The sequence below is a fragment of the Hippoglossus hippoglossus genome, chromosome 23 (genome assembly GCF_009819705.1).
Source record: "Hippoglossus hippoglossus isolate fHipHip1 chromosome 23, fHipHip1.pri, whole genome shotgun sequence".
NCBI lineage: Eukaryota > Metazoa > Chordata > Actinopteri > Pleuronectiformes > Pleuronectidae > Hippoglossus > Hippoglossus hippoglossus.
Window position 1 is genome coordinate 5,959,094 of NC_047173.1, and position 101,536 is coordinate 6,060,629.

A 101,536-nucleotide genomic window follows, 5' to 3' on the forward strand; every position below is an offset into this window, starting at 1 on the left:
ACTTACCACCCATTGTAATATAGACAAGATAAAACCATTGTAAAAGGAAGTGTTGTCCCAGCTTAGGCTAGTTTAGCATAGGCTAGCTCTGCTTCTATCTTAGCTTAAAATTCGAATAACTCCTAATTAAAATGACAATTATTCACTGTTAAATTGGGACTAATATATATAGTATAGTATAAATACTTCATCAGTTTCTTTGCAGACATCTTGTGTCAGAGCAGGACATGAACATGTGCTAACTAGTAACATTCAGGGCTGCATTCCATTCAGATGTGTCTTTGGTAAACCAGCCTAACTGGAACACGTCCCTCATTCAGCACTCCTGTGCTTTTCCTGCCGTAACGTGGAAACCGCGAAGAAGCTCAATCAGCGTTTACCCATAGACTGTACATAAAATACATAAAATACATAAAAACTTCCCACCACTACACAGAAATGAAGCCAAAATATCCAGAACACCGGAACACAGGTTGAATGACAAAAAATCATCACTGACATTAGTATCTACCAAACCCAAAAAACTCAAATCATCACATGTTATATATGTACAAGAACACTCTGTTTATCACTAATAAAAGCACACCTAGTTTTTATTTCTGTCCAGAAAAATGCCAAATATGTCCCAGGTCAATGTGACATCACGAATACCATTTATCAGTTGAAAAGTGAATACCACACAAGGACTAAAACACAACCCAGGTCTGGTAATAGGCTCTTGGACTGCAGCCGTTCCAAATCTATTCATTCTAAATCCTGAACTATCCAGTTTCACTGATTCCCAGACCTTATTATATTTGTATCTTTACTCATATTACCTAGAATTTCTCCATTTGAATAAATGTTGGGTTAGTGTGAAAGTGAATATAAAGTGTGGTTACAACTTGGGAACTTAACTGTACACATGAAAGATGGGGACTTATACATGCATAGAAAAGGTTAATAGAAATGCATAAAGAGTAGTTTACTGAGTGAGAGCTGATATCACTGTATATGTACGAAGGCATTTACATAGGAGCTCATTGGCCATGGGTGAAAACCTTCTGTTTTATTTTCTAGATTTACGGTGTAATGATAATTACAGTACAACATATTTGATCAAATAATGCATCTAGACATGTTGTGTATTAACAAAGACTTATTCCTTGTAAAAATAGGAAAGTCTTCTTTTTATGAAATATGATCTGCAATTAATAATTAAGAAATTGAATGCAAGAAAAATGACCCTGCAGTTCTAAATGCTATTACTAAGCATTTGCTCATTTTAAGTTGACAAAGTTGTGTGTGTGTGTGTGTGTGTGTGTGTGTGTGTGTGTGTGTGTGTGTGTGTGTGTGTGTGTGTGTGTGTGTGTGTGTGTGTGTGATGACCTGATGATAGCTTTTGTCCTGTGGTTTGGTGAAAAATTCCATCTCTTGGCTTGTTGACATTACATGTACCTGGATTGCTCTCGCTCCGGCTCTCTCTCTGTCTCTCTCTCTCTCTCTCTCTCTCTCTCACACACACACTCAAAACGCTTCAGTTCAGCATTGAGTTGGAAGGTGATGTGTCAGGAATCCACAGAGGACATTCTGTTTCTGAGGGGAGACCATATGGCACAGTTTGAATAACTTTCTGAGCAATTTTATTTCAAGTTGTGTCTGACTTCTTCCAAAATGTCCAGGGACTCTCTGGTAACCAGCTCGTTTGTGGTAGCAGACTATGTGGTCTTTGCCCTCATGCTGCTGCTGTCCGCTGCTGTCGGGGTCTACTATGCCTGGGCGGACAGGGACCAGGGAACCTCTGGGGACTTCCTAATGGGGGGCCGCAGACTGACGGCCGTGCCTGTGTCCCTGTCCCTGACTGCCAGCTTCATGTCAGCCATCACGGTGCTGTCAAATCCAGCCGAGGTAAGGTTACAGCAGATTCCCAAGGGACAAATGCAAACTCTGTCTCTCCCGAAAAGTCATCTTGTGTCTGCTTGAGGAGGACACATTTATTTGATGTGAGAAAAACTTTTTAGTGCGGTGAGATACATCACTGTCCCACTGTAGTGTCCAAGTGAATCAGAGACATGATGGTAGCGACAATGAGACATAAACTAATGAGCTATATGCAAGGTTATTCACTGTACCTGTGGGTTTGTAGAAGGGCTACATGTCTAAATAACTGAAAGAAATTACGGAAAACATATTGTAAATCGTGTAAATATAACAAAATCCCCAAATATATTATAATATTCTTTCTTCTGTAGCTTTTAACTGACTGACAACAATGAGCTGTATCAGCCTGATGTCAGAATAGATCTTCGTATAAAATCTCGCAGGACATGCTCACTGAACAAAAACAATGGGCAATTTCATTGCCCCAGTAGTTACAGAAGGTGGGTGGATACATCTGAACTTAATGTGGCTTTATGGTGTTTGCGTGCGACTCCACAATTAAAATGCTCTTACAATTGTTTTACACCAATAAATGATTTCCTGCAGTCTTCTTTGGATATCTGCCAACAACCATAGAAAACATTGTTAATTTATGGCACCCCATGTCCTTAGGTGTACCGCTATGGAGCCAGCATTGTATTTTATGGTCTCTCCTATATTATGACCATGGCAGTCACATCTGAGGTCTTTCTTCCCGTCTTCTACCGGCTTGCTGTCACCAGTACGTATGAGGTGAGTGAGCTTTGGTTCATCATATTCTGGTCAGTGTGCTAAGTAATTTTACAGCCTTTATATTGTTTTATTTTATTTTATTATTGAGGTCTGCTCTGATCTTTTTTTTTACTACTCTACACTCAGGCATGAAGAATGTTTTATACACCTGTAAAATACCTGAGAAACAGATATTTAACTGCTATAGTGTCACTCTAACTGCTATAAGAGACATCAAAATACCTAAAAGCATGTCGGAATGTAGTCTGAAGTAGATATGGCCATGCTTGAAGTAGCGTGTGTGCGCATGTGTGCTTGTGTGTGTGTTCTTAATGAAGTAAGTTTTACAGTTTGCAACCATCGACTGGATTTAATAACTCTTTGAATTCTCAATCCAAAACAACTTAAACAACTGAACATACTGTCCTGACTCACACGGACCACAGCTCCGATACTAATCTTTTCATACTGTCTGTTCTTCTCTGTCTCTGCCAAGTACCTGGAGCTGCGTTTCAACAGAGCAACCCGTCTGCTGGGAACTGGGCTCTTCATTGTGCAGACGGTGAGTGAGAAACCAGTCAACACATAATCACAGGCCTCTGACCTTTAGTGAGTCAAACCACAAATCTGCTACCTGAGGGTCATTTGTGTTGGAATTGTGTTTCTTACTTTGTCACAGATTCTCTACACTGGAATCGTCATTTATGCTCCAGCACTTGCCTTGAATCACGGTATGTGTGTTTCAGTCGACACTGGTCAGGCCAACGTCACATACCCACATGAGGGCACTTAGAGCTGCTTGGTTTTGTTCGGTCCAGTGGTCACTGTCTGAAATGCTCCTTCTGCTCTATAAACTCTCTCAGCTTTAACTTCATGTAAAAGTACAATACTTATTTCTATCTGTGCAATTCAATGGCTAGACTGACGGCATTTCTGTTACACTGTATATATTCTGTTTACATTCTATACCTTCTTTATATTTTCCACTTTTTATATTGCTTGTTTACTTATTTATTACTTTTTCTTATTTTTCTTATTTACCGTCCTCATAAAACGACAAAATGTCCCTGTAGATGGACTATCAAAGGATTATCTTATCTTATCTTATCTTATCTATTCTTATCTTATCCCATCTCTCTGCAGTAACTGGGATGCATCTGTGGGGCGCTGTCATCTCCACAGGGGTGGTGTGTACCTTTTACTGCACGATGGTATGTAACACAACCTGCCCACCTGAGTTTTCAGCTGTGCCAATAAACAAAAAGGAATAAACTTTTTTTTATTTTTTATTGTTTGAGTTTCTGAATTGTTTGTCGACGCAGCACCTGTTTGTGCTTCATGTTGTCACAGGGTGGTCTGAAGGCAGTGGTGTGGACTGATGTCTTTCAGGTAGGCTCCTGGAAGAAAATAATAAGATTCCTAGTGGTTGGTGTGGTAAGACTGGTCCTACACATTCAGATAAGTTTCATATAAAGACAATACTGAACACAAGGGACACCCCAGCACATATTAGCCATTTTCCATGCATCACACCTAATATACTATCCATGTATAATGACATTAGAATCACTACTGGGACAAAAAGCAACTCTGACAATATGTAAATGTTCCCCTTCAGCTTGGCGTCATGGTCGCAGGCTTCCTGGCTGTTATCATCAGGTCTGTGGTTTTGCAAGGGGGAGTCTTCAACATCATTTCAGATTCAGAACACGGAGGGAGACTCAATCTTTGGGAGTGAGTACGATCAATCCAATTATTAGCTTTCTAAGCTTCTGTTACACAGTGGAATGAGAGTAAACTCAACAGAGCAGGTGCAGGAGCATTTCTGTCATCAGAACATACTTTAATGGGTGTATTATACTATATATATGAATGTTATGTTACACTAGGGTCCTCATGAGACTAAATGCAAACTCTAATTCAGTGTTATTTATTTGGACCCCACAACAAACAAATAAAACATTTAAAACCTTTGTGTTGTCTGTCTCCCTCGACTGAACATTTTAATTCTAAACTGTCAGAGGCGTGATCTTATGCGATTCTACACCATATACTTATATTATACTCAGGTCACAGGACTGTCCCATTTAAATGTCATTAAATGTCTCTCCAGATGCATCCAAGCAATATACAATATACTGTCATATCAGTTGTTCATTGCAGTAATCATGTGATCATCTTCAGGTTGGTACAGTCTGCAAATATAATGTAACCTGTTAATTGTTTATGTCCAGGTGGTCATTGATCCCTGGTTACTCAAACTACACTGATTAAAAAGTCATGCTAAATGGAAATCAAATCAAGTTTGATTTGTTTACTGCTTTTCAAGAAACTCAAAGATACTTTACTATAAGACCAAAAAATAAAAGCATGGTCCCCAGAGCATGTCAACAAAATAACAAATCATTCATCAACATTCATGAGAAAAGACAGTGTCTAAAAATGGAGAGGTGCATCAATGTTTTAACCAATAAGGATATAAACTCGGGAAAAAAACAAGTTTTAGAATATGCTACTAAGTTGTCCTGGTACAGTATTTGTCAGTTGAGCTTTGAAATGAAATGACACAGCACAACTCTTCGGTCCTTGAACCTACCACTTCATCCGAGGACAATATATCCTGGTCATGTAAGGCCAGGCTGTTTCATTAGGTTCTTTGAAGGCATATATTTCTTTGGGTGGTGTCCATCACAGGATCCAAGAACTGATGAACAGTTTCTGGCAAACAACTAAAAAATGTATAACTTCAAGTTTTCACTTAAATATAAAGCGTCCTCTTTCTCTATCCCGCCAGCTTTGACACGAACCCTCTGAAAAGACACACTTTTTGGACCATAACGATTGGCGGGACGTTTGTGTGGGTCAGTATCTATGGGATCAACCAGGCCCAGGTTCAGAGATACATCTCCTGTAAGAGCATCACTCATGCCAGAGTGTGAGTATTGTTGTTCTGGTTATATGATGATAGGGAACATATATTATCTGTGCTTTTAAATGAAAATAGCCCTGTAACGTGAAGTGCTGCTGCAACCCACTTAAATTAGCTGGGGTATAAGCCCCTTTATCATAAAACAGAAAACTATTTTCCTTTGTTTTTGTTCAAGTGTTTCACTATATGCATTTCCTCTCATATCTAGATCTCTGTACATCAACCTGTTAGGCCTGTTGTCCATCTTGCTCTGCTCAGTGTTTGCAGGGATGTGCCTCTACTCCGTCTATAAGAGCTGTGACCCATGGTCAGCTGGTCTGGTTTCTGCTACTGATCAGGTACAGTATGATGGAGAGAGGTAAAGCAGAGACACTTCCTACGATCAGCGGCTTACAAAAACATATTGTGCGTTTATGTATATCGGACAAATTAGCTCCCAAATTAATGTGAATGCCACCTCAAATCATGATGACAACTCAGAAAGTAGGCGGAAATGTTGGTACAAGCGTTGCCAAATTGCTGACATCATTACTTATAAAACAAATAACATAATTTTACAATCCGCTCTAAATAGTATAATTTATTGTGTTCACCTCTCACAAGCGCCTAACCCAAAACTGCTCAACCATTACAGATGTTTTTATGATTAACGTGCACACATCATTTATATGGCAATCCAGCCTGATCCTCTTTGTTTTTATACAGACAATAAAGAGGTTTCAAGGTGTCTTTATACGCTGTAAACCCATAAATACAACGTACATTGTTAACAGCGTCACATCTTGGTAAATTGGACCCTCCGAGGAGCAGATAGTCCAGCTAACAACCGAGATTGTTTTTTTCACAGATAACTACATCAAAGTTTATTTCCTTTTATGTATTTTGATAGGCATTTAATGCCTTTATACGACTGGGATAATAAAGAAAGAGTCGGTAAGGTCATGCTGTACAAGGTCCAGCTGGGAGTTGAACCAAGGACTCACTGCTCTAAGGGAAATGCCCATGTGGTATATACAGTACGCCTTAACCATTCAACATCAGGTTTATGATTAATAGATAGTAATAGATTAATAGATGATATCTATTGTATAGATAGATGTATTGTGAGATTCCTCCTGATGGTGTGTGATCCGCTGTCTCCTCTGCAGCTGATGCCATATTTGGTGATGGACATCTTGGGAGACTATCCTGGCCTTCCTGGACTATTTGTTGCAGCAGCATATAGTGGATCTTTAAGGTTAATACAGCACTTCACATTCAAGTGAATTTAGTTCAGTGCTATGAAATGGGACTACCAAGACGGAACATTTTATTTTTGTACGTGTGTATATATCAACTAAATGGCATGTGATTTTTGACATCACTCCCAGCACAGTGTCTTCCAGCATCAATGCACTGGCTGCAGTGACAGTGGAGGACCTGATCAAACCGTACACTAACATGTCTGAGAAACACTTGGCCCGCACCTCGAAGGGACTGAGTGAGTGGATCGTCCAAAATATTTCAGCTGAATGAGTTGAGTGGTCCTTAAGTATTGAAACCTCTCATGTTTGCAGGTCTCGTATACGGGGCTTTATGCATTGGAATGGCTGGACTGGCTTCACTGATGGGAGGGGTGTTACAGGTAGAGTGGAACTATTCTCATACACACACATATGGACGGATGCATGTACAGTAAATATTCAATACAAACAGTTCTCCCTTTGGTTTAGGAATCAGCCCTGCAACTTAAATGATATGTGCCTCTTCATACAGGCAGCCGTCAGTATATTTGGGATCATTGGAGGTCCTTTACTTGGCCTGTTCACACTGGGTATCCTCTGTCCATTTGCCAATTCCAAAGTAAGCGATCGATTCATACTGGGATAGATGAAGTTATTAATAATTTACCCTTGTAGCATTGAATTACTTCCCAAAGCATTTGCCTGCTTACCAACCGTCTGAAACCTCTCTGTATCATAAATCAAATTTTCAGTGATTCAAATCTCTTCCAGGGAGCTTTGTCAGGTCTTGTGGCTGGGTTGGTCATGTCCCTGTGGGTGGGCATCGGAGCTCAGATATACCCTCCCCCTCCTGACTTGACCCGACCGCTGCCACTGACCACCGAGGGCTGTAACTTCACCACCACAGGCAGCCTGAACTGGACCTCCACAGCTCTGCCAACGCAACCAAACTCCACCACTGCCCCAGCACACAACCTCGACAGCAGGTGAAGTGTCTAACAAGCTGTAGTTGTAGTTTAAGGAAGATATAAACAAATGTGTCCAAGTAGAAAGACATTGGAAATCAGCTTTTGCCTTTTTCTTGGACCTGATATTTATTATATTTTACCTTATTACAAATATCCCTAATATGCATTCCTGAATCAGCTTGTCTTGTTTATGTAAATCTATCTTGGACAAGAAATTTAAAAAAAAGTTTCATCACATTTTTGTCTTCATCCCCAAGATTATGCTCCTTGCACACTATTATCTCAACATGTACTTTTTTCTCCCACCACCCCCAGGCCTGTGCTGGCAGATAACTGGTACTCTCTGTCCTACATGTACTTCAGCCCTATTGGAACCATAGTAGCAATTAGCGTGGGGCTGATAGTCAGTCTGTTCACAGGTAAAAAACATTTTCGTAAAATCATATCTCAAAAAATGTAGGAAAACTGAGTTAGTCTTAAGTTATGTTTACTTTATTTATAATTGTTAATTTCACCTAAAACTTGTATTTACTTCATTTTTTAAGTTTTACGTCAGATATATGCAAAACAAGTACATTTGTCAAATTACATGACTTGATTAAACTGAATAATGAGAAATAAGTAAAGGGCACTAATGTAATGTGAGTAACACTGTATTTACCTTTGACATTGTGTTGATGTGTTGTTAATGTGCATTTCAGGAGGCTGGGGTCAGAAGGTGGAAGCAAGACTTCTATTAATGAAAGAGGACACAACTCTTTATCACCTGATCAGGTGTTTCAAAGACAGAGTAAGTACTGCAGCAGTGAACCAACATCAAAAGCTCTCGACTCTCAGAGCTGCAGGTTGACTTCTGCTTTGTGCTCTTCCCTCTTCAGCTCATGAGACGAACAGGACGACTCGACCTCACAACGGATTGCGACAAAAAAATTGGCAACACAAACCCTGCTTTCTGTGATGTTGAGCTGGACCACACCAAAAGCTGCACTCCCACATGAGATGAACATTTTATTTGCGATATTATTCTTGATTACATCAATTCTTGTTTTTCTAATTAAAGAAATTTCAATGAAGGATTTCAAAAAGGTGTGTGACTCTGTGATTTGTTACAATACAATTATAATACATCATACAATACAACATTTATCTCTGGGCACTTTGCTGTGTAAAGGGCCCAAACATAAATAAATAAATGAAGTCCTGAAGTCATGTTTGTGATAGCTTTTGCAGACAGTCCAAAGGTCTGATGGTCAGGTTGGAAGTACTGTATATTCGAATGTCTGTTTATTTACACAGTATATCGTTAGCCCTGTGATTAGCTGATGACATAACCAGCCCTCACTGCCCAAAATAACTTAACATAACAGATAGATTTTAGGTCTTTTTTATAATACACACATACCGTGATTCAAGGCAAGTGCTGGAGCATAAATGACGATTCCAGTGTAGAGAATCTGTGACAAAGTAAGAAACATAATTCCAACACAAATGACCCTCAGGTGGCAGATTTGTGGTTTGACTCACTAAAGGTCAGAGGCCTGTGATTATGTGTTGACTGGTTTCTCACTCACCGTCTGCACAATGAAGAGCCCAGTTCCCAGCAGACGGGTTGCTCTGTTGAAACGCAGCTCCAGATACTTGGCAGAGACAGAGAAGAACAGACAGTATGAAAAGATTAGTATTGGAGCTGTGGTCCGTGTGAGTCAGGACAGTATGTTCAGTACAAGTTGTTTTGGATTGAGAATTTAAAGAGTTATTAAATCCTAACAAGTCAATGTTATATCTGCAGTTAATTATTACCTTAAGTGTGTGTGTGTGTGTGTGTGTGTGTGTGTGTGTGTGTGTGTGTGTGTGTGTGTGTGTGTGTGTGTGTGTGTGTGTGTGTGTGTGTGTGTGTGTGTGTGTGTATGTGTGTGGTATAACCTGGGCTAACCTGTGACATGGGAGGATTTCCATTTAATCCTCTTGGACTGTCTGATTTCAAAGGTGCTGAACTGAACAGTCTGAATAATATTCTGTACAGTAACATTTCTAGTTTCTGCTCTGACCTCCAGCAAAATGTCTGGGGACTCTGTGGCAGCCGGCTCCCTGGCGGCAGCAGACTATGTGGTGTTTGCTCTTCTGCTGGTGGTGTCTGCTGCTATCGGGATCTACTACGCCTGGGTCGGCAGGGGCCAAAACTCCAGGGACTTCTTAACCGGGGGCCGCAGAATGACAGCCCTGCCCGTCTCCATGTCTCTGACGGCCAGCTTCATGTCATCCAGCACACTGCTGGCCAACCCAGTTGAGGTAAGTTGGCAGTAGATACATTTTTGTTCTTGCAAAATGAAAAGACACTGAAGTAGGAAACATCTTCTGAAGCAAAGACTTTTTAAATTTTAAACTTTGAGTCCTTTTAAGGTTAAGTTAATTTCTCTCAGGTATGAGGTAACCCACCAGAAATCTACAGGAAACTCAAGGATAAGTTTCTGTTTCTGGAAAGATTTGTATTTGTATTCGTATACCAAAATCATGGATATTTCTTGAGACGTTTCTTCTGTAGTTTTTCCAATGCAAATATTTATCTCCATTTAATATCCCACAAGCCACTGCTCACTGAACAGGAACAACAGGTTTCAGTTTTTAAAGGTGAAATGTGTCAAATGTTGTATTTAAGCTTTTCATCTTTGAATCATAAGATTATTATCAATCATCACTCTGAAGTTTATCCAGTTTATCATCTTATAAAAGTGGCTGTGACTGCCGCTATAATTTAATTGCATTTGCATGTGATTGTTCTTTATTCCTCTTTGTTTTGCTGACTTTGTGTTTTACTACTTTGATGGTAAACTTGACTAACGCATAATATCTCTGGTTTGTAGGTTTACACCTTTGGAGCCATTTTTGCATTATTATCTCTCTCATATACACTGTCCATTGTGGTCACATCTGAGGTCTTTCTCCCAGTCTTCTACAGACTGTCTATCACCAGTACTTATGAGGTGAGTGCGCTTTGTCGTGCATTTGATGGAAAACAATATTTTGTGTACTTACTGAGTAATAGTGACCTTTGTCAAATATTAATATATTTGACAAAAATATATTGATGTTGTCTAACTGTTTCAATACAAAGCAGCTGTTGGTTAATGTAAGCAGATGTGCGTTAGTAAGAGTGACAGTAAAAAGTCAGGAGTTGTTCCTGTGCGTTGGCGATTTTCCAGTCAAACACAAGCAGAAATAAAGTATTTACCAATTAGAAATGAGTTCAACCGTTTCAAGACAATGAAATGTCATAATTCTCAACGAGATTGATTCAAGACTCCAGATTTGACACAATATGCCTGTCTGAAATGAACTGGTACATAAATAAACTTTTAATAACAGCAGTGCATGTCTCCCTGTGTCACGTCCCTGCCCCAGTATCTCGAGCTGCGTTTCAACAGAGCAACCCGGCTGCTGGGAACCGCGGTATTCATGGTTCTGACCGTGAGTAAGACGACAAGTCGACACCTCATCACCGGGGTTGAACCTCTAACGGTGACACCTCATTTTTTCATCCGAAGCTTCTTAATAATGTCGGTATTATCTCCCTCTTTCTCTCTCTGTCACAGATCCTCTACACAGGAATAATCATTTATGGCCCAGCATTAGCTTTAAGCCAAGGTATGTGGGATCACAATCCCCCCCCCCCGCCCCCCCCCAAAAAAAACATGTACACGTAACTTGAAGTCGCTCGGTTTTGTGTGACTGACTGTTTTGTCATGCAACTGCCTTCTCTGTCTCTCTCCAGTCACTCAGTTGGATCTGTGGGGTGGAATTATTTCAACTGGCGTTGTCTGTACTTTTTACTGCACATTGGTTGGTAAATAAATAAATAAACCGCTTAAATTAGTTCTTCTTAAATCAAATCACCCCATTGCTCATTTAAAGTGTTTTAATGATTAAGAAAAAGTCTCATCTTTCTTTCAGGGTTTGACCAATACTGGCCTATTTATGTATTAGACATTAAAAGCAAAAGCAAATTGGAAAAATAACATACCGAAAAAACAAATCTAAATGTAACAATTGCCAATCACAAACACATAAATATGAATACCTGCCTTAAATAATATATTAATAGTTACACACAAAAGCTGGCGATAGCAAATATTTTTGAGCCAAATATTATATTCCAATGGGATTCATAGACCAGTATGGAACACTGACACTGGTTTTGCAACAAAAGAGCTGTCATTTTCCAATATATTGGTCAAAGTCTATTCCCCATCTCCATATTCTCAGCTGTAAGCCCAAATATCTCAGACAGAGAGCTCTCCTGATTGGTTGATGTGCTTAACAATTATTATGGATATCAGACAACATCTTTTTGTGGTCTACGTTGTAACAGGGTGGACTGAAGGCGGTGGTGTGGACTGATGTATTTCAGGTAAGCTTCCAGAAAGGGTCGATTCCTGGACGCTCTGTACACAAATGTTTTTTACAGAGAAAGAGAAAAAAGAAATGCAGTACTGAAAACATCATTACAAGTCAGCCAAATTTAAGCCAAATTACAAATAAATCTCAAATCAAATTGGTATAATTAGATCACAAATTAGGTCCAAAACCAGATTAGATTTGTTCAACGAACAAAAATATATTTTTTTCTCTTCTAGGTTGTAATAATGATAGCAGGTTATCTGTCTGTTATTATCAAGTGTATGATCTTAAAAGGAGGAGTCGCCACAATCATTTCAGATTCACAACAAGGAGGGAGGATCAACATTTGGGAGTGAGTATGAACAACTATTTGATTGTTAATAGAAGGAGAGCAATTTGACTCAAAGCTTTCATTAGAACTTTGAGAAATCAATGCTTTTTGGGGACTAGCAAGTCCCACATTTTGTGACACTTCACTTATCTTCAGGTTTTTAGTGAATTGGAAATCACCCTCTCACTGTGTCTCACCAGCTTTGACTTAAACCCACTGAGGAGACACACTTTTTGGACCATCACTTTTGGAGGGGGGGCTGCCTGGATCGCAGTCAATGGGATAAACCAATCCCAGGTTCAGAGATACATCTCCTGCAAGAGCATCACTCATGCCAGAGTGTGAGTCACACTTTACAGAGGACACTGGATTCATATAGAATAACACTGTTACTCCCCATTAAAGGTGATTCAAAACTCAATCTTCAAGGTCCCTGTTTATCTTATGTAATATAAAAAAGATAACTTTTTTGATGAATACAACCATCATCAGCATACAGTGCACCACATAGTTGATCTTTATGTTGCTTGCTGTGCTTTCTATGTTTTCTTCATGAATTCCACCCCATGGCTGTGCTGTTCTTTCTTTTCCCAGAGCTCTGTACATCAACCTGATAGGTTTGTGTTTCTTCCTGACGTGCTCAGTGTTGGCAGGAATGTGCCTCTACTCATTCTATAAGAACTGTGACCCATGGAGCGCTGGACTGGTCTCTAATCCTGATCAGGTACACACACACACACACACACACACACACACACACACACACGCACACGCACACGCACGCTCACACACACACAAACACAGATTTGCACACACAGAACTGGAGAGTTCACATGGAGGCTGCCAGGAAAAGTTCGGCCTACGCACCCCCCTAGCATGTCTGATTGCAGCTCTGGAAGCAGTAGAGTGGCAACTAGAGGCTTCCACGAATTCCTTATCACGTCTATTTACTTTTGTCGTCCCTTCTCTACAGCTGATGGCATATTTGGTGGTGGACATCTTCACAGCTTTTCCTGGTCTGCCAGGACTATTTTTCGCAGCAGTATATAGTGGCTCTTTAAGGTTTATACGCATCATTATATATAGTCTACCTCTTAAATCCCACTCAAACATGTTCTGTGACACTAGTCATTAAAAATCTGTATAAGTGTAATGGTTCCTGCCTTATTCTGATTCTGTTCTCATGCCAACCCCAGCACAGTGTCTTCCAGCATCAACGCGCTGGCTACAGTGACAATAGAGGACCTGATCAAGCCGTGCACGAACATGTCTGAGAAACATCTGACCTGGCTGTCCAAAGGAATGAGTAAGTGGACTGTCCTTGTTTACAATATGCTGAATGTCAGCTGAACCATTTGTCCGTTGAGCCCTGGTTTGCGTCTTATGCTTTAACTCTTGTAATTTAATTGTGGAGGATCGATTGACACAATGTGGTCCCCAGGTGTATTCTATGGAGTTTTGTGCATCGCCATGGCTGGACTGGCCTCACTCATGGGAAGGATTATGCAGGTAGAGTGTATCTGTTAACGCACAAACCTCACACTCGCTGGACATCAGGAATTATGTAATGAATTATTGCAATAAACAACAGCTGCTAAACAATTACTTATCACTGTGGGTCGGGTGCTGGGGTCACCATCACCATATTGTGTTTTTGAGGGAGAGCTGTCGATGTGTGTTTCTTGAAACAGGCAACTGCCACCATCACTGGTGTCCTCGGAGGTCCCTTACTTGGCCTGTTCATATTGGGTATCTTCTGCCCATTTGCCAATTCCAAAGTAAGTACTTTTTTAATTGTTGTGATGGAAATCTGGAAATACAAGAGGCTGGAACACCAAATTTGTCTTTGTGTATTTTAATAGGGGCTTTCTGCAGAAAGGATCAACACAGAGAGTCACAGGGATCTCAGAGTGAAGATGCAGGACAGTCAAATGCAGGGACCTTATATAGGAGAACTAAGGCTGTCTCTCAGAGCCAGTTCAGACTGGTTCTGTAGGCGCAGGTTGAGAGAGGAATCTAAACACAGGGAACTGATTTACATATATTTCCTTTGGAGATAGAGCAGACATTCAGTTCTTTGGAGAGTAAATAAGTGATAAAAAGGTCATAAAGGTTTCAGGCCATAAAAGTATTTAGACAGGTTATATAGGTTTCAGGTCACAAACAGTTCAGGTCATAAAAGTCTTTAGACAGATCTGCAGAAACTTACTTTTCAACTACTAAATAGTTTTCAACCACACTTAGTTAATTTCTCCACTACATTGTAACATTGGCATTTTCCAGCATGATTATGTTAACTTATGTTAGTATTAAATAAATACATTAATCACATGAATAATGTTCTTTTTCTCTTACTTTACTTCTACTGTCGTCTGCTGCTCATTTTGGGATTGAAGTGAACAATGACATATAAGAATCACATCTTAGCACCTAGGAAGCTATAACAATTAAAGATTTGGTACTTTAAAGTACATTTTAGCTGTTGCTCACTCGCCATCATCTTTATAAATCCCGCATGGATGTATGACAATTAATGTCTTATATGCATTTGATCACCCAGGGGGGTCTCCTAATTTGATATCCTGTTTTTCCTATAGGGAGGTCTGTCAGGTCTGATGACTGGGTTGTTCGTGGCCGTGGGTGTGTGCATCGGGGCCCTGATATTCCCCTCTCCTCCTTACATGACCCGACCTCTGCCACTGACCACGGAGGGTTGTAACTTCACCACTGACGACAGCTCCAACTGGACCTCCACTATTCTGCCAGCAGGGCCAAGCACCGTCACTACGGCCCCAGGGAACAACACTGATGATATGTAAGAATGTAACCAGCTGTGACTGAATGGTGGAATTATATAGCAAGAGAGCAGCAATGTGTGAAACCAGATGTAATGAACTGGTCTACTGGTTTCCCCACAACAAATAAGGATAATGTTCATAGAGGAATACTAATTTGAGGTCAACCAGTTTGTAGTTAATGGATAATGATGTCACAAGTCAAAAAATCTATAAGCTTGACTCTCTGGCACAGATATTCATGCTCCCCAGAAGAAGAATACTAAACTCACTTTGCCTGTAGCGCCACGGAAACGTAACATTTTTCACTTAACCTTTGAGATATCTGAACATCTACTAAAACTTTCGGAAAAACACTTTGAACAGACATTCAAGGTCCCTAGAGGATAAATCTTAATGGCTTCGTGGATCGCTTAACTTTTCCCCCAGTGCCACCATGAGGCTGATACTTGAAGTGAAATATCTCAACAACTATTGGATTGATTGCCATGACATGTGGTAAAGCTCAAATTCCCCACAAGGATACACAATAATCACTTTGACGGACTCTTAACTTTTCATCCACTTACCACTATAACCCAAATGACTGCAAAACTAATCCCATACGCGTAAGCTTTCAGTATAGTGCAGCTTACCACTTAAATGTTAACAAGAGGACACATCATGTTCAACATAGCAACAATAAACAATTTTTTAAAATTAGAATAGCACAATTATTATGTAATCTATTCAGAGATCCATTAGTGGAATGTAAAAACAGTCAGAAGACAACTTGATAAGAACCAAAATGCACCATAAGAGCTTGAGAAACTCTTATTTAACAAAAATCTTAATCTCAAAGCTATATTTGTTACCTGTTGCCTGAAGCTGTTGAAAGTATTCCATTACTAACCTAATCCCGAATAAATCCCTGTTATTATCTAGTGAATCTCTCCTTGGGGCTGAAACTGTTCAAAATACTTATGAATGTATGAGCAATAATTCACTGCTGTTTTCTCCCATCACTAGACTGTCGGCAGAAAACTGGCTCCCTCCTTCCTACCTTTACTTCTCTCTCATTGGATCTGTAACAGCGTTCACTGTGGGAATGTTCATCAGCCTCTTAACTGGTAAGCAAATGTATCCTGTTGGCACCGATTAAGTTAAATGGGTTTTGTTGTGATCACCCTCTTGTGTTCACAATGCACATTTCAGGAGGCCGGAAGCAGAGGGTGGAATCAAGGCTGATGATAATGAAAGAAGACACAACGCTCTATTACATATTCAGGTTTTTCAGAGACAGAGTAAGTGCTGCATCAGGAAAACAATATCGAAAAAACCTTTAGAGTCACAACAGCTGCTGACTGCTTGTTTGTGCTCTTCCCTTTTTAGGTGACGAGAAAAACAGGAAATCTGGACCTGACGAAGAACGGAGAGGAGAAAACTGGCAACACAAATCCTGCTTTCAATGACACTGAGATGGACTTAAAGAAAAGTACTATTATCTCATGAAAGACATCAAATTATCTTTGCATCTGCACATGTTCTTAATGCTTCAGATGAATTATAGTCATGTTCTAGCCTAATACAACAAATGTCATCAACATACTCTATGTAAACTACAGCAATATTGTCTCTGTTATTTATAACAACCCAAAATGTACATGTGTAGTGTTTCTGTTTTCAATATCGTCATATTCATGGCATTTAAGCGTGTATGTACAAATATACAATAACATATTGAACAGAAATTACAGCTCTGATATTGCACTATAGAAATGTGTTTTCTTTTCCCCTGAAGTGTCTTAACATCGTGTCACATTCTAGATCATTGATGTGCGTGTTTAAAGACACGTGACCATCACAATAGTGTCTGCTCTTGTCTTGTTCACTTCAGGAACCCGTCTGAGCTAAAACAAGGATGCAAACATGTACAAACACACATATTCTGTTCTGTGGGAGAGTTCAGTTTCCAAGTTCATTGTCAGTGCTGATGGATATACAGTCAATTTTGTAAAAAAAAGGTTTATGTTAAGTTTTGGTTTGACTTCCACCCAAATGTTCAGGGGCCCCCCCGGAGGCTGGCTCCAGTGGAGTATGTGGTGTTTGCTCTCTTACTGATGGAGACCACAATGCCTGGGTGAACATTGGGCCAGAGGAGCTCCAGGGAGTCTCTTACTAAAGGGCCACACTCTGACAGCTCTGCCCGTCTCCCTGTCCCTCTGCTATATATTCATACAAGGAACGAAACTGAGTTAAATTATTGAAGAAAACTGCTGCAATTTATTAACATTCAGCAAGACACAGGCCGTCACTATTTTTCAAACATCTGTACATTTCTGAAAAATAGTACCTAGATACATAGTCATGTACATTCTTCAAGAAATTTGACCATGTATTTACATATATATACACTCAAGTACAATATACATTTAACACCTTGGCTTCAACAGTTTCTTACAGACCAGGTGGATGTCTGTGTGTAACGTATTAACAATAACCATTATACAAACGGGATGTTAAGATAGATAATGAAATGTTTGACCTGTTGAAATGTTTGACCTGTTGAAATGTTTGACCTGTTGAAATGTTGAGTTAACGTAGACTTAAAAAAAAATCTGACAGTGGGCAAAAACAAACCGTGACATCATTATAAACACAATATTTGAGTTTTAAAATATCGGCATTAAGGTGCAATTTGTATATAGAGACACAAAGCCTGTTCTGTAACAGCTTCATTATCATAACCGGCTGGCACTTTTCCCTTATTTCCTACTTTTCCCTTATGAGGCAAGTATAGTTTATTTGCACATGAGGGTAACTGTTGCGAGTTTGTTATCTGTTCCCGGAGCCTGCATTTCATTTCAGAAATACAATACGAAGCTGTAGTTGTGTGTAATTATTTTTCTGGTTCATAATACCTCTTCTTTATGGTTCGGTATTTCCTGAGGAAATAAAGTGCCTCAAGTTCCTTGATGACAAAATCGCCCCGGGCCACCAGTTTCTTGATCTGCTCGGGATCTGTCACGTCTTTGTTCTTCATGAAGGCGGACTTCAGGCGCTCCCTGAAATACGCAGCTCCCTTGGGGTACTCTCGGCCAAGGTACAGCAGCTTTAAAGGGGGGACGACAAACTCATGGTTACACATCATCAACAATATACACAGAATATACAGTATTCATCCAAAATGCAGCACAGTAAGGGATTGTAAAGTCTGATGGCCTGTGGCCATCAGAATTTACAATTCCTCCCTCGGGTGTTAGGGCTGTTAAGTCTTATTTCACCTCGTCAGCACATTACATCTTAATTTATAATAATTTATCTTCTGTTGTATATATACACTTACATATATTTTTTGTACATATAGTATTTTAACATTCTTATTTTCGCTTCTTTACACATACTGTACATATTTTTACGTTCTATTTTACATACTCCTGCCCTTCTATATTTTTGTGAACTTGAAGCAAGACAATCACTAGTTATTGTATTTCTATTCTTAGCTGGTTGAGCCTGTAACAACCCACGAGTGTTTGGGTCACTGGCTGACTCACTTACACTTTTGTACAGCTTAAAAACCTCACCCCTCAGAGGGTTGGCCATGTCAGAGATGGGGGGGGGGGGGTCTCACTCTCCTGAAACAAGAGGGAGATACAGATATTAGATTAGAACAGCAGCGGACGTGAGTGGACAAAGACAGTCAACACAATAAGCTTAGCTTAGCTAGCCAGTTAGCTTGTCGGTGGGCGTTTACCACATTCCTCACCAACTCTACACACGACCATAGACAAGAATGTGATCATATTTACACGTGTTGTGTTTGCAGGCTGGTTCCACTGCGACTTCAATGGAGACACGTCTCCTCTTCCTCTGTGTCCTTCCTTTCTGTGCAGGCGGTGGACAGCTCCGTCGTAAGTCGTTTCGTTGTGTCGCAAATAAAAACACCACACCGCGCATGCGCATGAGTCCATGTTTCTATGGTTACCCGGACAGTTTCGGCTTCGGGATGGTGAGTTTTTCAGCGTTTATTAACAACAAATTAAACCTGATCATATCACTTCAAAGGATTCATTAAGCAAAGAATTCCTTGTAGTTAGTTTACTTGAATGTCACCGTATCAGTGGTCATAGATTCCTTTGATGTCTTCGAATGTTGCAACGGTGAATGGTTTATACGATCTGAAGAGAAACCAGATTGTTTTTGACCTGAACAGATCTATCAGTCTGTATGTAGTGATGGTGATAGCACCACCTAGTGCCAAAAGGAGGTAAACCTCGTTTTACAACTTGGGTTTGTTTAAACTCCAGGGTTGAATGCTGATTAGAGATAATAGCTACAAGAATAGAATATAAGGCTAAAGATAAATTATTCTTATTATAAACAGTTAGCTACCAGGTCAGTTAGCAGGAAGTGCCTTTAATTTGAAGGGTTAGGTAGTTATTTACCTATTTCCAACAAATAACAGTGAGCTGTCCCTGTTTAACACTCATTCAAAATGGCACGTAAAAAGGCCCCAAAACAGTCCAAGGGGGGAAAGAAGACGAAAAAGCAGAAGGAGGAGGAGAAGAGGCTGCAAGAAGAAGGTAAACATCTGTCAGAGACCTGTCTCTATGAATTCTAACTGGGGCAAAGTTATTTTAACCATCTCTGTTGTTTTCTGTTGGGAAGCACTTTTTACTCTGCATTAAAAATTGCTCTATATTATTATTATTATCATCATTAATAATAATAATAAAACAATTGTGTCTATTTTATTGTTCTATCTTCTCTGCTCATGTTCCATAGTTTTATAATTGCTTCTTCCTTACGAAGCACTTTCTTACAGTAATTTTATTATTATGATTAATAAAGTTTAGGATATGTGTTGAGTCACCACCCGATGTGCTTCTGCTTTACAGAGGAAGCCCAGCTAGAGGCAGAGAGAGAGGAACAGGAAAGGTTGGAACGAGAGAAAAAGGACCAGGAGCTGGAAAGGCTAGAATTAAGAGTCAGTCATGTTCAGCTACTGTGATTTACATCAAACTGCCGAGTGTGGATTATCTGATTCTTTTCCCTTCTGAGGGCAAATTATGTTTGAAAGACAAATACAACCCCTGTACATAATCTACACAATACACAAATCCTCAAGGAAACACACAGGAGATGTTCGCTGTTGTCAGGAGTGGACAAACTTTCTGTTCTGGTGTTCAAGGATGTCTTTCGTTTACAGGACAGAGAGTACAGAGAGTTGGAGCTGAATGAATTGCACCATCTACTGGAGCAGAATCATTCTGCAGTAACTAAATGGAGAGCTGATGCTGCAGAGAAAGCCAAGGTGTGTGTTTCTGTCTGTGTGTGAGTTATTTAGTGGGAGGGAGACTCATCTGACGCATGTATTTTTTATGTATTGCAAACAAAGCAGCAATGATTACAATACAATTCTTATTTTGATCCATACTCTCACAAAGACAAGCATGTGGATACAAAAAGAACAAAAATATCAACAGATTTCCTCAGGCTGATAACATGCAGTGTATTTCTTTGTGACCAGTGGGAGCGGTACATGTGTTGTGATGGCGCCCCTGACCCAGAAGTGCAGCAGGATGTCAACACCTATTTAAGCTTATGGAGAGAGGACCCAGAGGTCAACATCACGCCCGTGCTCAAGCAATGTAACGTCGCTCTACAGGTTTGTATTTTATATTTAATCGGTATTTGTCGTGCAATAACTTTATTGGACAATTCTCAGAAATAGAAAGGTTGACATTTATGGACACATTGTACCTTGTAGTGAAAATAAGCAGATATCGTGCAGCAATGCCAATAACACAAGACAAACATTATTGATCACATGCCACGGAATATACTTTTTACAGCAGTAAATAGTCAGAATGACAAAAGAATACTTGAAAATATAAAATAGTATAAAATAGTCAATAAGATAAATTTGAGTAAAACTACAGAGAATATGTACATAATATAGACCTTCACTACAGAGGTTAATATTATGGAAATTGACTTCTGTAAATGCAGTGAAAGGATGATTGCACAAAGATGTGAACTGTATTCGTGCATTATATATAAGGAGATATTGTATCTCCTTATGTATATGGGCAGGTATATGGGCAGGTATGGTTTACAATATGAATATGGAGTGAAGCCAAGTGCTAGAAATTAAATATTTCTAATTCTATGGTTACAAAATCTGAGAGCAAATACATTTTGTCCCTCACAGCTGCTCGAGGAGCTGGAAGTTCTGCTCAGAGACGCTACAGATCCAAAAGAGGCCCAGAAGTACCAGGAGGCCGTAATCAGTCTGCAGGAGCTAATCCACTCCAAACTTCACCTCAGCACTGAGGAGATCTTCAAGGTAGGAGAACTATAAAACGCACAGGTTCTCCCACACTGTGGAGCACTTTGTAACTACAGTGTAAGGAAGTGGTTCATAAACATCAGGGGTTTACTGTTATGTGTATGGTTTGCCTGATACGAAGCAATATTGCGAACCCTGTTTGTCTCCTTGGTTACAGAGGGCCAATGAGAACACGGACACTGAAACAGGCAACATGCAGACTGTGGTGAAAGGCGACAACACTACGCTGTGTGTGTGGGCCAACCTCAAGAGAAATCAAAGGTATATAGGCAGAAAATGCGACAAATATATTGATAACGTATGATTAAGGTTTCCAGCTGAAATATCCAGTATTTTTCACTCCATGTCAAACTGGCTCACGCAGGTTTAAAGGATTAAACTTTGAAGAGGTCGGCCTCGGCTTTGAGCTTCCCAAACAGTTGACTATGAGCGACATCGCTGTACGGATTCTCCACACACACTACGACCACCTGTCCTCTCTTGCCTGGATGGCTCACCGCAAAATTCACACACCAAGCCACAGGTCTGACATCACTGCCAATTCTATTATTACAAAGGGTTTCTTTTACTGTAATAAAAATAATTAAACTCTGTTTCTTTTCTTTCTCTGTTTAGCCCCGGATCTCTAGTAGTGGTTGACGAGGCCCCAGCAGACACTGATCTACCTGAGCAGGAGGAGACAAAAGACGAGGAGGAGGTGAAGGATGACAATGAGACACAACAGCAAACAGCAGACGAGGAGGTGCAGTCCATCCAAGAGTTAGAAGGGAGTAAGGTAAAACAAAAGAAGAATGAAAGGGATGTTTTTCTACATTCAATGTGATGTTTTCATTCGCATTGTGCATGTATCTCTCAGAGTGAAGACAGTCCTGAGTCGAGCAAAAGCAGTCGCGAGTCAGCAGAAGGCAGTGGGAGTCAGATACAGACACAGATGGAGGCGCTCTGTGGTAAGAAGCCCAGTCTAACACTGCGCCTCACATGTAAACACAAGATTTCAAACTGATGGACAGGTTTGACGATGCAAAGACTAACACGGTTTAACAACATCTAAGATACCAACGTCTTTTAATGCTGATGATGGTTGTTTACACTGAAATTCGAATTTTTGGCATGATCCTGTTTTCGTTCTCTTAGTTGAGGGAGAATTTAGCTCTCCCTCAGAGCTGCTCACGATGATGGACAGCAGCGAACCTGTCCAGGCGGTGGACTTGATGGAGTACACACCTCTGGGTGGGGTCTTCTACTATGATGTGTTCCGCCTCCCACCACAAGCCCATCGTGTCAATGGCTGGGAAATTAGACAGGTGAATAGAATAGAAAAGAGTTTCAGTGTTTGTTTTCATCAGACCCTGCTGTGGAGCCCCAGGTTTCCATTTCTCTCATTCCACATCCTCCACAGAAGCTGCACACGGGGCTGCAGGTGTTTCCGTACCCCACAGAGACGTTCAACTTGGATGACAACGAGGCCCTGACCTGCCCCCCTGTCGGAATGTCTGTGAAGTTGCCCGACCGCATTGTATTCTTGGAAACTCCGCAAGTGGCCCGCTGGGATGCTGCGGGTAAGACAGACAGGAGCACACACTGTGCAATCCTCATAACCCATCAGGTGTTTGAAATACATTTGAAAGTCGTTCTCCCACCCAGATAAGCAGTGGAGGATGGACGGTATCTCTGATGTGTCTTACGAGGAGGAAGAGGCGAAGATCTCCTTCAAGATGGACTCCTTCCAAGCTTTTGTGCTGATGCAGGAAACCTACGCCAACCTCCCCTTCCTGAGCTGGGAACTCAGTCCACTGGGACAAGATGCAGCTACTTTCACTGTCAACGGACCACTCATCGAAATAAGCATCACGATCCAGGTAGGAGGCAGGAGAGCTCTGTACGCACAGAAACATTTCTTCTAATGGATTTCAACATGTTCTGTTCCTTTACATGACAGGGGGACCAGTGTATTTTGAAGTCCGAGGTCAAAGGCCTCTCTCACCTCCAAGGAAAGTGGATGAGCAGCCCCGACCTGCAGAGAGCCATGCTCAACGCGGGGATCAACATCTTCGTGAATGAACACACTGACAAATACGTCAGCAGCTTTGGAAAGGTTTGCATCTTCTTCCTGTTGGCAGAATAAAAGAACCTGAGCGAGAGCCTATAGATTGCCAAAGCACATATAATTCATTGTGAGTGGGATGTGAGAATCTGTACAAAATGGCATGGCAGTCCATCCGACTGTTGAGCTGTGTCACTAAAAGTGTTAACCTGGTGGAGGCGCTAGATGCACAGTGAGGGGATCACTAAAGAAAGTAGAATCCATCCTCTGGGGACCATGAATGTCACTATCAAAGTAGCTGTATCAACCAAAGTGGTGGGCTGACCAACTGATAAAACTCTCTCTCCTCTTCAGGACCCACTCACAGAACATGCTGCCTACGAACAGATGGCCTTCTTCGCTTCTGCCTGCGCCTTCTCACGGAGCAAGTGGAACGCCAAATGTGGAGCCGCGCATCTGGTCATGCAGGTATTCCTGCTCACACACGGATACAGCTCATTTAGTTTCACATTTTAGCCCAGTTTTCCTCTCCCTGTGGAATGCCTGATTCCCCCTTTACGCATGGAGTCACATGCTCAGGTCCGTTCCAAACACAGACGAATAATTAGGTGCTGTTAATTCAGAGACACGGACTGCAACGCCACCAGGGTGCCCTCAACACAAACAGATTTGACATTTACACACATACAAGTTAAGTAGGGAAAAGATATATAATCTCTTCAGAATGAGGAAGTGCCACACAGAGGAAAAAGGTCACATTTCTCACTAGAATACACTGAGGTTCTTGTCCATGGTTAAGTGGATAGACCTGAAATGATGACACCAAACAGCCATTCTTTCAATTCCTGCTCTTTTCTCCGTTTCTTCCCTTTCCTTCTTCTCTGCCAGGCACGCGAGCACCGCGGCCCCGCCACTCAGCCCATGGACTCATGGTGTCTCTACCTAGTGGGCGCTCAGAGGAGTCAGAAGCTGGAAATCAAAGAGCGGAGCAAAACTTTCTCTTCAAACCACGACCCCAGCCGGGACTTTCACTCCACCTTCATCCACATGCTCCAGGACGACATGAGCACCGACGGCATTGCCAGGACCAGAGAGTCCAGTTACCTGTTCGTGGATACGGTGCAGAGCCTGCTGCGTGCCACCAGACCCCTGATGTATTCTTAAACATGTGAGATTAACTTGTTTAAATGATTACATAAATTGTTACACACCTGAATTCATGCCTTCTATTGTATAACTCCATCCATCCATTATCTATACTGCTTATCCTCTGAGGGTCACAGGGCCAACATACAGAGATAAACATTCACTTTCACATTCCCACCTAAAGTCAGTTTCCAATTAACCTAATCCCAATCTGCATGTGTTTGGACAGCGGGAGGAAGCTGGGGTATCCGGAGAAACCCCCCCCCCCCCCCCCACACACACACACACACACACACACACACACACACACACACACACACACACACACACACACACACACACACACACACACACACACAGGGACAAACATGCAAACTCCTCAAAGAAAAGCAGTTGTAGAATTGGCTACTTTATTTGTGCAAAGTTTCACGCATCTTCTTTGGAACATACAAAAGTGTACGAAGTTGAAAACGGTGACCACCACAGCAAGAACGTAGAGAAAAAAAACCTTTGGTGTTAAAGACAATGCAGAATCATAACTTAACAAAAATAAAACATATTCACATTTCCCCACTCAGAACTAACAAACTCATAAATATAGATTTCAAAAACACTTAAAAAACACTTAAAAGTTTTATTACCAGTGTCTGTAGACTTGAAAGAAAACAAATGAAAGGAATGAAATATTTCTTAATTTAAAAAGGCTGGCAGTCTTATGTGTTGTCAAGTGCATCAAATGTGCTTAAAAAAACCCTAACTGGCACAATCTGAGCCATCGTCCATGATGTTTGTCAATGGAAAACTGCACTGTGGCCCTTTCTGTGACTTAATGCATCAGTGCTAAGGTTCTGATTAAGCTGTGACGTGATTGGTCAGTGTTGCATCAGCTCTAATGACGGATCAAGCCTGATTGGATTTAAGTGTTGGGTCCACAGTTGCCAGCAGCACTCATAGTAAAACTGCATCATGATGTGTTTAAGATATTAAGCAGCTCGCGGTTCAAGACACCGCGTGTATCTGCTCCCTCTCTTAAAACACCGACACACGCATTCACACACACAGACTAACTAGTTTAGCAAACGTGATGTGACGTATAAAATCCTCCACAGGGTTAACTTTCCCCTGAGGGCTAGCCAGTGCAGTCAAAATAAAAAGAGTCTCGTTTTAGAAATCGCCAGGCACCGATAAACATCCAGGAGGCCTCCGCTCAGGAGTGGCGCACTGTCCTTTCTTCATCACCACCCACCAGTGCCCAGACAAATCTCTGCTGGAGGCTAATGGGCGATATAGCACCATCCACCCCGGGTCTCGGGGGCTAGACGGGGGGCTGCCCGTTGTGCCGGAGCCCTGTGTAGGGCCACAGCAGCTGCTGGATGGTCATCCAGGAGTCTCCGGTCCCCACGGGGGCAGCGTCTACCGCTGGCTGCATCACCAGACTGGCCAGCAGTGCCAGGAGACCTGCAGGGGGGGGCGAAGCAGAGGCGATGTTGACTTAAGAAAACATCTATGCAATGATCTCTGTTTGTTTTCAACAATACACATGCAAGCTGTATGTATTACTGTATAGCTGTGTTGGAAAGGTTGGAGTTACCCACATCAAAGATAAGATTAAAAACAACTACGACTAACAAATTGAGTATATACCTGCCAGAACCAGCAATAAGGCCAACCAAAGCCAGAGCCCCCTGCCACCTCTGGCTACAGCTGCTGCCGCGGCTTCCCGGGAGGAGGTCAGGCTGTGGGACAGGGACTGGGTCACTCCTGGGTCTGTTGACGTTGGGCTGGAGGGAGGGCTCGGACTGGAAGAGCGCAGGGAAAGAGAATTAGATGTCGCCGCAGGATGGACAGACAACGAGCCACGAGAGATTGATGGAAAGAAATGGTATCAGATGAAGCAAGAGAGTGAATGAGTTACCAAAAATGACTCACAGGGAGTCAGTCATGGTAACTTAAGCAAGGAATGTCAGCGAGTGAATTAGCTGCTGCTCGGTGCAATCTAGGGTTGCCTTTGGATACACAGTGAATCTTTTCACCCGTCTCAAACAGCGTTAAATATCCCAAACCATTCATATCATCTTCATCAGCGTAAAGAAAAAGCTGTCAGGAGAGCAGGTAAAGGCAGGCAGGTGCAGATGAGCGATGACTGGTTAGGCAAAAGGCAGCAGATTATTTTGGCCAGGAATATGTCAACAGTAGGAGTGCTGCTTCAAAACACTTCACAGTCCTGATGAGTCAGTGCGAGGCTGCGGGTGGCCTTTGACTGGCACGCCTACCTGAGAACAGGCCTTTTGCATGCATTTATTGTTTTCTCCTTCTAAAAGACAGAATTCACAAGCACTTCCCACTTTGGGTTCTCTGTCCCACACACTTACAGCATGACAAACAGCTCATCCTGACTCCTGAGCCACGTTGAGGGAGAAAGAGAAGGAAAGGAGAGCTCAGATTGAGACAGGATCCGCTTACACAAAATGCTCAGTTGCCCCAAACACATAAAAACAATGATCAGAGTGCAGCGTTTCAAATTAAAGTGCACGGACATGTTAGTAAATGACAGAAGACAAAGCCCAGTAAAATTCGATGCTTTGCACCGTGCAAGTCAGAAAATGAGACCCATGCATGAAATCACAAAGCTTCTGATATAATTTCCGCTGATCCAGAGTCAGTTAGCAGCTGAAGGAGAGGATTCATTTCTGAACCTCACAGTGAAAACGCTCTGTAAACATGATTGAAAGCCGCCGAGGCCCTGGAGCAAAGAAGAAGCTAGTCCAGCGCAGACCTGTGTAATGAAATACTTTCATCACTTAGGAGGTTCCACATGCTCAGCACACTTCTAACTACAGGATATGATACAAACACATCAGTGTAAGGTTTGATTGAGTAGTTGGCATGAGCAGGGACAGCTACAATGGCTCATTTAATGCCAAAAATGACAATGTGAGTGTGCAGCTAATGGAACCTCAGCTAAATGATGAACTCTTCCACTATGCACCAGGCCTCTTGTCTTTGCTGGCAGGAAGTGGTGCTGCAGTAGGCTAGTTGTGGCTATTTTGGTTGGACTAACGTCTTGAGGGGCAGAATGAAGGAGGTGATTATGCTGCCCAGCTCACTGAGGCTGGACCTCCTCCTCTCTGCCACAGGCTCCTCCTTCTGCTGCTGCTGCTCGTCCTCCGACTGCCAGTCGGTGTTGTCGCAGGCCGTCCTGTGGGCACGCGTGGGTCAGGCGTTCACACAAACACACTGTTACAGTTGCACATTCAAGTACAAGCATGGATACATAACCAAACCCCACTCTGTATGTGCACAATCCATAAATATGCAGCCAACACAAACAAGACAAGATGCAGACACTGACATTTCAGCCGATTTAAAGCAACACTATGTGACTATTACTGAGAAACAGCGCCCCCCTCTGTAGCCTCATGAGGTGACTGACAACAAATCCTATAAATGTGTTGAGCGGGGCTCTGACTGTGTCGTCCCATTCACTGGTCTGAGACACAGCTGAATGATGGATATTACCCATGATACCCGGCCTCCTGAATCAGAAAAGCTGCAGCTGTAACAAATACACCAAACTTTGTTTAGAATTCTTCATATTTTAATTTTCCTCGTTGAGTATTGGAGATAAACGTTTTTTTTTGTAACTTAAGTCTTTTTTACCGATTTGCAATTCAGCATTACTCTTGAACTTGCTGTTCATGCTTTTGACTATTTAAGCTTCGAATATCAGCCAGTCTGCACAGTAGTGATCGGGAATGGAGCTTCTGTATCGGGGGTTGATGTGTATGTTTTAGTTTAGTCCACATCCCATCCACCAAAATAGAAGAGACAGGGTTTATGACCTTTACTGCAGCCAGCCACCAGGAGGCGATCAAGATGCTCTGGCTTAACTTTTGGGGAGCTGTCATTTCGTCCATCGTGGACAAATCCAAGTCAGTGTACCACCAAACTAATGTAAGTTGCATAGTGCTTGAATCTTGAATCTAGTGTTGCTTTAAATGCACCTACTGTACACAACGTTTTTTAAAGCTCCTGATAAAATTATCTTTCAAATTATTTCATGCAACATACACAACACATGCTAAATACATGCTCCAATATTATATCATGAACCCACAAAGCAAGTTCACGACCTTTCAGATATTTGGAGAACTTTAAAAGTGTTTAATTCATATAATCTAAGCTTCACATGTAGCTTAGCTCATCAAACAGGACAAAATCTACTTTCACAGTCCAAACATTTGAAAGCATATGGTGCCATGACATATGGGAAAGTAAAAAACGGACGTAAGCTCTTGACAAGCACTTCACCATGCAAAGATGGACCGGATGCAATAAAGATGGCTGCCCTGTGGTTTGATGTCACCACGGATTTTTCTTTGATTCAAAGGACAACACTGCAGTTTTTTGAGTTTGCTCCCACATTATTACTCCACACAGTCACTTTGAATTTTGTGCGTGGGGCCATCTTTCTTTAGGAAAGACTGAAGTTGGTTTCAAGGTCGATTTGAAAAGTTTGTATTTTAACTTTGATGAAAAAAAGGATTCCCTGTAACATCTACTGCAATGGCCCCAGTATACTCCACCATCATAAGTACAGTCATGACGTGACTCCGTAACGCTGCTGTCTTTATGCATCTGTGTCCGCCGTGAACGTGACTGTGCGACACAGCCAGCGTGGCGTCCTCCTCCTAAGCATTTCTTACCCCTTCATCATGAGAGCGGGCTCTTCAGTGTCAACCCAGGCCGCAGAGCTAACAAAGCGCTTTAGTGGGGGACGCGCCGTGCTCTTCCCTGCCACGTTCCTGGAAACCACCGTTATCACATAGGTGCACAACAACAACCACCCTCATGTCACAGTGCAGCAAACCTCTGTGGCTTGACTCAAACCACCACAGCCAACAGCTGGCCACACTTTAAACAGTCCTCTTCCTGTAACCTCAATCCCCTTCACATATATGGAGTGTCACATGTCACAGAAATGGTAATAAAGCATTTAATTATCTAACATTTATACAGCAAAAATGCAAACAATAAAATAGTTTGCGAATGTATACGTTAATAAATAAACAATAGATAAATACAAACTATTAATCATAAATGAGACATCGATAAACCCTAACCCAGAAAGTTTACAGTAAAAGGTCAGTCTGAAATGAGAAGTTAAATGACTAAACTAATCAAAAAGCTAATAGGAAAAGCAGCGCGGAAACAAAAATGCAAATTGGAAAGCACATTTCCATTTTAGATCGCTGTTAAAAAAATATCTCTTCTTAATTCAATGTGTGAATCCATTAAATTACATTAGTTTATGAATTCATTGATGTATTTTTAAATTATGTACTTATTAACTGTTTTGTTTTTTATTTAAAGTATTTAGAAATTTTGATGATTCCTCATTAAAAACAATTAAATACGTTGTAATGTTGACATTACTAACAGATCAATGTATTATCTTTAAATAAACAATGTATAAATTGATTAAATGCCTCATTACTATTTGTGAGCCCCTTGTGGTTCTCCATAAACACGCAGACATGAAATATAACAATGTTACAGCAAATGTAACATGAAGACAAGAACTAACACCTACCACGGGGATCTCCTGGTCAGTCTCTCTGTTTCAGCCTCTGAACCGTCTTGTGTTTTGGACTGTGTTCAGAAATCAGACAGTTTGAGTCGTGAAAACAAAAACGGTAAAACACGATGAGGAACATTTCTGACCTACATGGATATTTCATCATACTCAACTCTGGATTCATAATTCTCTACTACAGCAACTAGCCCAATACTAAAGTTCACACATTCAGGATTTCCGCTTTGAGACTTCAAATTTGTGGTTTCACTACAATCTGACAATCTTTCATGTGTCCATGCATGACATTATGTAAATGTAGGTAAAACATCAGAATTATGAAACCTACAGTCAAGTGGAGACGAGAAAAGCCTGTCAGTCAATAAATGTGCGATATTAAAGTAGAGTTTCATCCTCACCATGTCAAAGTGCATGTTGCCTCCACCAGTGCGAGGGATCGCTGCTATGCTGACCCGGCGGGTTGATGGCTGTGAGGGGATCCATGGGAAGAAAAACACACACACACACACACCACACAATTTACACATGGAGTCAACATAAATAATAAGTAATGAAAGTAAAATGAGATCATGCAGCGCTCACCTTGTAGTACTGTGATGTCGTCTTACCCCTGCCACGGAAATCGTCTGGAGAGAGCAACACACTGGCTGCTTAGTATGTACATGTGTGTGTGTTTGTGTGTTCATCACATATCTACACACACACTGTATATGAAAGACATCTATACAGCAGAGTTAAGTGATACAGGTTTAGTCTGGTGGATTTATTCTAATGCTAATCAGTCCAATGCAAATGTGGAGGCTCCACCTTTAGTAATTCAGGTAACAATCCATTTTAAGACCTGAAGACTACTTGGTATTTAGTACAAGAATCATCAAATTTAAGATATTGAATATCAACTCAAACTACTAGAAATTGATTGTAACACAAGTTTAAAAACATGTGGTATAATGTATTTACATATATGTGTGTGTTTGTGTGTGTACAACACTTCCAACCTCTTTCAGTTTGTGATCCGAACGACCTCTCGTTCTGCATGAGCGTCTCTCTCAGTTCCAGCAGCTCGGCGTGCTCCTTCGTGTACATCCTCCTCAGGTTCTCCACGTGCTGGATCATCACCTCCACGGCCTTCCCAATACGACTCTCCTGACACCCACACACACACACGAGACACCAGTGAATTAGCAGAATCAAAATGATCCTAGTGTGAAGACATGGCAGTTTCATTGATTTGTGGTAGTTGTCCACCACGCCCCACCTGGTGAATAGCTCCGAGCATCTCCGAGCGACTGGACACCCTGGTCATGGACTGGATGAGGATGTCCAGGTTCTTCTGGAGTCTCAGGATGATCTCCATGGACTGGTTGTCATCCTCACACAGAGGAGTCAAAGCCTGGGAGGAACAGTGAGGTATGGAAAGAGAAAGGCCAAGAGAGAAAATGAAAGACTGCACCTGATGCAGACATGATTTTGTGGAAGTTTTATTCTTTTTTTAGTTTCCACTGATAGTCAACAACTCAAACGTATTCATTATTTATTATTACTATTATTTATGTGGGACAACTCTTCTATGATAGTCACCGACTTTTGTTTCGTAAGAACAGCAGTCTAATGATCTAAAACTCGAATGTGAGTTTCACCACATGAATCCACAATTACCACAATGAATAAAGACAAAACATGTTGTGTTCCTGTTCTGCATGTTTCTAGCATTTAAACAAATAAATAGAAATGTGTGCAGGTCAAATTATAAAGTTGCACATAAGCACCACACACATTAAGTGCGTAGGCCACACTGCTAGGTGAGCACAATAAAATGTTTTTAAAAAAGATATAAAGTTAAGTAGGTAACTCCATCGTCAGAGGGCAGGACCGTCACACACACACACACTGACCTGCAGTAACCCCTGGCAGCTGGACACCTCTCTGCGGACGTTCTCCTCAGCCAGGTCACGTGACCGCTCCTCCAGCCGCAGTCTCTTCTCCATCGTGAACATGTCGCACTTGAAGCCCAACGCCAGACGCTGGAACTCCGCCTGAAAACACAACAGTTTTGGGTGAGCGTGCTCGACTTTTAAACATTTTGGCTTGGAGCTAATTGCTAAACAAATAGATTAGGATACCCCACTCGAAACCAATATTACTATTCTGGCAGAAAAGTTGCAACAGATAAATTATACATTTTACCCAACACTTCATAGAAAACCCTCTGGTGTTAACTTTGAATAGTTACACTTTCAAAATTATCAATCAGTTTTGTCAACTTCTTTGTTATCTATTATTATATATTTATATAGAAAACAAGATCCAATGGAAGACATACCTCAATCTCTTTGTCATTGGGTGACAGGCTGCAGATAAAGACAAAACAGTTAGGACTCTGTGACACAACCTATAAGCACATTGATAATTATGGATTTAAATATGAAGATGTGTTAATATGATCATTTGGTGTCTCACCTGATCCTGCCGTCTTTCAAGGCGCCAGAGGTCATGGATGTTTCAGCTTAAGAGGGAAATGACCAGGAGATGAATAATGGCACGACAAATATCCAACCAAATTCAAGTTTGCATCAAAGGAAAGAAAGTAAATAATATTGAAATGTGTATTAGTAATGTAGTATAAAACATGAATGTATCACACATACTTTTCTTCCCATCGGTCTTGCCGGTCTCACTGTGGTCCTCCAGAACCTTCTGCTCCTCGATGGCCTCCATGCTGCGTGACACCTCCTGCAGGGTCCGGACAAATGTTACTGCCTCTCCCTGCTCCTTCTCCGCCTCCCGCTCTCCTCTCAACTCTAATCCCTCCATTTTAACATTCATCTAAATAATAATCTATTATTATTAATAATCTAATAATCTATTAAAAAGCCATATAGCTCCCTAAACTGGCTCCCTGTCTTCTCATTCAACATTCTTTAGTGGAGGTAAAATGAAGATGTCCCTTCCTCCAGCTCGCTCTCATATACACAAGTGCACACACACACATGCACACGGACACGGACACACTCACATAGCTGGAAAGACAGCATTTCTGTTCAGGTCACAATGTCATGATGAATGAGGAGGCCAAGGCGCCAAAATCAATATTGACAGAGAACTTTAGTCTCGATGACATCATGAACATGGCATTATATTTTATTTAAGTTTGAACCTAACCTTTGCTTAAACTAAGAATAACAATGAATAAACAATACATTTTGGGTTTTAAGAAAGTTTGACATTTTCAAGTTACAGCCTAAAGCAAAAAAACAAGTAAAATAGGTTATTTTTGTTCATGTCCATGTGTTTTCCTAAGTGGAATTTTCTCTAAATACAATTGAATTGAAAATAAATAATTTCTAAAACACTCTATAATGTATTGCTTGTATTACATATATCCTGGCATTTCCATAAATATTGAAAACAAAAATAAAAGAGGAAAAAAACATAAAATGATAAACTAACTATCAGATGAAGAGACCTATGACTACATTTATTAAAAACCCTGTTTACAACTATATAGTAAAATTGATTGCATATCAAAATCTATTCTACATAAAAGCAATACCTTATTAAGAACTCTGTAGAGATTGAAGTGGGAGTAGAGCAGGTCTTACCAGTTCCCTCTTATTTTTGCCACAGTCCTTTATGGCTGCATTATCCTCCGATTGGCCGAGGTCAGAGGTCACGCTGCCCGTGCCGCTCCCCGATTGGGTGGCGTGTGTTAGGGCCGCTCCCGACTGAGGAGAGCTGCTGTTGGATGAGTTGGTGCAGTCGAGTCGGTCCGTCCCTGGAGGGAGGAGTGGGTGTGTGGGTGGTCAGAGTTACACGTAGATAGAAGACTGCACAAACAAACAAGCAGCTTGGAAATATCAAGATTCTCTCTTCATCTCCTTCACACGCACAGATTTGGTTTTTTCGTCCTACCTTCCATGCTGACCGCTACTGTTGAAGCCTCGGCTGTACTCTCCTGCACACTCTCCTCCTCCTCCTCCACCAACACAGGTAGTAGGCTCGTGCTGGAAAACACCACATTTATTAAAAAACAAATCCAAATCTTAACGTCTACAAAGAAACGGTTGCTATTCATGGTAGAAATCCCCCCAAATCTTCAGGAATTACTGACTCGGTTGGAATTGAACCCTGAGAGTTCAAAAGGTCACTCGCGCAAACAATTGATATTCAATCACTCACCTGTCCTCCGCTGTCGATCTGTCTGCCAGCTGGTCCTGGCTCAGGCTCTGACATGGACAAAAGTAAAAGGGATGAGAAGGAGGGAGGGGGTGAGAAAAAGACAGGTGGCCTTGCAGCACATGTTTTCTGTGGCAAATTACAAGAAATGGTCAATGATTAAAATAAAAAGAAAGTACATGTACACATACGGTCATATGCATGTAGCGTACCTGTCCCATGGTAGTGAAAAGCTATCTAAGCTGCACAGAGTGCGGAGGAAAAGACTGGACTGATTCCTTATATAATATGAAGCTTCATGGAGAGCCCTGCAGCTCTGTGAGTAAATGTGCGTGTGCATGTTTGTGTGTGTGTGTGTGTGTGTGTGTGTGTGTGTTGATGAGAAGGGTGCTCAGAGAACACGTTAACACTGGCACAGTGCTAAGTAGTGGAGGTGGACTGCCTGCATACACAGTCGTGTGAAAACACATACATAAGCACACAATGGAAGAAGATGAGTGCTCTGAGTAATGCAACGGGATATTGTGTAAGAACTGTACATAATATCCGTTTTGTCACCGCACAACAACAGGAGAGAGCGACCTTATCATTTCCCTGAATACAAAATGCCAAAGCAACAATGAGGCTAAATAAAACTGGCTGCTGCTCAGTTACCTTTACTTTGAAAAGCAGCAACACTTACACCCGACACTTAATTTATTCACGACTTAACATTCCTCCAGGGGAATCATCTAGTCCTTCAAAGTCTAGTGAATTTCAATGCCAATCCTCGTACTCTTCAAAACTATACTATAATTTTAGGCCTCCACAATCATAATCTGTGACACGTTAGATGTTACTGGTTGAGAACATGGGTTGATATCTCTGGGACTGGCCTCCAGTGATTTGCTCATGCTATTCTGACATAAGATTTATTGTGTCTGTTGATGTCTGTGCCTCCTTAAGCAATGTCTGCGTACGAGGCGCCTCAAGGTTCCGTTCTAGGACACATTTTATTTCCCTTTTTATTTCCACCCTTTGGGCAAATTACACAGCACAAAATTCCCTTTCATTGCTATGCTGATGATACTCTGCTGTATTTGTCCTGCAGCCCATTTCAATGAGCCAAGTTATCTTCACCACATAACAGCCCAGCAGCAGGTTCATTTCATTCAATTTCATTAATCTAAAGGGAAATCCTTACTATAGGCTCCAAAATGTACACATGAACCAAAATCAATACTTCATAGGCCATACCTCCAGCCTCCAGGTCCTCTGCAAGGTGATCCCTACACAGTCTATAGATGTTGGAGGTGAATAATTAAAAAATAAACATAAAATAAACTCAACTCCTATTTCCTAACAGATTAAACACAGGAGCTTCTTCTGAATCATCAAAAACACTCTGATTTGGCTGAAACCCAGTTTTAAAAAAGGTTTCTGAGAGTGTCAAAGCGCATTTCGTTGACACCCACAGGATCGGATTCTGTCTGTTTTGGCTCCATTCAGACCATCTCTCAGTGGGGGTTGGTTGGGGGGCCTGCATGACACCAGCAGGAAGGAGACTAAATAAAAACAAGCCGATCGATGTCTCAGTGGGACACAAAGCTTGACTGTGGTGCAACGGCACCACTGCACAAGTGAGCCAACAAAAACCTCTCTCAGTTCTGACATGAAAACACAGTGAGCCGATCTGAGGCTGGGCATCATCACCAAAAGCTTATTGTACAGAGCAGGCATCAAAGCAACTCATTGTAAACACTAATTGGTCCACACGGACAGAAAAGACGGACCCAGTGAGTCCAGGCCTTCGCTAATGGGCTGTGGAACATGCTCGTCATCTTTTTGTTAAATTCTCCAGCCTTTTCTGTTATTAATCACAAATGCTCAGTTAATAAGACTAATTGAAAATCATTTTTAAGTCACTTATCAAGGAAAAATATCGAACCTTTGCTGGTGTAACCTGCTTAAATGTGAAGATGTCTGTTTGATACTGTTTTGAATTTGATCTCATGTTGTATAGGTATTTTTGATTTATAATTTTTAACTAATTACAGTAGTCAATTCTCTCATCTTTACCCTACTTTTTGTACACCCCTCTCTCTCTCTTAAGCGGCCATCAAGAGTAGAAATGTTCTATATTAATACAGACAAGTCACTATTTATAACGTACATGAAGTTGCATAGAGAAACAGAAAGAGAGGGATGAGAAAAGAGGAAGCTGTGAGGAGCTGGTGTTGCAGAGAATTGAGGAAGCTGTACTTCTCCTCTGGTACTAACCTGAACACAGCTCATGTTGTCTCCGGTGCTCGAGTCCGCCTCGCCTTTCTTCTCCTGGTCCTCACGGGTCGGCTGGGTGCTGAACCCAAGTGAAAGGTCAAAGGTCAACTGTCAAGCACTATCCTTTTTCTCATCCTTCATTTATACGCTTACTTGCTAGGTGATAACTCAAAGCTATATCACAATAGGACAGAGAGAGTGCGATAAGGAACAGCTCTAGTCCATTTGTCGGTACACTGTGCCTATGCAAAGAGGCAGAGGCGCTAATGATCTGGCACACTCCTCCCACAGCGAGAAAAAAAACCCCATTTGACTATCAAATGTGGACTGAGCCACAGGGAAATGACAAAACTCAGTGAAATGCTTCAACTTGATGTGGATGAGGGATTGCAACTAAAAGTCTAGCAGAGATTGTGTATATTGCTCTGAGGGTAAACCCAGGATGCTGGGTGAGGTTGTGTGTTAAAGTCAATGGAAACTTCGGTTTCGTGTCTCTCAGTTGGGACCAAGTTGCTAATCCAAAAACCAACAGGTGTGTCTGTTGACAAAGTTTCTCCTGGAAAGAAGAGACTTAACACAAATGTACAAACAGGTCATAGCGGTTGTGTGCTGCTCATTTAAATCAACCTCTCAGTACTATTTAGGAGTCTGGGAGTCATATTACGTCAGTCATATATAATTATGCTAAATGTGTCATGTGAAAAAATAGCATCTCTAGCTCTCCCGAAAAAGTTTACATTCCAAACTTAAGCATCTCCTAGTGGCAGTGCTAAAATGCCAACAGGGTTTTTTCACAGCAGAAATTTTGACATCTCATAATCAGTGTTTTGACCAAATATAGCTGAAACCTTTAGTCCCACAAACTTTTTTTTTAAATGAAATATAAAGATTCCTGCAGACCACTTCTCCCCTGCATTTCCAAAGCCATTTAAAGACCTGGGCAGAGCAGGCGAATTAGCCCCATGCTGACATATGGACAACAAATGGCTAAAACAAGCTTTCTAGTCCAGTCCACCAGGTGGCGGAAATTCAGACAACTACACAACAGTGATGGAGGCTATATAAATCGAGCAGCACTACAAACGGTAAACATAGAGATTTGAATCGTGCTACTGTTATTTAGAAAAGAGACACCCAAAACACCCTAAATTCTAGGTGGGGATTGACCTAACGCTAAAATGAAATGCTGGAGATCTCGACCAACCAGGCAAGTTCAAGTTCCTATACTAAAGTAAAAAGACTAATTTAGACCCTGGTCCCTGAGTTGGAATTACACAGATTTCCTGCAAAGGTTCCTCAGCTATAGTGGAACGAGCACAGGTATAAATAATACAATTAATGATGGCTAAATTCCTGGTGTTGTGCACGGTGGGTCACCGTCACTATCATGTCCTACTGGGACACCTGAACTTTCACCTGTGCTTTTTCTACTGTGACGTGTCAAAATGTCTGGTGTGAAAGAAAGGACTGCGCGAGAGGTTTTCTCAAAATGCAAGTTTGCAAAGTACTGATAATATGCCCAGGCCATCAAATACAATATCTATTTCTGTTGTTTACCTCTCATTAGCGGTAACGGTCTCTGGTCCAGGAGATGTGTTGTCAGGGGAAACCATCTCCGCTGCTGTGGGAGGGGTCTGACCAGGTGTGACAGTTTGATCCTGTTCAGGTGAGCTGCTTACATTTTCGGAGGGAGACTCGGCAGCTTCAGAGACGTCTGCATCTGGTGAGACAGTAGAAAATGTTCCTAAGGGAAGTTTTCTCTTGTCCTATTCAGCACACGACTCACTCTGCATTTCAGATGCAAAATGTGAAGCCATAGATTAGCTGACAGTAGTGGGAGAAGAAATGGAAAGATAGAAAGTGAGTGATCCAGCTACGCAGAGAGATAGAGGGAGGCGGAGGACTTACTGTTCTCCGAGTGGGACGGAGCAGGGAGAGCATCCGCCTCTGGGTGTCTGATGCTGACAGCTTGTGAGTGGGCGCCTAATAGCACTGCTGCCTCTTCCTGAAAACACAGAAATAAAACGATAAATGTTCAAACAAGGAAAGGGGTGAACAGGTCAAATAAGCAACACACATTATCAGCCATGCACCAAACAGTAGGCCCCCGACCAGTCAGTATAAACAAACCTTTGAGAAGGATCGCAAAAGAAGCCACATTTTAACAGCTGACAGGCAGCACTAAGCATGCGCCCGTTGGTGAGGGATTGTTGCAAAGACCCCCTGCAATTACTGCCATCTTCATAGGAATTCAAAACCAAACTTTCAGTGACTGTAGAAATGTTTAAATTTATCTTAAAAACATTGGAGGCATGAGATAAAACCCAGAGGACTGCAGGTGAGCAGATTGTAAAACATCCAGGATCAGAAATTGACAGGACAAGTCTATTGCTCTAATGTGCAGTTCAGTGCTTATACTGGATGAGTATTTGCTGCAGAATTCATTTGAAACCTATTTTTTGGAAATGCAGTAGCACAATATTTTACCAGCAAGTCCTTTTCCCTTTTACCTCCGTGGGATCTTTGAGGTTTATAACTATTAGAATAGTAAATAAGGACGCAGATGCACTAGAATGCACTCGGCTGCCTGTGAGCAGCCTGTGAATAATTATCTCTGAAGAGCTATTTGTTAGGCAAATGACAAAAGGAGAAAAAGACAGAGCACAAGCTGAGGGAGGAGGGTGACAGAGAGGCAATGAGAGCATCATGTCTGTAATGTCGAACATTATGTTGTGCATTTAAGTTATTTTAAGAAAAGAAAAAATATCAGACACATAATTGGAGATGGTATTAGAGTTCTCCTACCTTCCAGGCAGTCATTGCTCCCCATTAATTTGAGCGTTGTATGAGAATACATTTGCAGATGACAGATGAGATGGTAGAGTGGCTGAACCTTTTTTTTTAAAGCCCTCCCTGTTGATCATGTGATTCCCACACTCTGACATTAAATATGCAAGAGCGTCCTTGACTGCACTAACAGGAAGAGTTGGCAAAAGGGTCACAGCATCAACACAAGAGTGAAAAAAGTGTCATGTCACACTGTGGCGATGTGGTTAACAATATCAGGAACGTTTCAAGCTAATTTTCAACTTTGGTGTGTGTCTGTGTGTGTGGATGCATTGATAGATCGGATAAAATTATTCCACATATATTTCACACACTTCAACTGAAAGTCTAAAACATTTATACTAACGTGAAACGTGTCATTTGAATTCCCCCTCGACTTCCTGCTTCCTTACCGCAACTACACAGTATGTGTTAGGTCATATTCTCGAAATGACAAAAGATCTGCTTACCAAACATTTCCTAACTTTACGAAAACAAGGAAGGTAAGCTGAGCATCAGACCAGCACTCTCCACATACACTGTCAGTCTGTGAGCAGCTCGTGACTCAGCGTCTAGCGCAACAGAACATCAGCAGTGGTTGTTCAGGTTCAGAGGGGGCGGACTTATTTCCTTCTATAAGCCACATTAGCCAGTTTTCAGAGAGAATTCTAAAGAGCAAATTGTCACTTGCTTCATCTGTAACCTCCACAGAGCTGCGGTTCAGTGGGAGTCTCATCTCCTCTGTGCAGCTCAGACAAAAGTGATCCTTTGTGGTGTCAACACGTCATTTTGTCACTTTTCTGTTGAAATCCTGGCTACTCTATAGATTACAGTCAACTTCTGCAGTATGATATATACAACACACATGTCATTACAGTTATATTTATCTATGATCATTGTGTGCAATTTATGTTCAACTTCGCTTTTACTTATCTGAAATCTGATTGGTCACTTACTAACAACAAATACGACAATTTGTTAGGAAATTTTCATTATCTAAGCTTTTTTGATAAAACACAAGGAACAACTTTGCTCAAAGCTAAAGAGCTTACAGTAAACAAGAAATTACTTAAATGTGCACCTTCTTTAAATCAGGAATTGTGCATGTTTGTTGGAAATATAATTGGCCTTCCTTTATGGAACCCTGAAAATTCCTAGATCCGCCCCTGGCTTACACTTTACATAAGGGATCACTTTACACTTGAATTTACCTGCAAAGATTGAGAGTTCACCTCCGCCTCTGACTCGGTGCAGGCTGCAGTGTCTGCAAAGATGAAGAACAAGAGAATTATCAGGAATGAAATTAATGGAGGAGAGATGAGGCCCAGGGGGGGAAATAAATCTGATCATAAAACCAAATTCTTGTCTAATCTACAAGTGATAATATACAGCCAAAAGGCAACCCCACCTTTATACCATAAAAGGTCAGGCTGTACATCATGCAAGGCATCGTTGTGAGGGAGGGGATGAAATATCATGCATGGCTGAGGTGGCATTAGTGACCACATCCTCTCGTCGGTCTGTCTCTCTGCCTGCCAGCCACTCATGCAGGCAGAGGAATGGGGGATTACTGAGCTCACTTCATGGACTCAGACCGCTCTTACACCTGGCCATAGAAGGACCTCGAGGAAGAGGGGATTTCACGTATTGTGTGGAGACCTGCGCACACTCACACTTGCTCTCACACACAACCTCTAGACGCCCAGGGCCACAACAACCATAGAAGGCAGGGGTCTCCTTCCGAGGGCCTCAGAGTGTGTGTGTCCTTACAGAGAGCGAGTGTGTGTGTGTGTGTACTGATCTGGTGCTTCAAGGGTGGCTGAGTGCCCTGTGACTGCTGTGGATTACAGGGGGGTGGGAATCCACTCTCACACACACACACACACACACACACACACACACACACACACACACACAAAGACAATAATGGCGTCTATAAGATGTTGCCCACCAGTAAAGTTCATCTTGTGAAGGACTTTGTAAGACATTATAACACCTGCAGCTTGATGCTGGACAAGTGAAATAATGACATGTTTGACAAGTTGGTTTTACATTAAAAGTTTACATTTTGATTTCAAAGCAAAGAACTTAAGTAAGAAGAGTAAGGAAGACTTGTAGAACCCAAAAGTCCTCTTAGGAATTCACTCTGGATCTTTACATGGATCTGCAGCAAATTGCACACAGTCCCCTACACATGCCTGATTTGTTTCATCAATATCCATGAAGCTTTCTCTGAGAAATCAAAGAAAATGTTGAAAACATCATATTTGCAATGTTTAAGTAAAAAAAAATATATATAAAACAATAAATCTTGTTTGAGATGCTCAGTTTTAATGTATAAAACTGTAGTTTCTGTGATCATTAAATGTATTTTTCTTCAGTTTTTCTATTAAAATGAACTAATTATGCGATATCCTCCTGGTTAGAAGACGCTGGACGTGGTATTAGCGCACATCCTTGTTGCATGAGGTTGGTTCAAGGCTTATTTTTACTGTTAATCCTGCTGAGTTTGATCCAGAGCTCTGAGCCTGGTGAGCAACCGCTGTCACGACAGGGCCAGAAAATGATTAAACTATATTTAGCCCTGGCTTCCTGCTTAGGATGTTCCAATCAGCTACATGCTAATTCTGGTGTATGATGGATATTTAAGTGTCCTTATTAAAAAGGAAGAGTTTCCAACTTCCCCTGTCATTATTCAGAACATTTAATCTGTTAAAGCAAAATGGTAATTAGCTCAGCTACACTGAAGAATTCCAGTAAACTGAGTGAAGCAGCATTAATTATGAAGACTGTTTCATAACGAACCAAACACTGACACCTTTCATAATAACTCACTTCATAGATTCCCTGTATCACCTCATGCTCGCTCTGCCTCTACCTCGCTTGCTCTATCAGCCGTAAAGTTTTTACCATCCACGCAGACGGCCAGACCTCATAGTGTCAGCTGCGTCTATCTCGCACACGGGAGAACTTCTACTTCACTCTCTACACTGTGGCTCTCTTGGCCTCTGTTGCAATTTAGAACGAACTTCATGTGTGTGCAGGTGCCCCCACGCTACTGCAATATACTGAATCAATTCAGTGGGAAGCGCAGAATTATTATTTTTTTTGTGTCATTTGTGCCACCAAGTTATTGAACACCAGAGTTGTTGGTTGTCTGGTGGCTGTAACATCCATTTTGGTGTTAGCACTCACCTTGGCTCTCTTCCAAGCTCTGCCCGGGCCGGGTCTCCCCAGAGAGGACGGACAGAGGAGTCGACGTGTCCCTGATCTCTCCCTCCACCACTGTGTCCACCACCATCCACCTCTCGTCCCCTTCCTCCTCTTCCCCTCTGTCCGTCACTTTATCCCCTGTTTCCTCAGGCCTGCCATCTGCTTGCCCATCCTGCATCCGGCAGTTCTTCTCCGCCAGCTCGTTCTTTAAAAAGTCTTGAAGGGCGAACTCCTCGTCCCAGTCCAGGTCTCCATCTCCATCTCCAGGCTTAAAAGAAACCGATGAAAAACGAATGCACAAGTGAGATGGAAAAAAACCTGGCAAAGTAATAAATCTTGTAAAAATCCATGGTTGAAGTTAGAAATTTGACTTGAGCTGGCCTTACAAAAACATCACATTATTAAACACTAATTAACAAAGCTGTCATGAAAATATACAAAAACAAAAGGGAACTTGCAGTTTAAAAAATGTTTTCCGAGGCAGTGAAAGGCTTTTGTGTGCACGAATAAAACCTTCGAAATTTTACTGCAGTAGCTTTTTTCCTGTACCGGAAATATAATGAATAAATCCCTTTACAAGCAGAACTGTGATATTTGTAAAGGACAGAAGGACAGCCTGGTTACAGTATGCAGATTTATCCACCTCCGCACAAAGCTCATTATGCTTTGCAGTAAAAACAATACCATTGTAATGGAAATGTTCAAGTGCATTTGTGCAACTGGTAGGCGTGAGGTCGCATCTGATTCCGTGTGTGAGTGTGTGTGTGTGAATACAGTATGAACTCTGGCACTGCTTTCCAAGCAAACGTCAAATTATTCTATTTTGGTAACTGAATTATATACATACAAATCATTCATATGAATTTTTTAAAAAAGTATCAAAAACCTAATATGATGGATTTAAAGTAAAATCCAAGGAAGGATTGCTGTAAGCAAACAAGTTGACCTCCCAGTAGGTGCACATTTCATTTAGTATCCTACTAACAATGTAAACGGACTACAGATTGAGACTAAAAGATAAGATTTGAGTTGTGCGTGTTAGAAAATGGTTCCTTCCTTTCTCTCTGACCTCTTCCTCTGGTGCAGGCGTCTGGCATGAGGCCTCTCTGCTGTCCTGGGGCGTCTTCAGCTGATCCAGCTCCTCACACAGCTGCCGCTTCTGGTTCTCCTGCTCCTGCACCCTGCGGACAATGACACAAAATCACGGTAAATAAAAAACTGCTGGAGGATGATTAGTTAGTTAAGGTGACGAACAACAGTCTTAACTGTCCACAAACTTAGAAAATGGCATGCACAGAGATCCTGCAAGATAGCACAGTGGACATACTGTACCCAATCCGCAGGCCCATGCAGTGTCCCATTCTGTTGCCCAGGGTGACCAGCGCCAGTTCTCCGACTGGCCCGGTATCGATTCCTTCCTACTTCAGTTTCTCAGATCCACTCACTACCTGCACGTCCAATCTCAGACTACACCAATGTGACCTGACAACATCCTAATCCTTTCCCTGTCCTACAGTCCAGTCTTACTCTGAACAGTCTGTATTATCCCAGACACTCATGAGCCCGAGGTAGAAACACACTTACAATGAGCCCTCTTCACTTTTTTTCCCCCCAAAACAATATGAGTTCACCCTGGCAACTGAGCACCAGTAAATCCCAGCTGAAAAGCCTGACCAGGTCTCCCTCTCTCGTCTGATACCGCACCACGTCAGCTCTATTATATATCTGAAGGGGATGTCCGTCTCCATGCACACACGTACAAACAGACACACACACACACACACAGGACAGGGAGAACTATCCACACACAGACTGGAGTCCAGAAATGGCCTCATGAAATGGTCCCTTTAAGGTCATTGAGGTCAGGATGATTGACGGATCTTTCCCCCACTCAGTACAACTGAGCAGCCAACTGAGACAGAGCAGCAGAGAGCAGGGACACACACACACACACACACACACACACACACACACACAGGTCTGACATTAAGTTGTGTGTGTATGTTTTTTTTTACTGATTTACTTCGAGAGGTGGTCTTTCAGTTTGAGAGCAGGACTTTTTGATTTTACGATCAGATGCTCTCACTCAAAACCCTACGCTTGCACTCAAATAGCCCCTACTTGTACTTACACTTGCCATGCTTGTGCTCAAACTGTGCGCTCGCACTAATATATTTTGTTGCTAGGGCAGATTTCCTCCGCTCCAGTTTCAGCTCTTCTCCTGTGTGCATGTGAAACGTCTGCGCTCGGATTTCTAATCTGCGCTCGGACTTTTTTGTGTAACAAATCTGTCAACTTCCCAACCAAGGAGCACTGAGGAATAAAATTGTCCTGCCCTTGTTATGATTACTTTTTGTACTGCACCATGAACAACAGAGAGAAAGGAGAAACATGGAGGCGTCTCTTTTCTTTTTAAAGTTGCTGGCAACAGGGTTCCCATAATGTCAAAAAACTTGAACTCCTTGATTTTGCTGCTCCATGTTGACCAGGGATCTGCTGGACTCTTCCTTCAAGCACTACAGGAAGCTGGTGTAATAATAAAGCCGTGGAGGGCGGGAGTGTATGAATCTGGTTAAAGTAACCACACGTACGTGAACCCAACACACCCAGTAAAAGGCGGCACAATTTCATTTGTCAAGACTACACCGGTCATTCTATTGGTCCGGGAATTTTGACAGACTTGTTGCACAAAGAAATCTTAGAGCAGAAGAAAAAATCTGAAGCATGAAATCAAAAGAGCATATTCTTGAATAAAGATAGTAAAACAAACCCATATGTGGGGTTACTAATATAGATTGATAGTTTCATCAATATACTACAACTTGGAGGCAGAAATAATTGCATAAATTAATTATAATTATTATATTTTTTATAATATAACACTTGCATAAAATCCCCATTAACCCTGCCCAGTGAGATTTCTTAATTAATTCAGCACCATGTAGCATTCAAAACCCTAAAAAAGCTCTGCAGACAGTAACAAGCTTATGACGGCAGCTATAGGCTTGTATGGACTTGGAAGGTCAGCCTGGCTAGTTAGCTTACCCACACAGCTCATTAAACCAAGACTGCATTTTTTCACTGGGTAATTACATTGCAGGATTTAAATCTACCTCTGGCTCACTTGTTTCAGCATTACCTTACTTAGCCAGAAAAGCCTTAGCACTGCCCACTGGGGTTTAATTCAGCCAATGAGATCGCTGTTTCCAAGAGCAACTCTGCCTCGAAAAATATTTTCTTACCTCAAAGTCAGTGGCCTTTAATTCCCCGGCACTAGAGTCAGAGCATTTTCTGTTCTCCTCCATCTTCCTCTGCTGTCGTAACAACATCCCTCACCTCTGACTGCCCACATACACAGCCACAGATACACAGGCAGATAAAAATCTCCTCACCTGACTGAGAGGTGGAGGATCTCAGTGCGGGACCTCCTCATGTTACTGGCCATTTTGATCAGCTCCTTCTCCAGGGAGTCTGTGTACTGGGCCAGCTGGTCCAGGCTGAGGGCCCAGTCCGCCCTCCTCGCATCCAGCTTGGCCTGCACCGTCTGTGGGAAGACGAGGCCAAGGGGTCAGCCGCTCGCTTGGATGGACGGACGCAGCGCGATGACTCACTGCTCAAACAGTTGGTCTCCGAAAAGTTCTGACACCGATTTGACAAAATCTTTCCTCGCTTAAAAAACCAAGCGAAAGCCTGACGTGCGCCAGTACAGCTCCCCTCCGCTAATGATTTCTGTCTCATTTGGTATGTTTACTGCTGTATGGAAGAACGTGGCTAATGAATGCAGAGTGGCAACAAAGCAGGAGGAAAGGGGGGTGGGGGGGGGGGGGCAAAGAGTGAGCGAGAGACGGAGAGATACACAGCGAGGGAGGAGGGGAGTGGGTTGTGTTCATGGTGCAACACAATGACTAAACAGCGCTGATCGGATGGGGCCTGTTGGAGAGTTATATAAGTTAGAGATCTCTAGAGAGGTGGTGGGCGGGAAGGAGAGAAAGAGCGGAGATGGATGGAGAAAGAGTGCAACAGGTGGAGGAAGAGGAAGATGGAGATCACATTATATCATTTTGTGACTCATATAAGAGATAAATAGTACTGAGACTGTCTTTTTCAGCCTTAAATCAGCCTGTATGAATACAACATGATTTAAAGTACATTGTAAATCTGCATCTGACATTCAACTTAAATGTGTGCGTGTGTGTTTGTATCAGACCTGCAGACCAGTGTCCGTGTTGCCCTTTTGCTGCGTGTGGTCGTCCAACAAGCCTCTAACCGTAGATAAGACCGAGTCCAATTCTTCCCTGAAATCCCTTTTCTGAAGGTCAAAGAAGAAGCAGATTGTGAAAGAGAAATAAATGGAGAAGTGCAGGTCAGAACCGAATCAGACAGGCAAGACAACACTATCGTAACTATCTTTTATCAGGAAGGGAAAGATCATCCATATGTAGCCAGAAAAGCAAACAAACGACTTTACATGTCAAGTTTCTAATGTGAGACAAAGATCAATCATTAAACTAAGTAAACTTTTTAAATGTTAGTCTTTGTGTCAACGTGATTTTAACAAATGCAGCAACTGATTCCATGCTGGTATTCACACCTCAAACGTAACATATGTATGCAAGAAAAACAATGAGACCATGGTATTTATGCTCATGTCCGCTCTTCAACAATCTAGGGTCTGAGGTTCAGTCAAGGCTGACAAATCGCACTTGCTTACCAGTTTGTTCAGTAGCGTCTTGAACTCCAGCGCCATTTGTTCGGGACTGGGCCCCTGCAGCATCAGAAACACCTCTCTGTCCAGCGTCTCATCCAGCGAAGAGGTGACGCTCATAGTCGTGGACAAATGGTCAGCGCCATGAAGAGTCTGAGGGAGATGGCAATTCATTCATGTGAATGAGCACTGAAAACAAACTTCTCCTCAGTGTACTAATTGCAAAGAAGCTGGACATGTATCTATGTAGCATCTAATGCACAGACAGTGTTTTGTATTGTGTGCAGAATGTGTGGGAGGCTCAACAGTTTGTGGAAACAAACTCCTCAGAGATGAATCACTTGCTTGTGGGCAGAAAACTCCTCAGAACAGCCGCTGGGGTCATAAACTGAGATTACCTAACGCTGCCACTACTGTGAAGCGACTGTTCAGTGAGAATATGGTGTTTCTGTGCAGCAGCTTAAAACCAAATTATGCAGCCAAGGGAAAAATGAAACTTGGAAATGTTAAATTATGTAAACATAATTTAGCCAGCATACCAGTCACATGAGAATATTTTTAAATAAGTGTTATGTGGTAAATCTGCAAAATCAAATAAAAACATTTCTAAAAAAGTTGCCACAGTCATGAATTCTCTGTCAGTAACATAAAGCCAAAGGACCAGAGTCTGAAAGCTGTGTGCAGAGAAATGAGGATAAATGTCAAGAGGCAAGACAAAAATCAATAAGACGGAACAAACGAGTGAGATGAATGAGAATAAGAGCAAGGAGGAGAGAGTGAACGCCCAAAAGTAAAGTTGATCAAATGAAGGGAGACAGCCAGAGCAGGGGAGTGCTGACCTCCAGTGGTGACTGAGCCAGAGCCAGTTCCGTCTGTAGGGATCCTGAGGTGCTCTGGTTCAACCTGTAGGCCACCGACAGGGACAGGCCGGCCCTGAGAGAGACGGGAGGAGGAGAGGTTACCGAAGTTAAGAAATTAATTTGAAAAGGTGGTAAAGGAAACATATTTTCCCCAAAGTTAAGAACAAAAAAATGAACGAAGTCAAGTTCTTTTTTTTATCCCCATACGGTTTGTAGCTTAGAGTACTATATAATCGTACAGTTTGTACAAAACAAAAGTGGCTACTAATCAAAAATCTTATGCTAAGTGCATACTTTCAAAGTCGTCTCTTCGCTGTGCACTTCACAAGTTGGGGTCTTGACGCGGAGTCTTGCCGTTGTGAGTTCTACTACACGACTGACTGGCTACAGGGGGTCACACACTACACGATCTTTCACCAGGAGAACCCCCCCCCCGACTAGTATGTCTGGTCCTCTCTGATTGGCTGTGATTCGCGGTCAGCCTGATGCGAATCATGTCTTTGAAGAGTTCATCCAATTCGCCAATTCAACGCAGATTTGGGTCCAATCTGGGGCCTCTGTCAGAGTGACAGAATTTGTTGACGAGTCAGAGTAAATAAAAAAATCGAGTAGTGTGAAGTAGACATTAGCAGTTTCCCAATGGTCGGTGTGAATGTCTTAAAAACCCTTCCACTCCCTCGTCACTCTTGGTTCACTTACCCAGCGAGGTCTGGATGCATCATCTGAACCTGGCTCTCCAGCTTGTTCTTGTCTGCCCTCAGCAGCTGGAATCAAAGAACAAACAGACAGAGGAAGAAAACATGACAGTCTCTCTTTAGATATTTAGAGGTCAACAACACAGCTAACCCTATAAAAAGAATGAACGTTCTAACCATTACGTTTTTTAATTAATTTAAATAGGATGGTGGAAACAACAATCTCCTCCGGAAGATTGATTGATTGATTAAAACGTCTGATATGTTCTTCTGTTGCAACACAAGGATTTTTCCAGTGGGGAGCACAGGAAATCTGAGAGTCGCAGTCTGATTTCGGATGAAGAATGAGTGGTAAAAGAGTAAAAGAGCACCTCTGAGGAAATAGTAGAGGTTATTGCTGCACAGAAGTTGAATTAATGATGTAACGTAAAGTGCAACTCACTGACCTGAGTGATGGAGGAGTATTCCTCCACTGCGGCCCTCAGCTCTTCTATCTGTTTGCTTCTCTGTGATAAGGAGGCAGAGGAAACAAGACCAGTTGGAGGAAGAGAGAAAATATTCAACAAATCGTATCTAAAGAAAACAAATGAAGCACTGACCTCATGTATCACAGCCTCCTTCTCACCAACGACAGTATCAAAAGAGTGGATTTGCACCTGACGACAGGGAGGGGGTGGGCACATGACAACATAAAAGAAACACAGCAACAGCGGATGTAGAATTTCTGATGCGCACAAGATAGATTTACTATGCGAAGGTCGTTTTGTGAGGAAGGAAAATGAATGGGGGAAGGACACGGGCCGAGAGGAGTGTGAAGAGGCAGAGTAGAGATGTATTCATTATTTCGCAGGGACCGGAAAAAAGTACCTGAAGGTCAGCGTTAATGTTACACAGCTCGGCTATCCTCCTCTGGAGCTCGTCTGTCTCCATGGTGACCTTGAAGTTCTGAGGGGAGTAGGACAGCCAATCACATCCTTTCTGTAAGCCATCTATGAATGGCAGAAGTCAAGTCATTGATATCGTCTAAAGTCACAAAAAGACAGTGAAGTACCTCCTCCTGAAGGGAACCAATCCTGACAATCAGACTCTGGTTTTCTCTCTCCTAAAAAAAAATATATATATAATCAATCAATAGCATCTGTGGAAACACAAGATCAGTCCTTTGTCCGCAGACTTTGTAAAATGATAAAATACCTACAACAGTACCTGAGAACATTGTGAAATTTGTAGAATAGAATACGTTGTTGAATACGAGGAATTTCATTTAAAATCTAAATTTACTCTTGGACATGGACTGAGGAAGAGACGTGACATGCTTGAAGAAAGTTTGCACCGTTTTTCTGAAGGTGCCAAACAAGTTGGCACCTTCAACCAGGCATTAAACCAGGCGTTAAGCCAGGCATCAATAAAGTTGTCGGGTAAAAAAAAAAGCCGATGTCTGTGGCCCTGCCAGAGAACGTTCATGTGTTTCAGGGGTGTAACTCTGACAAGAGCGCTGATGGGAGGGGGAGGGATGATTCGGTTGCGTTCACTTTTCCAGGATTACCAACCCGATTTATGTGATGATGACGCGTGAAGCATTTTTAAACGCTACTGCACTTACACAGCACATCTGTGGTGCAGCTATAGTATTGTAAAACTTAAAACGCTTCAGGTGGCAGATGATGATGCATTCAGTATTTTGGTCAAGTTTCAAGATGGGGAAGTGAAAGCCACATGTTTGTAGCTCCAAATGTCCCCACCTTCCATGCTCTGCTGAGGAATTCTATATATACATTTTTGTGTCGATTAACTGACTCAAAAACTGCGATGACACTTATGTTTTTAGAAACATTCCAACAAAAGTCTATATGTGATTTAATCTCAGTGGATTTAAAAAGTGTGATGATTGTATTTCTACATATTTATTCAGTACCCATGAGTCTGAAATGAAGCTAAACCGAGAACCTCCAAGTGCTGCCTGAGTGTGACTGACCACATGTTTGCTGTGTGCGGAGGCGCGGGCTCTGCCCTCCTCTGTACAGCTCAGAGTCGCCTTCATCTCCTCCACCTCCTCCTTCAGCAGTTTCTCCTTCTGGGCGAGCAGCTGGCTACTGTGGGCGGACGGCAAACGCGGACGGGAGTCAACCAACACATTGTGCGCTTCAGTAAACGTGTGCGTGCGAGCGTTCGAGTGCATCTTACACCCTGGCCTGGTTGCGTAGATGCTCGTTGTCCTCCGCCAGCCTCTGGTTGGTGTCCTCCATGCCCTCCACCACCTGCTTCAGCTTCCTCACCTCCTCCTGGAGCTTTTGGTTGCACATCTGGAGGTCAGCGACGCAATACACCAGGTCTGACGTTTCACTGAGAGGAGACAAAACACACACGCTTATATACAGTGCAAGAGCTATGCAACCTAGCTGTGTATGTATATATATATATATAAGCCCGATAAGACATCACTTACAATTCTACTCTGGATGCCTCCCCCCCGAAGGCCTCCAAGCTTCCTGAGGTCATATTGAGCAGCATTGACCTCTTGGCTACAACACAGACAGACACAAAAACACAAGCATAAGTACAGGTGTGTGTATAAAGGGAAATATAAAGCAAACCTGAGTGTTTCACGTGCACACTCACCAGACAGGCTGTCAATGACCTTGACCGACTCTTGAGTGAGGTCGTTTGTCGGTTCTTCCCTGAGTCAAACCATCAAAATGTGCAACATCAGTTACTTTCATGATTAAGTGTTACACTTGGACTTTCTCTTTCTTTGAACATGTTGGAAATTAACAACCGACTGGTTCAACCGTTCAAAAGACAGTTGGAGTTAAAGGCAACGTTTCTCTGAGGCCGTAACCACGATTCCTGGGCAACCTCTCAAATTCTAATCTCACACACAGTTCTATCAAGTTTACAGAAATCCTACTGGCAATGGGCAGAACATGTATTGCAATGGAAGGGAAGTCAAAACTGAAATGCAATAAGATAAGAGAAAAGATAAGTGGAGATACTCTCAACCCAAACATCTCTCCTCTGATGCAGACTCAACTCTGTCTCCTTGCATAACTCAAACGGAAAATATTAGCAACTCTTCTCTAAAAAAGAAAGCACAGGACCGGTAAAGATGGTGCACGTTGTCCTCTCTTTTAAACCATGTTTAAAAGGTTGGGATATACAAACCAGTGTATTGAAACAGGGATCATGTGGAGCAAATAAAGAAAGATAATGCACGTGTGCCGTTTACCCGTTGTTCCTGCAGTCGTCAATCCACTCCTTCATGACCGCATGGTAGGTGTCCAGGTCAATGGAGACGTCTTTCTGTTCCGGGTCCAGCATGTTGCAAAGCTCCTCCAGGCCGCTGTCTTCTGAGCTTCGACTGGTGGTGTGTCGCAGGTAGTCCACAATGTGGGACACGAACACTTTACCTTCACCATGAGCACATCGTGAAAGACGTTTCAGAAAAAACGTAACTTTGGATGATTTTATCCCCTTTAAAACATCCAAATGTGCCGTTCAGTGCATTTAAGGATTCTTATGTATTCTGTTTTGTGACGATGAGTTTGATGTCATTTACTTTTTCCATTATGGATTTTTCTTCATTTGAAACCTCCAGACAATTTTGACTGATGTGGATTAAAGACGTGTGAGGTAAAAGTGAGGTAACCAAAGCAATTTTAAGAATCACAGTTAACTTTTTTTGCATTTGGTTTCATGCGATGCTATCTCAGTGCTCATTCAGTTACAAAATCTGTCTAATCACATATGTCTGACTCACTCTCAGGAAAAAGTATTAAAGGAACGCGGAAGTGCAACACAGCAAATTTACTAATAGAGGCACAAATAAAGGATTGTCTCATCTCATTACTTTCAGGTTTACATACAACAATGTCCAAAACTGTTCAGTGTCAGAACTTGACACACTACAAAGCTGAATTAAACAGAAATGTGCCCAAACATATTCAAATCTAATTCCAATAAAATATCAACAGACTCAAAGAGACAAACCTACACCTACTACCTGAATAGTAAAAAACAGAACAACTTGGGGTGTAAACAAATCCAGAGGTGAAAGGCAAATAATTATTGACGTCTTCTTTAGTAACGGTGAAAACAAATCCTCAATACCTCTGCTGCACAAGCTGGTTCACTCCGCAGAAGCATGACACGGACTTTAAAGTCCCTGCTCAGCAGAAGAGAAAACTTGAAGGGTCTTGTGCCAAAGGCGTCAGGCACGAGGAGAAGGCACAGACAATATTGATACTATGCTTCTCCTGTGAGTCTGCTGGAAGCTGAGGGAATTATCTGCGACCTCGACACAGACAAACGGTCTGAGAACATCCAATGACATGTTATAATTCATCCTCAGGCTGCTGGAGGACACTGTGGGTCCTGAGCTTCAACGCATATATGCGTGTGTGTGCGTGCGTGTGTGTGTACCTCGACGCTGCGTGTCACAAGCATGGAAGATGGTATCGAGCAGATTCTCCTCGCAGATGAGGCTGATTTCTGCCATATTCTCCTTCCTGTAGTTTTCAGAGGCCACTGAGATATCCCAAAACATGAATATGCCACACACACACACACAAACAGAGACAGAGAGACAAACACACACACACACAAACACAAAGCACTGAGTTGTGAAACAAATCGAGCACATGATACAACTTCAGGCTCAGCAACGGCTGTTATGGTAGAATGCCGTGACAACTAAGGCAGCAGACAAATGCAGTTTAAAGCTTTTTTTAACAACTTTTTTCTTTTTAATTATCAATATCAAACTGTTGGTCAGGAGTGCATAAAATGTAAAAAAATAACCTCTTCAGACTATTCAATTTATAATGAATGGAAATAGAGGAAAGGAAAAGTTTAAGCTGCTGAGCCCATATTAACCCCTGTTGTTCCCACTCTCTTTGCAGTTAGTTTGGGTTTTAAGGCCAAAACGTTTGCTTTGCCTGGTTAGTAATCCAGTCCTGGGTGTAAAATGCTGCACTCTCCCTATTTCTTCCTCCCAGAATTTCATCCGATTATTTAGCAAGAGAAAAATCAAACTTGTGGTCATTAAATAAGTGTTACTTTGAAAAAATAAATGAAACTTACCCCAAGAACAAGAACAAAATGGTTCTTTAAGTAAAGGAATCAGATTGTCAAGTATTTCTTGCTACCCAGCAAACTAAAACGGGATTTACACCAAGTAATCAATTTTGTCGCATGAAATAAAATCTAAATCCAAGGTCAAATTACACGTTTATTCCCCACAGCTTTCAGCCCAACTCATTCCTCTCCCGTCCGCTCAGTAAAAAATAAAATAAAAACTACCTACAGGAGAAGACAATGGGCTGTGACTAAGAGACCAGGGAAAGATAGTGAATGAACCTTTTGTTATTAAATTAATCAATGTTGTGTTGCTGTTCCTCCCTACCTCCATCTCCCATGGACAGTCGTTTCACTACCAGAGCAGGGTAGGACAGCTCGCACTCTGTGGAGTGCGTCGTCTCCGCAGAGGAGAAGTTGAGGTTGTAGGAGAGCGTGCCGAGACTGGGCGTGAAGGTGCGAGACAGAGGCGGGCTGCTGCTGCTCGGCCTCTCGCTCTCAGACTGCACAGGTCCTCGTGTGACTGTGAAGTAAGGGGAGTCCTTGGGTTGGCCTGTGGGCGTTGAACAATACTTCTGCCACGTCTTAACTTGTCTTAAATCGCTCCCATCTGCACCTCGCCTCTCTCCCAGAGTGCTGGTGATAGTGTACGTGATGTTAGCCGGTGTTGGTGGGTTGCGTGCAGGCGTGGAAGGTGTTGACAGAGGGACAGCGGGACCCATGCTGCTCTTCTGGGAAGATGCAGAGGTCGGCATCCCACTCCCCTTCCCCTTCTCCTTTACCTTCTCCTTCTTCTCCTTCCCCCTCTCCCCCTCGTCTCTGTAGAGGGCGCTCTTCTTCAGGATGGCTTCCAGGTTGTGCCTGAGGCCACACTGGGGGCTGTCGTAGCTGCTCGAGGAAAGCTTGGGAATCTGGAAAGGTGAATTGGGCTCTCGGTCACCACGCCACTGAATGGTCTGCAGCTTGCGGCAGATGCTGTCCACTGGGTTGTGTCGACGACTTGGCTGCGGCGTGTAATAGTCCATGCTGCTGGGGGCAGGGCTGTGGCTCTGGCTTCCTGGCGGGAGGAGAGACTGAAGTCTGAAGAGAAACGGGACAAAAAAAACATGTTTTGTTTATAGAGTATAATGGAGACAAATAAAGCAGAGAAATACAAAGAACAAAAAACCCTAATCACCAACTGCTGAGACATTATAAATAATTAGTGATGTGATGCCACTTTAGATAAGTAACGTTATCTCAGGAAACACTCCAAAAAACCAAAGACCAAACTTGCCGACATTATGAACTAACTTTGGTGAAAATAGCAACCCATTTTAAAGTACATTGTTTTTGCAATTCAACTTTAATGATTGGAATCACTCATAATGCTGTTATTTCTATATTGGGGACAGTATACTCAAATAAATATGGAGCTGAAAAATTATATGAAAACCATTTCCCTGCGACCTATATTAAAGGAGATGTCACCAGTCAAAGTCATGGAGTAACCCCAAAAGGTTTCAACTTGGTTATCCCATACCTCCCTAAACTAGGATCGAAACACGTGCAATTTCAGTTTCATAACTTTCTCATGTGACCAAATCAGCATTATTTCTCTCTCTGGTCTGCAATGAAACAACACTTATATAAAAATATAAATAAAATATTGCCCAACAAGACATTTGTAGGTGTGGGATCACTGCGCATCTTTCTTCTCTGCAGGACATCCTGGTGTTGTTCGCCTGAATACTTAGCATTTTGCAAAACTGCTTCAGGCACTCATTAGAGGGCTATGAATATTAAACAATGAATTAATGGAAATATCAGTCATTTGGTATGAGAGGATGTTATAAAAAGTGGAAATGGCCCCTTGAAAAGGAAACAAGGGTCTCCAGCCCTGAGCGAGAGTTTAATATAGAAGTTCTTTTGAGAAGGTCTGTAACGCAAGCAGAAGGAAAGAAAGGATGGAGGGGTAAGAAAACAGGGTAGAAGAGGTAACACATTTTTAATTCTCTGTCCACACAAACTGCTGAATAAGAGACCTAAATTATGATAAGTGAGTGCATAGAAATCCATAGAAATTGAGTCTATACAAGTGACTGTAGATAGAAACCAGTCCACAGGGTTTCTGGTTTTCAAACTTGGTCTCTCAGTAGGGCTGGGCAGTAATAAATAAATTATTTAAATTTGATTTCCATTGTTAGAAACACAACTAAAGTTCAATGCATATCCATAGATTGCTTAGGCATTGTTCAGGCACAACACATGTTTTGCTGCTTAGTGATTGTCATAAAGAAGAGTTTCAGTAAAACCACAACCTTCACTCTAGAGGGAAAATAAGCATTTGAACTTAAAATAAATAAAAATAATGTGACAATTATCGTGACAATTATCAAGATCTAATAATTCTTTGGGGATATAAATGAATTTTTGGGTGTATAAAGATTTTTGAAAGCCTATTTAAATTGAAAGCATTACCTGCTTAGGCTCAGGTGCGCAAAAGAGCTGATTCATTCACAATATAATCACAATAAGTCTACAGAATAATCTACAATTTCTTCAAAAAAGGAAAAAGCCAACATTAAAATAAATGTTTTACATTAAGAAAATTGCTAAGACACTGCATGAACACGTTTTCACGTCAATGTGAGTCCATACAAACAAAATCACAATTACCACAAGTCTTTAAAAACTCACCTCCTGTGTCACTGTCTCTAATCTCCTCTGTCTGCAAACAGCATATATGTGTAGAATGCGTTTCGTGCGAACAAATGTCCGCGACCAAATGTTTGGATGCACGCGCACACGCAGGTAAATTCGGATCTCAAGCGCACGAGACAGAAAAGAAAGAGTTAAAACCTCAGAGGGTGTTCACGAGGCTACAAAACCAGCCTGCACTGCCTCCATGCGGCTGGAAGTGAGTACTGCGCCAAACACTACAACGCACAGTGATGGTGCTGTAAATATTCAGTCCAATAAATAAACAAGAACAAGGCCACTCCCCACCAGAGAGAGTTATATAGAAGTGCTAATCCATAAAATAAATAATTATGTATAGGGAAATAAATAGAGATTAATATAGTAAAGTCTTCACATTATGTTGTGTTGTAAATATTCAAAACGCCAATAGAATAAAACAAACTAGATCAAGCCCCCTCCCCACCAGAGAGAGTTATACACTCCATAAAATACATAAAACAAATGATGATGTATAGGAAAATAAATAGAGAAATAAAATAGGAAAGTCCAACAAATTCTCTTTGAGACAGGAATAGCTGTGGAATAGCTGTGGAACAGGAATAGCTGTGCCTACTACTAATCAGGATGTTTGGTGTCACAGCAGCACAATGGGACTGGTTCAACCTCTAAGCGGTTTAGCAGCGACAAGTTGAAGTTGCACGACTGCTTTCATTTCCACCTCAGCCTCCTCTCAGGGTGAGACGTCTCTGCTCTGCCTGCTCTGGACGTAGCTACAGGCTCTGACTCTACAACACTGGACTCGTCTGTTGACGTGCACGCTGGGGATAAATATTGGTGACGCACTCAGGCTGTGCTGTAATCTGGCAGTGAGTGTGAGTACACAATATTAATTACCTACGCCAAATCAGTCAGGTGATATTGTGCTGATGTTTTTGTACACATACCGAAATCTGTTGTGTGGACTAATTCATTGTGTGGTGTCATCATATGTAAAGACATGTATGGCTTTCATACTACAATGTGATGGTTGATATAAGAATCTGAGCTGTAAATGATATTATGAGACATATAGAATACACAATCCAATAGTTATAGATTTTTTGTTTTCAAACATGAATAAATTTGCCTATATTTTTTCTGACAAGAAGAAAATTGTCTAAAGTTTTTTCCCCAACAGATATAAGTTTGACTATATCTTTTTCCAACAGTAATACATTTTCCATATCGATATGATAATATAGACAAGTTTATCTATATAATCTTTTCACATCAATAAGTTTGTCTATAGTTATTTTTCAACAACAATATGGTTTTCGCTGATTTATGTTTATGTTTATCTTTTTGTCTGTACTATGTTTATAATTGCAATAGGTTTTTCTGTACTTATGTCTAAGAGGAATAACTCTTATTGTTTTTTACAACTGGAATCGGTCTGTAGTATTTTGTGACAAAACATTATGTGCACCAGGTACCTTAATGAAAACTGTGAGTGGTGTCATTGCTCACTCTGGTCAGCAGGTCATACTTTGCACTACCAGCCCAGTGGCTTAAAACGCAGTAATATCATTATCATCACTGTATTGTTGAAACTTGTTTTCAGTGAAGCAGCGGCTCGCCCACAACATGGCTGACAACAGCATTCCAAGCTTTCAGGTAAGGAAAGAAGTTTCCTTTATAGGTTTGTATGCATGGTATGCATGGTAGTCTTCAGTTGTAAATAGCACTGTTTGCATTTTGAGCTAAGAGCACCTACCCTCATCTGCGGCTCCAGCTGCAGCATCTTGATGATTCCTTGAATTCCTGATACTTGAAACTCCACCCTGCTGATCCGCATAGGAGATATTCCAGAGATGCTTCTTGTCACCGTGCTGCCGACAGCAGCGTAGAAAGGCCTTGAGTTATTCAGCTGTGTTCTTGGAACATAGAAAGAACAATAAAAAAGTCTGAGTCAACTTGGGTGAGCCTTTTTTGAGGCCATTGCTCAAAATCTCAACACCCCTCAAACAGAGTAACATCCCATGTTGCCGCCATTTTTGTAGGGGGGCGAAGGACACGACGTCCACTCAGGTACTCGTCCTCCTCTTCCTCCCGGTGCAGCCTGCTCAGCAGAATCCACTTTCCCAGCTCAGGATAAGTAGCTGGAGCTTTGCATGTTTTCTGACCCTGCACGTTTGAGCAGCAGACAGCAGGCTGAGGTAGAGATTAGGACAGACATGTGCAGACAATCACACACAAACTCATCAGGACGAGTGTTGGTTTTGGTTTGGAGACGCATGACATATTTATTGTTAGCTGTAATTTTTATCTTTTGGCTTGTCCTGAACCCTGAGGCATTTTATTTTAGCCATTACAAAGACTCACCATTCAAAAGATACTGCGTATGAACAAACGCAACAGGATGGTTTGGGTTTGATGCCCTGTGTTCCCTCTTACTTTCCTTCACTACACACCAGAGGGATGCTGGGTTTTCAGACAACTCCATATTTATAGCCACTTAATCCCGGCACTGGCTGGACCGTGTGTGAACTGAGGGAAGCAGGTGAAACAGTGAAGACGGATTAGCGCTCATTCTGAGCACAGAGGGCCACTGTTCATCTGCGCCTGCTGTGTTAATGTGCCAGTTGTGATGTCAAAAAGACAGTTGGTTGTTTGTAGATGGTGTCGGAGCAGATGTTCTCGCCTCATTTGGAGAAATGCAACTATAAGTCTTCATGTATTTATTTTTTGAAGAGATTATCAGAGACAAAAAAAAAAAGCCACATAGAAACATAGTGGAAGAAATATGCAGTTCTCTGAGCACTTTCCCACACGGCTGTGCTGTGGTTGCTCGCCACTTCCTAGTACTGTAATCTGGGATTATGGTGCAAGCAACCCTCTGCACCAGAAGGTATAGGGGATAAGGGGCCAGTCTAATCCCAGCCAACTGGATCACTCACTGAATGGCGAGAGGCGTCTCTTCAGGAGAAGGATCACATGAGCAGAGGTGTTGCGGAGCAGCAGTTAAGACTCTCTCTTCTCTTGATACGGTTCTCTCATCGCTCTCGGCCTGCTCTGCCTGTGGCACTACGGCGACAGTATGGAGACACGGCAGAGTCAGAGACTACGCTGAATAATTAGACGCTGCGCCATTCGGCATCGAGCCACGACCGTTGACCTCTGAACGGGGGTTGTTGAGACAGACAGCATCACAGCAGGTTTACACGAGCAGGTTTTCCCGATAGCGTGCAGATATTTGAACAGGAAGAAAACATAAATAGTAAAAGGTGATGCATGTTTGTACCCCAACTTTCATAGTGATGTCATTTATACCATATTATGACAAATGATTGGTTAATCTGAATAAGAATAAGTAAATTGTATCTCTAATGCTACTGTTTGCAAACGTTAATCCATCACTTTCACTGTCATTTCATGGCCTCATAGTGATGTCATGATGATGTTATTCTTAAATAAATAAGTTAAGGTCATGTTTTTAATCCTGGGTCATGCTCACAGTCCTTCAGGATGCCGATTCCTCAGAAAATGCATTTTTAAACTATGCGTGACTTGGGTTATAGTTCGATCAATATATTGATTGTCCATTTGCAGAGATACATTTGAAAATGTGTTTCTCTGACCACATTTTGTCGACATTGACAGGGGTATATATTCTATATTATGTATATGTATTGTATATATTGATGTTTGGTAAAAATCTGTTTCTGTGGTTTTCAAGTTTCTTTCTACACACATGCACACTCACATTCTTGTACTTCTATCTTAGTAAGGACACATAAAGCCCTCCCTAGCCCCCTGCCCCAACCTTAACTATCACAACTAAATGAAACAGATCATTGATTATAGATTGTGGTGCTGTGTGTTTTCTTTCACCAGGCAGCTGACCTGGTTATCCAGCTGTTATCCAGCTCCACTCGAGAGACCAAAGCAGATGTGTCTACCTTTGGGTCCAGCTTCACTGACCACATGCTGACCATAGAGTGGAGTGCGACTGAGGGCTGGCAGGCTCCGCTCATCAAGCCCTTTGAGAACCTGTCGCTCCACCCAGCCTGTTCGTCACTGCACTACGGCATCCAGGTGCACCATCTTTATACTTGTGCCTAAAATCTATTTACATCAATGGCGACATGGGCAAAGTAACATCGTTAATTGATTATTATTATTACGACTCATCATTCCAGTGTGAGTATTTGGAGGAGCTGTATTCTACAGATAACACACAGTTGGTATTTTGCAGGCTATTTCCTGTGTTACTGTTTCAAGAGGATTTTAGAAATCGTTTCTCAGGACCTGTAGAAAGAACATGTCCACAATCCTGGCTCTGGCCTTGCGCTCAACAGTATTGTCAGGAAGTGACACATTACAGGACTACAGGAGCCCTTCAACGTTAATGTGTTAAACTAAGATTTGACTCTCCTCTCTCCTCCTCTCCAGCTGTTTGAGGGGTTGAAGGCGTACCGTGGCGATGACAACCGGCTGCGCATCTTTAGGCCGATGCTCAATATGCAACGCATGGCCAACTCCGCCAAAAGAGCCTGTCTGCCCGTAAGATGAAGGGAATGGATGAGATGGAATGGATGGAGAGATGGAAGGATGGGCCTCTGTGAAGAACAAATTAATGAAATCTTTGTCCCTCTTCTCTCAGGCTTTTGACCAGTCAGAGTTGCTGGAGTGCATCAGGCGACTGGTAGAGATCGAGCAGGACTGGGTTCCTCACTCCAACCTGGCCAGCCTGTACATTAGACCAACATTAATCAGCACTGAGGTGAGGAGGAACCGGATGTGGTACAATCATGTGCAGAGGCAGAAGGTTTATTTCATTTTAATTGCAGTGGATCTAATTTAAAATGCATTTTATTGTGTCCATGGTAGCCCAGTCTTGGTGTAAAGAAGCCGACCCGTGCCTTGCTGTATGTGATCTTGTCTATTGCTCGCCCCTACTTCAGCACTGAGGGAAAGGTCATCTCCTTGTGGGCTGACCCAAAGTACATAAGGGCCTGGATTGGAGGAACCGGAGACTGCAAGATGGGAGGGTGGGTCGGCATGTAGTCAATGCATGTTTGTTGTTGAAAATATCACGCTTATTTTAGCTTTTTCTGATATGAACTGAGTCATGTTGTGAAGTTTTATGCAGGAAATCATTTGTGCAATAGCAGTCAAGCTTTTGACAGACCTGCCCTGATAAAAGCAACAGATATTCTTAAACAGATCTGATCTAACTGCAGTGGTACAGTTGTGTGCAGCGCCATAGACACTACAGTATCCACTGCAACTGTTGCTGTGGATGTCTGCAGGAACTATGGTTGCAGCCTATTAGCCCAGTACGAAGCAGTGGATCATGGGTGTGAGCAGGTGCTGTGGCTGTACGGAGAAGACCACAAGATCACTGAGGCGGGAACCATGAACATCTTTCTGCACTGGATCAATGAGGACGGGGGTCAGTCACCAGCAATACCAGATCCTCAGTCATTGGAAGTGGAAGATGTGGACGTACACATTATTTTATCGTGGGCATTATACAACTGTCAAATATTAAAACTCTACTAGAGAAGCATATCGGTGTAGAATGAAGTCCATTTTTTTTACAAAAGTGACCTCCACTGGCAGAACAGCCTCATTACAACTACATAATACATCTCATTTTGCCTTGAAAAGATCTGTCATCCATTTAACTACTCATTCATTTATTAATTCATATGTTTTGTGTTTTTTTTAGAGGAGGAGCTTTCAACTCCGCCTCTTGATGGCCTCATCCTCCCAGGCATAACCCGACAGAGCATCCTGGACAAAACCAGGAAATGGGTGAGAAAGGAACGCACAACACATCTCACTTTTGGTGGAATAATGCAGTGATGACATCTCCTTTACATCTCTAACCCCAACCCTTTCTCCCAGGATGAGTTTAAGGTGACGGAGCGCTACCTGACCATGGCCCAGTTCTGCTCTGCCCTGAAGCAACAGCGGGTCAAGGAACTGTTTGGCTCCGGCACTGCCTGCATGGTCTGCCGTGTAGGACACATTCTTTACCAGGGAGAGGTAAGACAACAATACTCTGTGTGTGTGTGCAGCATCTCTCTGCTCACCCATTCAAACCAAATCTAATGATTTCATCTGAAAGCACATAATCATTTATAGAATATACTTGTAGATGAAGAGGCCGTCAAACTGGAAGTTACCTGCAGTCGAACAGTAGAAAAACTATTTTGAGTTCCAAGAACGACACTTTTGAGCCTGAGTCCTTTAGGTGCTATTTTTACAGTAAATATCTGTACATCCCTTCATTTTATTTTGGAAAAACATTAGAGTGATAAGTACCTGAATTGCCCACCTGCAGCCCTGTCTGACTTTGCATTTTTAAAACACTCTTCGTTGATCACAATGAAGCTTTGTGGTCTTCTGTCATAACAACATTAGATATTTGTAGAAAGACTACGTAAACGAACATGGACATTAATGATAACATAACATTCTCTATGTTCTCTTTTATAACAGTGAGACTCTCAGAAGAAACTTACCTTGTGCTTTTGTGTGTTTTAGAACCTGCACATCCCCAATCAGGATAAAAGCTCACTGTTGACTTCACGCTTAACGAAGGAACTAGAAGATATACAGGTTGGTGGATTGCACACACACACACACACACACACACACACACACACACACACACACACACACACACACACACACACACACACACACACACACACACACACACACACACACACACGCACACATATACCAACACACCCCAATCCGCAGATGTTTCCCTCTGCTCAGTAACAGCTGTTCGAACATCTGTGGTCTTTACTGCCCTTGTCACCCTCAGGACTCTGTTTCCATATCCTAACAGATGACTTTAAACAAAACCCTCAGTGATGTGACTGTAGGGGAACAGCATTCTCGGTGTGAGAGCAAGTGGCAGCGGTCGCAGGCCAACCTGAAACTACCTGAAGTGTTTTTCTCACACATCGGCCTTAGAGGCTTCACTGAACAGAGATAAATAAACAGGAGTGTTCCTACCGACTCACTGAATTGAAAATTCGGATGATGAGCTGTAAAAACCAAAGGAAACAAATATTATCTTCTGTTTGAGTCTGCATAGTGCAAGTGTTTATTATGTAACACAATTAGAAGTTGTTTTTTTTAACAAACCCCACTGGTCCTTATTCATTGTACGTGTATTGTTTTGCCTGCAGGTGCGTAATAAGTGAGATATCTCGTTAGGCAATGAGTGATGATTTGCTAATGTGGCCTACAAGCCAGCACCTCCGCAGTCTACGCAGCACTGCAGGTTGCAACACATACATAATGTCATTTGCTGAAGGCTTGATTGGTGTTAATGAGTGTGTTGTGTGTGGCTGACTTTCTGTTATTGTGTTGCGTAATGAGACAATTATTAGGGAGGGGTATGAGCTGGGGTGTGAGGCTTATTTTCTCTCCTGCGAGGCCCTCGTGCAATCAGGCTAAGATGGTTCTTGCAGAGTTCAAGTGCCTTGTTGAAGTTTTGGTTTTCTCTTAAGAACAATTTATGAACACCAGGATGAGTAGTGCATGTTTGACAGAAAGCTTGCCAGTCCTCGAACCCAAATTTTGAAATAATATTTGGGTTCGGGTTCTATCTACTTGGTTTATTACACTGCACGTGCCTGTCTGGGAAAACATAAGGTTTGGCTTGGGTTTGGAGACAATGAACTGAAGGCCTGTTGGGTTTTGGTTTGGTTTTGGCCCTCTAGTCTTGTCCTGTCATATAAAAGGGACAAACTACGCAAGCAAGAACGCCCCTTGAAAGACTGGTTTAGCATTACTGAGCAAGTCTTCTTTATAGCTCAGTGAAAAACCTTGAAGCCCTTAAAGAAAACCCTAAAGCTCCAACTGTGTTGTCCTGCAGCCTTCTGAAAAGTAAAATGACTTGTTTAGTTTTAATGAAGAACTAATTTAAAACTGGCTTTTCTCTTGGTGGACTAGCTTCCTCTCACAGTCTGTAAACACGCAGAGTGGGGGTTAGGTTAATTGGAGACTTAATTGACTTGTAGGTGTGAATGTGAGAATGAATTGTTGACTGACCTGTCCAAGGTGTACCTCCCCTCTCGCCCAATGTGACTATGCTTTGGTTTTTCCATCTGTTCCTACAAATATTGTGGACTGGATGAGAATTAAAGGACCTTCTGAGTAGAATCAGAGACGTTCACTGGGTCTGCATTGGACACTGTGACAGCTGCAGGCCACTAGGTCCACTACATAAAGTTAGTTGAATAGCAGACTGTGGGTTTAAGCGTCTTTCTTCCTGATCTTCATTTCCTCGCCGAAAACACTTTGATTAGTTCATGTGGTTTTTCTCGTTCAGGTGCTGCAGACTATTAACCTTTCTGCCCTGTCCATCATCCAGGCCGTGTGTGCATGCATGGTGCGTGTTATGAAAGCGTTGACCACAGCTTTAACCGCGATAACATCCTCCTTTCGTCGACAGGGCTTCACAGAGAGAGAAAGGGTGGAGGAGAGACAGTAGCCAGCGTAATGGCGGAGCGTGGAGAGTTGCAGATAGGGGCAAGACAAACTCCTGGATTCTCTCATTAAGCTCGCCGTAATTGCACAAACCCAATTATTGCCTCAGCCTTTTGTGATCTTCAAAGCCAAGATGCTGCAAATGAAGCCTCGAACAAGTGGGAGAGGAGGAGGAAGAAGATTTGTGGGGCGGGGGGGTGGGGTGGGGGGGAGCGAAGCTTAATGAACAATAAAATCGACAAAACGCTGGAAAGCGCCGCGCTCCTTCCGCGCCGCTGTTAAATCTGTTGACATTTCATTTGGAGGGAAGCGGCGCGGTGTTATCCCCCCGCACACAAGCACGCTCACGCTCGTCCTCCCGCCCCTCTTGAAGACAACATTGTGCAACAAACAAACGAGTGGTCTGAGGCAGCAGATGAAAGATGGGTTTACTAAGTCGCCCTGCTGTTCCTCTTTCAAGTTAATTAGAAATCACATTCTTTTGTTTCCCCTTCGCAGGCGTTTATTTACTTTCTCACTTCGACCATTAGAACAAATTTGCAACATGAGACACAAATAATTGGATTTGTCTCCGCAGCTGTCATGGATTGGGGAGCATTTTGTTTTGATTTTTATTATGGCGCCTTTTCTCCACTGCGTCGTGTTCCGTCGGAGGCTGAGTTTGCACATTTGCTCACGGATATTTGATTTCATTTTGTGATTGGTGTTTTTTTGCTCGCAATTAACTTGCAGCAGGCGAGAGAAGTTTAGCGCTTAGTGACATGAGATTTTCTTTCTGTCAAATAACTTTTTCTTGACCTTTGCTCTCTTACAGTATGGCCGGACAGCCAGTGACTGGACTCTCCTGGTGTAGCAGTGACAAAGGAGCCTGGCACACACGCATGCACAATGACCAGCATGTGTACAGAAACACATATGGTTATACAACAACCAAAGAAAGACATTAACAAGCAAACAATGTTGGTGCAACATTTGTAGTGTCGCTGCAACATGCTGAGGAGCCCCAGTTGTAGCCAAAATGTCTCTGCAGTATGTCACACAACTTTATCTCCTTTTAAACTTAAATTAACCACAAAAACAACACAACTGTCACAACAATAATCAACAAAAGCAGGGACGTTTCTCATGCAACACTGCACAATAACTTACAGAGACTTGTTCTGCTGCTTCTCGCCTCATTTCCCAACCAACATCCAGGAACATAGCTTTGAAACAACATGAAAAAGAAAGATAACAAAACATGCAGAGATATTAAGAGTTACAGAGGATTTCATTTTACTTGTGTCAGAGTTACAAAACAACTGTAGAGGGACTTCAATAAAGTGTTCTCAAGTTTCTCAAAGCTTCGAACAGATCAAAACATTTTATAAATCTTTAGTTGATACTTTGTGCTGCACCTTAGTCATTTTGCTTCATATCACTCTGCAGTTTTCATTATTCTTATCAATTCATGGTCATTTCTTATAACGTCTTTGGTGATGGTAGTGAATGCAGGTACATTTTGTTTCATCTATAATTAAATGTGTAAAGAAACTGGAAATATATACGTTTTTTCACTTTTCTCATCAGTGTTCGATGACACGACTTTCAGGAATGTCACTGCTAGCGGACCAAGAATGAGTCCGGCTCATAACCCCCATAAAACAGCAACCTGTCATTTTCAGACTTTACTTTGTATTTTTCGTTTGCATAAATTGTACAAACGTGGATTTCTTTCTGTACCTTTGGATGTATCCAAGGATGTGTTTCCCCCAGTTTCCAGTCTTCATGCTAAGCTATGTACCCAGCTTCATCTTTACATATAACACAGATGTGGGAGTGGAACAAATCTACTCATTTAACTCTCAGCAAGCAAGTGAATAAGTGTATTTTCCAAAACAGTAAACTATTAATTCATAGACGACCAAAGTAGTGGTCTTTATGATACTGAGAGATTAGGTTGGGATTAACAACTTGAGTCCTGGAGTGAAACTGTTCTCTCAAAGATACAATACAGTTTAATATTAAGGGTTTGGATGATGTCATCTATAGTCCAATGCATCTATCTACATTGACCGAGTTCAGCACAATCATCTAAAAGCCCATTTCTAGTCCAGATGTGCTTGAAACAAGTCGACGAAATACAACTTCTCATTTTGAACATCTGGGCGGACTTTCCCAAATTTTCTAACAACATAACCTGATGAGCCTCCCGGGCCGTTGTTCTTGTCGGACAATAGCCTGATGCAGTCCACTCAGTTCTGAGATGTGATGTGATGAGTGGAAGTACGGTGGACCTGTGGATGAAGGATGAAAGTGTGTGAGATCGTCTCAGGAGTCAGAGCCAGGCTTTGCAGAGACGCTGCCACAATCCTTAATGATGCTGCGGAAAGGCCACACACAGACAACCTGGAAGCATCAAACCACAGAGCACTCGGCTATTTGGCTCTGCACACACATCTGCGTGCGCACGCACACACACACACACACACACACACACACACACACACACACACACACACACACACACACACACACACACACACACACACACACACACACACAACTTAATTCAGGATACACTGCACCAGTTTAAAAATTAAAACTCAGGAGGTTAGTTGTGTTCACTTCCAAATTCATGCCTCATTAACTGCGATAGTGTTTGTGTGTGTGTGTGTGTGTGTGTGTGTGTGTGTGTCTGTGCAAGGGAGTACCTAGTGGCGGGCTGGATAATTTCTGGCTCTTTGTGGAGACAGCTCATTTTGGCCGCAGCTCCATCCTTGTGTTGCACTGGCACAGCTGGTGCACAGTCACCAACACACACACACACACACACACACACACACACACACGCACACGCACACGCACACGCACACACACACTGCACATACTTCAAAATGCCAAAATCCATCCAGGCTGCTCGATCTAGGCCACTGATGAAATTACCGCAGCATGTATCTCAATGTCTTATACTCTGCTTCTTACTTTTCTTTTCACTAAATATTTTTGTTGCAGGGGCCACCCTACTTTACAGCATTATTCAGCCACAGGGATCAATAAATAAATAGCAAATCATTATGGCTGCACAGATATGTACCAGTGTCACTTGGACAGTTGCTCGTCCACTCAGAGAACTGATGATCATTGGAGATAATGATGTAGAACTTATGTGGAGGTGTCGGGGTCACTGTGATGGTGTGAACCGAGGAAAACACCAACAACATGCTGATTTAACACAGTTGGAATTTAGACTCTGATCGGCTGCAAAATTAGTTTTTCATGCGGAACTGGTGACGTTACATTGGGTCTTTAGTATTGTTCACCCTCTATTTACATACATGAGAGGGACACGAATATTAATGTACAGAAACAACTGGAACAGTGTCAACAAAAGCCATTACACAATTATGTTTGGTTCGCGGAAACTATTATTGTCTTATCTGTGAACGTGTTGTATTTTTACGCCAACAGTTTTTTTTCTAGTGCATGGTGATTACATTACACAACGATTTAAAGTGTCCATGATGTGCAGGCTTGTATTAATTGTCCCATCCCTTATAGCTGACGTATGCATCCTACTATACATACATGCATCCATCTTCACAGTTCAATTCATTGACCTTTATTGGCTTTATTAAGAGTTCTGGTGTGCTGCCAAAGTGTCTTCTCTCCCTCTCCATTGAAACAGCTCATACTATATCTCCCTGCAGCCCCTCAATCATATTCTCTCCCTCCATCTCTCCGTCACAGAGACCGGGGACCCCAGCAGGCCGCTCTCCCCCTCCCCACTCAGCCTCGAGACGCCGATGATGTTTTAATTGTCACTTCTTGTTAAGGCGGCCGTGACATTCACGCGGGGACAGAGGGGAGGCGGTGGGCATAATCAGGGGAAGTGGAGAGAGAGAGGGGGGAGAGATGGAGGGAGAGGGAGAGAGATGGCACCCATTCAGTGACTAAGAGTGGTATTTGGCTCTGAGCTGTGTGCCTCTCTCTCTCCCTCTCTCTCTCTCTCTGTCTCTCTTCCTCTCTCTTTCTCTCTCATCCTGCCGGGGCATGATCTGATTTGACAAGTGCAACGCTGTCATCTTGAGTTTGTCCAATTTGAAATTCTAATTAATGAACTCAGCGCCACTTTGTGTTTTTTTGTGCCGTTGCTGTTGTTGTTGTGCTCTTCCTCTTCTCCTCCTTCCCCCCTTCTCGGGCCAGTTTGTCTTCTATTTGTCTTTTCTTTACCCTTCCTCCCTTTCCCCTTCCTCCTTCGCTCCTCCAAGTCTTCTTTCGGAGGCGGTGTGACTGCAGAGGCCGCCGGTCGCTCTGGGTGAGATTGTGGTCTCACACCATAGCAGATGATATCCGTGGCTTTAGGTCACCCAATTAGAGTCAAACTGTGTGTGTGTGTGTGTTCTGTGAGTGTTACGTGTGTGTGTGTCTCAGTGCTGCTTTTCTCCCCGAATGGTAATGAGGAAACAGAAAGAGGATGCTGCTGATCAGTGGCGCTGAAGGCCAGACGAGTGGTCAGTCTCTCCTTCCTTCCACAACTTCACACATTTTCTCCACACTCAGAAAATATGCTCCTTAACACTTTACATATCTGGGACCAAATAAACACAATGTGAGGTCACACGTCATTATCATCCTCAGACTTTGACAGTGGTCAATCTGAATGGACTCACTGGTAAATGCATGTGTGTATATATGGCACTTTTACAGCAGTGGTTCTCAAACCTTTGCACTTTTCCTCTTTTTGATTTCTTTACTTATAAAAGTAGACCACATTTGACATGGGTATGTTACTAAGTATGTTACTTAAAGAAAAATGATAGTGAAAATGAACGATTCCCTTTTTTGCCAGGGAACCCCTGGAGCCCCTTGAGGACCCTTGGGGGTCCCTGGACTCACTTTAAGAACCCTGGCTTTGCAGAACAAGTCACATTCACACTCACATTCACACAGCAACTGCGGGTTCAGTGTCTTGCCTATGGTCTCTTCGGAACACGGATTTGACGAGGCAGAGATCGAACCACCGACCTTCTGGTTAGTGGACGCCCCTCTCTACTTCCTGAGCCCCTCTGAAAACCAAAAACTTATTTCTATCAAGATGCAAACAGATGTTTCATTTATTGTGTAAAAGAGTAAATACATCACTCAAGAGACCGATGACTAAAGCTATGTAACCACAGTATGGGCATATGTAAGTCTGTCATCAGTATGTGTGTGTGTGTAAACAAATGACCTCTCCCGTGCTTGGGCTTCTGTTGAACACTCAGATCATTGAATCTTAAAAGTGGCCTGAAAAAGTATCATCCTCACACTAAATGTAGATAAACTCAGATGAGGGACTAATAAGGAAAAAACCAAAGTGTCTGACTCAGCCTCCGATAACAGTCTCTTTCTAATGATATCACATGAAAAAGAAGTAATATTGCACATGTAAAAATAAAGTGTTATTGCATGTAGTGTTTTATTTTTGTCTTATCAATTCACCAGAAGTGAAGGTGTGAAGGGCAGGGATTTAAAAAAAATAAATAAAACGATGTCATGTCTTTTTTCACCAGCAGGTGGTGCAAGCAGCCTACAAACAACAGGCCTCAACACAGGCCTGTTCCAGAGTGGGACAAATAGACAGATAAAGAGAGAGAGAGAGGGGGGACAGGGAGTGTGTGTGTGTGTGTGTGTGTGAGTGAGTTTTTGGAGGCCTGCCAATCATGATGAAAAACCACTGCATAACTAATCTATTTCCATGCCCGTCCTAATCCACCAACACAACGATGGCATCATTTAATCACAAAATCATCAGCACCATCACCACGATCACCATCATCCTCCTCTGCCTCACCCCCTCCTCCTCTGCTGCATTAATATGAACTGTAATTTTTTTTTTGTAAATAAGAGCTTGTGATTAAGAGCAGATTAGTGCGCGCCTTCAGACGGACAGACAGACCGTGATGGGTTTTGTTAACACGGGAGCAACACTGGGTGTCAGTTGTGTGCGTCTGACATTAACGTCAACGTTATCCTCCCGCCGCTCATGTTATCGCTCTTGACTCAGAGTTTTAGGGGGACTTTTTAACAGCAGCACCGCTTAAGAGCTTAGAGTAAATGGATGGATGGATAGATGGATGGTTGGAGAGCAGGCACACACACGCACACACACACACACACACACACACACACACACACACACACACACACACACACACACACACACACACAAGAGCCACAGAGAGATCAGTGTCACTCACACTGCTTCAGCACCAAAGCCTGATTTGCTTTGTGGTAAAAGCTGTTTTATTTCTCATCCGTGTTGTAATGGAGATGCTCCGCTGTCACACGGCATTTGAAGTCTCATTTTGAGAAATCAGCCATTTTGCCGCTCTGGTTTTTCTCTTCTTCGTTCTCAATTAACTGCATCTGATGTTATTGTGGCTCCTTTCACTGCTGGTCAGACGCTGGAAGCTGAATCAAATTAGTTATTTAGAAATCCATTAAAGACCTTGGTTTGAGACTCTAACATTTATTGCTTGTATTGAACACGAATATGGAATCAAAACATTTCCCTGCTGTAAACCATCTTTTTATCTCCCCATTGAAAAGAGGATGTTACCTTCTTTAATGAGAGGTTTTGTTCTTTTATAATTAAAGGAAAATTTCATTTACTATATAAACTTTCAACCCATCCAACATCTGGAAGCAAGAAGTGCAGTTCGCTCACTTTTAGGGAGTGTATGAAAATTATTTGAAAGGTTAAGAGGTCAAGAAAAGGGGTAGAATTGTGTACGCTGACAGGAGGGAAGGGTTACGGCTCTGATTTGAGATCACGGTGGAAATACATTTGCATTGTGTCCGATTCAATTTAGCCTGTTATCGACTGACCGGATTTGTGAAGTTCCTACGTAGGTGTGTTTAACTCGGAATGTGGGGAAAAATGGATGCTGTCAACAAAATGTGCTGTAATTATCAAAATCTACTACAGAGCTGATTGTATATTATCTAAATTGGTTTCTAAGTGATGATGTCAGCAACTTGTGTATTTTCGCAGACTTGCCAAATTGTTGGTCTGACTGTGGTATTCAAGTGAATTTTCCCAGTTTGGAAATCAGATTATTCCGACACACATTTAAATGCAATAAACCAATCACACCATCTCCCAGTCCCTTGCCATATATATACGTGCACACAGAGAGATTAACAGATGACATATTTCCAGGTGGTAAGAACGACAAATAAGGAAAAGGATTATATTCTTTGAAGATGCAGCTAAAGCTCCTTTGAGGTTCGCAGGGGAAGCTGGAGCCAATCCCAGCTGACATTTGGGGACAATGGTCGCCAGTGTGTCACGAGGCCAACACGCAGACACAGACAACCATTCACTCTCTCTCACACACACCTACCTGTCAATTTAAAGTCTCCAATTAAGCTAATCCCCAATCTGCATGTCTTTGGACAGTGGGAGGAAGCCGGAGCACCCGGAGAAAACCCCCACAGACTGGGATTTGTCATACAAACTAGCCTTGAAATAACGGTGAAATACCAATAATTAAATGCAATTCCCTTGCTTCACAAAATAATGGCACAAAGAGTCCGGGCAGATTTTCATTTTTATAAAATAAGACAAGATGACTCACAACACAAAACGCAGAGTGGAGGCTGCCAGTCTTCTTGTCAATGTTGCCATATATAGCTTATTGTATAATATGATCTGTGTTTCTCAAAATAGAAATGATTTTCGATTTTATTTGCCAGTACAAAGAGACTTCAACAATCAGACGTCGTGCTTTTCTTTCAGGCCCTGTGGGTGAAGCACGCGCCTTATTGCCTTGTTGCTATCGGCCAAACTGTGTCTTGGAATGCAGGACACCTTCTTATTATTCAGTGGCGTGCTGAATATTTGTATGTATGTATGTTGTGTGTGTGTGTGTGTGTGTGTGCGTGTGTGTGTATCAAAAGGAGACGTCTGTCCTGACGGTGAGTAATGTTCTCCAGGCCTGGCGGCTGGCACTGCTCTGTCTCCCCTGCAGGTGGGAGTGAGTCACACACACATGCACGGGTACACTTGTACATGCACACACACACATCTACGCAGTGCCACCCATTTCATGCTGACCACCTCCATGTGCCAGCCCAGCAACCATGGCAGCCAACTGGCCGAGGAACAACTGTGTGTCTGTCTGTGAAGCAACAGCACATACCGCCACAGAGGCTACAGCCACACACACACACACACACACACACACATACACACACCTACACACACACACACACACACACACACACACACACACGCACACACACACACACACACACACACACACACACAGTCATTCGCTCTCATTACTCACACTATTCTGACACATTCCTGTCAAATGCCAACTCACATTAAGGTGGAGAGAAGGTACCTTCTTCTCTCTGCTGTTTATTCTGTCCCCGTCTGTCTGTCTGTCTGCATCAAATCAAGGATTAACTGCATTTACACAAGAATAAAAACATATATTCAAACCAGATTGATATCCCATCACATCATCTGTAGTCACAAACAGTGAAGCTGGGGGTTTTCATTGCTGGTTCTAATTTGTTGAAGTATTTTATAAGTTATTATTCTTCTCAATTTTTAGGGGTATTGCAGCACGAGTTTGCAATACACAAAACATCAGCTATTTATTAACATTTTGACCTGGATGCAGAATCCATGAATGCATTTGACTGGAGGGTAACATGCACAAGAAGCCACTGCCTCCGTTTCTCCAGTCTGTCTTTCAGCTTCTGCCTCGAAACAGTATTCTCTCTTTGTCTCTATCTGTCTTGTTTTATATTTTATCTCACTTTCTTTTGTCATTTAATGCCTGTGAGTGAACCACATTTCTTTCTGGGGAATAACAAGGAGGATTACAAGTCAAGCTTTGCAGGTAAAATTGTGTTTCGCCCCACAGTAACTTCCTCTGTGAGTGGACAGGCATCACAAATCATCATAGTTCCACTTTATAACTATTAACTGATGGATCTATCTGTCAGCCGTCCTGGATTTACAATGAACCGTACAAATGTTTGTGTGTGTGTGTGTGTGTGTGTGTGTGTGTGTGTGTGTGTGTGTGTGTGTGTGATGGTCTTTTCCATCATTTGCTAATCAGACATCATAATTTGCTCCAGCAGAATATTGAAATATGTCTGCCGGTATTTGTATCACTCCATCATAGTTGAGTAAATGAGGATGTGACAGGCATGGAAAACCCACCAGACGTGACGTGGCAGTGTGTGTGTGTGTGTGTGTGTGTGTGTGTGTGTGTGTGTGTGTGTGTGTGTGTGTGTGTGTGTGTGTGTGTGTGTGTGTGTGTTTAAGTGTGTTTTAATGATGTTCTGTGGAATCGGAGATGTATGGTTGCCTCTGAGCACGGATAAAACAGTTGAACACAGTAATTGCCATTTACTCTCAGCTGTGCTCGCATTCCCATGGGAGAGCACAGCGCTCAACGGGTACCACACACACACACACAACACACACACACACACACACACACACACACACACACACACACACACACACACACACACACATGCATAGATACACATCTTATTTGGGAGATTTTATTAACAACAGCTCCTCCTCTTCTGTCTGGATTTTTTAAGGTTTGATCCGGAACGTATATGCTGCTGCTACTCCAGTGTGTGTGTGTGTGTGTGTGTGTGTGTGTGTGTGTGTGTGTGTGTGTGTGTGTGTGTGTGTGTGTGTGTGTGCTTGCCAATAGCTGAGGTCTTGCAACCACCATCAATATTACACTCTGCCCTGAAGGCAGCTGAAGGTTTCTGGGTAACTTTACCTCTTGCTCTCTATTGAGGTTTTCCTCATTTGATTAGTTTTTTAAGAATGATTTTGTGCAATTTATTTAGTTGTCTGTAAAACATGATGCCAAACAGTGAAACAGTGAGTGTATATGTGTGTGTGTGTGTGTGTGTGTGTGTGTGTGTGTGTGTGTGTTTGTGTGTGTGTGTGTGTGTGTGTGTGTGTGTGTGAGAGAGAGAGAGAGAGAGAGAGAGACAGAGGGGAGGTAGAGAGAGGTGTGTTTCCTGTTGTATAAATTAAGCGCACATAACTTCTCCTCCAGGTCACTGAAACAACAGAGCCGTCACCCGCCTGCCAAGTATGAATGTGGGGTGCAGAGAAGGACATAAATGACCCATTGTGAGTGTGTGTGTGTGTGTGTGTGTGTGTGTGTGTGTGTGTGTGTGTGCATGTGTGTGTGTGTGTGTGCATGTGTGTGTGTGTGTGTGTGCATGTGTGTTGCCTTTTTCTGTCTCCAAAGTTGTGTGCAAAATTGTGATCATTTACATGCATACATACAGATGTGTGTGTGCAAGCATGTGTGTTTTTGTAGATGTGTGTCACCGTGTGTGTGTATGTGTGTTTGGTGGGCTTGACTGGATTTCTCAGTGTGTGTGTGTGATGAGGTGATCGCTGCTTTCTATTCCCTACAGAGGAATAAAGAGAGTATTCCCCCTGAAAAAACAACAGCGCACAAAGGGTCCTTTGACAAGGCAGTGTGTGTTGGTGTGTGTGTGTGTGTGTGTGTGTGTGTGTGTGTGTGTGTGTGTGTGTGTGTGTGTGTGTGTGTGTGTTTTCGGGTAGAAGGGGGGTTAGCGTTACAGGTCCTGGACCCTCTGAACTCCCCTCAGCTGTGACCAACTGCTAGCGAGGCTTGACAATACCATGTATGTGTGTAAAGACAACATTACTCAGGCTGCGCTGGCTCTAGTCAAAAGCTAAAACCAGAACTCTGTCCTCACACTACTTTGCATTTTAATGACATATTGATGATGCAGTTTGCAAGCTCATTGCGTCTGTGTTGTCCTGATTTGATTAACTGTGTTGGGACATTTTAGAAGCTGCCTCTACATCAGTCAGTGAGTTTCTGCATTTCGCTGAATCTCTTTTAACAACCTGGAGGAATTTACCTAATTTCCACAAGGCCAATAACAATAATGATAAATCGAGTGCAAGTGCAGAAAAACACGAGTTGAATGCTTCAACTTTTTACCCTACGAGGCTTGATGGTATCACGAGCCGTTTTTTAGAGATGACCAGTGGATAAAGTCCGGAGAGTCGGGTCCTGACTTCAGAGAGGTGGAGCAGCCGGGTGCAGACATGAAGGAGATATTTATTTTCGTCACTTTGTCATCTATCGCATGTTAGAAGTGTCATTAACCCGTCCACTCTCTCGGCGTGAAACCAGCGGGGGGGGGGGGGGGGGGGGGTCATGTGCACTCTCATCGGATTCTGGGGCCCAGGTGTAGAAAGTCTGCAGATAATCCGGAGGCTCTCACTCGGACATTTGCAACCAAACATGCACCTCCTCCGGAGAAAGTGCAGACAACAGTTCAGTGACTGTCTGAAAGCAGCTACTGAGGACAAGACCAGCTCTGTCTGAAACATATGCTATCACTCAGTGCCAGGAAGTTTGAATATCAGGCACTTAAAGCTGCACCGATCAACATTTCTACATCAAAAATCGATCTAAATATCAAGTATAATGTAAAAGCTTCTGCTCTTAGGGACAAAAAACACAATGACTCCACAGTTGACCTCTAATTCTACTGAGGATTTTAATGTTTTCATTGTTTTGCTTTGATGACTCACCGCTCCCATCAGCTTTCTGACACAGACTGTTTTTATCAAAAAGCTCTGACGAAGCCACTTTACACTTTACACCCAACATCAATCAGCACTGACAAAATTAGCAACTGGCTATTTTTAAAAAGTCTGACATTTTACTGAGGAACTTTAACTGTCAGGTCTGTGGGTGAAAGCTGATGCTGCCCTGCATCTGTCGGCTGTTCAAATAGACAACTGTTGGCCAACACCTTAACTGTAACAGCTTAATATGGGGATAATACTTAAATTGTTGTGATTACAGTTTGTCACGCTGCCTCTAAGATGCCAAAAATCAATTGATAACGTTTATACAGAGTAATGCACTATAATCACATCAAACTAAACACCACCATGAATCCTAGTTTCCTCTTGTCCTTTGTTAATTGTGTTGCCACTGCATTATCGTTATAGTATCACTACCAGCATCACCACCACTATCCCCAAAAAGCTTCTTTAGGTCGGACAAAGTATTGGTCCGTTGGTCCAGACCCTGCTCCGAGGAACCTTGTTTCACCTGTTATTTTGGTTCTGACTAAACTGAAAAGTCTGAAGGCCAGGACCAAACAAGGTCGGTGTAAAATATGTTGACATATTTGTCAGGGATAAAAAAAAGTTTTTGCCAATTATAGATACTTCTTTATTTAACAATCTGGACATGCAGGTTTAAATGTTTGGGAAACATAATGTCGGACAGGTTTCTTTTCCCTCCTCCTCCCACTTTGCTGTCATGGTATAATGCCATGTTGCACCAGAGTCACCAAGTGTTAATAAAACAGCTGTCATCACAAAATCTCCTGTCTCCTGCCCCTGCCCTTCTCCGCCCCTGTATTCATCCCTATCTCCGTTCTGCCGCTCACATCAAAAGGTGCGCCGCCGTCCCTACATCCCCCTCCATAAAGATAACGATTAGTAAAAGGTGGCCCGACAGACTGACAGACAGATATAAAGATAGATGCTTTCCATTTCCATTCAGCGCCGCGCCACACACAGGCAGGTACACAGGGGGATTATTTGAGAAAATTCCAGGGCATTTGTTCCAGAGTGGCACCGCGGGCCCCTGAGCACCGGCGATTCAGCTAATGTCACTGTGTGAAAGCATCAATCTGTCAACAAAACCCTACTTTGTGGGTCAAAAGGCTTTCAGCATTGCACCAAGAGACAGGGGAAAAAAACAAAACAACGGCTCGACATTTCACCAATGAGTGAGAGAAAGAGGCCTCGAGTGAGACTGAAAAGAGAAAATTGTTACCATTACCTCGAAAGGCAAGGAAAGTACAGAATAGCAAGAAAAAAAAATGTCTCCATGAGAAGGAATAATCAAGATGGTTATTTTTTCCCCCAGATACCGCTGCTCCCTAGCATTATCAAAATTGATTGTGCTTATAATTTTGCAGGGGGAGATACCGAGAGAGAAAAGGAAGCGGAAGGCCCCATTGTCCGGCAGGAACGTATCAAACACCGTGATATTGTAGCTGTTAAGTGGCAATTTAGTTTGGTGCAAGCAGATTGTATTTCTCCTGCAGAACGAAGCCCTTCTGTGGGTTTTAAAGGGACTTTAGAAGGTGAAGGGGACTCGTGGACCTGATCCCAATCACATCGACTCTCTCTTATCTGTATGTGTATGTTGCACCTGTCAGTTAGATCTTGATTTTGAAATTGATACCCATGCATTTCACCTTGAAATGAAAGGCCATATTTTAAACGCAAAGCAGCAAAGCTTACGGTTTTTATTACACCTGAAAATCTGGAACAAGGTTTATGTCTTTGTTACATTGTTGACATTTGGTTTCACGTTTGTAACTTAGCAAACGCACGAAAAAAGTTCACATAAAATATATACATTCTGTTGTCATCACCAGGGCTGTGTCTCCCTAGTTGTCTTTGATTGGTTTCTGCGTATGATGTCTTTGTGCTGTCGACTCAGCCACTGTATTCACTAACTTTTTTTAAAATAAAGTGGATGGGAAATTCTGTTTGAATGGAGAAAATAAATGAACCTGTTCATTTTCGTTAATTTTGCTGCCGCTGTAATGGAGCGAAGCTTCCACGCTCGTTCAGGCAGCCGACTGTGACCTGCTCTCCACCTCGCTGCTCCACACATGTAACATGTCTCATTCAGCACAATCCTCTCTAATACAGATCTCCCAATTTGGCAGTCTATTTAATCTGTAAAAAATGTCCCATCACTCCCTCTGCTTGTCCTCTGCTGCTGCTGCGTCAGTATGGCCGCCGGTTGATTCAGCCCCCCCCACAGCCCCAGCATCCACCTGCAGGCTCCGACAGAGGGGGTAGAAATATTTGCACATCACTCCCATTATATATATGTAATCATATCGGAACGTAGACGCCAAACACTAACTATGATCTGTTGCAATAAACATTTCATTAAACAGTTCATTTTGCTGGAATGACTACCAGCAAAATGAACTTCCTCAGCACTCAAACATTGGGTGAAGACTGCCATCAATCCTGGGCGCCGCTTATCCTTCTTTTTCATCTTTTATTGTTAAAATCTGTCCGTATACCCACAGTTTATTTTTGAATAATAGAGGAAAGAACTGACACCATTTTGCAGAAAAGCGACTTGGACGCAGACACGTCAGAGAGAAAACAGGATTGGTGACATCAACTAAAGAAACAAAAGTTTTAATCATCAGACAAACACACACCTCTCTGCCCTCCGGAGGTACTCTATCTGCCGCAGGAAGTCCCACGCAGACACTTCCTGTCGGTCCCAGGAACAATGGCTATTGTCGCACAGAGCGCCACTCTGATATGCCGTGACCTCACCTCCACGTCTCAGCCGACAATAAATCCTTCACCTTTTAATGGAACGAGCGATGATAGATTAACACGGTAATGGCCCCAAAAGCTGAAAAACAAAAGCATCTGGGTTAAATATGGGGAAATGCGTAAGACTGAAAAAGGTTTGGTTGTTTTTCCCAGCGTATTTTACAATGTTGTTTCTCTGATTCTGTAACAGTTGATGTTGTTCCTAATCTAGCAGCGTTCCTGGCGCCGGGGCTGAGGGACAACGGTGTCACTGTTACTCGCTGAGCTGAAATGTTTCAGATAACTCACATGTACGTATAACAAGAGCTCCAGAGGTTCCTTCTCCAGCCGCTGCACATTCCTGCCTTTAAGTCCGAAACTCCCATACACTCTTCACCCTGGGACACAACACACACCATGTCACTTCACAATTTACTGTTACTTGCAATAGGACTAGGATGGTTGATAATGGATCTTTTTGTGTGTCCAGTTGTCATGATGAGGTTGCCACCCCAATATTTGAACACTCAAACGTCCTAGCATAGTTTGCATGAGCAATAGCTGTGACTTAACTCATAATCTATCTTCTCAGTATCCATACACCTCCTGGAGACTTGAGAAGAAAGTTTGTAGTTTGCTCCATCACAGAAAATCAACTTTGGGGCCCTTGTGGTTTGGATTGGCCCAATATCCCTCATATAAGGCATCTGAAAGATTCTCAACCCCTTTTCCATGTTTGCAATGACTCAAGGTCGTAGCTGCTCAATTTATATCATGTGAATCATGGGTTAATCAAAATCTTCCATGTATTTATTCTCCACAAAAATAGGTGTTTGATAAAGAAAATAAGTAAAGTCATACAGAGACAAATGAGAAGTCTAATTCCAACGTTTATTATCAAAGTGCCTGAATCTTTTTATTTGTATTTCAGTTTTATTTCTCTATATACTGAAACCACTTTCAATATAGAATCAGATTGGTTTGTTTAAAAACCCCACAGTGCAAACCCAACCCCTGAGCATGGTGGATATGTCCCGAATTAGAGGCGTTGTTGAAATCTGGAGACCCTAGTCAGGTGTGTAAGCTTTCACAGCATGAAATAATATAAAATAAACACCTGAATGGCACTTAATAGAACACATACCTCCACCTGCAGCCCCCTTGTATTCAATCAAACTTCCACACACTCAGAGTGGATTCAGAGTGTACTTGACCCACTGAACAGAAGGCATATTCTTTAATATTCTTATTTTTGTTGTAAAAAAAGCTTTTTCGTAAAACCTTTGGGGTATAACCTTGGCCACTCAGGCCGAAATATACTACTTCTAATAATAATGATAGTAATAACAACAACAATAATAACAATATTAAGAATATCCCTCCATCCATTATCTGTGTTTAAACCTTTATGTAATACTCATATTGTTCAGTAGTTGTGGCCCTAGGTGGTAATAATAATAATAATCATCATCATCATCATCATCATCACCACAAGGATAATAACTTTATTTTTATAGCACCTTTAAAAAACCTACAAAATGCATTCACACTTATAACAACAATAAAGAAACAAAAGTGACAAGAAAACAGCATCATGTAAAAGCAGTGAATACAAATAAAAAGAATCAGAACAATAAAAGGAAAAGACAATGTTACATGAAAGCACATAACTGTGAATAAAAAGAATCAAAGCAATACAAAAAATATAAAAAGATTTTAAAAAAATGCCTAGTTCATTTTAATTGTCCTTCTGCTGTTTGTCAGTGTGCAGCTCCAGATCACTCAACAGGTTACGTCTGCATTAAAACCCAACGTGGCTGAAAGCAGCTGGTGTTTCCCTGCTGCAGGTTTTACAGAGTACGGTCATCACATGGAGCTGGATGAACCAGACATAACATTTACTTCCCCAGACAGTCCAGGGATTCAGACTTCTGTGCTGCACCATGAAATAGATCGGAGGGAGAAAAAAAACTTCAGGTAACATATTGCGAGAGACGGAGAGAAAGGAGGAGTGTTGTGTTCATTAATCAGCCGATGACACAGCTTCAGTGGCCACGGCAGAGTGGGAAATAATGGAAGACGACCAAAGCACCCCTACCTTATGTTTAGCATGATCCTCCAGGGTGTTGGAAAACGGGTCCAACATTTGACAGTGCTTTTTTCTTTTTCCTCACAGTGACACACAGTGCATGTGTGCACACGTATGCTTGTGTGTGTCTTTGAGTGTGTTTGTGTGTGTGTGTGTGTGTGTGTTTCATCCCCATCTGTACGGAACAGCTGCCGTCAGGATGCTTCTGGGGATTAAACGCCCCTCTCAAACACAATCTGCACCCCCTCCTCACAAACAGCACTCATCCACATCTTCACCTTTACACCTCCTTCCATTCATCCCTCTGCTTCTCTCTCTCTATCTTCCTCTTCACATTGTTTCATCCTATTGCCAGTGCAGACTTTCTCTCATTTGTCTCCCTCCCTAATATTTTGAAGTGAACCTGCCCAAAATCCATGCGACGTGAATCCCATGTACATGTTTGTCTCATGTGGACCGGGATGCAGACGGAATTATCCTGTATACTAATCAATAATCGGGCCAAGAGCTGCTCTCATCAATATCTTTATATAAACAAATGATGACTGTGTAATACTGATGAATGTGTAGATAGACTGTTTACAAACATGTTTGACTTTATAGGCGATATCTCTTGTGTTTGTCAATCTATCCGTCTGGCCTTCCATCCATCCATCCATCCATCCATCCATCTTTCTGTCCGTCTGACCTTCCATCCATCCATCCATCCATCCATCTTTCTGTCCGTCTGACCTTCCATCCATCCATCCATCCATCCATTCATATGTGCATCTATCCATCTATCCATCAGTCCGTCAATCTATAAATCCATCCATCCTTCTTTGTGTCCGTCCAACCATCCATCCATCCACCCAACTAATTTATGCAGCTTCAAAGTGTTTAGTACTATTTCTTTATTTATACATATTCATTTATACTTGTATGAAGTCAACAAAGAAATCAATATATCATAGTTTTTATTTGCACAGTCCCTGTGGCCCATAATCCCATCATGTCCGAATAAGCTTGAGGTTCAACATTTGATCAGAAAATAAAATCCAAATCCGCTCAAATCCAATTGTGAGATTTGTCTCTCAACAACTTTAAAACAACATATGTCGTCAATAACGGAACGTTTAAGATCTTAAGCTCAAATATTGTTTTCAAGCTCTGAGAATTGGAATATGTTGAGTTTTCAGATATAAATCTGTGTGCTACACATAAATAGGTATTTGAATGTCTGGTGCCATACTTGCTAATAAAAAAAGAGGGCAAAGATGAAAGATTTGTGAAAATGGAAACGTCTATGTGAGTCCAACTGTACGACGGAAATAGATTTGTGGATATAACAGGCGTTCCATTTTTTACGGCCATGGAAAAAAAGTGTGCATCGAGCCAAACTGTTCACCCTGTCAACAATCGCTCACAGTCGTCACCGGGTCCAACGACACAAACACCCACACCTCCCTGTTTACTGAAGACGAACATAGCCAGTGTGAAGATTTAGATTTTTTTTTTCTTTTTATGTGGACAGGACAGTTTTTAATGTGTGAAAACATGATGTGCGTGTGTGGGGGGGGGGGGGGGGGGGGGGGGTGGAACTCAACTGCGTGACATAAAAATAAGTAAATGTGTGTTTGCAGTGTGTGTGTGTGTGTGTGTGTAAGCATGGCTCCAGGGGTGAGTGAGTTTTATCCTACTGTCAGAGAGAATGTGTCAGATTTCGAGTCCTTTGTTCCTTGTCGCCGGAGCCTTGGCGTTGTGTCTATCCGTGTGTGTGTGTGTGTGTGTGTGTGTGTGTGTGTGTGTGTGTGTGTGTTTGCCTGCCATCCCTGTCGGCTTTAGTCATTAGTCACTGGCTCTGTCGAGAGGCGCCTTTTTTTTCCCAAATAGTTTTGAAGTCATAAATCCATAAGCAGACAGATGTAAGCTGGAGACCAAATACAGAAATATATTAGGCATCCCCCTGGATCCAGCAAGCTGCTTGATGGGACATAAATGCAATCATATCCTTTCTCCCAAATCCCTCAGAGCTTTCACATTCTCCCTTCGCCACCACCGATAGACTATTAAGATACAGATGCAGCTGCTGTATACACTAACACTAAGTCGGCTGAGATGATTCTCATGCACACTGTACGTCTCCTCTCAAACGCCGGTGCAGTGCATCTCCTCTGAAGCGGCGATAAGACGTTTGAGAGGAATAAAGTAAGCATTGTGGTCCAAAGCATGGTGTGGGCTGCAGCATTGGACCGGCTGCAAAGAGAAATGTAAACTGAAAGAGACATATTGAGTAAGCACTTTTTTTTAAAGGTTGTTCAGAGTGGCACGTTAGAATCAAAATGGAGAGAGCGAGAGAGAGGCGAGTTTTCCGAGTTAATCTGCGAGTGTGTGAAAACCAGAGCGAGATAGTTTACATCACCAAAATGTCATTATACACCTATTACTGTAATTGAGTTTGAGAATAATACCAAATGCTTCAATAATACCAGATTACCAATTCATTATGATATGGTATAATAATAATGAGGCCAGATGCTGCCGTTTTGTCTGGCCCGCAAATGAATCTAATCCAAACTGGACATCTGACAATGGAGGTTTTCATAACCCCTAAATGACTTTTCCCCCTAATGTGTTTTTTAGCCCGTATTCATTTGCAAAAATAACTAATTAACAAAAGAGAAGACATCAGCAGCCTGGTGGTTTTAGGAGCACACAAATCCCAAATGCCAAAAGTCTGTCCTCCTGAGCTTGTTTGTGTTTTTCTCATATAATTTGCACTATTTTACCCATCAAATTAATGAATACAGCTTTGTCATAAAATAACATAAAATAGCAGATATTGATCAAACTATTTATTTGGTATGATACAAATGTAATTCTGGCTGCAACTATATATATATATATATATCAAACAATATTTTTGCCGTATCTTAACATAAAAACCAGGTGATGGTAACTCGTGAAAAGTATTTGCCTGTAATTTCATAAACTATATTACAACAAAACAATATATATCAACAATAATAAATAAATATACAGGATAAAAACAGGAAATAGACAAACAGAAAACACATTGATCTTTATTTAAAAAAACACAACATTGAACTTTTTTGATTGTGCTTGAAATAAATACATCATATCTATGTATGTAGAATTAAAGAAATGTGTAAAAGAAGCAGCCGGACTACAACAACAGCAGTTCCACTGTGCCACTGCTGCCTCTGTTCAGCTCGAAGACACACACACAGAGGTGGTTTTGGAACAGGAAGCGCCGCCTTGACCCCTTGCTTCCTCCATTGCGCCTTGTTTATGTTCCAACAACTTCCTGCATTTCTCTGTCATTTCTCAGGGCTTGGATAAGCTCGGGCCGGCAAATGGATGCTCCGTGATGTGGGTTTCGTCTGGCAGAGCAGTGTAGAGTCAGCAAGGTAGACTGAAGGTGAGCCGGGGCTCCATAACTGGAGGCTGCTGTGGTGTCACTGCAATGTTGGTTTGCAGTCACTAGAGGGTGGATAAGCCTGAGCTATGTGAGCAGGATTCAACTGTGGAGATACAGCACATGACTGGAGGTAAGATCATAGACACGTCCCACAAGTGAGCGCTCCTCTGTGGGAACCATACGTCATGCCAATGTTTCATGCTCATACTTATGTATTTATTTTTGATCCATGTATCTATACTTCTTCAAGCTTTGCCCATTACATCAAACGTTGTGAAATGTATTAATTAAACCCCCTGCAAAGTGAATGTAGTTTATATGTAGGTGTGTTTGTACCTAAATATGTGTTTATTCTATTGTATTCTATTGTATTCTATTCTGGTGTTGTCTTTTCTTTTTTAAATGCATTCTATTCTATTCTATTCTTTTCTTATTCTATTGTATTCTAGACTATTCTTGTTCTATTATTTTCTATTGTAGTCTATCCCAGTCTTTTTTCCCCCTTTTCTATTCTATTCTTGTCTTTTCTTTTTTAAATTTATTCTGTCCTGTTCTATTCTATTCTAATAATTCGAATGCACATCCTGTAAAGTTATCGTCCTTGAAACAAGAGAATTTAACTTGACACAAATCAAATTCATGCCTCAGAAGTTCAAGCATTTTCTTTCGAGATCAGCGAAGAGATTTGACGGCGTCATCCTTTTTACTTAAGACAAAAACACTCTGCTTTGCCTCGAACTACCTGACTTTGGTTTCTGCAGCTATCAGACAACAGAGGAGTGATTTGTGCTTATAAGGGCTTAATGATGGGCGTCTCATCTTCAAATGATAAAAAAAAAAGGATTCTGGATTGTGGGGAAGGGGGGCAGGGGGACCCTTCCCTGTTGCCCCAGCAGGGTGTCATTTGGCTGGGCTCTTAAGCTTGAGGCCCCCAGGGGTCTGTCACTGACTGCCAAATCTATGGAAGGTGGATGTATTACAAGCTACTCAAAGCAGTTACAGGCACAGTGCGATGCATGGTGCGTGGTGTGTGTCTGTGTGTGTGTCTGCTCCTTTTGCTCTTGTTAATAATATCAAAGACGACCTGCCAAGTTATTTTAGTCCATTTTTACGGCATAAAATCATAAATCGGCCCATAGCATTGAATATCTTTGCTCTGTAACGGTATTTATTGACTATATGTCGTTTATTTTTCTGTAAGGGATGAATTAGATCAAACATATTATCGCTGAATGAAGTATTGAGAGTAACATGGTATCATATAATCTCTTCCGACTTCAGAGGCCGGAGAAAGCTCTGTGCTCCGTGAAAACAGAGGAAACCGACAATGAGACCTCTGTCAGATCGAGGATTACAAAAGTATGCTCCTATCATAGCCATGGCTTCCTGATTCCCTTCCCTCCCACACATACAAAAAAAAAACGCACCCAGCAACAGCCATGAAACTATACAGAGAGAGGAGAGAGAGGAGGCTGGACATGATCTTGATTTGGAGCAGCTTTAAACAAATTAGGCCATTTCTGATGCCCAGTTTTGAAGAAAGAGGACCAACATGAATTTTGGAAACGTTCCCAAATGAACCCCGAACATGGAAACTTCAACAACTCCACTGCTTTGTAAAAAAAAAAAAGAAAAGCAGATTAGTGTGTCATATTAGCATGAAAACATGTAGGTCTTTGTTGTACAAGCAGACAAAGAGACAGGCATGTAGTCAGGATTTTACATGTATTATGGTTGTGAGTTCAAGTCCCCCAAAGACGCCCCAGTTGTTGCAACCCCCAAAAATATAACGTCCACACATTTCTTTGATTTAATCTAATTTTCCATTTCAACTGTTCAGCGCTACATTATTCCCTTTCTTATGGAGTCAATTTCCTTCAAACCTGAACACAGCAAACCTGAAATCTCAAAACTTTGTCTCTATTTTCCTATATGATCAACTGATTTCAGAGTAATTAGTAAATTACAGGCCTCAATTTGACATCTCAAAGCCCTCTTTGTGCTGTCAGGAAAAAAGAAAAAAGGTAAATAAACACAGATTATTTAATTTATGATTTTTCTTTTTCATTTGTTGGCTTGTATGTGGATACGTTGAAATCTTATCGAGTCTAAAAAATCTCCTATACGTAGATTATTGTAAACTCTCTACATTTCAGCTCAGGAAGTAGAGAGGGTCGTCTACTAACAAGAAAGTCTGTGGTTCGATCCCCAGCTCCTCCAGTCTGCATTTAGAAGTGTCCTTGGGCAAGACACTGTACTAATTACCCTTGACGACTGTGCCAACAGTGTGTGATATGTCTAAGTATAGAAGAACTGTATAGGTGTGTGTGTGAATGGGTGAATGCAATTGGTCAATAAGACGAGAACATCATTGTTTTAATACAGTCCATTTACCATTTTTACACATTTGTTTATTATTGTACTATTTGATTAGTAACTTGGTGAAGGTGTAAATTCCTCCATGCTGGAAAACCAACTGAACTGAAGCATGTTGGAATAATTTAAACTTTAAACAATGTGTCTTTGGTAACGACCGACTCTGTTCAATAATAATGCAGATCAATATATAGATGATGCAGGAGGGAAAATGGATAATGGCTTAAAATCAGGGGGAAACCTTATTTGAGCTCTAGAAAGATCCACTGAGCTTTAGTTTTATCATTTACCCCACTCCTCCTCCCACAGCACCAGTCGTCATGTAGAACTTCACATACTCCAGTTTTTTGTGACTATATCACATTGAATTTAGACTTGAACCGAATTGAGCTGAATGGATTTCTGGGATGGGACATTTTAAAGCCAATGGCAGGAATCAAACAGGTAAACTCTCAGAAGTTAAGACACACACACACACACACACACACACAGGCTCACTCACACACTCCTGCAGAAAGACAGAGACAGAGAGAGAGAGAGAGAGAGAGAGAGAGAGAGAGAGAGAGAGAGAGAGAGACTGTTCCCTGAGCTACCTAGCTGCTAAACACTGAGGAGAGGAGGGTACATTTTGAGTGACATCCCAGTTATTGCTCTTGACATTTGTGCATCGTTCAGGCGCATATGCACAGTAAAAGCTGCACCTAGGGGAGGCTGTGTGTGTGTGTGTGTGTGTGTGTGTGTGTGTGTGTGTGTGTGTGTGTGTGTGTGTGTGTGTGTGTGTGTGTAGATGAGGCAAGCGCAGCTGAGGACAGACAGTGAATGAATAATAGTGTGTCAAATCTGACCTATGCGGTCAGTCTATTTAGATGTTCCCTCGTTTGACCACTGCCCCAACCTCCTCTCCACTCCAGCACACACACACACACACACACACACACACACACACACACACACACACACACACACACACACACACACACACACACACACACACGCACCAGCCGAGGCCTCTTGTGCGAGCCAACTTCAGCATAAGGATACGCCTCTGAGAGCCTTTGTTTTCTCCAGCTTTAACATACAGTAACTGTTGAACTGTGAAAGTGAATTGGACAGGGATCAACCATATAATATAGTTTCGACAGCCTTTGAAGCGCATCTGCTCTGCCCCCGCGCGTTTGCCGATTGCCCCAGAGCCTTTTTTCTCGTCCCTGCGCAGACATACTGTGGCATTTACAAGGTACAGTGGGCAGCAAAACGCACATTAGAAACAAGTCAGCATAGATGGAGGGAGAGAGGCAGAGGTACAGTGAGTGAGGCATTGGGTGAATCATTTTCTGTGCTCCAGTCAAACAGTGATGTATAGTCGTAAATAAACAAGCTTTGGCATAACAATGATACGATGAGACAAACAACAGTTCACACAAAATAATCAACTAAGCACCATATCTGTAGACACTGCATCACTTTACCAATAAAGCCATAAAGATGTCTTTTCTTACATAATATCCTACAAACAATGTATTTTCCTGTTGCCTGTAGATTGGCGACGCAATAGCATTTATACACCAACCACCTCTGGGGGTGTTATGACAATCAGCCTTTATGCTACTACTTATTAATGTGATTCAAGATTTCAAAAAGATCAGGCAAATTCAATTGTAATGCCTGTTGTATCGATGTATGTTCATGCCTTGTATGAGAACATCTACTTATGAAGGATCCACTTATTTGTTCAGGTTTTCAATTTCTCAATCACTTGCATTTATCATGTTTAATGTTAAGATTTAAGGAATCAATGCGATCACATCTCTGCTTCATGGAGTTGATTCTTTTTTGATCTCGACCAATGCTCCACTTCGTGTGAACCAATCGGAGAATGGCTAGAAACATAACATGAGTTCACCTCTGCATACCAAGTGAAGCATAAGGTCAACCAATGGGTGAGTTGGAGAGTGCCACAGACCAATAGGGCATGAGGGGGCGGGCTCTGTGATTTGTACAAAAGATGAGCTGCAGCGTTTCGTGTCTGGACGACAGTAGTGAAAAAGTTTAACGTATCTAAGACTTTACGATGACTTCCAGACAGGGTTGCAGAATTGAGGTCCTGCAGATACTCGCGCTCGACCGATCGTGAGTCTCATCTGTCAATTATGATGTTTCCACCATTTTTATAGCATCAAAAAACGAATTAAAACCAACCTCTCCTGAAAAAGGAACACTTGATCAAACATTGTCATAAGAAATACTTGAAAGAAAATGAAAGAAATTTGTTTGAGATGTACTTTGACTTGTAGTTTGGCCAATGTCCCACTGACTAACACGGAGGAGGCGTGGTTAATGACCTGTACTGCAGTGGTGATCAAGATGATTTGGCTTCACTTTTGGGGAGCTGTCATGTCGTCCATCTTTATATACAGTCGATGCCACCACGCAGTCGCCTACATTTCTGTTCTTGTTTGCAGGCAGGTGGGGTACAGTGGGTTTGTCAGAGGTTTGCCATTGAAGTTGCTGGAAACGTGGCCGACACTAAAGGCCATTACAAACCAAAACACTGAGCTGAATGACACTAAAACGTTCCCATGGAGCTGAGGTTCCCTGCAGCTTCTGGTGATAGCAGTAGCTGACTGGTGTGCTAACCTGCTAGTCAGCCAGTGGAGCCTGTCACTGTGGCTGGCAGAAACTTGGCGTGCTGCAGCCGCCATGTTAGCTGGATAATAAAGCTTTGTGTGCACTTGACATGCATAACAACTGCTGATACTGACACATTAAAAGTTGACAGTCTGCAGCTGCATGTTGCTTCAGGGCTCCGCTCCGTGCTTTCAATCCTGTTTGCAAAAATAAGCTCTGACCAATGAGGGTACCCAACTTTATCTCAATGGGGAACCTCTTTGGTATTCTTGGGATGGCAGTGAGTTCTTATCGTTATATTGCATCTCAAAGAAAGATTCAGATTCACGCTGAGTGTGTCTTTGGTTCCAATCTGTGCTAGAGGTTGGAAAAATGTTTTGTGGGGACCTTGGCCGGCCCGCTGTGATACTGGTAGCTGTTTGGCACAGTGGCAGTGCCCGAGCTGGAGAGGAAACTAACGGACGTCTCCTCCCCTTGGTACCTCAGCTTTGTGTAATTTGACAAAACCTTTGTGTGTGTCTGTCTTTGTGTGTGCGTGCATGTGTGTGTAATGTGAAGTGAAGAGAGAGAGCAGGAAAGAGGTGGAGTGGCGAGAGACAGAGAAGTGACACAAATCGATGTGAGCACCCAACCCACCATCACCACCAGCAGCAGCAGCAGCAGCGGCAGTAGCGGCAGCAGCAGCCTCGCCGACCTCCATCACCCTTCTGCCTTTTCCCTTCGAGAGACGGAGAGAGACGGACTCGCAGGAAACGCAGCCTCTTCAAAAACGCAGCATCCGGTAAGTTCTCACAGAGATACACATGCATCCCACCATCAGACAAGTTTAGGAAGCGGCGGCAACAAGGGGCACGCTGGCAGGGCTCTCTGAAGTGCAGAGCGCACAGAGCGGGGCAGGCAGTCGTGGCTGAGCGCCTTTTTCTTTTCCCGCCTTTCCCATACGGCGGCTTCTGTCACCGCTGCTGTGGCAAAGAGAAAAAATAACCTTCGGCATAGGACGGTGAGCGAGCCACCACCGGTCCTCCTCTGTGCATATGTGATGAAGCCGGCTGGGAATTTGGGATTGGATTGAGGGAGGTTTCTTTCGCGTCCATTACCACTCTGCCTCTCGGAAAGCCAAGAGGAGGACGAAGAGTTAGCGATAGAGAGGTAGTAGAGATCTGTGAGATGAATGTTGCAGTGCAAATATTCAGACTTCTACTCAGCCTGTGATATTCTTTAATGTTGCTTCACTATCACCATGTGAACTTTATCCGGAGGTTTTTCGATTTTTTTTTAAAAAGGACTTTGATTGTGTTTTTTTATATTTTAGACCATTAAGTAGCGTTAATGGTTCTGTTTGACTGTGTAACATATACTGTATGTCTGTATGCACAATATCTGTTGCAGCACTGGATAACACTTTTATTAATGTCGAAGATGTTTAGAGGCATTGTGCACATTTACATTAATTACGATTCCAGAAAGCCTTTTGGTTCTGCTGCCATGTTTTCCAAAACTAGTATCCAGCGCAAAATGAATTCCTTGACAGTGCTTAAATCTGTCTTAATAATGATAATAATGATAACTTAAATATACCAGATGAGAGTAAAAATAAAACAAATCAAGGACAGAATAATAAAATAAATAGTAGTGGTAATGTACGCTGGGGATAAAGTGTGACGAGTGTGTTTTAAGGAGTCGCGGCTGGGGGCTGCCACACTGAATGGCCTGTTCTCAGGCTGGTACAGGGGCTGGTGAGTTGACCCATATCGAAGGACTGCAGTTTCCTGAAGTAAAGAGGTGGGGGTGGTCAGTCAGGTATCGGGGGCCAGAGCATGAAGGGATTTAGAGCTGAGGAGGAGGATTTTTTTTTAATGTGATTCAGAATTTGAGTGGAAGCCAGTGAACACGGGTGAGGGTAGAGGGGTGATGTGCGGCCAGAGATTCATTTGGGTGAGAACTATCACTACAATTGTTTCTCGAGGATGAATGGTTTGACAGTCACAACTGAAAAAGAACACAAATGTTAGATATTTCAATGTTACTACTGAATGTGCAGAATTTCAAGTGGTTGAGTGATATTTGCCTTCTTAATCTATAATCTCTATCATGTATCACATAATGTGTCAGCACAAAAAAAAGGGATTTTTCATCTGTCCTCATTAATTTCATGACCTTTAATTAGGAACAAATCCATTTCATACCTTTTGTATGCGTCAAAGTTTTGATGTCTCTTTTCTAACAAGCCTTTTATGCCCCGGGGTCCTGCCAGCAGAAGCCAGCCTTAACGGCTTGAGAGCCGTGAGTGTGCACGTGAGTGTCTTTGTGTGTGGTTTTGACCACAGTAACTTCCTCAAGGGTTTTTTCACTAAAAGAGTTTAGAGATGAATTTCCTCATTTGGGGATGATTTGAGAAACGGGAGGAGTCTTAAAAGTCAAAGCTGAGCTTCTGCCTGAGCAGAGGTGGCAAAATAAAGTACATTCAGATACTTGTGTTAAAAATGTTTCAAGTAAAAGTATAAAAGTACAGGCTCTGAAAAGAGTAAAATGAACCGACTAGACCGGGATCTACGTCTTCACTGTGAAAACAAACCTCTGAATCATTTCTGTTACACTGTTGCCTCGTAACATTAGTCAGGCCTGAACTGACCTACACAGCAGGACGGAGGTCGAATCATTTCTCTCCATTAGAGAGAATGAACATGAATGAATGCTTCACAAATGGAAATGATCAAGTAACTTAACTCCTGAGTTCTGACACAATTCATTCCTGACTATGGATTTTATTATCAGACCTATTCTTTTCTCCTCCTCCCCCCTCGCCCATTTTACTTTAAAGAGCCAATTGAAGTCATCGCTTAGTCATGCTGTATAATTGTGCGCACTATTTATAGTCGTACAGTATCACGTTCTGCTGCCTCCTATCAGGCCGCAGCATCAGGGATCGGTTTCCGCTCCCTTTTCGACAGCGATGAAAATATATACAGTACACAGAAATACACACAGACGCACACACAGGGTTTGTGTTGTTGCTTGAATGTGTGTGTGCGTGTGTGTGTGTAGTGAGTGTATACATGTCCCGGGGCCTGTAGAGCGAGAAACCTTGTTAGATGCAGGTAAGAGTCAGACAGACAGAGACATCTGTCAGTCGCTGAATGGTATTTTCCCAATGCGACTGATGAGGTGCTCTCGCTCGCTCTCTGTCTCTCTAACACATGCTCACACTCACACACACACACACACACACACACACACACACACACACACATATGCGCACACACTCAGGAGGGCTCAGGTGAGGAAGCGGAGCCTGTTTGAGTGTCAGTGCTTTAACGGGGTGTTGATCTCATACAAGACAGGAAGCGGTAAACAAACCCCCCCCCCCCACACACACACACACACACACACACACACACACCCCAACATGTGGCGGCTTGCTAGAGCATACCCAGCTCCTCTTCTGCCTCTATCAAAGTGTGTCTGTGTGACTCGTGGCATAATGAAACATAACAGATGAGTGGAAATCAGAGCAGTTCTCACGTCTTACAAAGACGTTGGTGCTGTTGAAGTGGAGTTTTTTTTTTAAATCGTACAATAAGCAGCAATCAAAAGGTGAGAAATGACTTGAGATGTTTTTATCGCATGTGAAACTACATTAAATCCAATGTAACCTCTCTGGAATGTAATGTAATGACAGGCCATATTTCTAGATCCCTTGAAGAGTATTATTGTTAGTTACTAAGAAACGTATTGACATTATTAAAAACACGCTGCGAATAGCGAAAACGACACCGAAATGTTTCCAGGGGACCCAAAAAAATGATGAACATGGCTGTAGTTCAATGCTTTATGACGTTATTGAAGTCTGCTACTCAGTGGTGATGGAATTTATATTTGTTGTGACTTTTAAAGTAAAAAAGTGTTTTTGTCGGCTGTAAATTCAAGGTGATTGGTGCAGATTCAGAGGAAAAAACATAAACATTAAAAGGATAAACACCTAATTAAGTGTACACTACATTGAGTCTCCTTGCCTTTCTCTCTTAGTCGGTATCCTCTTTGTTCTCTCCTCTCTCTTTCCATCTATCTAATGACAAACCAGTCTTTCTGTCTCTCTCTGCAGACGTTGGACGAGGCTAAGGAGCGCGTCGCCAAGATGTATGAATTATTAGACTAATGAGCTTAAGTGGCTTGTCCTAACATTGTCTTTCTCAATCACATAGTCGTACAGAGGCTGAGGAGAATACGCACGTGAAACCACCACATCAACGCCTCCTCCATCATAGTCTCTCTTTTGTATTTCGAGGTCAGGATTAAAATTCAGCAGAGGAATCGGTTAACTTTGACTCCACAGTCTAGCAAGTGATCCATTGTAATGAAACTGAAGGATATGCTGAGTGTTTTATATGTTCTGTGGTGGTTTTTAGTTCCAATATTCGACTTTTAAAAATGGCAGATCTCCCTAAAATGGACAGTCAAATTATATGATGGAAAGATCGTCAATCACAGAGACCTGTTAACCAATCAGATTTCATTGCATTATTGTTTCACTTCTCTGTTTGTTGTAATGTTTAACTTAATGCAACAACTATATACTCATCCTGTCTGCAGTGAGAGGGGCTGTGGGTTTGAGAATTAAACTTCTATTACAACTTATGACATTTTTGCAAAGAGATTTAATACATTTGAACGTTTTATAATGAAGCAAAACATCATTGCGCTTCTCATTAAAATAGTGTGTAACTTTTTGCAGGGTTCATCATGGAGTTGTGTACATCGCAATGATTCACTACTGTAGTTTGACTGAACATCAGGAGCACTGGAAAAAAGATCCTGCTGGATCTGTGGGCCAAAATAAATTCATAAAGTTTCTACGGTCCCCTGCAGGCAGCAGGACTCTGCATAAAACTGGTACTTTCAGTTTGAGCTGTTTACAGTTCTCAGCAGGCAGCAAGCTCCACATAATGTGGGCTCTGTGTGTATCTGTGAGGACCATTTTGAACCTACAACCTACAGAGTGAGGACATTTTGGGAAAGTGAGGACATTTTGGCCGGTCCTCACTTTCTGACCCCCTTTTAATGGGCTGTTTGAGGGTTAAGACTTGGTTTTAGGGTTAGAATTATTGAAGGCTTTTACTTTTGATGGTTAATGTTAGAGTAAGGCTGCTAGGGAATGAACTATGCCAATGAGTGTCCTCACTAAGATAGATGTACAAATGTGTGTGTGTGCGTACCAGGACCAGCCAGTCACAATAATCAGACTGTCTACATCAACTTGAGTGTGTTAAAGGGTTGGTAGAATGCCATCCAGTGGAAAATGTCTGGTCCTTTTTGTAGCTTTTGACAATCGTCCACGAGGAGAACACAAACAAACACACACAACTGATCCTTGTAGTCAATGAGTGGGTCAAGCAGCTCCCATCCCTTTAAGAAAAAAAAGATCCCAAAAACAAAAAGATAACGAAACAAGACCCAACAAAAAGAAGTACACCCCTTGAGGCTTTCCTAATGAACCGAAGTCCAAGTCGGACAGAGGCCGCCTATTTCCGAAACTTTTTTCTCCCCCCCCTCTCATGTTCCTTTGTGCATCAAACTCTTCAAAAAAAAACATAACAAGCTGCTTTCATGGATCAAACGAGAGCGGCAGTGCTCATTGTGCCAATGCAGGATATAAAGAGGAGACAGTGAGCGGGAGAGAGAAATACCTTATTATTGTTATCAAAGTAAAGCCAGCTCCTCTCCTGCTGCTCTTATGGGACCTCTCGCACTCAGACCCTGGGGAATCTCAACATGACCCGCATGCACACACCCCCTCCCTCTTCCTGGAACGCACACACGTGGGCCCGTCTTGGAGCACGTCGTTTCATTTGTGATATTAGTCCATTCCCTCTGACCCTGTCTTTTCATCAGGCGCGGCGGTGCATATTTTAGTCCCGTCCCTGCGCTTGTTTTACTAATTGGTGGCTATACTTTGCCCAACACTGATATCCTTTGATCATCTCAGATCATTACGTTTACCTCATTAATTTGCTCAATGTGATTTTTCTCTTCCCCCCCCCCCCCCCCCCCCCCCCCCCACTCCAAAAAAAAATTTAAGGGTCCATGCAAAATTGGATTAATAATAGATCATATAAGCCAAGAGAAAGTGTAATTCCTCCGTGATTTCTCCTCTACTTCTCTCGCTCTTCCTTTTGTTCCATTTCTGATTGTGTATCATTGTCCTGTGGCGGCTGGAGAAGGGCAATATCTGGGAAAATGAGCTGAGAGTCTGCATTGAGGAGAGAGCTGGCTTGGCTCAAGACTTCCTCAGCCACGTCAGGAAGTCATTGGCCAAACCGAGCAGAAGAGGCAGAGGGAAACCACTAGCAGACTTTTACTGCATTTCCTTCAACACAAGTCGGATTATGTGCTAAACTAAATGTCAGGACTCTACGGTACGAAGAATTGAACGAATGATTCGCGCAGACACTCATACACTGCTTCTATACGCAGCACTTTCTATAACACATCGTCCAGCCGTCAGGGGCAATTTGGGGGTTTAATGTCTTGCCCGAGGACACTACTATATGTGGACTGGAGGAGCCGGGGATCGAACCACCAACCTTCTGGCTAGTGGACGACCCAATCTACCCTCTTGAGCTACAGCTGCATCTGCGGGCCCGACATTGGGTGTCGGGTAGAGTCCTGCATGGGACCTGAACCCGCCAAGATCCGTATTTGGCCCGAACCATCATCTGCAATGATCTCAAAGTCAAATCCGGACCTGACCCGACCCGTCACCCGTGATTAAACACTTGTGCTACAACTATGTGTGTCCCATAAGAACATACAGTAGTTTCTCCAGCCATAACTGTAAACATTAAATAAAATGGAATTATATTTTATGTAATTTAAGGAGTATTATACTGAATAATAATATGTGAGTGACGTTACCCAATACTGTGCTGTATGCTGAAAACTAACATGACACCAGTTTCACTTTCAAGTATAAAACAATGGGGACATAACAACATTGGCTTTTGGAGACCCAATGTTTCCCCCTGCCCTCCGGTCTTTATGCTAAGCTAAGCAAAACACGTCCTGACATGTTGTGTCCAGCTCTGAGCTCAAGGCGCAGACATGACCTCAATATCGATCCTCTCCTCTCACTTTTAGAAAGGCAGTGAACGGTCCCGGCTCCCACAACATCGAACTGTTCTTTTAAAATGCAACAAACAAACTGGTCATATATATATATACACACACACAAACTCACGCAGAAGGCGCAAACATCCTCTTTTACACTGTTTTCCCACGTTTGGCTTCCTGTACACCGGCTCCCTTTTGTTCAAACGTACATTAGACATTAGAGAGAAACACAGTAATTCATCCAAAGTGCGTCAAGTCTACAATCATGGCCCACTTACTCTCACCAAGTGTGATTGTACAGGCTGCCAGTACTTCCTGTGTCACACCGTTCCCTGTGTTTCAGCATCAATATCTCCTCTTTCCTAACAACAGGCTGTTGTCTGCGCTTTGTTGTTGACGGCTTCATTGTCAATCCATCCAACTCCAAATTGTGTCGCACACAAAGACGCTGGTGCCCCCCCCTCCCTCTCCCTCTTGTTCTCTTCGGAGCAGATTACATCTGGGATCACTCTTGTCTGCAGGCGCAGCTCGGCATTGTGCTGCGTCTCCCTCTCTCTTGTTGTCACATTCAGCTCCTTGCCCTCCTATTATTACATAGATAAGTGAATGTTTGTGTTGTGGCGAGACGGGGGAAGCGCGTCTCTAATGTAGTGTTTTATGCACGGTGTTAAAATTGGCCCCTGACGCCTCTGCCACTCAAGGAGCCGGCACGTCAGCCATAGTCGTAAACGTTTTTTTTGTGAGTGAGCAAAAGATCATACGTGTCTTTGTGTCTTTTTTCAGCAACTGTTTTGTCATATGTACAATATGTTTGTGTGTCTTTACATGACGGCATATGTCAAGCGTGTGAGTGTGTGTGTGTGCCTGACAACCAGAAGTAGTAGACATGGGACAAATGAAGGAAAAGCATTTGATGGCGCTGAATGTCGTCATGTACATTCAACATTTCGTGCATTCATTTGTACATTTGCACCTTCCATATGTAGAGTATGTGTCAGTGCATGCTCAGTGTACAAAAAACACATATGTGTTTGAATCCATAAGAGAATTAGTTTGGCACAATGAAGAAAATTTAGGTAAGATGAAAAAAGCCTGACAGCTCTCATGGCTTGTTCCCTGTGTGTGTGTGTGTGTGTGTGTGTGCGTGTTAGTAAATTACAGAGCTCTCTCCAGATAAATGCTCAGGTTAACTTGAACTGTGTCTCTTTGCTGGTGAAGTTAACCTCAGTCTAGTCCAGTTCACTCCAGACTGTCTGATAATCCAGACTGGTTAAGTTGACTTCAGTCAGTGTTAACAGTGTGAACTCAGTTGCAGGTCGTGATGTGATGACTCAGAGACAGAAGGAGACGATGCTCCTCAAGGATGCGGAATATCTTTGTCATTATTTGTACAACTTTTAAATACTAATGCTCAGACATTGATTAAGTAAAACATTCAATCCAGCTCAGTTTTGAGGCTGTGGAGTTTCTGTACAACACCAGAACAGCTTGTGAAGGAGTTATGGAAACTTTCCCAAACAAAGGTCTGGAAAAGTTGCAGGTTTCTTTCCCACAGTGAAGTGTGCAGCAGTAAGGCCACCTGGGCATCAGAGAGGTTGAACTGAGTATGATTGAACCGACTTCAGACTTGCACTGAACTCTGGATATTTTCCAGAGGGACTCTATGTAAAACGCTCCAGTCAGCTGGACATTTTTCTGAACTGTTCCTTCCAGCCAAACGTGTAGAAAACTCCAATGAAGATGTCAACTTGGAAAGACGACAAGATTTTAGAGCCTTTCGGAATATGAGCCGACGCTGGTGTTAAAAAAAAAAAACGCAGCAGAATTTATATGTCATGTTCTGCTTCCTGTTTCTACCCAGGCTCCACCCCTCCACCCCCTCTGTCTCCAGGGGTCTCCAGGAACAGTCCAGATCCAAATTTCCAGAGTCCATGTCTGAGAACTGATGTAATTTAGGAGTTGCAGTGTGGTGACTGCAAGAAGAAACCTTACAAAAAATTGAGTAGATCCAACACCATTTTTGTATAATGTCAATATTTTTCAGGTAATGACTTTACAGTGTAATAATATTTTATTAATATTTATAATTAATAATTACTTCTAAATGCCCAGTTCTTATGGTTAATTGCGGAGTCCAAGCTGACAGTTCAGGATACAGATTACTCTGTTTACGTGAGGAATTTACATAAAATACCTAACCTTGTTAAAAAAAAAAAAAAAGTTTGTTCCACCAGTATCTCTTCTGTTGCAAAATGAACTTGGGAAATACAGATTACAAAAGGTCCATTTCTGCTCCTGTGTCGATCCTGAACACAGCAACAGTATACAGGTGCGCTCCACGGCTGCTCTAAATAATATCACTGCAGAGTTGGTCTTGGTTGAAAGGTATTTCTTGTAAAACTGAGGGTTGTTGTCAGTGGAACTAGGGCGGGGGAGCAACACTTCATTTAAAAGAGAAAATTCTTGCTGGCTGGATTGAAAACACGCTGAAATAAGAGTGGGGACCTTGAAGTCATGTTTGGAGTAAAAAAAATGAAAGATGTCAAATTTTAGAATGAACGTGCAGGGTTACAAGTGACAGTGTTCGAATCCATGAGAGCTTTCATTGTTTTCTCCTATTTGTCTGTTTATCTGTTTTTTCAAAAAGAAGAAGAAAAACTATTAATAACCAGCTGTCCTTTGAAGAACAGACTTGAAGTTGACATGATGTTGTCTCCCGTTGAAAGACAGAATAATGGGACAGTTAGGGGCTGTTAAACTTTACCATATGTTACACATAACAACATGTCTTTGAATTTGTATGCCTGTGTAAATTTGTGTGTGTGTGGAGTGTGTCATCTCCACCTGTTATCCTCTCTCTGAGTTTTTACTGTATGCTCAGATTGTTAATGGGTATCGCTAATAGTGGGTCACAGCAATACAATGTGTGTGTGTTTCAATGTTTACATGTGTGTGTGTATGAAATGTTGCATGTGCACGGTTTTCCTCTGATCCAACATACACACACACACACACACACACACACACACACACACACACACACACACACACACACACACACACACACACTTCCTCCCTCCTCCATGCGTTCTTCCACTTTCAACATCCTTCCCTTTCTTATGGAAAAGAGCCAATTAAACTTGTGTCTGTTTGTTTTAAACAAAATGGCTTTTAATTAGCACGATCAAAAAGGCTTCTTTCTGCAGGCCCCAGGATCCACTTTGTAGTTCCCCCTCCAGATCGCACATGGGTTTGATGCCACCTGATAGGACGCCAAGACAATCAGAACACTTTTATAATGAATACAAACACACACACACACATGTTCACTTTGTCTCCGTCTATCGTTTGTACTCCTAAAGTCTTTTGGTCTTTTGTTGTATTGTTAAAATGACCCTTCCTTCATGTTGCCCACATCCTCTCAATTCTTGCTGTGCTGCTCCTTTCTTCTCTTTTGTCCTTTCTGTCTCTGATCTGTGTTGTTTTAATGACGTGGCCCAGCATGGCGGCTGGGCATGATCCCGTGTGCCCTCTTTGCCTCTGTGGCTGCAAATTGCTGCTCAGTTTGTTTAATGACGAGTCATTTCTATATAAATACACAACTCTTAACCCATGTAAAGCATTTGTCAGGGATATCAAGACCCTGGCATAAGGACATGTCTAAATATTATAATATTGAATGCAATTTTTTTTTTTCAAACTCCACACCCTGTTTCATATGCAGTAAAAAAAAACAAGTTGCAAAGAATATGCAACTTTGGCTAAAGGGTCTCTCAATCAAAACAATAACGACATGTTTCTTGCAGGTCCCATAATCGTCTCGGGTCGGTTTAGTTCGCCAACTGGTTAGCACGCAGTGTGTCTTTCCTTCATCATACCCTGGAAGTTAGAGCAAAGACAGGTAAAGCCAGGACTGAGGCGTAGCGTCTCGCACAGAATGAATTAAACCCATGGCGGTAACGCGGTTGCATGAGCATGTACACGAAAGTCACTTTTACGCACAACAGATTCCGAATGACAGACTGAAGACTGAAAGATTTCTCTGGGTTTGAACGTTCTCGGAAACATTTTGGATACAGCAAGTACACAAGTCAACAAAGTATACAACATAGGTCTAATTCTTTTTAAACATTTTAATAAAGAATT

General features: G+C 42.3%; 7 protein-coding genes across 17 annotated transcripts in view; 5 read left to right on the top strand and 2 right to left on the bottom strand.

Annotated features, from left to right (window-relative positions):
• Positions 1 to 1,373: 1,373 nt before the first annotated feature.
• slc5a8 (solute carrier family 5 member 8) lies at positions 1,374 to 8,824 on the top strand. Of its 2 annotated transcripts, none has more exons than XM_034578909.1 (17): positions 1,374 to 1,887; positions 2,533 to 2,652; positions 3,128 to 3,193; positions 3,311 to 3,362; positions 3,775 to 3,842; positions 3,982 to 4,020; positions 4,250 to 4,365; positions 5,426 to 5,566; positions 5,769 to 5,898; positions 6,709 to 6,797; positions 6,931 to 7,040; positions 7,117 to 7,184; positions 7,316 to 7,402; positions 7,555 to 7,769; positions 8,061 to 8,170; positions 8,453 to 8,541; positions 8,630 to 8,824. In XM_034578909.1, the coding sequence occupies exons 1-17, from the start codon at positions 1,654 to 1,656 to the stop codon at positions 8,747 to 8,749; spliced, it is 1,854 nt and encodes a 617-aa protein (XP_034434800.1). In that variant the 5' UTR covers positions 1,374 to 1,653; the 3' UTR covers positions 8,750 to 8,824. The 2 variants fall into 2 exon arrangements, with proteins under 2 accessions (XP_034434800.1, XP_034434802.1); XM_034578911.1 differs by having other exon boundaries at positions 1,376 to 1,887; positions 8,067 to 8,170.
• Positions 8,825 to 9,631: 807 nt separating this feature from the next.
• Positions 9,632 to 17,023, top strand: LOC117757620 (sodium-coupled monocarboxylate transporter 1-like). The gene is made up of 17 exons (XM_034578912.1): positions 9,632 to 10,040; positions 10,613 to 10,732; positions 11,151 to 11,216; positions 11,342 to 11,393; positions 11,521 to 11,588; positions 12,118 to 12,156; positions 12,383 to 12,498; positions 12,678 to 12,818; positions 13,072 to 13,201; positions 13,451 to 13,539; positions 13,674 to 13,783; positions 13,919 to 13,986; positions 14,169 to 14,255; positions 15,075 to 15,292; positions 16,281 to 16,381; positions 16,467 to 16,555; positions 16,644 to 17,023. Exons 1-17 carry the CDS (start codon positions 9,810 to 9,812, stop codon positions 16,761 to 16,763), a joined length of 1,845 nt encoding a protein of 614 aa, XP_034434803.1. The 5' UTR covers positions 9,632 to 9,809; the 3' UTR covers positions 16,764 to 17,023.
• Positions 17,024 to 17,511: 488 nt separating this feature from the next.
• On the bottom strand, positions 17,512 to 19,179 carry lyrm5a (LYR motif containing 5a). Of its 2 annotated transcripts, XR_004613166.1 has the most exons (4): positions 19,061 to 19,179; positions 18,810 to 18,886; positions 17,831 to 18,363; positions 17,512 to 17,796 (listed from the first exon to the last, which is right to left on the bottom strand). XR_004613166.1 is itself a non-coding variant. In XM_034578916.1 (3 exons), the coding sequence occupies exons 2-3, from the start codon at positions 18,852 to 18,854 to the stop codon at positions 18,151 to 18,153; spliced, it is 258 nt and encodes an 85-aa protein (XP_034434807.1). In that variant the 5' UTR covers positions 18,855 to 18,886; positions 19,061 to 19,179; the 3' UTR covers positions 17,829 to 18,150. The 2 variants fall into 2 exon arrangements, 1 of the variants encoding a protein (XP_034434807.1); XM_034578916.1 differs by lacking the exon at positions 17,512 to 17,796 and having other exon boundaries at positions 17,829 to 18,363.
• On the top strand, positions 19,089 to 24,915 carry cfap94 (cilia and flagella associated protein 94). The gene is made up of 16 exons (XM_034578908.1): positions 19,089 to 19,260; positions 19,762 to 19,834; positions 20,150 to 20,238; positions 20,461 to 20,565; positions 20,782 to 20,919; positions 21,466 to 21,600; positions 21,761 to 21,864; positions 21,968 to 22,126; positions 22,219 to 22,378; positions 22,460 to 22,550; positions 22,738 to 22,907; positions 23,003 to 23,162; positions 23,248 to 23,462; positions 23,543 to 23,698; positions 24,002 to 24,115; positions 24,536 to 24,915. The coding sequence occupies exons 1-16, from the start codon at positions 19,099 to 19,101 to the stop codon at positions 24,809 to 24,811; spliced, it is 2,307 nt and encodes a 768-aa protein (XP_034434799.1). The 5' UTR covers positions 19,089 to 19,098; the 3' UTR covers positions 24,812 to 24,915.
• Positions 24,916 to 25,181: 266 nt separating this feature from the next.
• On the bottom strand, positions 25,182 to 57,031 carry lrmp (lymphoid-restricted membrane protein). Of its 8 annotated transcripts, none has more exons than XM_034578897.1 (39): positions 56,876 to 57,031; positions 54,525 to 55,276; positions 53,543 to 53,647; positions 52,350 to 52,530; positions 51,743 to 51,801; positions 51,570 to 51,645; positions 51,308 to 51,466; positions 51,099 to 51,216; positions 50,175 to 50,180; positions 49,991 to 50,068; positions 49,723 to 49,779; positions 49,570 to 49,629; positions 49,128 to 49,192; positions 48,408 to 48,501; positions 47,575 to 47,721; positions 47,071 to 47,172; positions 46,256 to 46,407; positions 43,933 to 44,044; positions 42,846 to 43,131; positions 40,862 to 40,914; positions 38,733 to 38,829; positions 38,382 to 38,544; positions 36,825 to 36,903; positions 34,569 to 34,615; positions 34,302 to 34,393; positions 33,992 to 34,164; positions 33,038 to 33,122; positions 32,850 to 32,895; positions 32,713 to 32,740; positions 32,285 to 32,425; positions 31,648 to 31,782; positions 31,388 to 31,535; positions 30,972 to 31,036; positions 30,788 to 30,856; positions 30,387 to 30,445; positions 29,500 to 29,598; positions 27,855 to 27,992; positions 26,438 to 26,592; positions 25,182 to 26,251 (listed from the first exon to the last, which is right to left on the bottom strand). In XM_034578897.1, exons 2-39 carry the CDS (start codon positions 55,219 to 55,221, stop codon positions 26,109 to 26,111), a joined length of 4,569 nt encoding a protein of 1,522 aa, XP_034434788.1. In that variant the 5' UTR covers positions 55,222 to 55,276; positions 56,876 to 57,031; the 3' UTR covers positions 25,182 to 26,108. The 8 variants fall into 8 exon arrangements, with proteins under 8 accessions (XP_034434788.1, XP_034434786.1, XP_034434787.1 ...); XM_034578895.1 differs by having other exon boundaries at positions 36,825 to 36,900; positions 50,175 to 50,225; XM_034578896.1 differs by having other exon boundaries at positions 30,972 to 31,015; positions 50,175 to 50,225.
• A 597-nt stretch (positions 57,032 to 57,628) lies between these two features.
• bcat1 (branched chain amino-acid transaminase 1, cytosolic) lies at positions 57,629 to 67,269 on the top strand. Its single transcript, XM_034578914.1, has 11 exons — positions 57,629 to 57,750; positions 58,479 to 58,531; positions 60,752 to 60,952; positions 61,310 to 61,420; positions 61,521 to 61,640; positions 61,748 to 61,908; positions 62,170 to 62,312; positions 62,592 to 62,677; positions 62,771 to 62,911; positions 63,413 to 63,487; positions 66,192 to 67,269. The coding sequence occupies exons 2-11, from the start codon at positions 58,502 to 58,504 to the stop codon at positions 66,228 to 66,230; spliced, it is 1,107 nt and encodes a 368-aa protein (XP_034434805.1). The 5' UTR covers positions 57,629 to 57,750; positions 58,479 to 58,501; the 3' UTR covers positions 66,231 to 67,269.
• Positions 67,270 to 90,923: 23,654 nt separating this feature from the next.
• Positions 90,924 to 101,536, top strand: part of sox5 (SRY-box transcription factor 5) — a 229,353-nt gene continuing 218,740 nt past the window's right edge. For both annotated transcript variants that reach the window (XM_034578932.1, XM_034578933.1), the window contains exon 1: positions 90,924 to 91,064. The gene's annotated coding sequence lies outside the window, so the exon portion shown is untranslated. The remainder of the gene's footprint in view (positions 91,065 to 101,536) is intronic.

Coding starts and splice junctions, on each gene's coding strand:
- slc5a8 (XM_034578909.1), top strand. CDS start 1,654: ATGTCCAGGGACTCTCTGGTAACCAGCTCGTTTGTGGTAGCAGACTAT. Junction 3,194..3,310: donor GGCTCTTCATTGTGCAGACG/GTGAGTGAGAAA, acceptor ACTTTGTCACAG/ATTCTCTACACTGGAATCGT. Junction 5,899..6,708: donor TGGTTTCTGCTACTGATCAG/GTACAGTATGAT, acceptor TCTCCTCTGCAG/CTGATGCCATATTTGGTGAT.
- LOC117757620 (XM_034578912.1), top strand. CDS start 9,810: ATGTCTGGGGACTCTGTGGCAGCCGGCTCCCTGGCGGCAGCAGACTAT. Junction 15,293..16,280: donor GGGAACAACACTGATGATAT/GTAAGAATGTAA, acceptor TCCCATCACTAG/ACTGTCGGCAGAAAACTGGC. Junction 16,556..16,643: donor TCAGGTTTTTCAGAGACAGA/GTAAGTGCTGCA, acceptor TTCCCTTTTTAG/GTGACGAGAAAAACAGGAAA.
- lyrm5a (XM_034578916.1), bottom strand. CDS start 18,854: ATGGCCAACCCTCTGAGGGGTGAGGTTTTTAAGCTGTACAAAAGT. Junction 18,364..18,809: donor TTTTTAAGCTGTACAAAAGT/GTAAGTGAGTCA, acceptor CCCCCTTTAAAG/CTGCTGTACCTTGGCCGAGA.
- cfap94 (XM_034578908.1), top strand. CDS start 19,099: ATGGAGACACGTCTCCTCTTCCTCTGTGTCCTTCCTTTCTGTGCAGGC. Junction 22,551..22,737: donor ACAGATGGAGGCGCTCTGTG/GTAAGAAGCCCA, acceptor TCGTTCTCTTAG/TTGAGGGAGAATTTAGCTCT. Junction 23,699..24,001: donor ACGTCAGCAGCTTTGGAAAG/GTTTGCATCTTC, acceptor TCTCCTCTTCAG/GACCCACTCACAGAACATGC.
- lrmp (XM_034578894.1), bottom strand. CDS start 55,221: ATGGACTATTACACGCCGCAGCCAAGTCGTCGACACAACCCAGTGGAC. Junction 52,531..53,542: donor TTGTGACACGCAGCGTCGAG/GTACACACACAC, acceptor CTCATGGTGAAG/GTAAAGTGTTCGTGTCCCAC. Junction 44,045..46,255: donor ATCCTCCACCTCTCAGTCAG/GTGAGGAGATTT, acceptor CATTGTCCGCAG/GGTGCAGGAGCAGGAGAACC.
- bcat1 (XM_034578914.1), top strand. CDS start 58,502: ATGGCTGACAACAGCATTCCAAGCTTTCAG. Junction 60,953..61,309: donor CACTGCACTACGGCATCCAG/GTGCACCATCTT, acceptor CCTCCTCTCCAG/CTGTTTGAGGGGTTGAAGGC. Junction 63,488..66,191: donor AGGAACTAGAAGATATACAG/GTTGGTGGATTG, acceptor GCTCTCTTACAG/TATGGCCGGACAGCCAGTGA.